The 143,301-nt window shown below is 42.1% G+C and overlaps 9 protein-coding genes across 11 annotated transcripts in view; 5 read left to right on the top strand and 4 right to left on the bottom strand.

The window, feature by feature from the left end:
* Positions 1-6,028, top strand: part of LOC133950780 (corticotropin-releasing factor-binding protein-like) — an 8,061-nt gene extending 2,033 nt beyond the window's left edge. Inside the window, exons 4-7 of the mRNA XM_062384902.1 lie at positions 381-591; positions 1,882-2,036; positions 4,598-4,718; positions 5,448-6,028. Of these exons, the coding sequence (XP_062240886.1) occupies positions 381-591; positions 1,882-2,036; positions 4,598-4,718; positions 5,448-5,602 (642 nt within the window). The 3' untranslated portion in view covers positions 5,603-6,028. The remainder of the gene's footprint in view (positions 1-380; positions 592-1,881; positions 2,037-4,597; positions 4,719-5,447) is intronic.
* A 10,083-nt stretch (positions 6,029-16,111) lies between these two features.
* LOC133950784 (creatine kinase U-type, mitochondrial-like) lies at positions 16,112-22,482 on the bottom strand. The gene is made up of 10 exons (XM_062384908.1): positions 22,352-22,482; positions 20,633-20,801; positions 20,282-20,480; positions 20,104-20,199; positions 19,795-20,016; positions 19,606-19,691; positions 18,868-18,991; positions 18,218-18,352; positions 17,948-18,073; positions 16,112-16,388 (listed from the first exon to the last, which is right to left on the bottom strand). The coding sequence occupies exons 2-10, from the start codon at positions 20,776-20,778 to the stop codon at positions 16,272-16,274; spliced, it is 1,251 nt and encodes a 416-aa protein (XP_062240892.1). The 5' UTR covers positions 20,779-20,801; positions 22,352-22,482; the 3' UTR covers positions 16,112-16,271.
* Positions 22,483-25,192: 2,710 nt separating this feature from the next.
* Positions 25,193-66,698, bottom strand: rasgrf2b (Ras protein-specific guanine nucleotide-releasing factor 2b). Of its 2 annotated transcripts, XM_062384989.1 has the most exons (28): positions 66,085-66,698; positions 51,884-51,990; positions 50,494-50,641; positions 46,187-46,276; positions 45,923-46,059; positions 45,223-45,339; positions 45,016-45,095; positions 43,224-43,417; positions 43,008-43,117; positions 42,783-42,901; positions 41,794-41,954; positions 41,645-41,711; positions 41,020-41,156; positions 39,875-39,957; positions 38,960-39,208; positions 35,988-36,475; positions 33,909-34,034; positions 33,171-33,260; positions 32,271-32,377; positions 30,495-30,607; positions 30,319-30,379; positions 29,629-29,732; positions 28,905-28,989; positions 28,620-28,817; positions 28,154-28,233; positions 27,931-28,048; positions 27,780-27,848; positions 25,193-27,383 (listed from the first exon to the last, which is right to left on the bottom strand). In XM_062384989.1, exons 1-28 carry the CDS (start codon positions 66,358-66,360, stop codon positions 27,291-27,293), a joined length of 3,807 nt encoding a protein of 1,268 aa, XP_062240973.1. In that variant the 5' UTR covers positions 66,361-66,698; the 3' UTR covers positions 25,193-27,290. The 2 variants fall into 2 exon arrangements, with proteins under 2 accessions (XP_062240973.1, XP_062240974.1); XM_062384990.1 differs by lacking the exon at positions 33,171-33,260.
* An 835-nt stretch (positions 66,699-67,533) lies between these two features.
* Positions 67,534-102,467, bottom strand: msh3 (mutS homolog 3 (E. coli)). The gene is made up of 25 exons (XM_062383480.1): positions 102,243-102,467; positions 101,731-101,833; positions 101,029-101,330; positions 100,520-100,568; positions 100,269-100,441; positions 99,547-99,663; positions 99,312-99,429; positions 99,099-99,238; positions 98,194-98,360; positions 94,858-94,967; positions 94,129-94,243; positions 93,406-93,490; positions 92,261-92,370; positions 90,346-90,478; positions 88,302-88,489; positions 87,481-87,649; positions 87,215-87,279; positions 86,742-86,858; positions 86,371-86,478; positions 85,514-85,628; positions 85,091-85,248; positions 78,955-79,141; positions 70,307-70,439; positions 69,993-70,161; positions 67,534-67,902 (listed from the first exon to the last, which is right to left on the bottom strand). The coding sequence occupies exons 1-25, from the start codon at positions 102,360-102,362 to the stop codon at positions 67,824-67,826; spliced, it is 3,330 nt and encodes a 1,109-aa protein (XP_062239464.1). The 5' UTR covers positions 102,363-102,467; the 3' UTR covers positions 67,534-67,823.
* Positions 102,468-103,977: 1,510 nt separating this feature from the next.
* LOC133933646 (uncharacterized) lies at positions 103,978-111,318 on the top strand. The gene is made up of 6 exons (XM_062380805.1): positions 103,978-104,092; positions 105,098-105,205; positions 105,780-105,929; positions 107,771-107,875; positions 109,038-109,145; positions 110,638-111,318. Exons 1-6 carry the CDS (start codon positions 104,044-104,046, stop codon positions 110,787-110,789), a joined length of 672 nt encoding a protein of 223 aa, XP_062236789.1. The 5' UTR covers positions 103,978-104,043; the 3' UTR covers positions 110,790-111,318.
* Positions 111,319-111,888: 570 nt separating this feature from the next.
* LOC133943264 (lymphocyte antigen 6G-like) lies at positions 111,889-113,553 on the top strand. The gene is made up of 3 exons (XM_062381863.1): positions 111,889-112,026; positions 112,325-112,432; positions 112,579-113,553. Exons 1-3 carry the CDS (start codon positions 111,981-111,983, stop codon positions 112,725-112,727), a joined length of 303 nt encoding a protein of 100 aa, XP_062237847.1. The 5' UTR covers positions 111,889-111,980; the 3' UTR covers positions 112,728-113,553.
* A 1,990-nt stretch (positions 113,554-115,543) lies between these two features.
* LOC133940208 (myogenesis-regulating glycosidase-like) lies at positions 115,544-124,460 on the bottom strand. Of its 2 annotated transcripts, none has more exons than XM_062381625.1 (6): positions 124,371-124,460; positions 122,020-122,474; positions 120,637-121,168; positions 119,322-120,126; positions 119,093-119,211; positions 115,544-118,378 (listed from the first exon to the last, which is right to left on the bottom strand). In XM_062381625.1, the coding sequence occupies exons 2-6, from the start codon at positions 122,313-122,315 to the stop codon at positions 118,031-118,033; spliced, it is 2,100 nt and encodes a 699-aa protein (XP_062237609.1). In that variant the 5' UTR covers positions 122,316-122,474; positions 124,371-124,460; the 3' UTR covers positions 115,544-118,030. The 2 variants fall into 2 exon arrangements, with proteins under 2 accessions (XP_062237609.1, XP_062237610.1); XM_062381626.1 differs by lacking the exon at positions 124,371-124,460 and adding an exon at positions 124,174-124,355.
* Positions 124,461-126,420: 1,960 nt separating this feature from the next.
* On the top strand, positions 126,421-130,864 carry LOC133947851 (izumo sperm-egg fusion protein 1). The gene is made up of 9 exons (XM_062382213.1): positions 126,421-126,637; positions 126,859-126,933; positions 127,034-127,111; positions 127,221-127,241; positions 127,360-127,449; positions 127,677-127,804; positions 128,154-128,304; positions 129,896-130,064; positions 130,413-130,864. Exons 1-9 carry the CDS (start codon positions 126,436-126,438, stop codon positions 130,483-130,485), a joined length of 987 nt encoding a protein of 328 aa, XP_062238197.1. The 5' UTR covers positions 126,421-126,435; the 3' UTR covers positions 130,486-130,864.
* A 2,916-nt stretch (positions 130,865-133,780) lies between these two features.
* On the top strand, positions 133,781-137,051 carry dusp2 (dual specificity phosphatase 2). The gene is made up of 4 exons (XM_062381624.1): positions 133,781-134,351; positions 135,009-135,130; positions 135,260-135,479; positions 136,036-137,051. The coding sequence occupies exons 1-4, from the start codon at positions 133,970-133,972 to the stop codon at positions 136,251-136,253; spliced, it is 942 nt and encodes a 313-aa protein (XP_062237608.1). The 5' UTR covers positions 133,781-133,969; the 3' UTR covers positions 136,254-137,051.
* Positions 137,052-143,301: the final 6,250 nt, after the last annotated feature.

Below are 143,301 nucleotides of genomic sequence, written 5' to 3'. Positions count from 1 at the left end.
GGCGGGCATGTTGGTAAACAGAGAAACGGATACAAAATAAGTATTTACTCATCTTTCGCTGTAATCGATAGGAAACTATTTATTAATCTAGCATGAAATATAGAACTGCTCCAGTTGTTCATCATGTTCACGTCTTAGTGGATGTGAACAGAAACTATTCATAATCTAGACCAAAATAAAAAATGGCAATTTGCCCAAGTCTTCTTCATCCAGCTTGATCCAAGGGATTTTCACAAGGTCCCACTAAACACTGATATACACCTAGACTTCATATTTTCAACTCTAAACCAATATTGTCCTTAGAGTGATATTAGAACTGTATTGCCTGAATTGATAAAATAAAGTGTGCGACGATCACTGAAACCTTTTCCTCCCCCCAGATATTCGACGGCTGGGTCCTGAAGGGGGAGAAGTTCCCCAGCAGTCGGGACCACCAGCTCCCCATGCACCAGCGCTACACAGACTACTGCTCCTCCCCGGGATCAGGAGCCTCCAGCCGCTCCTCCCAGAACGTCGCCATGATCTTCTTCCGCATCCACAGCCCGGACAGCGGCTTCACCCTCGCCGTCAAAAAGCTCCACAACCCCTTTCGTGAGTCCTGCTGCACACATTTGAAACCAATTTATGGCGTGGTGCTTTCAAATGAAAATAAACAGATGCCCGATCCATGAAAGGGAAATTGCACAAGAAATTGTGTTTAAAAAAAAAACAGGACAAACAAGCACCACGGACTTGCCTCTAAATCAGTTTTGTGTTGCTTGTGCTTTGAGGTGGAGGGATGGACCGGTGCAACTCGATTGTGTGCATGCATGTGTGTTCTTCCCGGACATTTGCGCTTGGTTGAGCATTAATCAAGGCCGAGGGCGACAGGAAGAGATTGAATGAGAGGGGTGCACCTGTTCTCCAGCTGCTTGACAAACACTGCGCTAACACTGTGTCAGGCAACAGAACATAACAATCCCAGTCTGGCTGCGTGGCAGAGACGGACAGAGGAGGAGCACTGACACACAGGTTGACCGGATTGTCTGTAGCAGAGCAGCGTGAATCTCAGACAGGTTTTTGAGGCGTTATTCATACGTTGACCCTCTAATATTTATTTATTTGATCTCACAGCAAGCCTCGGATGTGTCGCTGCAACTGGATAGGACTGGCTGTAAAACAGAGTTTATAAGTGTGTGTGCAATTATGTAATTATATATATATATATATATATATATATAAAATTCATGTCATAAATTTTGTCTCTCAAATTTTGTAGATCCCATTTGGCCAATAATGAGTCCCTCAAAGTTTATGCTCCCTGTGGGACAGTCCCTCGTCACTGCAGCTGTAATGTTGTAGTGACGAGGGACTTTTATTAAACCAGATTTTATTTACTTTATTTCTTCCCATCCTTTGTAAGTGTTAGGAATGGATACCATCGTAAAAAAATGGAAATACGATACACTTGCACAACAGTCGAGAGCCATTCCAGGTTGCTCTTGCCAAGCAGATAGTGCTCTGTAATATTCGTTCCAACATTCTCCACTCAGCGCTGATAGCCAAGGCTCATTTACCAGGAACACGTCTCTAAATGAACAACAGGCCGGCAGGAGTAAAGGGTTCCGACTCCTGTTGGTGCCTGTCTAGTCTACCATACTGTTATCAATTCAAATTTCATTATTTTCTCATCTTTGTCATCAGAACTGCGATTGGATTTCCATGCTCGTCCCTAATTGTGTCCCCTCCCTGCAGTCAGCCTTGATTATATCCAATTTGTGACATGAGGTGTCAATAATGAGTTTCTCTAGCGATGGGGAACCGTTCATTTGAAACCTCTGCTTGTGTGTGTGTGTGTGTGTGTGTGTGTGTGTGTGTGTGTGTGTTGGTGTGTGTGTAAAGCCTGCAACATCATGTCTCAGAGTCCAGAGGGCAGCTTCACCATGGTGATGCCACACCAACGCAGAAACTGCAGCTTCTCCATCATCTACCCCGTGGAGATCCGACTGACAGAACTCGGCCTGGGGCAGGCCAAAAGCAACGAGCTCATGCTGCAGGTGAGACACGCACGGACTGATGAACAGACAGACAGACAGACAGACAGACAGACAGACAGACAGACAGACAGACAGACAGACAGACAGACAGACAGACAGACAGACACACAGATAGACACACAGATAGACACACAGACAGACACACAGACAGACAGACAGACAGACAGACAGACAGACAGATGGACTGACAAGCAACCTTGTTTTTCTTGCAAAATAAACTCATTGTCCTCTCCAAGTCCACTCCTTTTACTGGAACAATTCTTTAATTTATCACATAATATGGTGTACAGAAGACAGAAGGCCTTTGGAAATACTCTGTGGTCTGTGGTTCAACCATGGAGCTGCCACAGCAGACCGTTGTTATCAGATAGGGTTGTTCTCAGTAAAGCCACAGACATTGGAAAGTTATTTATATGTGGTTTGTCCATGTACCAGCCACATTAACCATATATTACATTTTCCCCTCAACTTTAACAAATCTTTTCAGAAATAAATCAGAGGGGATACTCTGTGCTTGTACATCTGATTTGTTTGGTAGCACACTTCACACTTCATGAAAACCTAGAATGTGTTAGTGGAACAAAAAGTAATTCAGTTTGATTAGTAGCCTCCAGGATCATCTGGAACATCTTCATCATATTGCATGGGTACAGAAACCGCAACCAATACTCTGAGGTGTCTGTGAAGTTAGCATCATGTGGTTAACAAATATTATTTGTTAATATAGAAATATTTTTTCCTGTACTCACTTAATTTATGATTTAAAGTTTTTATAATCTACAATTTTCTTAATAAAGGATTTCATGAAGGAACATTTAAGTTACTTGATATTTAAATATTTTGTCAGAGTGAGATTTTTTTTATAATGTCCTTATTCATTAATAAAAAAACTTCAATGTAACCACCAACACACACACACACACATACACAGACATCTCTAATCAACATGTTGGTGCTCTATCAAATCGATTTTAAATTGTACAAACACTGAAGTGTAAAAATTAGGATATAGCGTCAACCTCTAGTTTCCAGTCTATATGCTAAGCTAACTGGTTTCAAGCTTATTTATTGTTTAGTTCAGATATGAGAGTCTCTCTTCCTGTTCAACTCTTTGCATGAAAGTGAATGAGCAAAAATACTTTTCCTTTGACCAATAGAAGTTTCATGTTCCCTGTTTTGACCTTTTCCATATTTATTTTGCCACATGTGGATATCATAACAGAAGTGAACTAAAAATCCTTGGCAGCGAATTTTTGAAAAATATTGTCACTGAAAGAAATCCAAGGTTTAGGAGGGCCATCCAAAACGAATGTTCTGTTTGGCAAAACGTTTGCAGACACCCTGATGTTCTGCTCTACCGGGTCGGATAATAGACTTCTGGGGTAGGATGTCTAATCAAAGCAATAAAAATAACAAAAACCGAGCATTAAATATTCACTTTTATGTGTAAACCCTTTTTATTGAACATTCAAGAAAGATGTTTGCTAGTTTCTGATGTCGGAACCAGTTTAAAATGTAGTGAAGAAAGATGCTTGAGTCAAAACCAATGCAAATAGGCTTTAATCAATATTTTATGACAGCAATATATCAAATGACAAAGGGAACACAGAATTATCCTGGGATCTGCGGCTCTCCTTCGCTCTAAGGAGTTTCAGATCATTGTTCAGCAGTCCACTGAAGAAAAACTCTGCTTATATCCCTATTTGCAAGTAGATAGTAATATTGCTTTAACTGCAGAAAGTTTGTGCTGCTCGCTAACAGGTTCACCATATCAACCTAAAATGTGAAGAGGTGTCATATTTAAGTTCGTTCAAAGTCCAGAGCTCAGAGTCAGAGAAGGACAGAAACTGTGTAAATCATGTTGGTGACAGGCCGAGCGTAATGAAAAGGCTCCTGAAGATGTTAGCAGCTGGTCGGACAGCGGCTGCCAGACTTCTGACATCATGATTAACGGACTGCTCTGCGTCTACAGGGCCAAATACAAAAAACTTTCTGTTCAAACATTGAGGAAAGTTGTAGGTGTTCCTTCAACAACTTCATAGATGGTTTGCATTGAGCGAATACAGCTGCTTGGGATCATATAATATGTCAAAAGTATGTGATAAACGAGGAGAATAGACGCAATTTATGGACTGAGGGTTGAATCCTGAAGGTAAATATAATTTTTTATTGACAGTGATCACCTCCCAGAGTGCACATTTTTCATAGAAAGTTCCCCTCAACCCAATTTTCACGGGTCACCATCTTTGTATCCTGGGCTCAGAGCCACCCGAGACAACTGGTTTCAAGAAACACTAACAAACCGCATCATTGTTTCCACTCCAGCACAATCATAACATGTGCAGTCATAACCACACACTCTGTTCACAGTTTGCTTGTTATCTTCTTCCCTGTCAGCAGGAAGATGTGTAGCATTGCTTTTGCAACTTTGTGCCAGGAAGACACCAGACACAAGAAAATATGTGTTTGTTGTAATATAGCTTGTTATTTATGCCTTAGCTTAGCTCCACTGCCTTAGCTCCACTTCAGCAACTGAAGGCGCCAATGTTTGTATTGTGCAGAGGCAGGTGTGGTCGGGCTGTTCTGGGTCAGGTGACTACGTGGAGCTGCTGGGAGGGAATGGGGTGGACACCTCCAAGATGTTCCCCGTGGCCGACCTCTGTTTCTCCACCAATGGGCTCGGTGAGTCTGAGACGCCCCAGTTTACCTCCAGAGTGAATCTGTTTGTTTTTGTTGTTGGTGATAGCAGGTTTCCATCGGAAGGTTTTAATATGTGAATCCGTCCTCTTGCTCTGTCACATGAGTACTGCTATATAGTTTTATTTGATGCTTAAACCTACCACTGACTTTACCTGAATATAACCTTGACAAAAACATGTGACCTGAACTGCAGCTGCACATTTCAGGAAAAACACTCATCAACTCTTCATCAAAAGAGCTGCAACAGAAAATTCCTTCTAGAATATATTCCATACAGTATATTTTCCAATTATGCAGAGATTATGCCAGAGATCAGCACTTCAAATTAATGGGAAGATCCTTCATGGTGAATTAATTTCAATACAGTTTTATTGGTAGACCATCAAATTGCTATCATCTGTATACATACATTATGAATCACCAAAGATGCAAACTGTGTTTTACAACCTGATTTTACAAATGCAAAAGTAAACACTAATATATTTTCATCTTTATTCATGTGAGTGATTGTGCACTTTGCCCTTCAGAGTATATGATTATCATCGAATGACTGAGCAATTTCTACATTTTCAATCGCAATTTGCTGTACCAAAGATTTGTCCTTTGATTCATACACTCGTAATAACGAGGCTAAGCAGGTCTGGCTACAGAACAAAATGTCCTGCGTGTGTTCCTGTGTAAAATATCTGTTTTTCTCTTTTTGGCCCTCAGCCCAGATGAAGATTGGTTGTGATAACTCAGTGGTGAGGGTGGTGTCCAGTGGGAACTACATCAACCGAGTTTCCTTCCAGTACCGACTACTGGAACAAAACGAGCTCCCCAAGACCCAAGAGAACAGTCTGGATAATTTCTGCTCTGTGGAATGAGACCACACACACACACGCGCACATGTAAACCGACGGACTCACACGTGAACATGCGCACACGACCACACAGCCATTCGCTTCTCTGTAAATAGACCAGTTTATGGAAAATGCCCCATTTGACAAATGCTGTCAATACATATTTTGTATTGCTATTGCCAGCTATTTTATTTAGTGTCATTTGAGTATAAAGTATTTATTTGAATAGTTATTTCATTCCTCTCAATTATTTCTATGTTACTTATAGATGATGGTGAATATACTTGTTTTCCTTTTAGTCTTGATCTGTGAAACATTTACTCCGTTGGTGAGAGCATCCTTCCCTCTGTTTATATCAGTTTGTGTTCTTTTGGAGGGTCTTCCTCTCTGCTGTTTCATGTTTATATCACCATGACAATTTAAAATAAATATGACTTGCATGACAAAGCACATCTTTTAATGTTTGGCTTCTGTGAGTGACTGAGAATAACTTCATGTTCCGTCTGTGTGTTTGTTTTGCTTGTGTGCCTCTGCAGGAGCCATCTGTTTTACCTCAAAACCACAATAATGCTGTGCTCAGGAGAACTGAATAAATAGGGTTCTGTTCTTCAGTCTGTTCAGCAGTAAATACAACTAGAATCGCACTTAGTGGAACATATACCTCAGCCAAGGCCCAACTCTCTCCTTATGAAACCACATTTAAATTGAAACATTATTTGCATTAGCTATATTGTACAGACTCAGCCCCTTAAATATGCAGAGATCTCTCCAGAAAAAATCTTAAGGAATTTGTTCATAATCCTGTTAACTAACAAACACAGATGAAAACAACTTCTTTGGGGCAGGCAAAACAAAGTTATTGTGTGCTACTGATATTATTCTTTAAGCGGAATTTACAGATACCGTACATATCAATGACTCTCCCTATACGCTTTGGTTTGATCAGGGGAGGTGATAAGAGAACAGAGACAGGGGCATGCATCTTTTCACTTTCTTAGAAGGTCATTTTGGATCCCCACATCTTTTTACGCAGGAAGTGTGTAGATGTAAGTGAGAATTATAAATTATAGGAGGAAAATAAGAGAGCTCCTGACAGACTATTAGTGCATCGCCTCATCGAGAGTGTTAATATTCAGTAATTTTTCATCAATGAGGTTAGTAACGTTCATCATTTTATGAATGGCTCATATCAATATCGGAATGACAATCAGTACAACACATACGTCTGCCAAGACCCAGTGGTCCCCTAAAATCCCCACAGAGATGAACTCACTTATATTCAGGGAAGGGGAAAATATATATACATGTGAATTTGGTCTCAAACTACTGACAAAATACTGAGCCATATATTAATATGGTTGAAAAGCCTCAGAGCTATAAAAGTAATCAGCAAGATCATAAAGAAAATTCCAAAACATACTGGGAGGCAAATGTGACTAAGCTGAAACAGGAGGTAATCATGGCTCTGGTTCTGCTTAAAGATTAGTTCCGGTGGGCTGGAGTCAAACAATAGATTTCTGACTGAAACATGTGAAAAGACTGTTGCAATAATCAAGACATGAAGAAATAAAAGGATGTTATATGGTCTGTGTGTCTTTAAGCATTGGGAAAGCATTGTGTTTTTGGCCTAAATACAGAATAAAATTTGTGGTCTTAAGTGAGATGTTGCTACATCAACTGGCAGAACTGTCGTGAAATTTATGACATTTACGAGCCCGTTAGGATCAATTGCAGAAGATTCCTTAACTTCATTACAGCGTCAAGTCCAGTTCTTTTGTTTGTTATCTGCAAAAACTAAAGACACTCCCTACTCAGTTTTAAATTGTGCACTGTGCTAATAAGCTAATGCTAACCATAGACTGTATGGATAACATCACAGCTGCCCAAAAGTGAAGCCAAAGCATCTCAGTCGCCAACTGGTGGCTGGCTTCAGTATAGTTCATGAATCCCATCTCCTCTATGTTTGCAGATGGGGCATTGACCAAACCTAAAATGACTTGTTCGACATGATGATTTATAAAATAGGTTGAAACATTACGATTATCTGCTGAGCCCGACTCACGATATCTGGAATTATTTTAGCTCAATTCCAGGAAAATGGGAGGAAGTGAAGATACATCATCCATCTTTATATACAGTCTAAAATGCTAACACATAAAACTAATGGTGAGCATGTTTGCATTATTACAATTGCATTCAGCTAAAAGCAGCATTAGTTCAGAATCAGGGAGCCTCACAGAGACTTTCCTTTCGATTCTTTGTTTAAAATACAGGCTTTTACTGCCCTTTAATCACTGGTGTATGATTTCCATAAAGACTGTGTGGTATGGAAATGTTAATATTTACACACAGACATGTAGATTCCAGAGGAATAAAGTCCAGTTTTAGATCTAATGCTTGCGGCGCATTTCAGAGAAGACGTCATTGAAAGACCCTGCACTGATACATTCAATGCTAATGTGTATGTGTACTCCAGTGTATTAAAATGTGTCCTTGGCAATTAGTATTAAGCAATGACGCATACGTTCCGCTTGTGTTTTTGTAATCCAATCTGTTCCAGACACAAACTCCGAAATAGCTCTCATAGAGGTTGATCACTGCTCAGAATGGAAAAGGCTTTGCACAGAGGGCACGGCATCACAGAATACAATGTTGTAGAATGGTGAGAATGCAGGTTTGCTTGTGACCCTTCTCCATCACTGACTGATTAGCCCTAATCTCAGAAATACTGTACAGTTGTGGATCCTCACTCTGAACGAATGTGCAGCTCTTAATGGGATTATCCCACAAGCCTCAGTGCTCCCGTTCCCCTCAACCTCCTCCTAACCGGCTCGCTTTTGATCTTCTCCTTACGTGGAATTAATCTCAAACCTGCTCAGCCGCGATGATTCAATTAACCAGCGGATGTCTTTTTTCGCTCGATGTGTTGCAATTTTCAGTCTTAATTAAGGAGCGAAATGCACATTGGATGCCATCGAAAGGGATAAAGTCTGTGTTTGTTGCTGGAGCCGAGCACAGCAGTCTTTAATCATCAGAGATGTATTTATAGTGGCCTGTGATGGTGGACTGGAAATCAGTTTGTCACTTGTTGGGTCAAGAGGGATCACACGTCCTTGTGAATGATACGTTGCCCAGCACTGAATGAGACGTGCTATGTGTTATTATAGCAATATTGTAAGAGAAAGAGGAAATTATGTTTATTTAAGAAATTATTCACACTGCTGGTTAGTAAATATGCCACTGAGAGAAAAATCTGTAACTGCTGTTCTACATGCTTTAAAGACACCTAGTTTTAAACAAGCAAGAATCCCCTGTCAGTTGATAACAGCTGATTAAGTTGTATTGTTTGCGGGACACTACAGGAGACAATTGACTGCCCCAATATTTAATTATAATATCAAAATTATTATTATCTATTGAAAACAACCCCCTGATCAAGATTATATATATATATATATACAATATATATATATATATATATATATATATATATATTGTACTTTTCCGTGTGTGTTATATTCTGTTGGATAGTATTTTTTGATAGATTTAGGTTTTATTTTAGACAATAGAGAAATTAAAGGAAGAGACGGCAAGAGTTGTGAAAAGGTCCCCGGTCCCTTTAATGTGAGTCTTAATCCAGAATCCGGGGCACCGCCATTATTGGCTTTAATCAACAGCAGCTAAAATAACTAGAAACTCTAACTGTGAAAATGAAGTGGAGTAAAAAGTAAATTGATTTATAATGTACTCAAACTTTCCTACGTTAAGAAGAGAACTATTTTAAGAGACATTTTTATGTCAAGGGTAGGATCTGTTTAAAGGACAAGTTTTAAAAGTAGTTTTTTTCTTAAGGTACAAATTAGATTCAACCTTTGCTCTGCTTTATGTTACAGACCATGATTGTCTCCATGACAGATTAATAAGAATTCCTGTCTCACCAACAGTATCCGACTAGCTATTATGTGTTTTCAGTGGCAGCAAGAGACCAATTTAGTCTAGATGTTATTGTTAAAAGGCCCCTTTAAAGTTTTTCTTTTTTTTAGCTTTTAGCAACATTATGCAGTAAATGATGTAATGGTTTTTAGATTAACTCCCACATTAACAACCCTTTTACAGCGAAATTCTGTTTGCCACTGGGTGGGAGAGAGCAATCGCATCTGCCATGACATAACCAAAAGAGGGGGTGGTGCTGGGGTCGGGGACAAGCAACATGCTGTCATGTGCCACAATGACAGGCCAGGTCAAGGATTTTGACCAGTGTGAGATAGCTCCAGGTCTTTAGCGGTAGATTTGCTGGTAACAAAGTCTTATCACCATCATCAAAACCAAAGTGTCACTCTGCTGTTATCTTTGTACTGGGATAATAACGTTGTTTAGTTCAAAATCAGATTTTGTAAATAAGTTTTCTCTTTTTCTTTATTTCCTTGACTATTTTGTTAAAGTTAACATTTAAAACCAGCTGAATTGGGTGAGTGTGTATCTGTGAGGAATACTGACCAAAATATTAGGGCCACTGAAGAAGTTACTCATCAAAACAGTTTTCAGAGCTCAATATTTTTCATAAAACTACAGACAACAAAAGTGGATTTGTAAGTTATTACTTTGAGTGCTGCCATGTTCATGTATTTGTGCAAAGTGATCAGTTATTGGCTCAAGGCCCACATAGATGGATGGATGGATTGATGGATGGGTGGATGAATAGATGGATGGATTCCATTCAAAACAGTTCAGTCCAGTGGCTATTTAGGATCCTTTGGCACACATATACTGTTGATGATTTTGTACAGCAAACCAAACTGAGCAAAGATACCTCATTCATTTACTTGATGTTCTGCAGGATCTGAGATCAATAATCAAACAATAGAACAAACATAACTATAAAGTATAATTTAGCAATGAAAAAAACAACATGACTTCAGTGTTTGAAATGCAAGCCAGATCCGGCAAGCAGCTTGTTCCCTTCACCTGACAGCTCGGAGCTTAGAGAAACTGGCAGTTTGTTTATGTGTGTAGTACGTGCGTATGAAATGAAAGAAAGAGCATAAATCAGCCTCACATCAAACACAGTCGGTCAAAGCACACAACCACACACACACAAACACACACACACACACACACACACACACACACACGTAGATTGCTCAACATATCTCAGCCAGAGATCTCCCAGCGATCTCAGCTCAGAGCATCTCTTTGCCTCTGTGGAGAGAAAAAAAACAAACGAAACGAGCCAATGCAAATCACAGCATTTTATATACAGTGCATTGTTCATATGTGATTTACTTGAAGGTGTCACAATCAGTTGTGAAGTGGATCTGTGTGATCAGACCTATTTGGGGAATTTTCTCTTATTCTACGCACACAAAGAACAACAACAATAAAATCCTCCCATTTATCAATTTGACTTCACTCAGTTCATGTGACTCATGAGGCCAACTGCCCTAATCTAGAGTGGTCAAGTGTGATCGGATAGTGAGCATTAGCTGACGCATGGAATATGATTTAATGCGTGATTTACTGAGTGAAATCTCAAATCTTTTGTTTCATCATCTGATGTGAAATAACAGTTGCAGCCACAAAATAAGAATAGTGGTGATTACATTTTGTATTAGCTGTATATTAGCTGTATAGATAAATAAGAGGTTTGAGTAAGTCAGTTCCAAATAGGTAAAATCTGTCTTTGAAGCAGATTTGTAGATTAGGTTTCTCAAGAATACATATTTCACTATTTATAGTTCTTGTAAGTGTCAACAAACACACTATGCTCATAATAAACACAGACAAAAATACTAACTCAAATCTAACCAATGTGTGTATGTGTGAGTGCATCAGCTCTCACAGGATCTAGACATGGGCCAAATGTATGAGCCTATATCTGAAAATATAGAATAATTAAAACAAATCATTGACTTTAACTAGGGATTTCTTTGCAATGGTTTCTTGTTATTGGAATTTATTGTCATTTGCTCATGTCAATATGAGGTAATCACGAAAGAGTTGAGTGCAAAACAACAGCTGTGACTCCAATAACAAAACGCCCGATTGAAAGCTGGAGACCAACGGCGGCCAGGGGTGACAGTTTGTTTCACTGTGGGGATTTGACTGCAATCGTGAAGCACTTGTGATGAAATGAAATGAAACAATTGACATGGTGTGCACTTGTGAAAGAGCAAATCTTCACAGCAGTTAAAAAAAAATCATATATAAACTTACAGACCTCTGTTCGCTCCCGAAAAAAACCTTGGTCTGCGATGTAAAAGGCAAATAAACCAACATCAAAGGTTTATTAAACAATCACTCCAGTTACAGGATGTAAATCTTCCACGACTGGTTGTATTATACTCAGTTTATCCATTGGTTGGAGTCAATCCCATTTGACAAAGGTCAGGAGTCGGGTACTAACTTTTGACAAGTCTCTCAAATAAACCTGTCAGATGGAAGCATGTCAAATATCAGGGCCATGGAAGGAACTGAAAACCTCCCACAGAAAGCTGTGCTGGGATTCAGACCGGCCTGAACTGATGATCTGCTGGAAATGGCTAAACTTGAAAAGAGAATGTATATAAACATGAGCTCCACAGATAACTGTAAGTCAATGTGGTCATTTGTATGCTTTAATGATCCGACTCCTCTTTTCTGTGCACTCTCTTTCCTTGGTTTTCTTTTTTTGTGTTATTTTATCTGTTTTGTTCATCTCAGCTCTTACTCACGCACTACATGTTGGTTTGGCACCTTTTGCCTTCTCCTATACTGCCCTCTACTGTAAAAGCTGTGAAATGGACTTTGCCAATTCGAAAACATAAGACACAAGGAAGAAGAATAAGAGAGATTTAGATAGATTGGTATAGAGATAGAGATAAGTCTGTTTGTCAGAGCACAGGTTGCAGAAGCAAGATACGTTTAATTATTTATTAATTAAATATAATTTTAACAATAACCTCAGAATTCTACTTTTGATTGATCCTGAGAAAGTTTTCATTCCTTCTACTTCAGCTGTACATGTACCATGAATCGCTTCAGGTCGGTCTTCAGCCCTGACCCACTTTACTGTCAACTCTCCATCAACCCCAGACCACTTTAAAAACCATGAAAAATAATAATCAATGCATCTCCTTCCACTTATCCGAGCTTTGTTGTGTCGGCAGCTTGTTCCAGACCACGGTCCATGCCAACACATTGTTTTAATTTAGCAAACCCGAGGGACTGGGTTGAACTTCAGTGATGTGGTTCGGTTGTGATTTATTTAATCTGTCCAACAGGTCTTTTGTCTGTTGTGCTTGGAGATTCCCGCTCCTCGTATATGCCACTCTTGTTTAGCGTCACCCAGGGGAATCTTCTGAGCGATACTTTATTGATCATATTCATGCTACCTCTGGGGTAAATCATGCATGATGCTGGTTTTCATTACTTTGTCCGTGTGAACGCTCGTACCACCCATGTGTCCTATATTTTGACCTGCCCCGATTTAGTCAAAATTCTGTATTTCCATGCAGTTGAATGGTTCCAAGTCAGAAATGATTATAAAAACACTTTCTGGGCTCAGCACTACAGCAGCGTTGACAGTTCTCATCTGGTCTTAACTACAAAACAAGATGCTATTTTCAACTCAAAGTTTTTCTTTCACTGTCAGGGGACTAATTTTTTACAATCATGCTTTGTCCAACTGAGACAGATTTTTCCTTTCAACTGCACAAGTAGAAAAAGTCATCAGGCTTTTATTTCCTTCAAAATACACCGAACATCTGCAGAGCACAGTCGACTCAAACAAAGGACAATAGTTGTCCTGTGTTGAAAACAGTTCTGCTTCATTGGCAGGTTGAGGATGTTGGTTTCAGATGAAAGTAAAGTCAAGTTTATGGTCAATGTGGCGTGAGCAGAGGAGCACTTGATTGTGAAAATAGACAGTTCCACAGCTTTGGGTGCGGCTACAGCGAACGCACCCTCACCTTTAGGCTTTAGCTTCGACCAGTAGTACAAATGTCAAATTGTATTTTCAATAAAAATAAGGTTTATTTTGTGAAGGCAGTTTATTTCAGTACACTATATACACAAGTATTTCAAAATCTACAGTATCTGTTATTTGCATAAAAAACAAGAGGAAGTTGAACTATACAGGTAAACATCAGAGTAATTACAGATACACAGAAACAGAGTTTAGAGAATGGTTTTATATTTCAAATAGATTTCAGAGATCACCACTGCCTCCAAACTTGTTTGATTAGCAGTTCTATGTCTTGTATGTTGAGATTTGTAATAAGAAATAAATTGAGCCAAAATAACTTTTACCTTTTGATAGCTGATCTTCTCCTGATAGGACAAAAGTAGATCTTTTACAGTGTGAGGGTGTAATATAAAGAATATTAATCTCTTGTTGTTCAAAAGAAGAGGCGACTCATGGCTAAGGGCACAAGAAGAAGAGGCACAAAGACTCCCGTGTGTTTGGCTCTATTACAGAGATTTTCCGAGCAGCATCTGACTCCCACGGAATAAACATTATCGCACATGTCGCTCCTCATGCAGTGTTTGGAGATCAGGTTTTGAGCAACTGCAGCAAACAAAGGCAAGAGAAAAGAAATGTAAAAGTTAATTAATGTGCGACAAGACGAGAGTAACAGAATTATATAGTTAGCTTTTAAAGAACCTGTCAGGATACATGATATCAATACATGATATTAAAGCCAAAAGTGTTGAATAGTTACCTATCGTGGTGGCACAGCGGTCATATTGATGAGGACATTTCCATATATTATAGCAGTTGCCGGGATTATCATCCCAGCAGGTGTAACACTCTAACCCGTTCACTACAGGCAAAGCGGAATGAAAATATGTAATATCCAGATTTTGCATTTATGTCATTACTGATTGTTCATCTTCAAATTCTTACCTGCTGAGAGCAGCACAGAGATAAACGCCAAAGACAAACACAGCTTCATTTTGAGCCTCAGACCAAACTTGAAAGAGCAGAGAATAGAAATCTTCTCCGACCTCTGGTGTCAAATGAACTTTATCCACTTCCTTTTGTATTTTATAGTCCCATTGAATAAAAGCCAACCACCTTTGTTTATTACAAAACGATTGGGGAGTGTCCACCAGCACCAGGCGTTCCTTTAAACTTGACACTTTGAGTTATGTTCTGTTCTGCACATTCATCACCGATCCATTTTCCAAAGAAATTCCACTTTGGAATAAAGAGGCTGTTTAACTTGAGGACTTGCATTTGTCCGATATTTGCACAAGACGTTCCCCCGAAACACTACATCCATCCGAGGTGAAGCTGAGAGTGAAGCTGGCGCACCTGGAGATGTCAATGTGTAACCAATCGATGTTTACACACCCAAAACACATCAGCAGGACCTGGCTCTGTGTTTTCACCGACTAATAAACCTTAGCCTCATTCAGATGTGATAACTGCAGCGGGAATTCTCCACGAGCTCACAGTCATATACACACACCGTCCTTCAGTTTAGATCCCTAATAGCATTAATAGGTCCACGTCATTAATCTGCTGCCGGGGAAAAGGTGAAGCGCCTCTCGGAGCAACAGGATTTAAAGGGACCATTCACCGGAATAATTAAAAGGCTAATTTCTCGTGGCAGGGTGCCTTTATTTGTAAATTGTAATCCCCCCTCCCATCAGAGCATGTGCATCAAATGAAAGTGACTATGTTGTGGTGTTAGCGGCCACCTCCACTCGGCCTGTCTGGTGTCTGGTGTCGGTAATGAGATTGGCCTTTTGCCCCCTGATTAAACTCCTTGTGTAGGAGGCAGGTCTGAGAGCCGGGTTTACCACCAGATGCACCATTTCAGCACTTTCTAATTATATTTTTAACTAGATTGTGTTTGTTTGACTGTCACTTGGTCAACATGGTTAATAGACAACATGAAAAAATCTGATCATTGAAAAAATCTGACCCTGGTGCAGTAACTGTGGTTATTACCTTGTAAGTCATAGTGCAAGTCACGTGAGAGATCAGGACTTAATGATAGAGGTGCAAAGGTCGTGACATTATTGTCCCATATAGCTCCATCTTATTTAGTCTGGCAGTCGGCCCCAGCCTGATAACAACAGCTCAAAGGTACTTGTAAAGAAATGAGAGGTGTGTGCGTGTGTGTGTGTGTGTGTGTGTGTGTGTCGTGTGTTTGTGATTTGTTTTCTCTTCTTGTTGACCTAGAAACAGATGCTTTATAATCTTCATTTGTTTAAAGGATTAATAGTTTAATAATAGGTCAGACTGGTTATATTTAATCTTATCTATCATTTTTAACAAGCACCTCTTTTATGCAATGAAAGAATGGAAAAACACTCCATTCTTAATAAAAGTAAAAAAGATAAGGAAAGAAAACAAAAGTTTCTATTCATTCTATTCAAGTTATATAAACTATAGATACTGTACTAGAATAAGTTTATACCAAGACCCTAAAAATAGCAGTTAAGTACTTTACTTAGTACCTGGTGACAACCTTTGGTCTTCTTCGTGGTTCAGGTCATTTTCGGCTTTCCACCACAGAATTGTAAAACAATTAATACCACTCAGTTCATCAAGAGTTTTTATTGTGTTTTTACAATATACACGTAATGTGTTTACTGCGCATGTTAGTCACTACAGTGCTACACATGCCGTTAATAGTTTTGTAAGACCAACAGTAACGTCAAGCGGTTGGAGCACCTGCTCGATTCCCAGCAGAGGTGCCGTTCACTTCCTGAACTGAGCGATGGGGGAGGGGATCTTGACGTCCTGCCCCCTCTCCAGCCTCTTCTCACATTCAATCAGGTAGTTCACACCGTCAATCACTAACTGGGTCAGCTCCACCTGTCAATGCATGGAAACTACTGTTAAATATCAAGATGCTGCGCAGCTTCAGGACATGTTTACATTAATATCCATGTAAATGATCAACTATGGTCCTGATGATGACCAAACACAATGTGTCAACATGCAGGATTTTATTTAACTTCTTATGCTCCTCGGAAGATCCCATGTTTGTGAAGTCGTTGTTCCGACTGATGTTCTGATGTGTTTTGAAATCGTATTGTGGGAAAAAAACATGGAGGCGTTTAAAAACAATGTGTTCTGAAAGTTTAAACAACATATGGACAGCTCTTTCCAATATTTGCATTAATTACCAAGAGCAATCATTAATAAACTTAGTCACAGTAAGTATACATTTCATTCCTGTGTCTGTAAATACGTTCTCCGTATGGGATTTATGTATGTATTTCAGTGATGTGTTTAAGTGTATAAGCTACTGGACGATCTAAATTTCCCACGGGATTAATAAAGTATCTATCTATCTATCTATCTATCTATCTATCTATCTATCTATCTATCTATCTATCTATCTATCTATCTATCTATCTATCTATCTATCTATCTATCTATCTAAAACATCTGTATGATCTAAAAGGTAGATCCTGTCAGGTGCTTGTGAGATGGACATATAGTTTGAGTGACAACAGTTCACATTAGAAGCTGCTATTTGCAATCTAGTTGTAAAACATGATTGGTTATGAGTGATGACATCAGCGACTCTGTACCGAATACTTTTTGCGTTGCTGTTCCGACTCGAGGAGGCGTTTTACATGAACACACATTTTTCCATGAAAGTCCTATTCTTACACCCCATCGCGGATTTTGTCACACACATGCCGGATGGAACATTTTGTCAGCTTGTAATGAGCATCGAAAGTTAATTCCCAGTGTGCAGTCAGTCGGGAAACAAGGAAAGAAAGGAACATAATTAAATTTCACTCACATTGCATTTTGTTTCCTTGACCTTTAAAGTTAAGTTCAATAGTAGTAAAGTGAGATTAAATCCACTTTTTGAACTCTCTTCACTACATCGAAGTTGAGAACCAGTGACGTGTGTTTGTGTTTAACCTCTTTTATTTTGAGTTTTATTTGAATACATGAAGCCCATGTGATCACCCATGTCCCATCCCACACCAGCTGCCATCTGATTGGCTTTAACTACCTTATAAATGCCTGGAGAGCTCATCTTATAGGAAGGTGGCAAGTTCATTACCACAGGTACACTTTGGGTCCCTGAGTTTAGTCTTTCAGGCTCATGACGCCTCTAGTCTGACTGGAAGACATGCCCATCTTCAGTCCTGACCTTAACATGCTATTACCTTTCATAGCATTTCATTGATAGTGGGTATTGGTAGCCACCCAGTCTGTGTGGAAGAGATGCATGAAGGGCTCAGATCAGGAGTCAGTAGACATTTGACCTCAAGTGGCACATCCCTGACTGGATTACAGATTAGAGAGCAGCAGGGGAGACGGATATTCCCAGCCTACGTCTCTTCTCCTCTCTCGCTGCTCATTTCCACTTTTACTTAAGACTGCCTCCCTCCTCGTCAGGTGTTTACCTCCGACTTGCCCAGACGGTCGAGGTTAGAGATGTCGAAGGTGTCTCCGGTCGCAGCCGAGTCGACACCTCCGGTGCCTCTCTTCTGTAGCCTCAGGTTGTCCAGGATCTTTTTGAAGCGAGGGTCCTGGATCATAAACATCACACACCATCAATCATTTTCACAAACAAGGAATACACCAGGGAAGTAAACTGTCTTCCTGTTATTTGTGGTTGCTGTTGGCAGTGTGTGTGTGAGTGTGTGTGTGTGTGTGTGTGTGTGTTAGAATACCCTGCTGAGGAGAGGCAGGCGGATATGAACACCAGCCCTGAGCCCGGTGCCGAGGTTAGAGGGGCAGGTGAGGATGTAGCCCAGACGCTCATTCCACATGAACTCCCAACCTCTCTCCTGAATCAGGTGCTCCACCTACAAGTGACAGAAAAGACCAACACATGTACAATATAGAAGAGAGCTGTACAAACCTTAAAAACTTGATTACCTCCTCCAAGACAGTTAGGTTTTCACCTCTGTTTTCACAGTTGTTTGTTGGTTTGTTTGTTTGTGAACAGGATTATATTAGTAATTAAAATTACCTGACGGATCGCAACAAAAATTGGCAAAAGGACGCCGGAGGGGTCAGGGAAGTTTCCCTTACATTCTGTTGTGGATTTGGATCAGAGGGCGGATCCAGGAGTTGTTAATCACATTGTGAGATAGTTGCAGCTTGATTGAATTGATGGGGTCTATTGGGCATTGGCGCAGGAAGGAACTCTGCTGAGTGCCATTCCAGTTTGTCTATGTTTTAATTCTTCTATATATTTGCTTTTAGGGCTTTGTTTTAATGGACTCTTAGAGATGACAACTGCATGAATTTCATATTAGAAAATGAGGATTGAGGTTCTGGACCACAGGGGGGCATTAAGACACAGAGACATGCTGACCTGTTTCAAACCTCTGCAGAACCTTTCAAACACTCTCTTCATATTTCCTCCTTTCTCCATGGATATGACCCGGGTGTGGTCTTCCTCATTGATCCAGATCAGGAAGTTCTTCTCGTTGTTGTGCCTGACACAGAATGAACATTTCATATCCACGTTAATTAGTTTACTGGAGCAGTGTGAAGAGATGAAAAGTTACGATTAAATCACGTTCAGCAAGAGCCTCCAATGTCAGGGTGTGAGCTGTGAAGGCACAGATTGGGGGGGCGAAGGGCCAAAGAACAATACTTTTTGGAGTTTTTGGACATCAAGGAAGGAAAGAGGAATTAGATAGAATTTTGAAAATCAGTTTGAAGAACATTGTTTCAATTTGGTTCTAAAGGAGCTAAGAATGCAAAGACTGGGATTCTAGCAGCAATCTATTAAGCACTACAGGCAAATTGCATTTCCATGTATATTAGAGTGAATGAAAAAACCCTTGTAATACAAATATTATAAAATAAGTATTTTCAAGTAATTCATGCTAACTTTCATCTAACAACTAATCATCAAATAAAACGCTGCAGTCATCTTATTTGTGTTTCTGGGGATGCCTCTGTTCATCAGTTTTCCTCTCAGCACAAACCAACCACTGGTGACGGTTGTGAACAACAGCAGGAACAAACTATGCAGCAACTCGAGGATTTAAAGGGCCTTCAAGCTAAAAAAAATCTACACTATTTCTTTCTCCGACAGTCTTACCAGATCCCACGAGCATCGGGCCAATCTCTGGCCATCCCAGCTGACGTGAGCAGAGGTGACACAGGTTTATCAAACAGGAAGTGCTCCTGATTGACCAGTGAAGGAACAGAGGAACCGGCGGGGAGGTATTAGTTCATTCAAAGAAAATACAGAAGCCTTTTCTCCGAGTGTGGGGGATTGTGCACAAACCTCGATGAGCTGTTGCTGCTCCCTGTCGGACATATCTCCCAGGCTGTAGTATCGACCGGCCAGGTCTCCCTTCAGGCCGGACAGAGCGGTCACAGCCACGCGCTCCACTTCACGGCGCTCGGAGCGAGTGCACGCGGGCGGGAGGCTCAGGCCACGGATGCTACGTCCAGTACGGACACGAGATGACAGCACATAACGCTCATCAAACATTCCTGAGGTGATCTGAGAGGAAGAAAGTATCAGGTCAGGAGAGGACACAAGGAATTAATGGAAGGATGCAAAGGGAGGCAAGAGAAATGTGGGTGTAACCTTGGTGGCATCTAGGTCAGTGGGGTGCTTCATTGTATGACAGTCATAGCCATTGTGTCTGTCCTTGATAACAGGGTCAAAGAGCTCAGCAAACACCTGATTCAACAAAAAATGGGTCAGACTGATGCATTTAGGACTAAATCAAATGCAAAAATTCACTCTAAACATGAACTCCAACCTCATAGCTCTCCTCATCTCCAGCCACCATGCCCACAGTCTTGATGAAGGGGTGTCCGGGGTTGTCGACCCCAGTCTGGATGCAATGGTCCAGGGTCCAGTTGTTGGGAGTGGTCTTGTCCCTCAGTCGTGCATAAATAGTCGGGGTCAGAGCTGCTGCCATGCAGTTGTTGTGCTTTCTCAGGTCAGGGAAATCAGCACTGCACAAAGGGATCAACACACTCAAACCTTGGTTCTATTTTACATTTGTAATTAATTGATCCACTGCCTGACCATCGTTATTGATGGAAACACACACACACACACACACACACAAACACACACACACACACACACCCACACACACACACACCTGGGTGGATAAAGCCTCCTCCTCTCAGCAGCAGCAGCAGAGCTGTCACAGAGCAGGTATCCAGATGCCAGTGTGCCAGCTCCGATGCTAGCCAACAACACTGCAGTGCTACGACCAGACATCATACGGGTGAACGAGTTTGCCATGGTCACGTGATCTAAGTTTTCACCTGAAGAAAGGTCAGAGGGCAAAGATCACTTTCCTTCAAATTCAAATATGTGAGATTTATTGATCCAAAAAATGTAATATTACAAATACAGGTTTGCCATAATTGGATGTCAATGTGATATCAGTTTACCGAAATCTATATATTTACACCTTTGAATGAGGCTTTATCTCATGGACATGTTCTGTTATTCATTCCAAAGTGTTTGTATTGCCACTGAGGTGCAGTCTCATACAGCTGTAAATCTCAGGCTATATGATGTGTTGTTTTGAAGGATTAACATTAAGATGTTGAACCCACACGTTTACAGGTTATTTCACAGACAGAACTATTAATTGCATTAAGTCAGCAAAAGCTTAAGTAACAGATACACCCTCAGCCTGTGTGATCAGATTATTCTGGAAGCAGACGGAAGCCCTGTCAGCCGGGGAGAACCAAACGGATCAGGTGATCAGACGATTTGTGATTGGATGCCGAGAGAGGGACTGTCATATTAGTGTTTGTGTCTGATAAGTTAATTACAACCCTAACCCAGGGAAAGTAGGATCAATATTTTTACTTAACGCTGTTGAATAGGATTGGCAATTTCAAATCACGTAAGACACACACAGTATCAATTGGAGCAGTTGGTGATAATAAGCTGAGGTCGCCAGATCAGAGTTGGCATCGACCCTGGACATAAACACATGATCCTGTCTGACATCCTGGGCCGGTCCGCTGAGCTCCCACAAGGAAGAAGGAGACAGAGAGTGGGCAGGAGGTGCGGAGGAGTCGAATGAATACAGGAGAAGATGAGACGGAGCGAGAGGAAGTTAGTGGAAAGAGAGATCAAGAGAAACTGTGGATTTAAGGGAGATTTATTGAAAAAAATGCAAGGAGACAACCTGTGGATGAAAATGAATGAAGGCCTGAGGGTCAGTGTTTAACGGGTTACGGGTCAGATTAAGGTCGAAGGGGAGGGGGAAAGAGAAAGAGGGCAACTAACAGAGAGAGTGGAAAATATTGGATTACAGAGATTCCCACTAGAGACTAGAAGATTAAATGAAGCGGCACCTGCATCTTTTGACCTTAACTGAAACAGGGGAAGTTGTACTGCAAATTAACATGAGTCACTGCAAATGGCTTCAGTTCAAATAGAGTTTTTATAATTGATGTTAAATGTGAGATGAGCAGTCAGGCGCGGGCGAGGGAGCCACTGCTGGAGCTTTGATGGAGCACAAAATGAAGAACAGTTGTGACAGGTGGCGGCTCAGGTAATGCACACGTTCCCTAATTATCAGGTGGCTAGTGTGCAGGCAGCTGATATGTGCGTCTGAGGAGCAAATACAAAACGAAATGCTCAGGCTGCTCAGGCAAAGATTAAAACTTCACAATACAACTGCAAATTAATGTTTCTCATCTCAAGAGGGAAACTGATGCTTTACTTTGATTATAAACATAAATGAGTGTCATATGACAGATTGTTTCATAATTCATGTATCGAGCTGATGCTCTGCCTGCCGAGACATGAAGGAGACACGGAGGGATGAGAAGTTCGAGAGTCCATCACTCACCTCAGGATAAGTGGAGAAAGGAGGCCGACAAGCTGTGGAGTGTTTGTCCTGCAGCTCAGTCCAGAGACGCTCAATCTGCAGAGTGAGGGGGGACTGAGGAACAGGAGATGGGATCAGAGAGAGAGAGAGAGAGAGAGAGAGAGAGAGAGAGATTCAGGATTAGCTTCTCACTTGGCATCAGATAGAAAATCCTCTTTCTACCGTCAGTCAGCATGTCTGCCTTCCTCTTCACAAATGCACTCTCTAATACACACAAACACACACACACACACACACACACACAAATACACACACACACACACACACACACACAAGGCTCTGTATAGTTTGAACTCCAGTCTTCAAAACCAGTGACATATTGAGTTTGTGGGTTCAGTCCTCAGTTCACTTTGCTAGAGTTAAGCTCCAGCTTCTATAAGAGCAGCACATAATGTGTGAGAAACACAAACAGTTATGGTGCTGAGTGAACGGCTCCAGGAGTAAACAGACTTTCACAAAGTTGTGAGGTCAAGGCTTCCATCATTGTGATGTTCTCCAAAAAGTCCACTGTCTAAAGGAAATAGTTACATTTTACAACAAATGAAGCCCACGCGATTTAGGTTCTTCAGGTTGAAAGAACGAGGTAAGTTTGGAACATCTTGGGTTCAATCTTCATGTTTTTAAGTCAGACACTTAATGTATAAACAATCAAAGAATATAAGTGTGTTTTTACAACTAGCAATTCAGACAGATGTTTGACCCTAAAGCGTGGTTTCCCTGATTTCACTGGGCCTGTCTAAACTTAACAATATACATGTTGAAGTTTGGCTACATTAATTCTTAAATAACATGACTCTGAACCTCTGACATATTTTAGAAGTCTGATGCTTGATTGGTGACACATACCCCAGCAATATTTGAATGTGTCATAAAACATGTCAAGTCCGGCCTGGAGCATTAAGTGCATTGATTTCATGTGCTGGGATTGATGTTGACAGTGATGTTTCACAGCACTGCCCTTCCAGCTTCAAAACTCCAAGTAGCGTTATCTTCCTCCTGTGGAAATGTAAGTTGGCTACCTTTGAGAAAATTGTATATTTTAGCCTTATGGCTCCAAAGGAAGGAAGCTATGAAAACATGCATAACTCTGTTTGTGCTTCATTCATTGGCCGTAAGACAAAGTTATAGTGTGTTTCATATCCAATGTGCCAATAGGCCCATATAGACTCATCGAACATGTGGGTCAAGGTCACATGTTTATCAGCCCTGCAAGATATCGACTTTTATTGCCCCAATGTTTCACTCCGAGTTTTCCAGCATGTTAATTCCAGTATTACTGGTTTTCACGAAGCCCATGAGTTGTTGTCTTTGACTGCAAATGGCTGAGATGTCACGCTTGCAGTGTTGTGATAAACGTCAGATAACTGCCATCCATCTGTCCCCTCAGAAACAGGAGTGGAGTCGGGTGGATCTGCTAAGAAACCCCCACTGGGAGACAAACACTCAACAACCCACGAGTGCCACTCTCCAGCTGGTTTCTCCCACTCCAGATCGCACAGTGAAAATTTGGCACATCTCGAGCGGTGACTTTATCACTATCCAAACACTTGCTCAACTTGGACTTTACACCAGACCATTTGTCCCTCTCACTGCCTCTGTGTCAGTCTGGTCGGTCTCACTTTACACTGCAATGAGCTGTGTCAGTTGTTTCTGAAACTGGATTCAACCCTGTTTCCTTTTCATGTTCAATCCTCACTTTAATATCACAGCAGATCAGATTCAAATGATGAAGTCTGTTGCACTTCTAGGATATTTTGTAAAACAATGGCCACATTAGCTCATGTCTTGTATGCAGCTCATTCCTTATTGGTGCAAAATGAGGCAATGTCACTCATGACCACCGGGTGGCAGGATGACCACAGTGCTAAATCAGATTGAATTAAAAAGTGTATAGACCTTTGTGTTGTGGGGAAAAGGCAAACAAGGTCATGGATGAACGAGCAGTTGTGGACCTTTTGAAAAATTCCAGGTTTAAAGGTTTATTGTGAGGAATTTAGTGACATCTAGTGGTGAAGTTTCATGTTGCTCCTCACCTCATCCTCCTCTTCCAAACACTAAAGCGAACCTATGGCCTTCAGTTGTCATAAAAACTCAAAAGGTTTTCGGACAGCTTCCTCCATAATGAGGAGCCACTCCTGATGTGAATATAAAGTATTTAAATATAAAGGGTCCTTTCTAGGGTAAAGAAAACAACAAGACGTACATTTGAGATGATCACACACTAGAAATAATAAGGATTATTTATATATTCAATGTTTGCCTTTAAACAATATTTTAAATTATTGAGCGCTTACTGCTCTCTGTCAGTGCAGCAACATGTTTGCTTTGTGTGCTGCCTGTGTACTTCATAGTGCACAATATATTCTTGGCTGTGTTCAACTTCCTTCTTGACCCACTGACCTAACCAGAAAGAAGGATTCAACAGAGTACTTAATATTTATAGTAATTTTATGAAAATAATCATAAAATCCAAGATCCAAATATTACAAACATCCCAGTATCTTACTTCTTTGAAAATATGTTTAATTAAAATACTGGCCCTGTTTCTAGATCTTGGCTACACCAGATACAACTGTGAATGTTGGTGAAGAATGTTCAAGAGGATTATTTCATAGTTAAATTAAACTTTGATCTGATCAAGCACGAGATATAGTTTGGTCCAAATATCGTCCTTCAAATGTGGAATATGTTGATGCACCAGAGTTTGTTACAGCTCTACATTATGTGGAGAAATTGACATGGGAATAAAAAGTAAACCTAATTTCTGTGAAATCATTGCACAATGCAAACATATAAGGCATGTTGAATTTATTTCCCCTGCACCTACAAGTGAAAAAATGCAAACCAATAAATTAACACACAAACAAATACACAAAAATGATATTACAATACAAACATCCAGTCTTCTTAAACATGTGTGTAAAACAGACTCTCAGTTACGGGTGCAGAGCAGAAGACAAGTTTCCCCACGAGCTAAGCCTGAGAACGATTCCTCTCATCCATCCGGAGTTTTCACTGAGGAAACTTCCAACACTGCTACTGCACGACGACAGCTGCTCTGAAGAAAGCTCCGTGCACACACTGTGCTGGACGCGTTGTGGTACACCAAGAAACAAATATCCCAGGTTAGATGGACAGAATATTGTTTTCATGCCTTTTTACCAGAACCTCCTGACAACTACAGAGACAACACAGAGAAGCAGGTACAGGGAGCGTCCGGTCAGACATGCACAACATGCAGATGTTGTGTGCATGCAGGACAACTACGTTCATCATATCAGTTAAATGGAAAAAACTTTCAAATGCTACATTTCTTTTTTTAAAACTTCATAAGACATTTTTTTTCTCCTTTAGAATAAAGTTAAACAGATTTTCTTCTTCACTGAATCATGAGCCTGGGATGCAAAACTAGAATTCAACATGAAAGCAAGAGACCCAAAATAAGATAAAAAATATTCACAGCATAACAATTCAAAGTATTCCTTCATCAGTCATAGGACATGTGTGGAGTCACTATATGCAAATGTGATATAAATACAGTATCTGATGAAATGAATAGCATGGTCAACAACTATCATACTGTCACTCAAGCAAAGCTACATGTCAGAGAGTGCAAAAACTGTCCCAGCCTACATCCAAGACTTCAAACACTGGGACCTGACTAAACACGTCAGTGTCGGACAATTTGCAAAACGGCAAAATAAAACAAATTCAAACCGCACACAAGCACAGCAAAAAGCTTTGGGTCAGTGGATGGAGGTTATAGCAGGGTTTCAAACACCAGAGGGCGATATTCGCTGATGATCAGACGCTGCAATGACATCACCAGTTTTCACGAACATGCTACTGATAAGTCTACATGACCTGTTTTCTGTCAAAGGAAGTGGAACGAGTGAAACTACTGATTACCTCAAAGGTTTCCCCCCCCGAAGCAGGATTTGTACAAAACTTTACGCAAATTGCAAATTGGCAATTGAGCAGAAATTGACCTCCGCCGAGTGGAAGGCACAGATAAAGTTTTCAATTTTGTATCATTCATGAGGACATTTAAAAAAAGAAAAGGGCTTCCGTTCTCATAAAGAAGGCCAGACTCAAGATAAATAGAGAATTAATTGTTTGATAAATGAAAAAAAAACAGCCGCTTCATCAAAAGATATAATTTGTATGGTTTTCCTTTTGGTGTCTGTCTACATTTCCTTTGAAGGCTTAAAGGCGTTTTGCTGAACCCACCCAGCCCACTGAGGGTGCATAGTGGCGTAGAGAGTCACCCGGGGCAGAGTGAAGCATGCTAAGCTCAGGGTCAGGGGTCAAGGGTCAGGGGTCAGGTTGAAGGCCGTTTACACAGATACAACCCAAGCTGAAATCATGCAAGTTGTATACAGTGACCCTCGTGAACTGAAAGCATCCCCGGGGGCTCTTTGTTCCAGGACGTGGCACGAAAAGAAAAAAAAAGCAGACCACCGACAACAGCACAGACACACAAGCTCGGACACCTCTCCGTCACACTATCTGTATAATGCTACATCTCCGTTACATCCATCGTGTTTCATTCACGCCATGCTCTCAGACTCTCAGTGCTGAGGAAGTGGGATGTCTAAGTGCGCCACTTTACGCGGAGGAATGATGAGCACACACGGCGACATGTCATTTTCTCAAAACCCTCACGCAAAGCCCGACGCTTCGAAACCTCTCGCAAAAGTCGGAAGCTCTGCCCGACTGTCCTCACGCTGGACGCTTAAGAAATCTCTCACATCATCAGTCTCTTGTTTTTCCTTTTTCGGCGACGCTCTCAAAAAACGTCCTGGTTTCCTCTTGATTGATGAAGTTATGTGGGCGTGTTAGCCTCTGGGGGGGAGGAGGGGGGGGTTGCAGGTCTCGCAGGCTCCCTCTTGGCCACAGCTCAGGCAGGAAGTCTGGGCTCGATCTTCAGCGAGAGGTCATAGAGCGTGTCTTCATCCATGATCAGAGTCTTATCCAGAAGGTACTGGGTCACCTGCACACACGACACAGAAGAGGTGAGCGTTTAAAAAAAACTTTTTAGCGATTAGATGAGTCGATGGTTTTTAAAAGCCTCAACGGGGGGATAAACACAAACGACTACGCAAACAAACACTTCATTCATTTGTCCAATCCAATCTACTCTGCTCTGTTATCAGGATCATATTATTGGATTTCTTATTTAAACCTTGTGGAATTCATTGTTCCAAATATATTTTCAAAGTCCTAGAAATAAGGATGTCTCATTTCTTTATCTTTGGTCTTAGTTTTAATGTTTTTTTAACCATTTACATTATAAAGCAAGTGCTAACAGGTATTTAAACTAAAGACATGTATTATAAATGATTCTCTAAACATACAATTCATTCAGTGACGTGTTACAGACGGGTACCTTGGCTTGAAGCTCTATTCTGTACGGCGTCTGCTGGAACTGTCGGATCTCTCTGATGATGTGGGATATCTAAAGAAAATATGGAATCGACAATCAGTTCAGGATGATTGTTTACATGAATCAAATCTCCTTTATGGATGTTTGTGCCTACCATCCTCATTTTGGAGAAGTTAACAAGGCCTTCCTCAGTGAAATTGGGCGTTCCCTCCTCAATAAAGGCGAGGTCTGTTAGATACATTCCCAGATACGGTACACATGGAGGGTTGCAACTGCAGGAAGACATAAACAAAATAAAAACACCCATTCCTTTTCATTTAGTTCTTTATTTGTGGTATTTATGATGATATAATTTGAAATTATGTGCAAAATCTGACTTTTTCAGGGTTTCCCTCAGGTTTTTAAACCTCCCCTCCGATGACACAGTCTTCTGCAGTTTGTCCATCAGGGCTTTAGTCTGAGAAAGATCACAAACACGCATTTGTTATCATTTTAAACAAGATGGGCTGCATTAACTCCAGATCCACTGAACTCTTAATAAAAGATGATAATAATAAAATGACAAAAATTGAATTTGGCTCATCTCTGAAGAGGGAGAACGGCTCGGGCGGACGATTATGGCCTTAATTGATTTAGTGTTCATGAGAATCAAACGAGAAGAAGACATGACAGGTGAAGGCTTTTTCTTCTTCCATGAACTACGTCAGTCTAACACAGGATTTGTAGATGTTCATTTGTAGATGTTAGATACAAAAGATCCTCTCTGCTGAGCAAAACTCCACCGACAACCTGTTTTCTTCCTTTTCCATTAGGATTTCCGAGAGGATGATGCTGTTACTCCACCTGTTTGCTGATTTTGGCCCAGGTCTTCTTCAGACGGTAGATGGCGCTGCGATTGAGCGCAGAGGTGATCTCCAACACTCCGTTGTAGTTGTTGAGGCAGCGGCAGATGTCGGCCACAGCGACCCACTTCTCTATGGAGTTGGCCCTGGAGCCCACGTCGGTGTGGGTCATAATCTGTGACGCCACCAGGTTGCTCATCTTCACAAAGGGAAAGAGGAGATGGGGTTACGTGGTGGATACCGGCTGTGGTGTCAGGAACTAAACGGTGGTTAAAGACAAGCTCACGTCGTTGAAGTGTTGGCTGGTTTTCATGATGTACGGCGTCCTGTCCGTCTTATCAACCTTCATCCAGCCCTGACCGAGGAACTCTCTGAACGAGAGGGGAGACAGAAACACATCATGAGATCAAACTCTTGAGTAAAGAAAAATGGTGTCTAGTTAAGACTTCAAGAACTTAATGGTGATCGAGTGCAATCTGGAACTTGTATTTCTATCTATTCATAATTGAGGTACTATAAAGCAGATTTGCTTTTAGTTGTAATTATTTAAAAGCTACATTTTTTGATTAATTTAAATGGTTTTATAAATCATATACTGAGCTGGATAATCGGTTTTAGCTCACAGATTAAAAATAAATTAGATTACCTTTTAATATTTGCAATATATGAAATAGCTTCTAAAAATACATTTCATGATATTAGGGAGTGAAATCATTAAATGAAAAAGTTGATTGAAGAGAGAAACCAACATCACAGCGATGTCTATATCTTATAAGTCATAGTAAATGCAATATTAAGAAAGAATCTTCTTACTTTCAATTGAAAACTAACTTTGTGAAAGTTGTTTATTTAAAAGTTTTCTTTGTTGTTCTTCTAAAACCCCCGTGATGCTGCCACGGGGAAACTGACGTGATCAACTGGTCCCGTAATAAGAAGAAGTTTCCTAAATGGATTAATTTTTGTTGTTTTGGTGCAGATCACAGTGGGAGAGCAGCGAGGGAGAAACTGACTCATAGGGGATGCTCCTGAAGACAATGTGATCCAGCAGAGTGATCTGTTCAGCCAGCTCCATCGCTGAGAGCGACTCGAAACACTCTGCCTTCGGACAGTCCGCCTAAACACACGCACACACACACACACACACACACACACACACACACACACACACACACAGGGAAAAGCAGTCATAAACAAATATCCACACCACGACACCAACATAAATAACAAGGAGATATAAATATCTAATAAAGAGACTGACTACGATGAATATGTCTCATGACATCTGACAGTCCCCTGGAGACCGTCTCAGTGATCCCCCCCCCCCCCCCCCCCCCCCATCTGTCTGCAGGCGAGGAGCGTGAGCACCGACAGACTCTTTCCACTTCTTACAGACGCATCGTGTTTCGTGTTTGAGCCACAACATTATGAGGGGAAGTTTGTGTTCAAGTGTAAATACATTAGGGAGGATGTGGTCTCATAAAACCAAGTAATCCCATGGAGAGACACATAAATATTCTGATTAAACGCTGTATCAGACGGTGACTCTGCAGTAACATGAGGTTTATGTGATGCAGCGAAAGGAGGAACCTCTCTATAAATCCAACAGAATATTAACCGGCTATTGATAAAGTCCAAAAAAGAGTAATTCAATGACTTGCTAAGAAGTTATTAGAAGATTTTATGTGCTTCAGTTTTTTCACCATCTGTAAGATGTCCTCTATCCTCAGCTGGGCGTCGTCCTGCTCGTCTTGAGAGAGGGCACTAAAAGTAAAAATAGAACAGAATAGAAGCTGATTTTTATGAAATATAAACAACAAAAGAAAAACAATAAACAGACTTCTATATTTGTGTGTGTATATGTGTGTGTGTGCTGCACCTTAGTATGTTGGCAGTGGCTTTCCTCTCCTGCGGCAGAAGGTCTTGGTCTCTGAGCACCTCCTCCAGGAGGCAGATCACCGACATCTTCAGCTCCCCATTCATCTCAAAGTCCTGCACACACAAAGGAACTGCTAGATTTAAAAGAACTCTCATAAACATATAGACAAAGGGTTCCCCAGCTTCATCTCAACACGCCAGAACTAGCACGACAGATAGATAAATAGATGGATGGATAGATGGATTGATGGATAGATAGATAGATAGACAGATAGATAGATTGATAGATGGATAACTGGATAGATGGATAGATAGATAGATAGATAGATAGATAGATAGATAGATAGATAGATAGATAGATAGATAGATAGATAGATAGATAGATAGATAGATAGATAGATAGATAGATAGATAGATAGATAGATAGATAGATAGATAGATAGATAGATAGATAGATAGATAGATAGATAGATAGATAGATAGATAGATAGATAGATAGATAGATGGATAGATGGATAGATGGATAGATGAATACATAGATAGATAGATAGATAGATAGATAGATAGATAGATAGATAGATAGATAGATAGATAGATAGATAGATAGATAGATAGATAGATAGATAGATAGATAGATAGATAGATAGATATTAGTTATGTAACTACATTCATACCTTATTTAATGGCGTTTCTTGGCGTGTTGGACGTTTTAGAATCGTTGGCCATGTGTGTATTGAATTGTTTAAACAACCTGTGATGGTGGATGAAGAACGACATGAAGCTTTCCCGACTGGCCTGAAGTTTTGGGAACTACTTAGTTTAGCTGATGTGTTGCACCGACACCATAACAAAGAGAAGTGGGTGGATAACGTTCCCCATCACCAGTTCTGCTGCGTAGGTCATTAGAGTGAACCACAAGGCAAAAGCTGTCTCTGGGCTTTTACGTTAATTACCCACTTAAAAAATATATACTTGGAATTAAATCATTATGTATGGTACAGGAAACCAGTGGAAAACCAATTAGGGAAGCGGGACATCACCTTTAAGAGATAGAATACAATCTCAAACCATAATATTACAACGGGGCTAAATTACAGGTGGTTGCATTTCTTTTCCCTCTTTGTGATCAATCCCCGCTCTACAATCCTTCAGAGTCATGGCTACATAATCCCTCCAGCCTCCTCCACTCCTCTTCCTCAGCCTCATCAATCCTCCTCATCTTTTCCTCCTCTTGTCCCCTTTCCTTTCCTCCCTCGTCAGTTTAACTCCTGTTCAAAGGTCAGATTTAACAAGCTCTTAGTTCTCTCGTCCTGTAGTGTATGTGTGCGTCCGTACACGCCCGAGTGTTAATAAGCTCTCTTACGCCGGCCTGTCATCCCAGCGTTTTGTATTATTGGAGAAAAATTCATAAAATAGAATCAATGCAGTTAGACTTGAAGGACCTCTATGCTGGGAGTCAGGCAATTACCCTGATACTCTATTAATAAGAGGCAACACTGGCTGTTTAGAAGAAGAGTGGGTAGGTGGGCCGAGGCGGGCTTCGGTCATCCAGATGACACGGCACAACAAGCGGTGTGTGTTTGTGTGCACGGGGATGTTTACAATGCTCAAGTGAGAGCACTGGAGCAGAGAGAGAACGCATCAGACACCCACTTTAATGAGACCACAGACTCACCGATCATCCCCCGAAAAACACCGCACACACACAAACACAAACGCACACACACGCACCACACACCACACACACACACACACAGAGCGGTGGGAGCAGGCAGACCTGTGAGTGCTTGGAGACCCAGTGGCGCAGCACGTTGAGAACTCGGTTGGTCGCAGCTCTGCGGATGATGAACTCTTTATCACAAGTTCTCTCGGAGTTGGTGAACGCTGGGAAAAAGGAGCAAATTTAGAGGCAGAGAGAATTTGTTATTATTGTTTGATATGTTATTAAACTTTCACTAATATCGGTAGCACATTGACAAAACAGTTTATTAAAAGTATTTTAACCTTTTACAGAAGTAGTAGTTTATACATCAAAATATACTCAATTTTAAAATAAAAGTTTGTATTCTGAAAAAAGCTCCCTTTTAATACTCTACTACTACTACAACTATGAATAATAATAATAATAATTATAATAATAATAATATCTAATAAATTATAATTCACTTTGCATTTCAAAACACCCGTGGATACTTTACAATACGTCATACATAAACATATCTTAGTTTTTTTTTTTTACAGAGTTTTATCATTTTTCTTACATCTTTTTTTTACAATTCTAGAAAAACTAAAGTAAAGCTGTTTAATTGGTGTTTATAATACTGGCCTGTGTGGTAACAGGATGTCAGTGTATTTATTTTAGCTGATGCTATTTTTCATATTACAAATAATAAAGTGTAATTTTAATGTTTTTAGGGTCTCAGGTTATTCATATATTATTCAGGCACTGTTTTAAGATTGTTTTGTTAAAGTTGGTCTATATTGCTACTTCAATGAACTACTTAATATTGCATCAATTTATATGTACATACTCCACATACTGTATGTTCAGCTTTAATAACCATCAACCACAGTTTGCTTTACACAGCACATGTCTTTTTTCCAAATGAATTATTAATTGTGTGTGTGTGTGTGTGTGTGTGTGTGTGTGTGTGTGTGTGTGTGTGTGATTGTACACCTGGTGGTGTGCCATGTCCTGCTGCGGCTGTAGCGATGGCGAAGGCAGAGGCAGGAGAGACTGAGCAGCGTGAGTTCTCCCCTGACTGGACTACAGAGACACCAGCACTTATTTATTATCAAGACCAACAAAACGGTTATAACTGTTTACCACTGTTGTTATTATTATCAAATTAATATTTAGGTGTGAGAGCACATTTGAAAATAAACGACCTTTCATTCTGACGTATTGAAATTTAAATACAATGGCCACAAATTAAAATTATATAATTGTTTTTCACCTTAATGCCTTTATTATAACAAATCAAATAATTTGTTCATAGTAACAACAGTTGGCAAAAAGGCCAACAGGCTAAGTTAATATTCATATAAACAAACTATAAAAAGGGAAAGTAATAATCTACTCTGTAAATTACAGGTTTTGTGGAGCACTGTGAACATTTTTAATTAACCTATTCACAATTTATGAAACTCCCAATCATCAACCTGGTTATTCTTATCACAAACATGTTACATATGATTAATACACTTCTACTTATTGGAAATGTTTCCAACAACAACACAGGAATCCTTATTGTGATTAAAACTGTTACCACAGACAAAGCTGTCCTTCACACTGGATAGACTCTCTGTGATGCAGTGAGGAACCCTGAGGCCTTCACAGAAGCCCAAACCGTTTTGTATTTAATTTAACTTGATAATTATTCTCCTATCATCTTGAGAAAGGAGAGGCTCTTACCTCCCGGCTGCCTGTAGCGGAGGTGTCGAGGTGTTGAAGGAGAGCGACATGGAGACAGGTCTCCTGCTTCGCTGCTCTGAGGAGACTCTGGGATGATCTTCTCCAGTGACGCTGACTCCAGAACAGCTAGACAGAGGAAGAGGAGAGGGACACGAATAAGGATGATGATGATGATGATGATGACAAAAATGGGGATCTTTCCCATTGTCCGGATCAATGGGCTCTTTCTTGGCCCATGTTCCAACTTTCCACCAAGTTATTTTTGTGTAATCCTTCTGACAAACACACAAATCAACAGACAGGGGCACTAAACACAACCTTAAAACACAGAGACCAGTAATACAAGAGCGTCTTTTAGTAGAGAATCAATCTTTTCCTCCATCTGGTGCTTTGATGCCACATTAATGAGGTACAACCGGGTTGAGGTTTAGTGACTGTGAAGGTCCTGGCCCACAGTGTGATTCACATCATTGTCACATTGGTTGAACCATTCGTCGACTCCTAAATAAGAAGCATTCACTACTTTTCTATGCTTATTTATTCAGGGTTTTCCTTGAATTTGTCAACCATTCATTTTGATATCTGGCTCTTAGCACAGTAAACAGCACAAGGTACATGATTACCTGGAGCCCTACTATAAATGTAAATGGTCTGTATTTACATAGCACTTTTCTAGTCTTGATGAACACTCAAAGCACCATTCACCCGCTCACACACACACATTCATACAGTAAGTCTATGTGCAGGACCTACTCTATGGGTCGCAGTAAATGTGCATATATCATGTTTTCAATCAAAGTTTTCTAATTTAGTAATAAAATATAAGTTTCAGGAAGAACAGAAAATTTGTTTGGCTGCAACTTGAAAGGTTTGGAGAGGCTCAATATTCCAAAGTATGAGTCCCCTGCAAATCACAGCAACAATTCTCGAAAGTTTGGCAAAGACAGTAAAACGAGATCAGCAGAAAAAAACAGTAGGACGTGCAAATAGGTTTATGTGCATTATAGAAAATAAACTACCTGCAAATACTCTGGTGACAAGAAACTGAGACGGCGAAGAGGAGGAACGGGTGCTAACGGGTCTCAGTGAGCGGTTAGCAGCTGTCACACATGAACGCACTCCATACACGCACACACACATATACTGCAAACGTGTGCACATGCTAATGAGGGTCTCACTGCAGCTTATCCTTGCTGCTCTGCTCCAGATGCTCTGACAGTCTCCCCCCCCCCCCCAGTCTGGGAGGCTGTTTGACACCACTATAAGAATATGTGAGTGTGCGTGGTGGGAAGTCGACTCAGCTGACACAAGCACACAAATTCACGGAGATAATGATGCCCCGCCAGGCGTCTTCACACTGAGTCGTTAGATGACTGACCTCCAGCTCTTTATGTGTGTATGTCCAATCAGGCTCTATAGGTGGAAGTTCACTGATAGAAATTATATATATATTATACATCTACAGAGCAAACTGCATTCACTGTCAAACTGTACAAGGCGAGAAGCTGAGGACAGAGCAGGAGCACAGTGAGATGAATAATCTGCCAATGCTTCACGATTGTTAAGAGTATGATACGTTCATTCATCTTTATTTCAGGTGACCATGTACAGATAATTAGAAACAGCTCTTTATTTCTGTAGCTTTCATAGACAACCGACACCACGAGCCCAATAGTGAGCTATTTAATCGGACTAGATATACATATCTACAGTCTGTTTTATCTGGGGTGGCACAGTGGTGCAGGCCCCTCAAAGGAAGAAAGTTCCCCGGGTTCAAATCCCAGTTTAGCCATGGTCTATCTGTTAGGGGTTTACATGTTCTCCCTGTTTCTGTGTGAGTCCTGCGATACACTGGCGATCTGCCCAGGGTGCACCCCACCTGTCGCCCAGTGACCTCTAAGGAATCAGTGGTATAGAGGGATGGATGTTTTTACCCTCAGGTATCAAAATTCTTGCCTTGCTGCAGTCGTGACATTGATATTGGGTCTGGTTAGAGCTATAAAAGAAACTCATGCCTGATCATACTTAAGGCAAAACAGACTGGAAACTAGAGAGGGACAGAGAGATGGTGTAGCCTACCTCTGCGGATGCTCCTTCGCAGTTTCCCACCGAAAGGGTCGACCCGGGGCACCTCCTCTCCGTCTGCGGACGGGGTGGGACTCTGGTCCGGAGACGACAGAATGGGCGGAACTTGGTCTTGCGGCGACTTGGAGTTGTTTGGCGGAGGAGAGGTGGAGGAGGGAGGTGGAGGAGGAGAGGAGGTGGTTGGGGTCGGGGTCAGAGGCGTCGGGGTCTGCGGGGTGTGTGCAGACGTAGGGCTACTGGTGGCAGACTGGGAATGGTTGTGGTTGGAGTTTGACAGGGGACTGGTGAGGTCGAGGCCTCCCACTCTGGCTGTGATGGGGGAGTGGAGGGAGAGCTTCCGCACTCGGACTGGGGAGGAGGTGTGGGCCGGGATGGTCAGAGGAGGAGGAGAGGAGAACTTGCGGCAAAGACGAGGAGATTTGTCGTTTGTGTGCTCACCACCTCTGTTATTCTGGTTGGTGGCAAAGAACAGCTCCAAGGACCTGAAAGATGGGGGGGGGGCATGTTAGTAAAAAAGAGGAAGTTTAAAAAAAGCAATAAAGAGAGAGTTAAGGGAAATTGAGAAAAGGATGAAAAGGAAATGCCGCAGCAACAACCCTACAAGACCTTGGTGATTTCTAATTTCGACTCTAAAAGGCTTATTATCAATGCAAATAGATTCTTTTGGGATAGTTTCCATGCAATAGAGATCAATGTTTGGTTTAGGGTCATATTAGCATGAAAAAGAGTGTGTTCAGAATTCATAAAGGAGAGAAGTGTGAACAGTGTCACCGCTCAGAGTCAAATGTGCAGAGCTACATCAAGGGAAGAGTAATCATGCTTCGATCAACACAGCCATCGTTTATTCACATAAGCCTGTTATTCAGCAGGAGATAGAAAAACAAATTGCATCCCAGTCTGAAAGAGAAGGGAAGGAAGAGAGGAGCGTCGATGAAAGAAAAACGCACGGAGGCAGGGGAGAGGAATGCTTTGGAAAGAAATTTGTAGCAAGCAGAGGAAGCAAGCACCAGAGTAAAAGTGAATAGAAGGATACGAAGCAGAGGAGGAATGACAGAAAGTATCAATATGGATACGAAGGGGAAAACCAGCCTCGAGGAAGCGATGCTCCGGAGAGAAAACATGCTACGGACCAGCTGCAGGTTGAAGACAACAAAAGGTTTCCCCCCGTCTCCCATTTTATGCATCATCAACTTAACAAGGTTCAAACTGCTGTAATTACAAGCCCTGTGAGTGAAAGATGGATTAGAAGTCAAAGTAAGGAGGGAGAAAAACCATGCATCAGTATCAGACCAAGACCAGAGGAGAGAAAGAGCAGGCAGGAAGAGAAGGAGAGAGACAGTTGGGCTACATCCATACTGCCACGTTTTCATTTCTACAATTAAAAACCCCGGTCCACAGTGGTGTTAGAATCCCTGTCCAAACTAACACGTCTGCATATCAGGTGACCGCTCACGTACACGGGACATGCGTGTGCCAGTGTGCGCAGGAATTGATCCGATAATAACTCGTCTCCATTAGCTGTTGGCAAAGACAACACGGTCTTCTGTAATTCATTATCCATGTGGAAGAGCCTCATGTTAAAGGAGACGGACGAAACCATGTGACCCAAAAGATCCAATCGGCAGTTGTCACGGTTTTCAAACATCTACGTTTCTGCCCCTCCAGACTAAAACACATCCCTGGGGTTTTCAAACTAAAACAGGGGCCAGCGGTGTTTCCTAACAGCAGAGTAGTGTGGACACCGGGCGTATATCTGTAGCAGAGTCGATGCGTTTCCAAATGAAAACGCTGTAGTGTGGATGTAGCACAAGAAAGAGGACAGAGAGAGAGGAGTTGGTTACTTGGGCTGATCCATGGCTATCTTCTTGATCTTCAGACTGTAGTCAGGACAGATGGATGAGATGGACAGACGGTCAAATGAGTGGTACTGCGCCCTGTAGTTGGAGAGGACACGAAGAGATGGATGACACAGAGCAAAAGGATTAAACGGATGGATGTGATGATTGGATCGAGGTGTGGAAAAAGACAGAAGGAGATACACGTGGGAAATGGAAAGCGGTTTGAAGGACGATGATGGAGGGACGATGTATGAGCTTCTTGGAAGAGGAGAGGTGTGTTTGAGGTGAAGGGGGAAGCAGCGAGTTAGGCAGTGAACAAATATCGACATATATAATGACAACATGGGAGAGAAATTCGGCCCAAAAACAAGGCAGCAAGATATTTTAACGAGATTTCTTTGATTTTAACGAAGATTCTATCAGGTTTTTATCACCTCTGGCTTCTAATTAGCAAATTTGGCAAGACAGCGAGGTGAGGGAGAGACGCTCAGTTTTGTTGAGTTTGTGTTGAGTTACATGATGCTAATTTGGGAAATGTGAAAAAGAGAGACAGGGGAAGGTATGTAAATCTTATTCAGGTAAAAGTTTAAGAAAGGGGAGTTTGGCCACACGTCCTGCATCCGTCTGGTCCCTGGATCCTTCAATCCTGAACCCACAGGTCACGGTGAGTTAAGACCATCCATTCAAACCTGAGAGCAACTCCTCATCCGACACACAAAAGAATCCCTATGACTGTGCCAAAAACTTTGTTGAAGCATCTGTTCTGCTGGCGTCCACACACACAGGCCAGTGTGTGTTTCAGCCAGCATGTATTTAAACCTTGTGGACGGAGGTGAAAGCTGCTTCCTGAGTCCAAAACACAGACACACATCTGACCACCTCAGGGGAGCTAAGAAACCGATCCCAGAACACTTACATAATGCTAAAATACATTTTGTGTGTGTGTATTTGTGTGTCCCAGCACAAAATCATACCAACACAAATACACACTCATACTAAATTGGCATTGATGAATGTGCACACGCTCATCGACAGAACCCAGACAAATCTGAGTTAGATTCTATGAAAACCTGTGACCTTAAGCCTTCTGCCCTTTTTCTGTGTTTGTGTGTGTATGCTGTGAATGACCTGATAGGAATGGAGGAAAAGGGCTTCTTGTAGATGTCGGCCAGTTTGTCCATGACCACCGTGGCGGTGGTGAAGATCCTGTACGTGTGCAGGAAGGTGTTGAGGAAGTCTATTGAGAGGAAGCGCAGGTCCGTCAGCCTCTCCAGCAGCCGGTCCACGCTGGCGTAACGGATCTGGGGGACCTTGCAGGAGTTGAGCGTCTTGCTGAAGCAAATGTCAACATCATCTTTATGGAGACGCATATCGGATCTGATGGACACACACGGTCACACGTACACACACACACACACACACACACCGAGCATGGGTGACTGTTGAACAAAGCAGGGCTCAAACACAAATAGCCAAGTAAAATAGAGAAAGAATACAACACCCACACATTTCAAAGAAGGAGGCTGAAAATAGGAGTGGATACCAATGAATACTGTCAAGCATAAATAAATAGAAAACAAAACTGTACACACAGTTCCAAATTTACTGTACAACAACAAAACTGTAACATTGTCACCAGGGTAGATAGGCTACATTAAGTTTGGCATGAAGAGATGGGTGTTCCTCTTCACACACACACAATCATACTCTACAACACCAACCAGAATGATAATAAATACTGTTTTTTCTCATGTCACTCTATTTATATCACTGTTTCTTAAGGAAAGAAATCACAACATATCCTTGTACTTATGTAACCGTTTTTTACTTTCTCAGGGAATCTTCCTGTTCCACTGCACTTGGCTAAATAACATTTCTGTACAAACCACTTCTACAGTGAAAGGTGTAAATCATGTAACACTCTGGGTTTTTTGTTTAAAATTTTTATTGAATATTTCTATGCTCTTGTTCACCTCAATCTGACTCGCCTGCTGCTGAAACAACTGAACCCCCCCCCTTTGTTGCCTCATATCTTGTACTTACTTGATCATATGAGGCACAGTGACTTTGGAGTTCTCCTCAAACACACTGGTCATCAGGCCATTACAGCGAATGTTATCGATACACTGCAAACACAGAGAGAAGAGGAGGATAGATGATGAGGAGAGAGTTTTTAAAGCAGCAGACTGGGGGAAGAAACCGAGGAGCAATTTGAACAGGGGATGTTCAGCTGCTGCAGAAGGAAAGGTTCATAGTGGTGGAGCCACGACTTTGAAGAAATGCTCACCCTTTGTTTGGAGCTCAGAACAGCCAGTATAGGCCCTGGAGAGAAGATCTGACAGACCTACTGGATGTATATGGATGGAGATGAATCCTAGACCTCATGGGAAGCATAATATGAAGAAAGAATAATGTGTGTGATGTGTCATTCTACCGGCTCTGGCAAACTGAAATTCAAATTGAGATTGAAATTACGTTATTCCTTGAGCAGTGTATCACTGCAAAAGTAATAAATAAACAATCAATGGTGTTAAAGGAATATTACTCATTACCATTAACAAGTGATTGATGTAGGAACAAAGCTTGACATTGCTCTTAGTCCTGAATGTGTTTAATGTGTAGCTTCGGCCTGAGGGTTACTCTATCTGTGTCTTTGTATATTTGCATTCCTTTTATTTTTCTTTAAAGTCAAGCAGCATCATTTATAGATGTTACATTCACCGACATGAGATCTGTGATATTTCTTAGTTGTAAAATGACACAAAGCTCAATGATTTAATGTGGTTATTGAAATGCGTATCCTGAATAAAGACGACAGGGATTTAAATGTGTCTGAACTTCTGAGGAAAGCAACCTAACACGTGAGCTATATTCTTTATTCATGCAGAACCCAAACTTGAAATCATTTTCGCCGTCTGATTGATGAGGAAAAAGTGTGTGAGCTGTCAGAGCATCTTTTCTGTCCGATGAGAATGAATCCAGTGTGACATGCTTGTATGATGCCACTCTGTTTGTGAAGAAGTGAGGCGGGGAGCTGAACCCGCCCCTGGAGAGCTGCACCCGTGTCTGTGTTTACTTATCACTAAGCGTCCTCAATGCCCAGAGGAGACATGCTTTCGCTATTTGCAGGTTCTTGTTAGTCTGTGTTGGTCTGGGTGTGTGTTGGTGTGACTCCCGGCGCGTGTTACCTGGCTGATATCGCTGGTCCAAGCCGCCTTCTCCTGACGCGATGGCGCCAGTAACACCACGGTGAATGAAGCAGAATCTGATGGCTCCACTACGAGCTTAAAGTCCAGCTGACCAAACACCTGACCGCCAGCTTTAGCTGTTTCATAGAGGAGGAAGGAGATTTTTACAGTGCAACAGAAAACCTTGTGATGATAACAGTAACACACACACACACACACTCAGGGTTAATTAAGCAGACCTGCTATCTCCATTCTCTGCACCCCTGAGGCTTAAGTGTAAAGGTGTGTGTTAAAGGCATGTGTGCATATGCATGTGTTTTTCTTGTGTGTGTGTGTGTGTGTGTGTGTGTGTGTGTGTGTGTGTGTGTACGTGTGTAAGTGTTTCATCAATCTCCCTATTTGCAACATGAATCCTCTGAGAATAAATTAATGGATCCTTGATGTTGAAAGATCAAAACCTGACATTTAAAGGGGTGAGCATCTGATATTTAAACGGAAGACACTTATTGTCTGACACCTAATTAACCCCCTTGAGCGGTGAGGAGCCTACATGAGGCAATAAGAGCTGCCTGTGTGTCAACCATTGTGAACACACTGCTTCAAACTGTAGCTGTAGTAAACTTACACTCCTCATCACTGGTGTCTGTTTCCTCTATGAGCGTGCAGTCGATGAGGGACAGAACTCCTCCTTGCTGCAAAAAGAAAAGAGAGAATATGCTTTATATTGACATTTGGGACGAAAGTTGAGATTTAAAGTGCTGAAGCTTTTCTCACCTTGAGAAGGTGCAGTTTTCCCCCAGAGCTTCGTGTGCAGACCAGGAAGTGTTTGGTAAAGAGGAAACACTGCCTCTCCCCTTCCTTCTTCAGGGAGAGGGAACCCAAACGGACCTTACTCAACTTTCCTCGCTCCACCGACGGCAGCTGGATCAGGGAGCCTGGAGAGCAGGAGGGGCACAGGATTACCTTACACTTCATTAAGCTGACACTAAGCTGAGAACAGGTTTACAATGTTGTTTGCAGCGACCCAAACAGGAAAACGTGAAAAAAATTATAAAATACTTCTGGACCCCTGCACACATGCAACTGCCCATTTACTGGCAAAGTAATGTTTCATCTTGAAAGAATATTTTTAAAAAACAGTTGGGATTAGTTGATCCACTTTCAAAGTTGGTGTCACATCTTGTGTGGCATCACAATCCTCTTTTTCCTGAGTAGTCGAAGGGTAACTTGATGTTTCACTCAATAATAATCAATGATGCATAATGTGAAATATTGCATTGATCTGAATCTGTTACTCCTTAGTGTAGTAATAGGAATATAACTTGTCAGTGCATATATGAATCTTATGCATTTTTTTATTTTATAAGTTCAGAGTTTAGATGTTTCGATGAGTCTCTAACCACTTGGTGCTTCAGGTCAGTATGAGCAAACGCAATACAGCTTATGCAGTGAATCCAGAAAAATCTGTTGCAACGCCTTGTTTGGTATTTGATAGAAATCCATTAAGACTTCAGTAGATGCATCTTTTCAATTATATATATGAATGATCCAAGCTGATCTTAAACTTGTCAGAAAGTTCTCATTAAACAGCCAAACCCATTTGTAGAACCACATTTTGAAGATGCAAGATGACAGACAGTAAAACCCTCTTGTAAAACCATTACAACAGCTAATGTAAATCTGAGCTCCATCGAAGTCTCAGATTACAAGATGAATGTTAGAGTGAACCTCCAGAGATTTGCTGTGAGCTGACGGAGGCTCACCCTGCCGGACGAAGGTCTGGCTGGTGTCCAGCAGGATGTCACAGCCCTCCACTATCATCCTCTCTATGGCCAGGTTCTTCCTGATGTTCTCTGTGTCGCTCACCTCGTCATGCATCACTCTGGAAACACACACACACACACACACACACACACACACTAATTAGATCCGATTTCAACACAAAGATGTATCAGGGAAGTGGATTATTCTGAAACCCAGATACACACCTGGACAGTTCCTCTAACTTGGACTTGGCGAATTCAAGACTCTTTCGCTCCACGTGCTCATGAGGTGTGTGCGCCAGCAGCTCATGCAGGGTGATGATGTAGCGAGGAATCTGACAGGTGGGAAGAGCAATATGACAATATATGCAAACTTTATTAAAAGACATTTGCATTTGTTTTCTTTGAGAAAACCAATTTATGTTGGTGCCCAAGTTCTACCTGGAACATAGGATATGTGAGGAAGGTCTCAAGCATCCTTCCCTCACAGGCGGCGTTGGACTCGTACTGTTTCAGGAGCTTGTCGAAGTCTCTGTTCTGCTTACAGTTGGCCAGAACCTGCAGGCTGTACTGATGGTTCCTCACGAACTCCTGGTAGATGTTCAGCATGGGCAGCAGGATGTCAAATAGGTCAGCTGGAGACAAACGCACACACACACACACACACACACACACACACACACACACACACACACACACACACACACACACACACACACACACACACACACACACACACACACACACACACACACACACACACACACACACACACACACACACACACACACACACACACACACACACACACACACACACACACACACACACACACACACACAGGACTGTGTAAACATCTGAGGCACTTTAGATTCATATCCATCAGGGAGACGTCCACAAACTCATTCTGCAGCATGACAATGACCCTAAACACACAACCAGAGTGTAAAGCACTGTCTTCAGAGACAGATGGCAGATCCCAGATCTCCACATCATGGAGTCCGTCACGTGACGAGATGGAAGATACAGAGATGGACAGAATTACCTTAGGGGCGATCTGGCCAAGGGGGTAGAGCGAGCTTCTTCCCCATCTGCATGCCAAAGTGTCCTTGGCAAGATACTGAGCCCCTAAATGGCCCCTCATGAATGTTGAGTGTACTAAAAATGCAGTCTCTTTGGACAAAAGTGTCAGCTAAATGACATGTAATGTAAAGTAAAGTAAAGAATCCACAGAACCACTGTAGCCAGTTCTCCAAGATGCTTGGAACCACCTACCTGCCAAACTGGGGAATCATCTATTGATACAGTTTTATCGATTTTGTGATTATAATTGAGCAGGAATATAAAAAAAAATCATCAACCCATAACCAAGCTGGTAACCATTAAATAACCAGCTTATGTTCCAGCTAAATAAGAAAAACTTCAATCTAAAAAATCCCCCAAAATCTCATGTAATGGTGCTTATGACTAAAAAGCCAGATTTGTGAGACTATCTGAACAAAGGGCAAATTGGAAATATGTAAAAAAGGTATATAGGAAGGTAGTGTATCGGTACTGTTGCTAAGTTTTATGGATTTTGATAAAGTAGAATATATAGTAAATAATAATTTGTGTTTGGAGCGTTTGTGACGTCAAACACGATCACTGGGAGAAATAAATCCTGAGCAGGTTCAAAACCTAATTTGAACATTTATGCAACATAGTGAAACAGCATCCAATGTAGCTGATGCTGTTTTCTTATTCACTGCAGAGAACCAAATGATTAGATCGCGAAAGGATGAAAAGATCAAAATCCTGCTGTTGGTCAAAAGTCAGCGTTCAGCAACCGACCCGAGGAGCGGAGTCAGATAAGGACGCTGTGTTTAATCAGTGGAGCAGTTTCTTTAGGAATCGGTCACATGTGATTTGCTGTGACGTCTTTCAGCGGTCTGTCTCCTAGGTGATGCTTATCTGTCGAAGGCGATTCGGTTTTCGGAGGAAGAATCATGGGATGCCTTCTGGCCGGGGCAGTCATTGTTCCCCAAGACAATAAACGTGTGTGTTGCAGACAGAGATAGGAAAATGTGTGTGTATGTGTTTGTGTGTCTCAAGGCTGACATTTGAATGAGACAAACTGGATGTGGAGGACCACTGAAACCCTGACCTTGATGTCACTGAGTGGATGCACAGCAAACAGTGTGTATTGTGTGTGTTTGTGTGTTTGTGTACTGTGTGAAGTCAAGTAACAGCTTACCCAACACCAGAGTCGGCCAGTTTGCTATCCTCGCCTTCAAGCCTTGATGGAAAATCTCATGTAGGAACATGATGGTCTCACTGAACACAAGCAAATGTAGAAACAAATTGACAAAATATTCTTTATGTTTTTTCTATAAGCATAACCAACTCTGTGAACTAGAATAAAGCAAAGACGGACATGTTTATACAAATGTACAGAACACACCTGTTGAGGAAGATGCTGCTGACATCATCGTGGCAGATGGGAGGTTTCTTGGAGCTGGCAGCCATCCTCAGAGGTCTTAGGAAAAAGTTGACCAGGATGTAGAGTTGGTGGACGTACCTGTCATCAAACCAACACACACACACACACAAACACACACACACACACACACACAAACACACACACAAACACAAACACACACACACACACACACAGAGAGCGAGAGAGAAACACACATCTGTGTCAACTGGAAATCACCTGGAAAATGTGTGCAACCTTGCAGAAAATCTGAGCTCCTAAACACATGGGAAATAATGATCAACAACGTCAATGTAAATATTTAATAATTAGGTAATGTTCCTATAATATTGTACAAATAATATAACATATTTAAATATAATTTTACAGTTATATAATACAATTAAAACAAATGTATTTGTATCTGTTATAGAGATTAATGGATATTAACCGTTATACTTATTGTATTTACACATTTTATTTAATTAAGAACTTTGAAGGTGAAATACAGGAAATTAACGTCTCTTCTTGCTACTTGTGAAATCAAAGACCTGACAAATTTAGTAACTGTTTATAGTACAATATGGTTCCCAGAATTATCTGGACTGGTCTCATACAACATGCACAGATCGGTCGGCTCGTTGTGTTGAGGGAGACAACCTTTCTTTGGTGGCTGATAACTTACTCTGTCTCTGCCTCCACCATGTTGAAGACGATCTGGTTCCTCTTCCTCATGCTCTCGGCGTGAGGGGAGCAGATGTAATCCTGAACGATGATCTTCCACTTCCTCCGACAGAGCCAGCCCCGCATGAAGCTTTGCACCTGTGGAGATACGGATAGGGAAGCATGGAGCAAACCTGGCCCAACAAAATGCTACTGAAAACAAAGTGCAAATACATGAAACCTAGATTCTCTCTTGGGCTGAAGGTGTAGAAAATGACTGATGTACCTTCTTGATCTTTTTGATGTCCGGGTCTTCATTTTCATGTTGGATGTGGTAAGGCCGCATTCGCTCCTTGGTTTTGTTCAGAGCTACAATCTTTTGAAGAGGAATTCAAACAAACAAACAATCTGAGCAAAATGCGGGAACAAAATCACACTAAACAAACTTAGACATTCTAATCTTTGACAATCTGGCGTCTGCATTCAGAAACAGAAATGGCAGAGAAGGAGAAGCTGCTATCAGCTATTGACGATGAGCAAATTAGGGTCAAGCCTGATCACCTGTCGAAAAAGAAAAACTGTAACCCGCTGCTTATACGTTCTATTTCTATTCTATTTAAATGTATGGGAACACTTTTAAAACAAGTGTCCTCAGAGAGCAGAGTCCGATTTACCTTGAGACACATTGGCTTGATGCATATAAGAAATTACCGCACTACGGGGCAGTTTCCTTGTACATATTTCTCCATACTTTTTTTAAGGTCAACCAGAATTTACTCAGTTTCTCATTTTTGAGTCCAATTGAACATTTGCACCAAATTCGAAGAGTTTCCCTCAAGCCGATCTTCAGATATCAAGAAAAACGCTGTGACCTTGACCTTTGGCTACCGAAATGAATTCCCTGTTCAAGAGAAAACTTCACTTGAGCTGTCCGGAGATATCGCAGTGAGGTCACAGAGGTCAGATCATGTTCAAGAAAAACATAGACATTCTTTGTGAGGCCGCCGTGACCTCTGACCTTTGGGTGTGAATGTGAGTTAATCCTTGACTGAGGAATGGGAGGGACGAACGGACAACCTGAAAAACATAATGACTCCGACCGCTGGCTGTCACCGGCCTGGAGGTAAACAAACCACCTGCAGCACCTGCATCATAATATAAACCTCAAAATAGTGTAAAATAATGGAATATCTATTTCCACATTATGAAGCTTATAATAGAAAACACTGCTTCTCTTTAAGAAGCTGTGATGAATTTCAAACGTAGCTGGTGAGAGGTTTTACTTGGCAGCGTTTTCCTCCGTGCAGAAATAACCTCAGCAGCATTAAAGTCTGGCTCTGCTCTGTATTACTTTAACCTTATGCCTGTTGACAGCACCAGCTTTTCACACAATGAGGGGAAAAAAACAAGCCAAACGTTTTCATCCTCATTTTCTCCTTCACTAGCGCCATCATCATGAGTGGCAGCAGAGAGGGACCAGTCTGCCAAGTGTTGACAGAAACAGTCGCTAGTTGTTTTAAATATTCATAAACACAGAGCGACACACAAACGCAAACAAACAAACAAGAGAGTGTTTTAATGAGACGGATCAGCGGCCCCACAAAGTCTAATCCTTTTTTCATGAGCAGCACCATTACACCGGCAGATGTCTCCTAATGTAAAATGTCCTTCGTAAGCATTTTCATTACAAAGCAGGCCAATGAGAGGCGTTTAGCATCCAGAAGAATCTGCCACACTTGTTGCTCTGAAGGGAGAATTTACAACTAAAATCAGCATAACCAGCTAATCCATAAAACATTCCTCCCAAAGACAGAAATATAGTGTATTTAAGCAAAAAAACATTCGATACAGAATCTGAAATGACAGTGGGGGTGTTGATTATGGAGATGTTAGCAGCAGGTCGGGGGAATGGCGTCTCCTGGGGCCAAGAGCGGAGCAGAGCAGTATTATATTGCAATCAATCAGCGAACTCTGCGTCGCCCTCTGCCCATCTCTCCGGCACGTGATGAAGAATGTGCAGAGGAACAACAACAACCCCCAATTAGCAATTACAGTTTAAAAAACAATGTTAAGTTTTGTGTTATTTTGCGAGTCCATAAATTCCAAATGCAGTTTTCTAGATTTCTATAATGTCGTTTAGAAATCTCAATAACAAATATCTAAGTTTCAACAAAAACTAAAGTGTCGACGGCAATAAAACATTTCCTCCTCCTTTCTTACACAATCTTTCAAAGTCCTGATACGTATGATAATGTTGTGTTTATGAGCCGAAAGATTTAGTCATGTTTGAAACCTATAATAAAGTATAATTTATTGAGATGCTCCACATTACGCGTTTGAGCGCAGGCGACAGGCTGATCTCATGATATCATTTGATTATTATCGCCTAAAATTTTGACTTTTTCCTCAAGACATTACGACTTCATTTCCTGAGCTCTCCGATTTTTTAAGTGGCCCTAAATCTGACTCGATATTCCTTAGCAGTAAAATGCTTTTGTAGTGAGTTTTTCTGTTGGGTCAGATAAACGTGCAAAAGTGGAAGAGAGAATAATATATATTTTTTTTTATTACTGAGCAATGAAGCTGTAGAATTTGCATAAAACCTCTTTGTTTTCATTTCAGGAGATAATTAGGTAATCATTCAGAGATCACAGAGTCAGAAAAATAAACTTTGCCAATATTCACATTACAACACAACAAAATCACTGTCGTGACACAAATTATAATCATTTTCTAAAATTGATATACTGCACTAGCCTGGATGCCAGGCAAATTTAGCCCCGCCCACAACATTTTCGGTCGGGAAGTTCGGTCTGGAGTCGCTCCGTTGGGTACTTACATGTTGCTCCAACATTAAGCAACAGCTTTCCAACATTTGTCTTTCTTGGTGTTGTCTTTATACAACATGTTCCGAGGATAATACAACTCACTCTCCTTCTCCACTTCAATTATGAATTTAATGTCATCCATGCTGAAGAACTTCTCCGCTGTTTGCTCCGTTAAATGTCGGGTGTCGGGGGTAAATTACTTATTCTCCACTCAAGCCTATGTGGAGAATACGTAGCCCCCCCCCCCTCTCTTTTTATCTTTATCACTGCTTGTGTGGCTGTAGTGGATGGGCAGAGGGGGACATTGGTCAAATTAAAACTCCAGGACAACAGAAGGGGAATTCAAAGTATGGGATGCATATTTGGTAATTTATATCATATAAAATATGTCATCAATATCGTTTAAAATAATTTTTCAGTGTGTTTCCTGGCGCGATACGCTCACGTCGAGGAAAAAATAGACTCGACGCCGAAACGATCGCTGCACAGCCGTAATACTACACTGCATTATAAGGCAAATAAATCCCAAATCATAAAAATAAAGCAGGTTTGGATGCAATAGCTTCGTCCCATTAGTTCCGCTTATTTTATACGCTTGGAAATCAAATGATATTATTGTAGCAGCGCATCATTTAAACAGAATAAGTGAAAGACAATAAACAACGGTCGTGAATCATCAACTAAAAGTTTTCTCAACAGGTTGTCAGTGATGTCAGGATCTAAAGTGATTAACTCACTTATCGTTAACTTCATGAAAGATTGCAGCTATTGATCAAATTAACACAAACCAGCAATTAGCTGCTGTCACGCAGAGAATTGTAATTACTTCTGAGAAACAGTGTTGTGGAAATCAGTTCTGTTTTGTCTCTGAACATGAATCCCTGATTAACTGCGCCCTGGTGGCAGAACAGAGGCGTGTTGCCTTCTCTAATGGTTTGGCAGCCATCTGTAAGGGAGCTGATGGGCTGTCTCTATTGAGTGGTGGGCTTCTCCTCCTACAATCAGAGGGGACGGAAAACCATCCACCCCCGCTCCTCCACTGCCATAAATACAACAAGACAGCACAAACGCACAATGCACAGCCATTGGGCTGTTATGGGTTTAGATAGGTTTATACATGTGTTTCTACTTAGATCACTGTTCATTTGATTCATAACAGGAGAGTTGTCTCAGAGCTGTGTGGGCCTGTGAGTGAGTGAGGGAGTAACCGACTGACTATCAGACATGAGCAGTTTTTAAAGATGAACTCTTGACAATAACCGGACAATTGGGTTTGAACATTTTCCAGAATTTTACTTTCACAAAAATGCAGCAGGAAATCTCCAGATCAGACCAAACAACATGAAAATGTCCGGAAGGTTTAGACGAAGGGCAGGGTCCAATAAATGGACTTTATCAATCCAATTAAATAAATAAATATATATATATATATATATATCATAAATATGATATTAAAACGCTAATCATACTTTAATACATGAATTACCCCCTCTTCCTCCACCTCCTGCTGTTACAGTGTGGGTGAGGGGCGGAGGTCTGTAGTCTTCTTCACATTCCTTAAAGCTGTTATCCTTAATATCTGGAAATCCTGCTTGATTTACAAATGCCTGTGGTAACTCTGATGAAATTAGTTTTGATAAACCTTGGTGTTCATTAAGGTCTCTGGGTTTGTGTGTATGTGTGTGTGTGTGTGTGTGTGTGTGTGTGTGTGTGTGTGTGTGTGTGTGTGTGTGTGTGTGTGTGTATGTGTGTGTATGTGCTGCACCTCTGATTTGAGCCTCTCGATCTCTGTGTCCTGATCCTCCAGCTGGGTGCGCAGCTGATTGGCCGCCACCTTCTCCGTCTCCACTATCTGCACGAGGTGGATGTATTTCTGCATCAGCACCTCTCGTTCGATGATGATGTCAGAGTAGCTGCAAAATAAAGTTTTGCACAAATACCTCAGCATGGACGGGTTGGGAAGACACATAAATAACACTTCTAAGTCATTGGCTGCACAAAACATTGGTTTGATACATTCCTGTCCCCCACTGTGTGCAGAAAGTCAATGGATGCTGCTGAATAAATCATATATATGCTTGTAATTTATGCTTATGTATTCTTATCCGCCCTTTCAGGAGTGTCTCCTATATATTCTTAGCCATAATGAGTTCAGGTGGATTCCATCACTTCCTTTTATGACTGCAGCTAGAGGATGATTCAGACTTGACTCGCTTGGCTCAGCTTAATGCCACACATCACAAGTAACACAATATACTGTGGAGTTATTAAGCGGCTCAGAACATGAATAATTACTGAATACCTAGCATGAATCTAAGGGGAAATTAACACGAGGTTGTAAAGCCCCCACTTTGAAATATAATCAATACCCACATGTACTTTATCTGTTTCAGATATTTTTAAACGCTGAGGATATTTATCCTCAGGGTTTGATTTTTCCACAGCGAGAGTTGTTAACCAGCAAGGAGCAGCTTTCAAAAGTCCAATTTGCCACTGGATTCCAGATGCATTCGGTCATAAAGTCGCATTTTACTTTGTTTATAAAGCAATTTTCAACACTGAAATGAACTGAAAGTCAAGAAACAAAAGATATCAAGTCTTTGGATATTCTTTGTAAAACATCAAGCTTAACAGTAAATTACAAATAATGTATATTTAATGTCCCAAAGCATGTAAAAGTATCATTAATGCTAATGCTTGTGTTATTATTATGTCCATAGACTCTATATAAAGATGGACAACTTGACAACTCCCCAAAACTGAAGCCCTCTTTCGTCCCCTGGTGGCTGGCTTCAGTATAGGTCATAAATTCAGCCTCCTCCATGTAAGTGGTGGGACATGGACCAAACTTAAAGTTAAATTACATTTCAAATGTATAAATACATTTCTTTAATTTTAAGTAGTTCTCATCACTGTGACGTGTGTCCAACCGTTCATTTATCTGGAATATTTATGCTTCATTACTTCTGGATTGTGGGAGGAAGTGGAGATGCATCGTCCAGGGTTATATAAATTAAAACTAAGGAACACAATATGATGTGATGCAACATTTCCTTGAAAAGGGAGAAAAGCAACATTTTCTTGCTACGTTAAAAAAAAACATAACTCTTATTAAACCCATGGGAAAGACCCTTTAAATAATCCAGTGTGTGTACCTGGCCTGCTGGATGGCCTCCACCCATTCGTCACACTCACACTCCTCATCTGTCCGCAGCTCCAGAGGTTTCTGTCCATCGTGGCCAAACACGATGAGGAAGTAGTGCTGGAGAGAGAGAAAACCACAAGGGGAGAAAAGACAAAAAAAAAACTGTTCATATTTGTGAGCCTGGGACCGAATCGTTTTCAGTCGAGTCGGCAGTCTCGCTTGTGCAGCACTCGATGTTTTGGCTGCTCGTTTGGAGATGCTAGCCAAAGCTGATCAGGCATATGGTGCAGACATATGGAAACATTACTTTCAGGCACATCCTCTTCTTCACACTCTTTTCTTGCCCAGATTCCTTCCGTGTAAAATAAAAGGTCCGCAGCCCTTACATGAACCAAGCAGAGCCCGCAGACACAGAGGAGGACAAGGCGGAGGAGGAGGGAGGGGAGGTGGGCGGGTGGGTGGGCGGCTCGACACACATGACAGAGTTATTTGCTCGCAGAGATAAAAACATCACATCTCGCCCGGGCCTCCCTTCTCCACCAGCCTATTGTCATCACCATCAATTAGCCGGCTCGCTCTGTCTCCCTCTCGTTTCCCGTCTGTCTCTCTTATTATTCTGATGAGTTTCCCCAAGTATCTGCCTTTTAAAATACTTCCCCCCTCTCACACACAGACATGCACAACAAACGCAAGTACACACACACACCAGACATTATATCAAGCGATAGAGGCTTTTATTCAGATGGTCATGTCCTGGGGCACTGGGTTACCAGAAGAGCTGCTATTCTTAGTCAGGGAAAACCGAGAAGACTGAGCTCTGCATGGCCTTTCCCTCTCCCCCTCTCTTCTTTTCTCTTCATCCAACCACCTCTTTCCTCCTCCCTCTCTCTCTGCACTTCACCTATCATCCCACTCCGCCTCCTCTGCCCATGCGGCTCCACCAGCATCCTCACTCCTCTTGTTGTTGGAAGCCACTCCACCTCCTCCTCCTCCTCCACCATCTCCACATCCCTTCATCCCTTTGTGTCTCTCTCAGTAAGGATTCAGTGAACCAAACCGAGTCCCGAAGAGGGACGATTACCCTGCAGGAGGATGGACGGGCTTCGGCCGCGGTGCACAGGGGATGGGTCTGAGATAGAGTCACCGAGGTTACAGGAACAGACACACACAACATTTGCACAGCGATCCCTGGTGGGAGACTGACTTATATCGAACAGCCAAAGCCAAATTTCAACATTCAATTCACAGCCTTCACCAGGACATCAGAATTGTTGTCATTCTTGGTCCCAATAACAACTATGGGTTGTGAATAGATCACTTTTAATGCCAGAACCATTAACAAAAATGTGTAAACACGCACATACACATGCACAGACACACACTGCTTTGTATGTATCTTTCGTTTCGATTCACTGGCTGGCTGGATTTTATTACATCAACAATAATCTGTGCTCTAACAGTGTTTGACAGGGAGGAGGAGAGAAGGGTAGAAAGAGAAGACAGAGAGAAAGAGAAAGGACTCGTTACATAATATTTCTTAACCGAGTACATTTATAAATTGTGCCACTACATAACAAGAAATCATTTCCATGGCAACCCAATATCTGATGCTTCTGCTGCACTTCCATTTTCTGCTTTTCAGTGCTGCCTCTATTCATTTAATGCTTTTATTGATCCATCCTTTTGCCACTTTAGACACAAGGAGGAGGAGGAACCCTTCAGTGGGAAACCAAAACTGTTTACAAATGCAGATTTCAGAGCTGTAAATGGATAATCTGAGCCTAAAGTAAATACATGAGTGGTGTAATCGGATCTTTTACTTATTGATTAAAAAGTAGCAATACCAAATGTTTAAAAAAAGCATTGTTACAAACGACTTTGTTGAATTTAAAATGCAAAGTATATGTTGAATCTGTGCAAGATGGTAAATATTAATACTGCAGCCAAAAACTATTTTGTAAGATATAGTGGAGCTGTTGTTCTAAGTAGAGAACGAAGTCACACTCCCTCTGTGTGTGTTTTCACCACTTTGTTTTGGTAACCAGTCCAGGCACGTGTCCATCCCTGGGAAACCGTCGGCCTCCCCCCCTCCCAACGTAATAAAGCGAGGAGGCACCGGCTAAAATGCACCAGTCTAAAAACACCTGTCACTGGGACACCAGTGTGCTGTTGGGAAAAAAGCACTGCAGCTACACAAACTGTATACGGACCACACACAACATTACAAAGCAATGGCAATGATGCTGGCCATGCTGACTAGCTGCTTGCCATCTTGCATTGTGCTCTGGAAACATACAATTTCACAGACTCTTAGCAAAGAATAACAATTTGAGCCTTTTAACCGCAAAATTACATTCACATTGTAGCCACTGCTGCCATTCCCTGAGTGTTGGCAATCTACTGGACTGATTTCTAAAGTTTTAGCAAGTACCATTCATTTACACACAGAACTATAAATAATGAAAATTAGTCAACTAGAGTACTTCAACTTCAAGTACCGATAAATTGTACTAAAAAGGTACCCTGTGGAGTCTCTGTTCATATCGTACCTGCACATGAGAATGTACATGCATGCATGCCACAGACAGCCGTAGGCAGCAGAGTGGTTTTGCACTGTCCTTGCATCATCTAGCAAACATGGGTATAAAAAATGTAGATAATGTTTTTTGGAGTCCACTTTACAAATATATTTAAGGGAATGAAAAGCATTCACCAGTGTTTTTAGACCTCAATGAGATGTGTGGCCAGTATATACCAAACAGCATCACCACTCTGTATTATTTTTCTTAAATTGAATTCCTGTTCCCGAGATACTTTACATAATGTGGGTGTTCTTCACTCTTCTTGAGGATCCCCTGTTCTCCTCTCTTCTTGACATTTGTTAAAGTTGCCAGTTTGTCTGTTTAAATACATTTAAATACTTTTTCATAATCCAATATTCTTTTTTGTCTACCGCTACTATATTTTATAACTATCTGCTGCAGCTGTGACCCGTACACCCTCAGGCAGTCATTAAAGTGTAATCGTATATCATCCTATACAGGAGAATTTGCATTATGCTGGACCTCGTGGCTTTAATACACTGCACCGGGTTAGACTGCAACTGTGTCCTCATTAGTCGCGGAAGGAGTTCTAACTCCCTCTGAGCTGTAAACACACAGTTCTCTAACTCCGCAGCACCATTCAGGACGACCAGCTCGCTCTCCCTTCACGCCTCGGGGCCTTCACTGTACTGTAAGAAATTTCATTTAGACAAATAAAGGCAGAGAGGAGAAGTAGAAGAGACAAAGAGACAGATTCTTTCCCACTCTTTCAATCTTAATGTCACTAACGACCGATTTACCACCTGAAACCTTCTTCTTTTTTTTTTCTGAGAAACAGCCATTACGGAAAATGAGACTGTGCGACTGTCAGCGTGACACAAAGTGCATTTTAACACCAAAGAGCAAGACACAGACACAACGAAGGGCAGCAAATGTTATTATCCAGATGCAATTTCGGGTCTCTCATTCAAAACCGCCTGCCGTGAGAACAGATGTGACAAGTGAGAAGTTTTGACGACTTTATACTGTCCAACAGGGACCGAACATTAGGAGATTAATACCTACTACAAACACACACACACAAAAACACACAAACACACACATCCTCAGGTTCACTGTATCCCTGTATGGAATATTCCTTTATCCCCTATTATGGTTTAAAGAGTCTAACATGAAACTGGACTTGTTGGCAAACGATTTGTTTGGCAAACGATTGCTGAAGAATCAAGAAACATCTGTAAATGTTTAAAACGCGGAGAGGGCATTATCACAGTTGGGATTCACTGATGATTAGAAACTGGAATTGCCACTAATGATTCAGCACTGCTGTCTCCGTTGGTGTCTGCACTGATGAGAGGCCAAACTAGGTTGTACAATATCTAGTCTAGGACCTTTTTTTACATGTTTTCTTGACTCTGGCTTTGAAGGCAGCATTAAACAGCTTTGATCTTGTGCACGTCAGTTGGTAGAACGAGGCGTGTGCACTGAACGTGTTAACGGTTTGATCCCCATTGGGGCTGCGTATACACTTACTGTACGTTACCCCAAGGCTGGTTGAATGACAATAAAGAGACAGCTCAGTCACATAGAGCGCTCTCTGTACACTCTATATAGGTTAAGTACTGTATACTCCATTATACAGCAGCATCAGAGAAGTACTGCATTTCTGCCTTGAAGGATCCGATGCAACATTTACGTGAGTTTCCAATCGACTTAACCAGTATGTTTTTGCAGTGGGGGATCCAGGATTTTTCTAAATCCGAGGCTATGAAGTGGATTTATTGAATTATATGACCCAACAACTTTCACTAAAGTGCCCATTTGAGTCATTACTTGTTTACTGTTATCTCTATAGTTTTTAACAAAGCCACATATCACTGAAATGTGTTCCTTGTTCAGGCGTTCAAATAGTCAGTCGTATTGTTAGTATTCATAGTAAGTGACTCTTTTATCAGAATAAGACTATTTTAGGGGCCAATCAGATTTAAGCTCGGCTAACTGGCCCCGCCTGGCCCCGCCCCCGGATCTGCCCCGGTGTTTTTGCCTCCTAAACTAAAAGTCATATGTGTGTGTGTGTGTGTGTGTGTAATTAGACTTCTATGAGGACCACTTTAGGCAAAGACCCAACAGAGTGAGGTGGTAATGACTGCTCCTCATTTCTTCAATTGACTGTTTGAGGGTTAAGAATTGGTTTAAGGGTTATAATTAGGTTAAGGTTAATGTGAGGCAGTGAGTTGATGGGTAGGTTTAAGGTATGGTGCTAAGGAATGTGTCAGTGTCCTAGCAACTATAGAGAGATGTGCATGTGTGTGTGTGTCTGTGTGCTATAGGATTAAAACTGACTTATTTTATCCCTCATCCATCCATTTTCAATGTCTGCTATTTTAAGTATACATTTGAAATAGCAGACATTTAAAGTAGAAAGCAGCAGCTGAGTAGAACAATATAAACATGTAGTACAGTAAATGGGCTCATCCACACATACCCACAGGGATGGTGATTAAAGTAAAAGTAGGATAACAACGTTTGCGATTCTGTGACACAACACAAATGACACCTATTAAGTAAATGTCAGCATTGGCTTCTAAAGCTACACTGTGTTTTCTCCTTTTATCATCAACGCCGGTATATATAATAACTTTTAAAAGACAAACCCAATGCAGAAGTCACGGGGGCTACAGCAGCAGGTAGCTCACAGAGATACATGATCGTGCTACTGCCTTGTTTCATCTGATGAACTGTGTTTGTACCAGATACTGTTCTTTCATATCAGTGTCAAACCTCAAAGGTTGGCCTTATTTTGTGAAACCAAACGTTTCCTTGGTAAAACATAATTCTGAGCTGTGGAGGAAAGCAATCACAGGTCGGCTTCGTCGTGTGTGTTTGCAGCTCATCTCTGACCACGTTCAGAGCAACAGCAGGTTTTTGTCTCATCTTTTTCCTGAGATCCATACGTGCTGATTACAAGAAGGAAGTGAAAGAAAATCATTAAGAAGCCGTTTTAAAAGCTCGCCTTCACTGGAAGCCGCTGTGTCTCCACCTTTGCACTGCTGCCGCGAATCGGGCTCCGCACAGTGATCCCACAAGTCCCACAGGGCGATAATTACCATTACAGAGAAATACAACAGAGAGTCGAGCGGATTCATGTGTATGTTAGAGGAACTGATATAATCCATAAACTGGATTCCCTCCGTGTGTGTGTGGGTGTGTGTGGGAGTATACGCACCACGTGTGTCTTCTTGAAAACAACGGAATAAAACACAGAGTGAGATACCATTAAAAAAAAAAAAACACACACACATGCAATGGTAGTGAGTGATTAACACAACAGAGATAATCAAACCTCCTGCTGTCAGTACGGATCACAAGGGGGAACACGGTGTCTCAGGCACATCAACAAACAGAGTCACAACAAATTTCAATTGTTTCATTTGAGTATGAAAGCATTCTACAGAAGATAGCCACATAATTCGGTGTTCAAGAAAATTTAAATACGATTAACTAAAGCTACATGTGAGTGTTTTTCCAAATAGCTTACAGACACATTTTAATCTACAACGTGCACGGCTAATTTATAATTTCCATATTAAGCCAAAATACATTATTACCTATTACGAGAGTTACTTCCGATATTGACGTAATAAAAGTCATTGTTGAGAAGAAGCTTTAGGGAGATAAATGGGAGGGAAAAGGGTTGTGGGGTGACTTTTCACACCCACCAGTTCCCTGGATCAAACCCCGATCTCCTCTTTCTATTCCTCTCATTTCTCAACTCCTGTCGCGCTCCCACAGGGGCAATAATGTCTCTTTGTGCAGAGCGCGGCTTCATGAAAAGCTCAGGGGACAAGAACAAAGAAACAAACGGCGACTGCTGTGTAAGCCCTGTGCGTTCACCGATATTAATCGTATTTATTGTAGCAGAGGCTGCACACCCATTCATCTTCGACAACGCCATAAATTATGAATTAACTTTTAATGGGTGGCCAGATGTCTTCCATAATATTTGCTACAATAGATAAAGTGGTTCAAAGAATAAAACCATCTTCTTTCTTGAGCAAATACTTACTCGCGCTCTTACAAGACGTAGATGAGATTTATATGCATATGGGTCTAATGATTATAATTCTATAGACATCGGCTTGTTAGCGTAGCATAGCATAAAGACTGGCTGTACACAGCCCATACACAGCTTACTGAAGATGCAGTGTAACTACCAATGGTGACGTCACCCATTGGTTTGGGAGCGGCCGCTTTAGCATTGGCCAGCGCCATCTTGGTTGTCTGAAAACAGAAGAAACCATGTTTGGGGGATTGGGGGGACGACCCTGACTCAAGGACACTGCACACCCACCCCCACCTGCAACCTATGCCCCTGGACAGTAGCTGTCAATCACAGGGTATCTATGCCATGCTTAATCTCTAATTTACTTTAAATGGGACCCTCATTTATGACATGAGCGTCAATCTGTATTAGAGAAGACTAAGAACTAAGTCTAGTGATTGGTTGATGGTCCTCTGCTGGTCATTTGAGAGAGTACAGGTTTCAAGGACTTCTGCATCAGTGAAACACATTATAGCTCATGTGTATATTTCAGACAAAAGTTACAAAAGTTGTATAAAAATGATGCAAAAGATTCATGAGGCCTACACGTGGAGCTTCTGGTTGCAAGTGGTGACAAAACTTGAAGAAGTAGGCTAACTCCTGTAAAACTGCTTATTGTTATTTTTGGTAATCGAAAGATTTTTCAATCAGCCTTCTGTAAAAGTCCGTTCAAAGAATAAATACATTTTGGGAAACACAATTATTCGCTTTCTTGCAGAGTCATGAGTCACAATTGACGTCTGAACAGTAAATGTGAAGCTTTAGCAACTGAAAAGTTTAACAACCTCACAACAGGTAACAAGAAGCAGGTCACTGCAACCAGCCAGGAAATAGACTGGCACATAACTGCTGTAAAACCACTGAACCTTGGTCTTCACACGTCTGTTTGACAGGGCTATTTACTAAGTTCTGTTAACAGGTGAGCTTTTTTTAAATATCTCAATTTCTTTTTGTTTGTTTTAAGAAAGCCATCATAATTATACAGTATAACAGTCAACAGGATCAAAAAGAACACATGAAATAAGCAGGTAAGCGTGGCAGATTTCATTGTTCATCATCTCTCTACCGTTTAAATGGTCCTTTTCACTTCCGAAAAATATTCATTTTCTATCTTCAGACAACCAAAAGCAACTTTTTTTCGGTTTCCTGGAGCGATACAAAACATGAATTTGACAGTAGCAGCAGCTTTACTTTATGTAACCGCTCAATTCAACTAATGATGTGGCAGCTAATGTGACAATCACTGGATCAGCTTCCCACATCCTGCTGTTTCCTCGTTGCCCTGCATGCTGTTCACTTCCTCCAGAGAAGTTCCTCTCCCACACACATACACACACACACACATGCACGTGCACACAAAGCTATCACGCATACACACACTGTATACAACTTGCTGTGCCTGCCTCAGAATACTGTGATCGGGGATTACCTGGCCGTTTATCTGGAGATTAAACAGATCGCTCCCCTCCTCCATGGTCTACTTTTGCCACTGTCCTGCTCTACATGTAGGTCAAAAACACATGCACATATAATAATGTGACATACAATTTTTTTTCTCTCATCGTACACATGTGCTGTGTTGGGAGGTTTCCTCTGCTCCAGTCAACCTGAGGCAGTGGGGCGACTGACAGGAACCAGCTCTCCTAACAGGCTGAAGGACATGCTGCAACATTTTCATATCGTGTTGCTATTCTCCAGAGGAAGAATCAGCAAATTTGCAGAAGTAAATATCTGAATTATTTGTCAGGTCCACAACTTTTCACTGTTGGTTCATCGGTTACCAACTTTATAGGTCAGTAAAAAAAATTGGGGCTAATTGATGGCAAGTTTATTGGTAAAGCCTTCTTTTTTTTAGCAACAACGCAAAGATTAAATACTAATGGTTTGAAAAAAGAGCATAATTTGAAGGGTAGTAATCAAGACTGCCTTTTTAAGATCAATACTACTAACACACTGTTATGTCACTCAAACTTGCATTACTTGATTCCCTGCGAAAAGCCCCACACCTGAGGAGGTTGATATAGAAAACCGGTTATTGAAGCAGTTTATTTACACATCAAGCAGATGTATAAATATTAGCCTTCACTCGGAGTCTGTGACAAACTTAAGTCCGACATTCAGCATTGAGCTGTTGAATGTTTCACTATGTTCACCCATGACCGTGGGCCTTAAACACATACTCTCCACAGCTGCCTACCCACACACGCAAACAGTACATGTGCACTGCCTGTGCCTGAGGGCAACCGACAACCACACAGACATCAAACACAGGTCAACGCAATGTGGAATTTATGACTTCATATTTATTGCTGATTTACAAATCATTTAAACTCCAGGCATCAGGCAACGTTTTCAAACTCCAATCTATCAAACTGAACAAATACTGCCCTAATGATAAATCGTGAGCCCAACGGGCCCTTGTGGCTCCGGGGCCCTGGGATATTCCTCCTTTGCCCAGTATGTGCCCAGTATCCATCATTGTTTTCACCAGATTTTGAACTTTGGACACCGCTTTTCCTGTTGTATTTTGAGTATTTTCTTAATAATCCACATTGACCACACTTTGATTAGTGCAGAATGTCAAATCAAAGAGACAGACGCCAGCTTTAAAGTCTTGTCCAACACTATGAGGTCCATACCCCAACACTTGGCAGGAAACTTGAGAGGAAAATCAAAAGCAGGCTGCAGAGGGAGAGCAGATCAGAACCAAGCAGGACAATGGGAAGAGCTGGTTTCTGAATGCAGCCGATCAGCGTGAGCAGCAGCAAAACATGTGATGAGAGGAGCATTTAGAGCGAGGGGGGTTTTCTAATGAGCACTAATTACACACAGATACACTCACACACACACACACACACACACACACACACACACACACACATGCACAACGCACATCAGGGCGTCAGCACCGGCACTTCAACTCCAAAGTGTCACCCCACATTTTCTCACATCAACTCTAATGAGGAGGGAGGCTGTTGAAAAGAATGCTGTGCGGCTGCAGCTCAACAAAAACACACTTTATTGGAGCCGGTGCAGCCGCAGCAGACGACACTGAACCAACCTGCTCCAAGGTTCTAATGAAACTTCCTCTTTCACTGCACCACAGCCGTGTGCATCACGCGCGGATGGAGACGAGGTCACGCGTTCGATCCCCTTTACAGCCAAATTGTCCGTCCCTCTCAGAGCATTCTCTGTGACCTTGCTGAGCCATTAGTTCTGGAATCATGAACATATTGTAAGGTTCCTCTTCAATGGATAAGAAAGGCTGGTTTTAAAATGTTTACACATGAACAGCCTTCCCTGATTAAACCCAAAGACTGAATCAAAGGTCTCGCTACAGTGATCTGGATGCACCTTGTTTTGGACAGGAAAATTGAAGCTACTTAAATTCATGCAGGAAAGAAAGCAGATTATTTGTTGTATATGCAGAATGAACCCACGTATACAACATGAACACAAATCATTAACCTTCACAAATTGTTAAAAAACATGAAGAAATCAGCAGGTAGTATCTCGTATGGGTGCCTCTGCCAAGAAGGTTAATGTTTTAACCCGTTTTATTGTTTGTTAGCAAGATAACTCAAAACCCATGGGACAGATAAGCACAACATTTAGTGGAGGGATGTGGTTCTTTTCAGGGAATAACCCGTTTTGGTTCTAATCCAGGTTGGCAGTCCCAGAAGAAAACCTCACCAGAGGAACATGCAATTTCTAAACTTGGAACCCTGTATACCACAGTGCTCACACCATGGGAATTTTTGACTTTCTTTAACAATGGGTCTTGATGAAAAACTCTGGCATATTTAGGGATTGATATCCATGAATATATTTGGTGCAGTTTGACAGAATTGAATGTTGTGTGGACGGAGGTGCTGCACTGAGTGCCATTCTAGTTTTAAACATTATTTTTCCCAAATACACTGTTCTCGATGTTGCACTTTCCTCATTTACATTAAGGAAAATTGTGCTTTGCACCTCGGAGCCATCGTACCGAGCCTGTTCCTCACACTGAACATAAGTTTCATCACCAGTTCATGATGTAATTAATGTCTATTTACGCTGTCGTCAGCTTTTTGGGTTAAATACTCAATCTAGGGAAATGAGGGGAAAACAAATTACGCTTGCCTTCTCTCGAGGCACCAGCTGAACTGAAATGACCAGATGCTGACAAAAACACGTTTTATTCGAAACGTGTGGGGAGCCTGAGCAAAAAGAAAAATGAAACCTTTGAGATATAGATTTTGCTTCTTTTTTTTTACAACATGACAAACAGCCTTTCAAGAAAGGAACACCTGGCCTTTGAATCTTGACTTTAGAGTGGCATTCTGGAAACAGACAGTTTGTAACTTCTCCACTGGTTCATGGCCTCTGATGAACTCTCCCTGGGATCAATAATCACTGGACACCTGATGACGGGCAGAGGGATAATTTGACATTATTATTGTCTTCTACACACACACGTGTTCACTTAGTGCTCGTCCACAGTCGCTGTGGAAACCAATCAGGCCTGTGTGAACACTCTCCAAAAGGATTTGAAGGGCTGGTGTCTCTCTGAGAGTGAGACAGAGGGAGTGAGCGGTGGCTGTGTGTTATTTGTGTGGTCGCATTGTGGTTCACTGTGGGGGTGTGATACTGTGGGTTGCTGGCAGACTCACTTGACTGTGCAGAGAACCAGTGAAGAGGAAGAGCGACTGATGGAGGGATGGAGGCCTTTATCCAGAGAACGCCTGGATCAGGACTAAAATCCTTTGTTACTGACATTTGATCAATGAACAGATACATACACACACACACACACACACACACACACACAATAACACACACACACCTCATAAGCCCAACAAAATGCCACCTTTGTTTGGTTTGATCCCCCTGTTTGCGTGGCTGTGTAGTAATATAGTGTCAGCCGTGGGCAGATTGGAAATAACCCTAATTAGACGTCACAGCTGTAGAGTGAGACAAGTGGGCAAAGAGGGTCAGACAGATGGGCACTAGAGTGAGAGTGAGGGACACAGAGAGTGAGACAGATGGGCACAGAGAGTGAGACAAATGGGCACAGAGAGCGAGACAGATGGGCACAGAGAGTGAGACAGAGGGACACAGAGGGTGAGACATATGGGCAGAGAGAGTGAGACAAATGGGCACAGAGAGCGAGACAGATGGGCACAGAGAGTGAGACAGAGGGACACAGAGGGTGAGACATATGGGCACAGAGAGTGAGACAGATGGGCACAGAGAGTGAGACAGAGGGACACAGAGGGTGAGACATATGGGCACAGAGAGTGAGACAGATGGGCACAGAGAGTGAGACAGAGGGGCACAGAGGGTGAGACAGAGGGGCACAGAGAGTGAGACAGAGGGGCACAGAGGGGCACAGAGGGTGAGACAGAGGGGCACAGAGAGTGAGACAGACGGGCACAGAGAGTGAGACAGAGGGGCACAGAGAGTGAGACAGACGGGCACAGAGAGTGAGACAGAGGGGCACAGAGAGTGAGACAGAGGGGCACAGAGGGTGAGACAGAGGGGCACAGAGGGGCACAGAGAGTGAGACAGAGGGGCACAGAGGGGTACTGAGGGTGAGACAGAGGGGCACAGAGAGTGAGACAGATGGGCACAGAGGGTGGGACAGAGGGGCCCAGAGAGTGAGACAGAGGGGCCCAGAGGGTGAGACAGAGGGGCCCAGAGGGGCACAGAGGGTGAGACAGAGGGGCACAGAGGGGCACAGAGGATGAGACAGTGTGGAAAGAGGATCAAATGAGATCATGACGGCCGAGCTGGGGGACATCAGGAGAGGCTGTTTTCACGTTCACATCAACGTCAGCGGTCGGAGCCACTTGTAGCTTTTTTCCCTCTAAAAGAGTTTTTTATCCTCTCATGATCATACTTCACAAACCCAGTACAGAAATAAAGACCAACTCTTCACGTGTTGCTTGATTAAAACCACTCTCTTCCATCTAGTGGCTCCTCCATTTGCATTCATCTGGAATGAGTTGTCTTTACTTCACATTTAAAGAGACAGAGGTTCACTGTGCAAGAACATCTTTTAGAGATTCATTTTTTTTCACGTGTGATGGTGATTGGCGGCCAATTTTAACCACTCTTCAAACTTCCAAGTGATTGCATCCACTCACTGTCTCCTCAATACTTTCTTAAACTATGACAAGTCAATTCAGTCCAGAGTACATTCCTCCCAGTACATGTCGATGGGCAAGGTGCCTGCGCACACACATGCTCACTGTTCCCAAGGCCACCTGGACTGGAATCAGTCTGTTTTCTCCATTACGTTAGAATACAATTTATGAATATATTCACAAACACTGATTCTGAGAGTGATGAAACCCCATTGATGTGATGTCTGACCAATAAATGTGCATTTTTTCTGTTGTTGTTTTTTTTAAATGCACAATTATTGGTGCAAACAGTAAATCAAATGTTTCCTAGCAACAAGCTCTTCCCTAACTGTCGGAGCAACTATACAGAGGCAACTTCCAGGAGCACAGCCACTGAAACATTCACCCAAAATATTTTACAGCACGCATCACAGCTGTACTGTTATGAAACCATTTCACAGACCAGCAGGATACAGGAGAGGGTCAAATTTTACACATTTATTTTGTATAATACTCCAGACGACAGGTTTCTGAAGACACTAAATGTGCAACACTGCAGTAAATGAAGCACAGGACTTGTTGAATATGTTATGTTCATGTTACAGAATATAAAACATGGCAACCCGGGGATTAAATATTTCATTGGAAAATCAAGAAAATATCAAATGTGTCTAGAAGGAAAAGTGCTTTCTTACTTTTCAGCATTCAAAGGGTTAAAGACAGAAAACCTGTTGCTGCATTGAGCCTCCCAGCGTCTGACTTGTAATACATTTGACTTAAGAAACTGCTGCTTGTTGACAGAATAACTGCATTTGCATCATGATAAGGCAAGTTCACACTCTCCAGATCACAAATAAAGAAGATTCTGTGGTAACCAGCCAGCAACATTATATCAAAGAGAGAAAAACGTAGAAAGTAAAAATAGTTTTACAGTTTGCTCACAGGTAAGGAGCTTATTTGTGGATCAGAAATAGAAATGTATGCAGGAGCTGTTGTGCTGTGATTGCTCCTGCATGTTGTCTGCCACATGCCCGCTCCCATTTGCATCTGAATCCTTGGAGGATGGTCACCTGCGCGGGGAGGATGCTCTTGAGCTCGTAATGCTGCAGGGCTTTCTGCAGAGAGCCGAGAGGCTGCATGCACTGCTGCCCCTCCTTGAGCCGCATTGTAGCCTGCGATGGAACTTTACATTTTGATGAACAAACTTTTTGATCAAGTAGATTCTTGTTCTTGTTAAAGTACAGCTTTGGTGAACAGGGTTTATGTGAAGACCAATGCAAGTCCCCTCTGGTTTATTGTGCATGTCTGTTGCCAAGCACCAGTTTCCTCCTCACGCTCATGTCATGGACTAGAATTTGTGAAGTTGTAGAGACAGATGTGATGAGGTCACCTGTTCACTGACAGCAGGGGTTTAGTGCACTGACGCCCCCCATCCCCCTCTCTCTCGGCCTCTCACCTGTTTCTCCAGCGCTTCTCTCCCCGTGGTGGACATCTTGGGCGCCGGCGCGCGCTCGCAGGTGCATCCTTCCAACAGGTAAATCCCTGCAGGTCGCGCGCTCTGCTCGTTCTCGAAGTAGAACAGTATATTCTGGTACAGGGCGAAGAACTTCTCGTGCCAGCGGCTGTTCTCGGCCGTCTTCTTGCTCAGGTACCCGCGCTTGGTTCCCTCTTTACGCGCGACCAGCGACAGAAACAGCGCGTGTCCCTCGTTGTAGCGCACGCTCTTCTGCATCTCGACGACCGGTTTCGGGGGCAGAGAGGAAAGTGGGACAAGTCCGGAGTCTTCACCGCGAGTCCATGTCCGTGGTGAGGTTGCGTGTTAACTTTCCCACCGAGGGAGGCGCGGCTCAGCGGCACCGGTGCGCACGGAAAAGTTGCCCCGCTGACGGTAGCGTCTCCGCAGAGGAACTCATAGCAGGGTGAAGATGTCCGAGTCCCACGAGCGTTAGAATAAATCCATTGTGATGGTCGAGCACATGAACGAGCGAGGAGCGGGGACGTCGTTCACAGAGGGACGAACCCTCAAGTGGACAAACACTGACAGGAGCGCAGACCCTTTAAATCTATGTGTCAGTGGCTAGATCTCTCTCTCTCTCACACACACACACTCCCACAATGTCTCTCTCTCGCGCTTCTCTCTCTCTCTCTCTCTCTCTCTGGTGATGGGCACTGATCTTGGAGTTGGCGGAATTAAAGGCGGAGCATGAGTGGCTGAGAGAGATGGAGATGTGAGGTCGATTTCCCTCAGTCCAATGTTGTGATTTGTTTCTGCATTATTAACAGCTTTGGATTCAAAGCGCACATGAATACATTAATAGGTAAAACATTAAACATATTAAAAAGCCTAAACTGAATATTGAATCATTGACAAAAGCCAGTGAGGCTCAACATTTGAAAACCCCCTATGTTAGAAATCTATTTCCTTCACACTTTCTACTATTTTGATTTGATCTCACATTAAAGTCTGTTTAAAGGTCTCTGGGGGAGGGTTAAAAATGGCCGCCAATCACCGTCACACGGAAAAAAATGAATCTCTAATAAACAGGCTCAAGAGTAGACGAGGTGATTAAGACTGCAAGTCGAATGTAGTTATAAAGACATGAGCCCCTCCCGGCCCACCCATCATCTGGGCACGGTCACACAATAGGTGAACTTTGACAAGCGACATTCACTTCTGCAGCACAAAGCCTCTACCTGTATAAAACACACCTTCACCTCAACGGTCAGAGGTTGAGTTGCATTGTGGGATATGAAGGCAGCCCATGTGGACAAGGATGAAGAATGTGTGGTATTAAAAAAGATGACATGACATTTTCTTGTTTTTTTTTGTGTTGCCTTCTTTTAAATGTCGAACGTGACTCGGAAAAGGTTTTGGACGTGAAATGTTAAATCAACAATCACTGAAACGCATCAAGTAGTTTCTTTTTTCAACCACCAAACACAATGAAGTCACGGATCGTCTGGTTGGTAGAATCTACATCAGTCCATTTACACAGTTCAGTGACAGTACAGATGATGGGGAGAACCTGAGATAGACACAAATCCGTATCACACGACTGCTCCTCTCCCTCGGCAGCAAGCCTTGTGTGAAGCAGGCTTTCACTTCTGTGAGCACGAGTAATCATCTCTCAGCCCGTTGATTCACAGCCTGCAAAGTTCTCTCCTCCTCATGTGCTGACTTCTGCTGCAGCGATGTCAGTTTGACCGCTGCCACTCCAGGAGGGACGACATGTCTGAGACGCTCCAGAGATCCGACAGGAGTTTCACTCTGCTCCTGGAGAGACGGAGGGAAAAAGACACAGAGACCTTGCTAAAACAAAGGTCTTTGTACACAACAATTCTACATCCTCACACAAGCGCCTATGTGAGTCTTAACACGTTGACGTCTGACACACAGCTGTGTGAGGGGAGCAATAAAATCCCTGTTCTTAACCCTCGACCAGCAGCTCAACTCCACTGTGTACGATTATTGTGTACTCAGCGCGGCTCCACTCAAGCAACGGACAAACATTTCATATAGAGAGGATTACACTGACAGAGAGGTATGGCTCTGTGTGTGTGTGTGTGTGCGGTGTGTGTGTGCGGTGTGTGTGTGCCAATTGACCGATTCTGTATTTCATATGGTGAGGATTACTTAAGTGAGAGCAGCACTCCGCTGCAGCAGGCTGTCTGTTACCAAGCGGAGATGCCATGTACAAATTCATAGAGACACAAGTGTGTACTCTGAGAAAGTGCAATGTGCTGACACCTTGACAGCAAATGACTAAGAATTAGTCTTATTCCAGTTTCCTCACTCACTCGAACGTGTCTACCTGCCCTGGTAGGTTCAGTCTCATAGAAGGAGTAAATCCCAGGGAGGATTTGACTCCTGCACGGGGACAAAATGTGCAACGACAAGAAGTTGATTAAAAGTCCAGCAAATGTTTCTTTGTACCTATTTCAATTATTTTATTGTATGTTCTCTTTACTTCAGTTTCCACTTTCATTACAGGCAAAAAGAAACAGTGTTTTATTGGTATGTTCACTTTTATATATAATGACCATTCCCCATATATAATGTTTCCACTATTTATTTTCCTCTAATATTTTTGCACACACATTAGGTTGATAGTTGTTTTGTGTATTGCAAATTGCACTGTAATGTGAGCATCAGTTCAGCTCCACAAATCAAATGCACATAATAGCAGAAACAAAGGATAAATGTCTCTGTAGTTGACTGAACATACAACTGAGACATCATGAGAAGTCTTGGGTAACATGTAAACCTATATTGAGCTTTCATTGGGAGAGTTCAAGTTTTTTCCAGAATCAACGAATTTTCAGACCGAAAGACTTCCTGTCACAAACTTGCCTGTCGCCCGCTCGCTCTCTCCCTCTCTCTCCTCTGTGCAAAGGTCCATCAGGTGAAAAACTCAGAGCTGCTCTGTTAATCTGTCCGATTTTCCGGGGGTTTTGGTACATTTTCTGGTTCAGATGTGTCAGCACGAGTATGAAATCAAGTTCAGTTGAGTGTTAAAGCTTAAATAAACATTCAGTTTAGTGTCGGTGGAGCTTTGACTCCACGTTTTCAGTGGCCAGGCTCCTCTTGTGTTTTATAATATTTGAGAAACTCTGCAAAAACACAGGAGAAGGATATTTTATGATTTGTTGGAGGGTTTAAAAGCTAAGCCTGTGAATTAGTATTTCACATCTATAACGTTAGGGGACTTGAGAGAAAAAAAAATACTTTAATTCCTTAATATCACGTAATAATCATATAACTCAGGTTGCTCGGGATAACACACCACAGCAAATTCCTTGTATGTGTAAACCTGCTACGCACTAAAACCTGATTCAGATAAAAATATATCAAACCTCACTCCTGCCGCCTTATGTGGTGCGTGATGTCATCTGGCAAAACACTGCAGTGGCTTTGTACTAGAACATGCCTAAAACATGTCTTGTGATTGACATGACGAAGATTGAATAACGGCTGATGCTGTTTTCAGAGGTGTGAAACCTTGTCGTAGAGTATTATGACTATATTGTGTTTTCAAGGCTTAAAATACAGGATTTCATTGTTTCACTTGTAACTGAGGGAACACCCCCCACTGACACAGCCCCTGGCGCTGGACTCAAACAGCTGCATCTTTGAAACATCCAGTTTGAACCACAGACTCTCCATTTTAATGTTCTGAGTCCAAAAGCCCAAACTGAGATTGCATGAGCTCACTTAAAAAAAATTCCTCTGGGCACAAAATAAATGACAAATGCTTTCTCAGGCCAAGTTGTGCCATAAGTGCCTCACAAATAGATGTTGATGTTTAAAACTAACGGAGCAAGCCTTTACAGATTGGTTACGGTGAATATGTGTGTTTCCTGTACCTCCTGGCGTTGACCACGTTCTCCATCTCTCTGGATTTACGAGCAGCAGTGTGTAGTATGGAATCTGGGATGTCGGCCAGACGGGCGACATTCAGGCCGTAGCTGCGCCCTGCAGCTCCTCCAGTTAGCTGGTAGAGGAAGGTGATGAACTCGGGCTGAACCTCATCGCCTGTAAGCAAACACACATGTGTAAACCCTAAAATCAAAGCAAAGTGCCAGGAGACTATTAAATTGTTGGAGTAGGACTGTTCAAAACCTAACTGCATTACAGTCAAACCCATAATTTCCACCATCAAACTAAAATACACACACACCCTCAGTGGCAGTAGCAATATCAGGGTCATTGAGTAGGAAAGCCATATGGTAGTTAGCCACATGTCTCGGATACGCCTGCTCCAGCTCACACAGAGGGGGATAATGGGTCACAAACAGGGTCTGGCCTTTTACCTAAAACAAGGAAAATAGTGTTAATATCCAGAAAAATGTGGTCTGCAGGCAGGGACCCTGGTGGCTCTCCAGAGTCAGCTGATATCAAAATGTTCAGGTTTAGGAAAACTGCATAAACAGGGTCAGTCGAGTGTGAATACAATCTGTACAACGTGTTCACAGTCAGAAAACCTCCTGGTGAGGGGTAGAAGCCCTTCAGAGCTGCAGCAGGACGACTGTATGGCTGCTCTGTAGAAGCCTGCCAGAGGAGCTTGTCTCTTCTGTGGTTTTTCAGCGGTGGAATATGTCTCTCTGGCAGCAGGTAAAAGTAAAAGTACAGAAGATGAAGTAACGTGACTTGTGCTGACCCTCCAGTGTTTGGTTTAACTGGAAACGGAGCTGCTGCCTTCCCAGTTCCCTCCTACTCACCAGCTTTGCACAGTGCCCATGAAAAATGAGATCTGATCACAGACTGGAGACGAGACAACCTTAAAAAATAATAAAAACTCAGGCAGCCGACATTTTAGGATATTGCTGTTTAACCCATTCACCACATTTTCTTACCAGGTGTAAAGAGGTTAAAGATCATGACAATCCATCCAGTACATGTGGAGACATTTCATCTAAAACAACATATGGCGACCTGCTAGTTGTGCTGAAGAAAGAAGTCCGGGGATCAACAAAGTTTGAGTGTAGATAAAGACACAACACATTTCCCACTTCCTCACACAAACCATAAAGCCATAATATCCCCGACACGAATGACGAGTCAGCCTCAGCTGTCGATCATGATGCTTTTATTGGTCCATGTCCCATCCGCTAACATGGGGGAGGTGGGATCTATGACCTACATACTGCAGCCAGCCACCAGGGGCGATCAAGTTTTATATAAATCCAAGGGTCTCAAATAAGAGGAGAGAAAGAAAGAAAGGAAGAAAACAAAGTACAGAGCGAATGCATTATGTAACGTTATCTGTCTGTTTCCACAACTAAGAAACACAAAGAGCAGAGCAGCTACATGTACTCTGCTTTGGCCCAGTGTTACTTAACTGCCTCTGTGCCCTGCAGTGTGCTGAGCCAATACATGACGACAAGCTTTGTGTATATTACCGCTGGTATGAACACACACAGACACACACAGCATCATGTCACCTTTCCCGTTTATTTGCATCTATTGTTTTCTTTTTTCTTTCTTTCTCTTGAGGATTTCTGCCGTCAATCACTCACAGTTTTTCTGGTGTGTTCTCGGCAACTGGAGGCTCATTCGGCAACGAAAGGGCTCTTCACCTCATCCTGTTATTCTTTAATCTCTGTCGGGCCTGGTAGCCGCCCAGAGGCTGCGTGATTGAACCCTGGCAGTAAGGTTAAGTGATGAAAATCATAAAAAGCGGGTGGCGCTGAGCCTCTCTGCCAAATGCATGCACTCTCAGGAAAGCTGCTAAGAGCTCTTAACCAAAACAAATGCAGTTTATTTTCCTGCTTACTTTAACAACCTAGTCACTTACATGGAGCAGGGTGAGCAAAACACTATGAAAACATCTCCCACACGCCTTACAAATCAGTTCTGACAAAATGTTGAAAAACAATTATATACGCAGCATTAAAAAAATCCATGAGCTAGAGTTAATAATCCTTAAATCCACGATTGTAATAATAACAAATCATATAGGAGTTCTCAGGGTGGAGGAGGAGGTCTGGCTCTTACATCACCGCAGCAGACAGGCGGCTGCAGGACTCGGCTAACTCCAGGATCAGCCCGCTAACCTCTCGGACTAAGAAAGGTCACATGTCACGAGTAATACTTCCCCCTAAAAGAGACATGCAAGGTCACTCCCACGTTTCTTACTGAGACACAAAGAGCTGCACCTGCAGGAACGCACACACAACAAGCTCATACGTGCACACACACGCGCGAGCTGCATCAATCCTTCCTGTCCACCTACACTGAAAAGTAAAAGCAAACGGAGGATGGCAGAGGGAGGCTGCAGCCTGGATAATGGTCTGATTAGCTGCTAATGGAAGCTCATTATCGGACCACCCCAGGGTAAAGTGGCAGCCTTGTTCAGCAGAGTTAGACCATCTGATGAAATTACTGCTGAAACAATTAGCCTATTAATTGATTAGTAACAGGCAATTGTGAAGATCAAATAACCATCGTTTTAACGATTAGCTGGTTCCAGGCGTAATAATCGTATACATCCATGTTTACAGAGTCTATTTGAATGATTATGCAGGAAAGTTACTGCTACTTAGCATTTCTCGTCATGTATAATCTAATGTAAACAAAAGAGAAACTTTCCGGTAAATCAAAGAAATAATTAAATCAGAAATTAAGTTTTTTGCCACTTGGGGGCAGCAAAACAGGGTTACAGGCCAGACAACCGAAACAATTTGTTAAAAGACACCAAAACATAATATTTACAAAGCTTTGCCCCTACACACACATTGCTATTTAAAAAAAAACTGACTATTTTTAAAAGGACATAGATGATATTCACTATGTGTCGCAGAATCTAATTTGGCCAGACTTCTTCCCGTACTTCATGTTCTCACGGACTTGTTTCGAATCCAGAAACACAAACAAAGAAGCACAAGTTCTGACCCAAGAACCAACGAGAAAAAAAAACTCGTGCCACATGCTAGCTCTGCTCCACAGCAAAGTTAGTGAAGCAACATTTGCTGAACAAATTTGTGGAATCAATAACAACAAGCTACTCACACATTGAGGATGGGAAAAGGTCTGATTATTCTGAGATGACTCTACAGATAAAAACATATGAATTGAAGATGGGAGAAGATCCTCTCTAGCTTTGAGAACAGGAGTCTGGCTGTGGAAAAAGGTTGGAACCGCCCGTAATGTAAACTAAAATCTGTTGTATATTTAAAAAAGATAGCGGGAAGCTTGTAGCGGTCAAACTTTCAGGAGGCGAGCTCCAGATGGGACAGGCTTCATGTTCGACTCAGGCTGGTCGACTCATTTAAGACGGTGTTTCAAATAAAACAGCGTCTCTGCATCTGATCTGCCAAATGACACAGATGTACACGTTCTCTGATTCGTGCCACCTGGTTCACTACTCATTGTTCTCAAGGATAAGTCTTAGTGTGTGTTTCCGCGTACACCTGTAGAGCATCATTGCTCCCATGACATGTTGTCAAGGGAAGAGTAAGCATCAACTCTCCAATCTGAACCTGAGGAAAGGGCTGGAGGTGTCGACATAACCATCGATGTCTCCGAGCCCTCACTTCTATTTGGGCAGTTAGACAAGAATCCAATTCTCACCCTTTGTGTTCTCACCTCTCAACTAACAAGGCACTGTGTGTGTGTGTGTGTGTGTGTGTGTGTGTGTGTGTGTGTGTGTGTGTGTGTGTGTGTGTGTGTGTGTGTGTGTGTGTGAGGGGGGAAGAGAAAGAGAGAAGGATGGAGAGATTTGGTGTAAATGAGGTACGTGTGTTACTGACTTAGGCTCTGAGTCCAATTTGTGCTCTTATTGTTCTAAATTATAATAGGTTCAGTGAAAAATGGGCGATGACGTTTCCTTTAGGTCAAGTTTTACCACTTATATAAAGTACATACTGTTAAAGACGGTGACTTCACTCCTGTGGTTTGCTTTATTTCGTCTGAATCAAGGAAAAATTGGACATTGTAACTTTAAATTCTGGTCTGGTTCATGTCTAATTGGCTTTTTTTTTAAATGAAGTACAGTTACGTTCCCCATAAACTGCTGGTCTTGGCAGCAGCTTATGGGTGTTCTTTGTGTGTTCTTATAGTAAAGGCTCATTTATGCTGCCTTATGAAAAGAGATAGTAACTTGTCCCTTACGCTAGCATTATCAAGCAATACATCCACTAGAGGGCAGCGCGGAGTCGAGTTTCCGACAACAACAAAACTGGCAAAGATGGAGGAGGTTGTGATCATAAAAGGGCCATGAGTCTCCGATGAAAAAGTTCTGAGATTGTTGAAATTTCTTCCTCATGTGAACTGTCGGCTACTCTGCCCCCCCCCCCCCCCACGATTTCCAGTGGTACTTCTCCATTTCCTCTGTTTCGTGCGCAACTATAAAGTTTCAGAACAGGTACACAGACACAGATGGTGGTACCGCCTCATTTTGTCTGTTTTGTTTGTATCCATAAGATTTCAGAAGACGAGCACAAATACAAGTGAAATAAACTCGGCGTAAGGAGAGAAGGCTTTTGCTAACTCCTACGATATCCATCCCAGACGACTATACACTTGAGGAGGACTGCACAAAATAAAAACACTCCAGCTAGAAATGTTGACAAAGGAACGCAGTCACAGCGACAAGCATCTTGTGCGTCTGAGCACAGTGCAGCGACGAGAGTGCAGTGGAGCACTCGTGTGTCTCCGGTGGATCTTTGTGCATCAGCGCATTGGACCATTTACGCCCACGTAGAACAATACATTCTACTGGAAAATGTACCCATGAGTGTGGAGCCAAAAAGTGAGCTTTAGTGTTTTGTAGTGTAAATCTGGGCCGGGATGCTCGGTACTCCACTACCACAGAACAGTATTAGAGAGTCTGAGTCATGCTACGATCGGAGAGTTGCGTGTCGTGCTAAGTTAAGTGTGAAGCTAATGGCAGGACCTGAGGTAATCGTGAATAAAAGTGAGAGCCCATGTGAGAGTGGGCGTCGTCTAGAAAAAAGACCATGAGGTAAAAGGAGTAAATTATATAAGCGTGCACTGAAACAATCTGATGCTGTCCGTGATTTCACCCGGCAACTTCTAGCAGAAGCGATCCTCTCTCTCGTCTGCCTCTCTGTTTCTCTTTTATTGCTGCGCCAAGGCTGTCTCTCTTTTTATTGAGTGGTGTTACGAAACCCATCTACATTCTAAACTTCCTCTCAGGTGAATGCTGGGGAACAGGGGGGGACGGTGCGTTACAATAACATCAGAGGCGCAGAGAAAGTAGTCTTGACTTTTGACATGAAAGGAGTCTGCCGAGGAGGAGGAGGAGGCCGAGGAAGAGGAAGAGGGCAACAAGGCAGAGGAGGAACGGGACAGAGTGGGAGGAAGAGGTGGGATTATTAAAGACTCTGCCGGTCTGCCTGTATCCAGGATATCTCCCTTTGTGCTCTTTTTATTTGTCTTTCCCTTGATAGCAAGGCCTTTCTAACAAATCAATGCTGTTACACAATAAGTATTTGGAGAGCTCCCTCCTCCTGCCAGCAGCAGCTCCATTCTTACACATCTTCGCTCTACACTCTCCAGCAGGATTACACAACGCCAAAGACTCAGGCCAAAAATGAATGTGGAACTGGCAAAACATAACAACTGGAAGGAGGTTTGTGAAAATAAATATTTACTCGTCTATATCTGAACAGGGGTAGCTCGGGGTAATTTGGAGCTTTTTGATTGAGGTCTTGGAAAAGAGAAAGTAAATAAATACCAAAATACCAGATCTCCTCGATTGGACCCGGCTTCGACTTCACATGTGGTAGGAATTGTATTGTATTGTATTAATGGTAAAACCCACAGAGGGAATGGGTCCCTGTGGAGTGACGCTGGAGGTACACCATGAGGCTCCTAACCAGCTAAACCACTGTTTATCCACAGTAGAGTTCTTCAAGTGCTAGATGAAATACATGATTCCTGAGGACAGTGGAGACAAAGTGATTCTGCTGAATTCTTTCTACCAAGAGAAGCTACTGCTTTAAGGCACCAACACTACACACACATAAAAACATACACACATAAACATACAAACATTAGATTAGAGTAGTTTTTTTCTATGTGGTGTATATCTGATCTTGCTGACTACACACTTTCGTAGAACTTGAGTCTTTCTGCAATGTCGGTGGATAAAACACTGGCTCGTCTTTTCAAAGCGTCCTTGGCCAAAAATACTGAACCATCAAAACCGTTTCATCAGTGTCTGAGGGCGGGTGTGATACAGAAAAAAACTATGTATAGAAGTGATGTGTGAATGTGAGTGTGAAAGGTTAAATGCAACCTGTAGTGAGAAGTGCTCTGAGTGGTCGTTAAGACAAGAAAACCTCAGCATAAATACCACTTAACTTACCTCCAGTGTATCGACATCTAGAGCCTGGACCATATGGATTTTTGGGGGCTGATGCCAATACTGATGAAAATGTTCTGATAGTGTACAATACGGTATATTGAAAAAGACGTCGTTATGAAAGTCTCGTGAAAAAGCAATTAAGGTTTGACATTTTACAACTGTGGATTTTATTATGAATAAATAACTCTAAATAAAAGGAAAAAGAAACTACATAGAACTTTTCTTATTCGTTTCAGAGCCGCAGAGTCAGGTGATAACTCTCGGTATAGAAATTATACTACAATCAACTCTTCACATTACATGATCTAACATGATTCATTATTAATATAAATATTGATTAATGCAGCTTTAAATGGACCAGTTCAGCCTCAGTGATTTATCTTGTAAAAACATTACATTAGATACATCCATCTGCTGTTACCATCATCATCGATAGCAAAGTTACTAGTCCAGCTATAAATATCCTGTCCCCACACACTGACGACTGCCCACAGAATACACAGGTATGTAAATGTCATCTGTTTAAAGAGCCTGAGATCTACTACACTGAAACGGAAAAATATCGGCCAGATTCTTTATCACTAGCAAAGTCTTTCTGCATTAATTGAATATGCATTCTCGCTATTTGCTGCATTTGATCTAACAGCAGAGGTGCGTGTGTACAAATCCAGAGGGGAAGCACCTCGTTTTGTCACAAAGATAAAGAGGTCAGACAGGTTCGAAAAATATCCCGAGTGGAGATCTATAAGTGGAGATCTGGTGAACGGAAGCGTCTCCTCACAACCTAAAGCACGGAGCCACGTCCAGGTTAAATAATGAGTTTTCTGCGCTCACACTATTGATTCAGTCGTTCAACACAAATTGGTACATGCAAGTTTACAGAACAATTAGTTCCACACAAATTAACTTGGCAATGCCTGTATTGATAACCCCCCCCACACACACACACATTTTTTTAACACAAACATCCCCCCTCTCCTGTAGTGGTCTCTCATGTGCACTGAGAAACTGAAAAGGCTCCTGACTGTGCCATTTCACACAATCCCAGTGGAACACTCGCACAAACACACGCACACACGGAAACACACATACAGCCGTGTTTCCATGACTTCAGGAAAAAAAATACATTGACTTACATTCATTTCCTGGAGACCGAGTGTTACTCAAGCCCGACCTTACCCAGACCTTTAATGATTTTTCTTACGGAGACTTGATATCTGTCCCCACCATGTCCTCATATGTGACTGTGTAAAGAGACTTAGGTCTTCACAACTTCAGCAAACACACACACACACATACACACACAATCTCTCTCATAGGAATACCGAGCACTGCAAAGCTCTGTATTTTTCCTGCTCTGTCGCTTCTCTTCCTCCTCCCTTGGAATGAAATTGCACCTTTCTTTCTTCCACACACATCATTTTACTGGCAGCTGACAAGAAGGTGAAGGAAACGTGTTATTATGGCGACGATGCATATGCACACATATCTTCCTTTTTAAGCTCAAAGGTGGACGTTGGACAGCCTGTCATTGGACACACAATGAGCCCTGCTGCTGAACGGCATGTCACACGTCCCTTTAACAATTAGGTGTCCAGGGGTCACTCTTTCTTTTCTTTCCCTTTCTTCTTCCAATGCATCCTGTGCTCAAATAGGTTATTAACGCTATAGATCAAGCCTCTCCGCAATTGTGCTCGGTTTTCAAGAGCTGCTCTGCTGCTGCAGCTGCTCTCTGGTGGCTCGTTTCGCGCTGCAAGAAAGAACCAATCATGGCGGCCTGAAGAGCGCACACGATCGAGCACTTGCACAAATAGAATGTGCACACCCCTCTTCACTGAGAGCCGCTAATTTGAAGACTAACTGGGCTGTTTCACAGTCCAGAGGGTGTTTCACCAGTTGTTTATTTATTTTCCCCTCCATCTCTTTTTCTTCTTTCTCTTTAGAGATATGTCATATATTTTCTTGACATTTGTACTTATATCATCCAAAATGTTTCAAACAATGTGCAAACCCAGAGAAATCCTTGCGTCATATCCTCTCTACCCCTGGCTTTGCCTGCCTATAGATTGTGAAGATAACAACTCCCATGATACATGCTGATTCAGGACTTCATCAACTAGGTCTTTTGTTATCGTTTTGATTTATATACACCCCTAACTGCCGAGATTACATATTATACGTTTAAATATTTCAATCTGTGTGATTTGTCCACTAAATGATTAAATTTTGCGACACTTACGAAATGCACCAGAAAACAAGTCACTTAATAAATTTGTAATAATTTGTTGCCCTGATTAAATGTTGTGTCTAAGATGTTACGTAGCTTCCTGCTTCCTTCCTAGTGAAGCTAACATGACAGTCTTTATCCTGCAGACGCTGTATTTTTGGATTGATTTGTCACTTTTAGATTTATCACTCAGTGTAACTAAAAATGTTCAATAGTCACAATTAGTCAGGACACTGCTATCCATACTCACACACAAAAACACACTTACGTCTCTGATGAAGTACTCCAGGGTGGCATGGGCGATGGCGATCCCATCATGGGTGCTGGTGCCCCGCCCCAGCTCATCCAGGATGACCAATGACCGCTCGGTTGCGTGGGAAATGATCTCGGAGGCTTCGGTCAGCTCTTCCATAAACGTACTGCGCCCTTTAAGGATGTTGTCAGAGGCCCCCATCCTGATGACCAATCAGAAAAAAGGACAAACAGAAGCCAGAGGTTAAAGGTTATAACATTTATTTTGTTATTTGAGATGAATAGTGGAATTTGGACTAGATCTGCTTTGGCGATCTTAGATTCAAACTGCTGCTTTGACGTAGGAATGTGCCAGGGACCAAATTTACTGTTTCAACAGACATGACCAACAAATGACATTCACAAAAATCATTATAAAATCATGGACAAAAAAAACTTGTGCCACTCATCGTCAAGTGTCTGCAGCAACCGGGTGATCTGTGTTTTTCCTTCCCTTTGATTGTGTGGGTGTACAGGCAGCATACGTTGCATATGTCTGCAGAGAATGTCATTGCTCCCACTGATGTGCTCAATTTGGTCCAAAGCTTCTGATAATAACAATAAGTTTATGTAGCGGCTTTCAAGAGACCCAAGGACGATTTACCTGTGTCACTAGAGACCAAAAGAAAAAAAGAAAAGAATCCACACAAAACAGGACAGAAATAATCAGAACTTATCAGCAGAGGAAAGTCAAATAGTTTCACAAGTTTCACGGGAAATAAAGAATCTACTTTTGTGATCCATCCACTTCCACTATAAATTACTACACAGGATTAAATGAGCGATTGTTGCACCCAATGTTTATTTACAGTCCCGCCAATACCTGGTTGATATTGTTCATCTAAAATGGTGAAAATTCGAAAAACCTCCCTCGAGAAATAAAGGATTGTGTGTGTGTGTGTGTGTGTGTGTGTGTGTTTAAATTGGTTATAGTCATTTTAAGGGTCTCCTAGTAGTGAATGCTGAAGAGGAACGTTTACCTCCTGATCATCAGGCCGAAGTTAGTGATTTGTAACAAGTTAACAAGAGCTCATTGAAACTTGGAATAAAAGAGGAAGAGATGTTTAGGAAAATAATTGCAAGAGGTCCTGTGTGGCGAGAAAAATGATGATTGATGATACTTAGTTCCCGCAGAAGGGAACATTTAAAGCCAGTGGCATCCAATCAGCGGCAGTGGAAAAAGGCTACCTGATGTTGCCATCTGTCGAGTCCATGTCAAGAAATATGTTCAGACGAGAAGATAAAATACTATGACAAGATGCTGAATCCTTCCCGAGCCTCGGAGCCAGTCTGAGCGCTCCTCCGATGCTCTGATGCGGAGCGACAGAGAGACGCCGTGACTCATCTGAGAGAAACTCTGCTCCAGCTGGATCACAGATGCAACATCTCTCAGCCAGTCAGTGGTTCTCACCTCCAAATCTGTCTCTGCCCGTCCTCATTGACCTTCAGCATAAAACCCTTCAATGAAACGCCAACAGGCCCCGGCAGCGCTCAGAGTTTCTATGGATACACCGCACGTCACGCAGGAGAGGGGTGTGGCAGACATGCTGCTGCATTTCATTAGCCAATTTATAGCGTTTGTGAACGTGGGTATGTGTGTGTGTGTGTGCGTGCCTAAGACTAAATTGTGACATTGGATCTATACTGCATGGCATACAGGGTGAACAGGATCAGATGGAAAGCCGGGCACACCATGTCCGACCATTGACGGGGGGAGTGCAGCGAAAAACCCGACAACCCTCCACCAGCTGGGTGTCCTGCTGCTCTCGTCCTTCCTCCCACCAAACAAACCCATTCCCAAAATAGACTCCATTTATTATCACCTCACACATTTCAAGTGTTTGAAAAGCACTCACGAATCCCTCTGTGATTGATCTCTTAGCCTTGTTTTCACTCCTATCCACTTGTACGTTCATTTGTGTGTCAGTTGGTTGGTTGGCCAACGCAAAAGCTGCTGAACAGATTTCCACGCAACTTGGTGGAGGAAGGGGACATATCCAATGTAAATCCAAAGACTCAAAACCAGGAATGGATTTCTTTTACGATTGAGATATTGGTGTTTTATGACATGTTCACAGATTTACCAGGGAATAATTAATAGATCTTAAATGGAAAGAAAATAATAATCATCCGAAAATGTGTTGAGGCTTATATCTCCCTGTTTTTAATGGAGTCCACCTATTCAGAAATATTTTTCCAAACTGAGGAGACGTGAGTTCAGTGTTTATTCTTTAATAACAGCTGACGTCTTAAAGAGTGAAAGAAAGAAATCCACACTCCTCCACGTCCATGTGGTTTCACTCTGTATCACCGACCTGTGCTGGTAAGTGGATTCAGGATGTTATTAAGTTTATTTGATGTAGGATCCTCACTCTCCCTCTATCTGTGTCAGTGCGACTTTCATGTGGGAACAAAAAAGAGTCTATCAAGAAACTGTTGCCGTTTAAATGAAAGACGGAAACAACTGTCTGTTGTTTACTGTGCATGGCTGGAGTTTTTTTTATTTCCTTCAATTGTATTTCACTTGTTCAAGTCCATTGACCAATTTTCATGAAGTGGATATCAGTAGTCCAGATCGTAAGGCTTAGCGATGTGGCCAGAATTAATTTTAATATTATTTATTTTAGGTTTAAAGACAGATTTTTGTGCCTAAGTGATGGTTGTGGTTAAACCCTGTTTTTCAAGCCGATGACAACAACTTTATAAACAGCTAAACATTTTATAATCCTGCAGTAGATCAATTATGTGTTAAACCTGCTCACTGTGCTTAAACATGATCAATATATATTGGACCTTTGTTATTTTTCTATTGATGAAAAATATATATTGCAATACATATTAATATTGTTTTATCACCAGATCAAGTCAATACAGGCACATCAACCTGTGACCTTTATTATCCATGTTGCTGAGTTCAGCTCAGATGTGTCGGAATCCACTGAACCATGGATTCCTGCAGTCTGATTTAAAGCTCCTGGTCGTGCACACACTAAAGACTAAAGGCCTAAACCAGCCCCGCACACCGCCTACAAGATGGAGCACTGCAGCACTATAAACACTCAGAGGAACAACTGAGTCGATTTAGGATACAGACTCTTCTCCACATGCTCCACATGTTACAACACCCACTTAGGTGAGGAGGTAACACAGAGATCTGCTGGCACCGGAACACCCACTGAGTCTTCCTGGATATTAGCTTCATTTCTGGGCCCCAAAGAGAAGTAGAGAAAAGAAGAAAAAAAGCATCTCCCTGCATCTTCTGATGGGAGATGAGCTTGTGAAAGACTTAAACACAGAATAATCACTGCTAGTCTACGGTCGATTAAAGGTCCTTTTCAAAACGCGCTTTTGCATCCTGCTTCTTTGGCTGTTTCCATAACAACCATGAAATGATGGAAGAAGAATGTGCTCCACAACCCGCAGGACTTGATACCGACAAGAAAACACACACGTACGTGTTGTTTTGTGCACAAATGCACATGCGCACACACGCACCAGGCTGCTGGCTTACTCTGCTACAGCCTGTAAAAGAGCAGACAAATAATAACGCTTGAATAAGTGAATGGTTTATGTGTAAATATCAGTGGAGTGGGCAGGTAAATAAAAACAAAACTGTGAGAAGGGATGCAGCTTCAAAACAATCTCCAGTTTATTAATTTTAGCCTCATTGACAATCAATCATCCGGATCGGTTCAGACAGGAGATCCCATTAGACACCTACGCACCATCTCATTACCCCCTGCTTATTCCACACTGGTGAAACTCACAAGCTCTCGCCCCCCCCCCCCCCCCGCCCATAAACGCATAACATCGCTCAAACACACACACACACACACACACACACGCTTGAAGCAATTCCCACTGCTGTGTCTATTATGTTTGACACAGCAGTGGGAATTGATTGAGCTTTTATTATTAAGAGCGATTTTCCTCAGGATCTTACACTCAGTGATGAGAGGGAGGCTGAGTGGACCAATTAGAAACAGACAGGACAAGGTAACGGAGGAGGTGGAGAGAGGACAGTGGATACTGTGCAGCTGTGTGTGTGTGTGTGTGTGTGTGTGTGTGTGTGTTTTCTCTGTGGATGTTAATTAGGTCTGAGTTGCACTTTTTTTCTCTGAGAGGAAGAGATGACCTCCATCATTGATCACAGACCTGAGTAAACAACAGAGATGCACACGTGCAAACACATGAACGGTCTTCAGGTGAAGACCATGAACTGCAACATCCTCAAGTGTGTCCTCAGTAGTGTGAATAACTCTGCCTACTCCAAAAAGCCCCCTTTATGAAACAACATTTTAAATCACTAGATCCAGATTTTTGTTTGGATCTGTACCCAAAGATGTGAGGAGCAGCCAAATCACCTCATCACACAAATCTGAAGTCAAGACCTGTTTCTCCATTGGATAGAAGAACACACACAAACAGTGTGCTGACACATCACTGGCTCCCACTGGGTTAATACACAAGAACATGCTTAAACCCACAAAAAACTACAATTACACACATCTGCAAGCCATTAGGTTTAATCACATGGTGCGGCAGAGGCTGTACAACAGAAACCATATATTGGCCTGTGTTCCACGCTAATGTGCAGTCAGGACTGGAAACTACACACAGAGCTTACAGCTACCCTGATGCTAATGAGTGCAATCATCAGTGGCTGAGAGAGAGAGAGAGAGAGAGAGAGAGAGAGAGAGAGAGAGAGAGAGAAAGAGAAAGAGAAAGAGAAAGAGAAAGAGAGAGAGAAAGAGAGAGAGAGAGAGAGAGAGAGAGAGAGAGAGAGAGAGAGAGAGAGAGAGAGATGGGTCCTTTCTTTAGACTCATCGTAGCGATCAATATCACAACAATGGATCCGGCCTTGTTTAACAACTCTTCTTCAACTCCCCCCCCCCCCTCATGATCGAGAACAAAAGGGATAAGAAGTGATTAGTGTCAGTGCTTAATATAAACTCGACCGTGTCACAGACGAGGAAGCTGACACGGGGTGAGTGAGGTGTGAGTTGCGGGAGATAAACTCGCGACAAAAAGAAAATATCACTTTTCTCCCCGTTGACCTTGTGTATAATTGCACGATCAAGAAATGAATAGTCTGGCGCAGTGATGGCTTCACTCAGGTATCACTCTTGTGTATTTGCCCAATTTAAAAGACACTATAGCTTGCAATGGCATCCCTTTTAAATAATAGATCAGTTATACAGTATGTGCCTGTAATCGTGGTGCGTATGACATTATCTTTAATATGTCAACCAGGAAAATATCGACATGATTTTTGCCCCCGAGAAACTAAGGACGTTACGAGAGCTTCAGTGCCAGGTCAAAGTTTTGACGTTCCTCATTAGTTTTGATGTTAAACGGGTGACGAAGGTTCTACAGGCGTCGTGGCATTACTGGAGAAATAATTCCTCCACTGACTGACGAGGGCATCATAATAACCCACAAGCATTCTAGTCTGACGTCATTAGAGAAGAAGGAGAAGGCGGCAGGCACAGTAAACAACTGGAAGGTATGAAGCCACATTCAAATTCATGCTCATTGAACAGGGTCTGAACGGAGTTTTATTCTTGACTCTACATTCACAACATGTGGTCATAATGTTCAGATCTTTCAGACTTTAAAAATAAATGATTTCACACCACCGGTCTGTCAACTTGTTAGTGTGTTGGCACATCGTGTGTGTGCGCCACAGCCACTGTTTCCTCTTTCTATCTCTGGTGAGGTAATTGGTCTGATTTAATAGTGGAAGAGGAAGTGGAAGAGGAGATGGTAGTGGTGGTGATTTCAATTCATACTCAGTAATGTTTTTATTTTCACACATCATTGAATGTAAATCACTTAGAAACTGAACAGATGTCCCATGTGTTATTACGCAAATGCAACTAAAGAAGTTGAGCGAACCTGACGGAAAAGCATCAGTACAGATGATTTTTAGTATGATTAGTGTGTGTTTTAATATATTATAAACTACTCTTTGCATGAGTCACTCTGAGAAGGGAGTAAGTAAGTTTTCAGCTTGTTATCATCTTTCTCAGCTGTTTCTAGATGTTTTCACAGTTGTCAAACATGTAGAAAAATAAAGCTGAGGTGCTTTTCACACGTGCTTGTGTTCATACCTGGTGTAAACGCCGTCCAGTGCACCCAGACGGGCCTCAGAGGCCGGCACATACGAGCCCATGTGAGCCATGATGCAGATCAGAGCCACCTGACGGATGTAGGAGCTCTTACCCCCCATGTTAGGACCAGTGATGATCATGGTTCTCCTGCCATCACCCTGGAGGAGAGGAGAGGAGAGGAGAGGAGAGGAGAGGAGAGGAGAGGAGAGGAGAGGAGAGGAGAGGAGAGGAGAGGAGAGGAGAGGAGAGAGAGGAGAAGAGCAAGGAGAGATAGAATAAGATATCTGCATGCTGTTCCACAGCTGAGGAGGTGGGAGGACGGAAAGCTTGGCTTCTCTTCCTACTGGCTTGTGCTTCTGTGGCAACATTAACCTACACCCACTCCATCAGCGAGCGAGGAAGTGTGTGTGCGTGTGTGTGTACCTGCAGTTCAGTGTGGTTGGGCACATACTGGTTTTGCACTCCCATAAGTAAGTCTATAGCAGGGTGCCTGCCATCCCTGATCATGATCTGACGCTGATCTTCACACACCACTGGTCTGAAGACAGAGAACACACTTCAGTCAGTTTAACATAAAACACACCCACACACAATATACATACAAGTCTTAAGATGGCATCATCATTAAAACTGACACCTGGAGCTGAATGCCACAACTGTTTATAGTTGTAGATACTTCAGATATAAATAAAGTCTGATAATAGATTTTAGTTTTCAACTTATTCTTTAAAACCTCAAACATAATTTAAATAAAGCTTCCATCATTGAAGTTTTCTGCCATGCATTTTACAAAAAAGAATAATGCCAAATAATATAATATATAGACCTGCCGGTGCCGCAGTTAAATTCTATTGAAATGTATTAAGTCACACACACACACACACACAAGCACGCACGCACACACAAAGGAAATTAATTTAAGACCAATGGCAAAAAATTAGGAAAGATGAAAAAGTTTCAGAAGGAATAAATCTCCAAACAACTAAAATACTATTATGTGTAGAGATACACAATATGTGCAAAGGTGTGTGTGTGTGTGTGTGTGTGTGTGTGTGTGTGTGTGTGTGTGTGTGGGGGATAGATGTTGGCGTTCTGGCAGAGCACGCCATGAGCCCGGTGCACACTCCCACACACAGCCTGTCTGAGACTATAGGACACGACTCAAGACACCCACACGCACACGATACAGCAACAACAAAAAATGCACGCCCGCACGCACACAAACTCAATACACACGTACACAAACACCAATATTTATTGTCATTATGAGCAGACATCACCTGCAATAGTCCCCTTGTTTGGCAACCTCAGCCAATGAAAGGAGGCAGTCCATGGTTGCTAGGTGACTAATAGCCCTTTTCATGGTGTGATAGTGCTCTCCAAACTCACTACAGAGAGAGAGAGGGAGGAGAGAGAGAGAGAGAGAGAGATGTTCACATGCAAGTCAAGGTAAGAACATTCAGAGTTCTGAGGAGACAACACTAACAGTGACTTGACTAAAACAGACCTGTGCAGGCATCTCTCTGACCCAGAGACTGGCATGTTTAAAACAGTTCTTTATTTCGGTTTATGATTGTGTGTGTGTGTGTGTGTGTGTGTGTGCGTGTGTGTGCGTGTGTGTGTGTGCGTGTGATGATGCAAAGTGTCGTACTCCATAAAATTGATCCACTCGCTGTGACAGTCCAGCAGCAGCTGCTCGCGGAGCTGCTGCAGCTTCTTGTAGCGCTCCACCAGGAAAGAAGAGTGATACCTGCTGACTGTCTTGGTGCTGCAGAGGAGACGGGGGACAGAAGTGTCATGGAGGAGGAGAAGAGAACAGAAAAATTAAAGGAGACACATGATGCTTTTTAAGTTTTCTCTTTCCTCTAGAGTGTTGTATAGTCTTTTGTGCACGTGAAAAGGTCTGCAAAGACAAAAAGCCCACAGTCCTCGGTAAAGGAAGCGTCTCTCCTCCACAGAAAACACAGCTCCTGAACAACCTCGGCTGTATCAGAAGTCACTCACTAGTCACTACATAGTCCACTATAGAGTGAGTTCACCATTTTGTTTCCCACAATGCATTGGAGGACAGAGCGAAGCAGGAACAGCCTGAGTGTAAGAGTGTGAGTGAGTGTGTGAACTCACCTGCTGATTATGACCCAGTCACGTGGAACAGTAGATGCCAGCGAGTTCTTCACCTGAATCAGAAACTGAGGGCACAGGATGAAGAGGAGGAAGAACACTTTCAAAAATAGGACTGAGCAGACGGACAGAAAGAATGTGACTGCTCTGATTAAAACTGACACACACACACACACTGAGAAGAAATCAGATCATCACAGTGAGTCAGGCTTCCACCCAAATAATGCCATCCATCTCCCACCACACACACACACACACACAGTCTGTACCTCCTGTCCAGAGACGGTGATGTAGTCGAGCGCGGGGGCCTTCAGCGTCAGCCGGATTTCTTTGCGGTGGTCTTGAATCTCATCGAGGGCAGTCTGGATCTGCTCCCTCCTCTCCTGTAGCACCGGGAAGCCGGACAGGTCTGAGAACAGCTCTGTCTTATTCCCCATCCTGCACAGATACAAAGTCCGCATTTTAGAGGGCCCAGTTACTGGATCACATCAATAACATAGATAAAATATTAAATACTTTTTACTGTTTACCAAAAAACTAAGGATTGAAATGTGTATATTCTAATACGATGACTGGTGGATGTCGCTTCTATGTCCATGTGAAAATACCACAATGCACAACAAATACTCAAAGGTTCCTCTTTCCTTAAATTGTTTGATAAAGCATCGAACAGTGCAGAGGACAAGTCAGCAAAATGTACTGTTATTGTGAGTCCTCTACTTGTGCTTGTGTAATCATTTTTGTTAGTTCTCCAAACGTAAGGTTTCACTGCTTGTCTCTATATTATATTATTGAAAAATCAAAGTTGAGATTCTTCTGTGATTTTCTTATTAATTTGAAACAATTCAACGTTAATAAAAAAGGAAATAACTGATCTATAATTAGGGTTAACTTTACGTGCAGCCTAAAGTGAGTTTCCTGCAGAATGATATGCACTTTGTACACCAGTAACCAGAAAGTAAACTTAACAAAGACTCTAATGGATTTTTATCAGGAGTGTTTTTGTATATGAGACTTTTCTATTCTTCCATTCTGTATCAGCGCTCAGTCAAAATCCTCACACCTCCTTTTCACGCAGCCGGATACTCACTGAGCCGCCTTCTTGTTGAGCACCTTGAGGAAGCTGTGGGCTGGATCCAGCAGCTTGGGAATGTCCAACAAGAGGCTTTGGAGCAGCTTGGACCTGATCTGTGCCTCGATAGCTGGGACCAGGGCCTGGAGTTCAAGCCCTATGCGACAGAGACTGCTGGTGATGACGTAAAACTCCTGTGTGGAAGACTGAAAACACACAAACACACAACCAGAAACACACACAAACACACACACACAGAGACATGCATCATCATTGAAGCATTAACGGTATAGCAGGCAGTGATTCAGACATAGTATCTGTATCGTAAAGGAAGCTGCGTCTGATCAGTGTGTAACGGTTATTTATAAAACAGAAATAAAAAGCATGTGTGTTTGTGTGTCTGTGTGTGAGAGAGAGAGACAACGTGTGTGCTTTATTTCTTTAAACCAGCGAGATTAGATCACTAAATCTCTTCTGCTCTGGATATGGCAGCCAAGCTTAAAGCACGACCAGCGACCGCAGCCAACGCACTCACTCACCAACTCCGCCCACGCAGCCACCCACCCAAAACATGAACTATCACAGGCGCCTCACTGCATTGTGTGTGACAGAATGTCAGTGAAAGGTAGACGCGGGATTCATTCAGCACTTCAGTCGCTTCCCCTTTTCTTTATTTATCAAATAAGGTGACCGACTCTGCCACTATCAAACCGTTTGGTTTTATATAGTCTGTTAGTAATAGATGATATTCATCAATAAAAGGAAATGGCTCTGTACCAAATGATATATCTACAAATCAATGTTCAGGCTTTAAAAATAAAACTGGTGATCATTTAAGGTGAAATCAAAGTAATGACGAATCGATACTCTGCGTTTCCACCTCTGAAGTGAGATTGTAGAATATATTGACTTCACGTAGCCACCGGCAATGTCACAGTGCAGCTCCGTGTCATGAAAGGTTAATGAGAGTCACACTGACAATGGTCTGCAGTGGTATTAATCACAGACTGCCGTTTTAATGGTCCCTCGTGTCAGCAGCCCCCTTGTTGCTCTTTTATGAAGCCAAGCAGACTGGAAACCATAACCGTGCCTTCCCTCCCATTATGTCAATGGAGCAATAGAGGCCACAGGCCATTACACACAGACCCATTTATCTACAGATGGGCAAAGTGACAATTAAGAGGTGTGTGTTTGTGTGTGTGTGTATGTGTGTGTATGTGTGTTTTCTAAATGACATTTGATTGTTTTTATACTAAATCTGAAGGAGTATGAAATGTGAGCAAGGAACAAGATGTCGAGCTCATATTAGAGTTCCTCTCTCATCTCGGTAGAACACTCACACACACACAAACACACAATCACACAAACACACAAACACACAAACACATGGGGGAGATGAAGCTTTCTGACATTTCAAAGATGGGCCCGATGGGAAATGAGATTGTGTCATACAATCAGGTAAGTGCCACTGAGGCGACCGCTCCCTGTTGTTAATCAAGAGGCACGAGAGCGAGGGAGAGAAAGAGAAAGAGAGAAAAGGGGTGAGAGAAAGAGGACATTGTCTTCTCCTGATTATTGGTCATTGTTTCCAGCATTCCACCAAATACTCTGCCCACAGATCTCATCTTTAAGACAGTGAGATTCACATTGATTATCTAGACTGCGCCGGCCCGGCATATTCTAATTTGCACATGGGTTACATTTTCTTTGTGGGATTTTGTTATGTTTGTATAGTTAGGTATACTTTAAATTGTTAACAGTTAATGTTGCATTTTAAATTCCAATTTGCCATAGGCATAAAAATGTTGTTCTTATAGCTGAACATTATTTAGTGATTTTCTTATCTTAAGTGTCAGTTCTGGCATAATTTTGGCACCGGTACAGATGTAAAAGAGTGGATTTGCATCGGTGACACCCAAACGATATTCAAACCTGTCTACAGAGCTTCTGCCTTGTGCTCGCTCAGTCTCTCTCTCTCTCTCACTTGCTTGTGCTATCATCCATAAAATAATGTACCATAATGTACCATCCACCGGCAGTCAGTTTCATCCATTTTTTTTACCTTTTTGTGGTAAATGCTGCAGATGCCCCTCTCCAGGTCGGGCAAGTGTGACAGCAGGGATTTGATGGAAGTTAAGGGGAGAGAGTCGGACTCCAACACCTCCTGCACAGCATCCAGACGCTCGGAGATGGATCTGTGGGTTCACGGAAGAGGGAGAAGGAAGGGAAAGAAAGGAGGGGCAGAAATTATAGCACCTTTTTGGCAGAGGACGGTGTTTTGTGTTGCCAAAATACAACTGATTGTACGGATTCAAAAATGGGCTGGGGTTTGAACGAGGTGATTTATAATTGAGTTTGTATTTGTTTCCCATTTCTTCAAGGGATTCCTGGCATATTACCTCCATAGACGGAGAACTAATGGGAATTAAGATGTGTTTAAGTTTTTAATAAACATTTATCATTTTTTAACAGGATCGTAAAAACCACAATGAAAAAAAGGTTAAAGTTTTTAAAGAGCTGTCTTGATTTCTAAATTACAGGTAACCAACATTAAAAGCTGCTATAAAAGCCACAGATACAAAACTGGGCTGGGAAATAAAAGAACTGGGAAAGCAGATGAGGAAAAGATTAGTGACGAAATAGATGGACATTGTTCTCACACTCCATCATGAATTTAGTGTATAAATTGTGTGTGTGCACAATGTGTATGCGTGTCTGTGTCCTGTGCTTCTGCGCTCTGTGTGTGTGTGTGTGTGTGTCTGTGGTGTAATCTTTCTTTTATTGATGCTAAAATCCTGCAGAGGAGCTACAGTATCTGTTTAATCTGAGAGCGGTGCCCAATCCACAGCTATAATCCACGCACGGGGGGGGGGGGGGGCGACGACCATACACGCACTATGCACATGGAAAGTTGATACTCACAGACAATACATGGATGATAATAAAATCACAATTCAGAGAAGAGGAAGAGAACAGCAGTAATCTAACTGAGTGGTTGTTTGTAGCAGAAGAACTTTTTGTGTGTTTTCACCCTGCAGTGTTTCTGAAAGAGGAGCAGCTGCTCCTCCGAGAGGAAAATATACAAGTGTTCACTTTATGGGTGTTTTCTTGCAGCCGCTCTAACACGGCTCACATGGAGTGAATGCAGCTTTGGAGGATTTCATTAAAAGTACCAGACACAAACAAATAAATGGGATGTTGAGATATTCTTTAATAACAGTCGGGTGACTTGTGAAGCTCAACTGTGCACTTAAGGAAGAAGAAACTAATCCAATGGTTTATTCTCCACAACAGCAGTGATTAAAAAACATATTTTAATTAGAAGAATGTGGAAACAATTGTGGCTTAGGCTTCTTATATTTATATTTCTGGTCCTAACACTGGATTTATTCATACATGTGAACAGATTAATGGTTTAAACATACAAAACCAGTGTGTGATCCACATCCACCCAAATGGACCGGAGAAGCAGATCCACACAAGCTCAGTGTCGTGATGAATGGATCGTACAAGACACGTTTGGAGTTAACTTCACTATTGAAGTTATAATAATGAATGAGAATTTTTTTCTGATTGCACAGATGTAGCCGATTTGGACTTAAGAGATGTAAAAATGCCTGAAAATCAAACCTGAACGCCTCCCCTCGGTTGTTCCAGGTAATTGATAGTCAAATAGACGTAATGTTCTTCTTTCACATTGTCAAATATGTGTCATGTCTTGTTGTCTGATAAATGTGAATTTGCAAAACATAAGCAAGTGAATCTTTTCCATCAGTACAACACGACATGAAAGTGGCATCATCGGTGCCTGAGAGGCTGAATTCAGGGCAAGAAAGTGGCCTCAGCATGAATCTGTGATCCTGACAGCCTGGCACAGGGCAGACAAACTCCTGATGCATCAAATGCAGCATGGTGGAGCAAAGAGGCGAAAACAGAGAAAGACCAGTTGAGCGTTGATGGTCGTGTCCTGTACTCACTGCGTGTCTGTGAGGGGCCGGCTCACCCACTTCCTCATCAGTCTCCTCCCGAACCGAGTGCATGTGTGGTCCAACACCCACAACAGGCTGCCCCTCACACCACCATCTGCCTGCCATTCCAGGGAAAGAACGGATTATACAAAAAACATGCAGTAACACAGACATGCAGCCTGAATATAATTCCCAAGTGATGTATCAATAAATAACAAACAATTTGAGACCAATGCAGTAAAATTTAGACATAAATAAACAGATAAAATAAGATGTATAATATAACATGACTAATACAAGTTTAGAATAAACTAAATTAAGAATCTAAAAGAAAGAAAAGAAAAAAATAGATAATAAGAAAAATCATAAGTAAGACAGAAGTTGAAATAAAATGAGATATAGTAAGAATAAGTCCACTTGGTTAATAATGATAAAAGAGAACTCAACCATGCTATAAGTTACAAATTTGAAAATATATTTATATACTTGCAGAATCAATACGTGGTGGTTAGTGTCAATACTGAGGTGGCGGCCACAAAATGAATCAATGTATGGGAAACACAGTGAAGTGTCAAAACAATTTAGAAGAAGAGGCCGTTCTTCAGACGTGGCCCAGGATGAGTTTGTGTTCACACGACTTAATGTGGTCTGAGGTCAGATGCTCTCCCCAGGTCTGAGCAGGGCTGGTGAGAGCATCTGATATTAGCGATGGAAGTGGGGAGCAGGTTATGGAAGCCACAAGCAGTCAGAAGAGAACGCATGAACTGGGCTTGAACTCACAGGAGTCATGAGTTAGAGTGTGTGTGTGTGTGTGTGTGTGTGTGTGTGTGTGTGTGTCTGTCAGACGTGCTGACATCCTACACAGTACACACACACACACACACACACACGGAGCAGCAGCGGAGTCGTGCTGAACTTTTGAGCTGTTACCCACAGAAGCCTGAAGAGTCACTGAACATGTTCTTTCAATTTATTTCACGCATTCATTTATTTTACGCTCCACTGTAAGACTGTCACATGATTTCTCCGGGGACTTGTCTCAGTAACTGTCTGAAATACACTAACAAGTTAAGTACTGAGATACTGAGTCACTTTAATCTGTCTGCTGCAACCTGACAGCTCGTTTTATGGCGACAGGCAACATGAGCGTTCACCTGATTGTTGAGGATTTCCAGGTTCCTCAGGGTGGTGGCACTGAGGGTCATTCCCTCTGAGCGGCAAGACAGACGCTGGAAGGAGCTGTTAAGAGCAAACTCATTTTTAAAAAACAACTACACAATGTGAGACATATAATTAATCTGGAATGATTCAGATGTCTCCCTTCAACTTGAATCAAACCAATTCTGTGAAAGAAAAAATAATCCCTGTGAGGTGCACAATGGTTCAAGCCACACTTCTGTGTCTGTCAGCGTGTCATCGTCAGAAAAATTGTGTTTCTGAAAAGAAGATCAACCTCTCCGCTGACGAATAATTGACATTATAGGTTTCATCGTGTTTCACTTATACGTGACTCTGGAGAATGTCATTCAAAATATTAGTTCAAATATCACGAACAGGAAATTGAAAAGGTTATTTTTATTTTTCAAATGGCACATAAAGCCAAGCAGAAAGTAATCCACTACTTTACTGTTCAACACGTTTTTAAAGGTTAAGATTGTGAGGGGGAAAACTCCACAACCTTTGGATAAATTAGTGCAATACTTTCTTCTCGGTTTGTATATATATTTTATACTATATCAATACTATCTTTGTGTTCACCTCAAAAAGTTATATTAGGGGAGAAGAAAATGATAAATCCTAGAAAAAAATAAGCAAAGAAATGCATTCTCTTATTTATTGAAATTGTAGTATATGTATACGCGTGTGTGTGTATTTACCTTTCACTCCTAAAAACTCTCTCTAAGTTGAATTCCTGGAGAAACTGGATGAGCGGCCCCAGACAGCAGATCACTGGAGTCTCCATGGACGCCACACTGGACAGACACCTAGAGGCTGTGGGACACAACACACCCACCAACATGTCACAACTTCACGCACAACACACAAAAACACAGCCACAAGCTACAAGCCCCCTCCTCAGACCTTGCCCAGTTTGAGACATTTATGTCCCGTAAACATTGACGCGAGGGGCAGTGTCAGAGTACGAGGTATAAACTCCACTGCAGAGAGCACAGATTTGTTCACAGCCCATCAGACAAATGGTGCGAGAACAAACCACCAACTCAGCCGAAATGTATATTTCTGCATTGACAACAAATACATCAAGCATATGGACGTTTCAGTGGAAATCAATGAATGTACAGGGAAGCAGTAAAGTGTCTAAGGCAGCTGTTCCATCCAAGAAAAACATAAAAATGCCCACGCTGTGAATTTTAATGACATTTTCCTGCTGCAGCTCAGCCGGACAGAGGGAGAGGGTCCAGGAAACGTCTGGAGCGACCGACTCGGACATTTGTGTTCTCACATGCAGCCCCTCTCTGGAAAACTTACGGAACATGTCTGGACTTCTGTGCATGTCTGACAGTCTGAATGATAATATGAGTTATCAAAATGATATAGAATAAAAAAATTGAAAAGAAAAGAGGCGAACACACACACACACACACCTTTCTTCTCTGTGTGGCAGTAGAACTCGGTGACTGTGTTCATGGCAGACTGGAACTCGAACTGAGCGCGGTCTCTCCTCTCGACTCTCACCCGGTCATCGGCCTGGGCACTGCGGGGGGGGGGGCAGCACGACACCATCGAGTGCAGAGGTCAGTGACACTTGTGACTAATCACAGACGGAGCATCTGATATCTCCTCGTTTTTCCCTCCGTCAGAAGAATGAGACGCAGCAGCAGCAGCTTCCTGTTGCTGTCGTGCTTTAGTTCAACTCATCGGATACACACATAGTCATAATAGTAATAACTTTATTTATAAAGTGTTTATATACAAGGTTACAAAATGCTTCACATGATATATGGTACTGCAGCTAAAGAGAAATCTGGCTTGCATGGCAGTAGCATGAAAACCATGCAAACCTCAGTCACACACAAACACACACAGTCCCACCCCCCCACCCCCCCACCCCCATTGTTCCCTCACTCTCGAGGCTTCGCCGCTTTCAAGGACTCGGCCGCTTTGTCTGCTCTGTGGTTGCCAGGGCAACCGAGGCGAGCACGTGGCTATGGACGCAGTGTTGAAGCATTTTCTGTCTTCCGTTTCCTAATGCTCACACACACACACACACACACTCAAACACACACGCACACTCACATGCAAGCACACAACCATCTTCAGCCACTTGTCGGATTGGAAATAAAGATTGTGTGATCAATAGACCAGCATGCAGTGCAACTACAACCATCAATCATTTAACTGGTCAATTCAACCATATCATGAGGTTTACAGGCACATTGAGGGTTGTGGGTATCGATCGAGAGACGGAGGGATGAGGTGTACGGGCGTTTCTACAAGTCCTGACAGGAAGCAGCGTTTATGAATTGTCAGGTCCGAGGTCAGGCTTTGAGGTTTTCCAGGAAACCACAAAGATTGATGCTGTTTCAGGTTCATGCAGACAGCTCACCAGGGGTTTGAGTTCTGCCCAGAAGTCCAGATAAAATAATTCATCTGACTGTCAGCAGGATTATTCAAAATCTGCAGAACGAATTTTAAGGATATTTAGCGGAGGGGTGCAAGGTTAACCCCAACGCTGGAACAAAGTGATTAGAACTCTGCCACTGGGGAGCAATGATCACTAGTTCTTATATTATGTATTATATATTATATAAATAGTTCAACATGTTACAGTTTGTGTTGTTCTCATTAGATCAGCCACTGAGGAGATCCTCAAATACCAGTTTCAATACTCTGAGCTCTACAACTTACATTTTATCAAACTGGGATTTGTCCATCTCTGCAGGTCCGAGGGTCAGAGTGCTCACTATTTGGAAGTAGCACAATGCTTTTTTTTGTTTATTGTTTGCTGGTCTGTTTGTTTGTTTGTTTGTAAGCAAGATTATGCAAAAATGACAGAACAGATTTCCAGTCAGGGAGGAACCCATTAAAATTGGGTGTTGATCCGGATCAGGGAGTCGATCCCTTTCTCTAACATTGTGAGACGGGGTGTTTTCCAACATTTTTGTTGATTTCCGATAGAACAATTAATTTATCTTAATGAAAAAATCTGCCCCCGTTCTAGGGGCTGATATTTACGTTTGGACTTTGGAGCTGAATTTTTACAACACTGCGATGGTCAAGCAAAGATGGCAAAAGGTTCAAAACAGAAGTCGGTGGGCACAACAGATTAAGTCCCGGCTCTTTGTGAAGTTATTACTTCTTCTGGTGTGTATCGGGATTAATCCTGATACATGCCTGCTGTCTCTGCATGGACTCCAACAGGGCACCATTCACTCACTAAAATCTTTGGCAATGCCTCAAAGCGATAACATCTCTGTTGAGCTTTTCAGTCGCTGTGACACCGGGCTAAGGATGAGTTAAGCAACCAATACTTCACCAGGCGACCAGCAGCCTCCCAGGGACTCATTACCTGCTGCTCCACGGACACACGTACATCCCTGTTGCCTGGGGGCCCGGTCTCAGGAGCCCACCTCAGAGACACGGAGGCTGTCGCGTTAACGTCAGCAACCACAAAAATAACGTCAGCCCTTCACGTCACCGTAACGTTAATTAGGGTGGAAGCCGATAGCCATCAGCACTTCTGTATTTCACAATCATTCATGCATTGCGAGTGTCGTTCTTCTTCGTCTGATGAATCACGATTAAAGAAAACTAATCACCTTGAAAATTGTCCTGGGAGGAGGACATTGGTAGTGATCTGCAAAGGGCCGCACTTAGCCGAGCATCGTGTGTGTGTGTATGTGTGTGTGTGCGTGTGAATGGAAATGGGATCAATTTTCTTTCCGAGCTTAGCAGACAAAGCTGCCCTGTATTTGTATGATACCGGCCACGTAACAGATAAGATTCTTGTCTCTGATAGAACAACGTGAGAGAACAGGGCTGTTCAAGCGATATAATTGGACTGGCCTTTACAGCGCCCGTCTCCACTAAAATCACAAAAAACGGATGTCTGAGAAATGGAGGAGCGGCAGAGACAAAGACAGAGAGGAATGAATACAAATCATCTCACATTTCCAGAATTAAATCCAGGCTAAGATAGAAAAATGAAAGAAAATGGCCATTGAATTATTATATGCACCATCGAGGAGTCGAAAGCGACGCACATCCGTCCTGTTTATCCAACCGGCCCCTTCTGATCTAATCCAATCCCTCGTTTCATTTTCACAGCGTAATGCAATCACATGCAGCCTCAGTAGCAGCCCGTCCCCACCGGTATGAACATGCTGGGTGCAGAGGGAAGGACGACGGACGGGAGGCAACAGGTTTCTGTTACGCAGCAGTTCAGCGTTACTGTCGCTGGCTGCGCTGTTTCTCCATCGGTGAACAAAATCTGCTCCTTCTGAACTAGAGCTGCATTAAATAGAAGTCAGATTTTGCAAAAACTTGTGTTTCTCTAACAAATAAATGCTAAATTAGGTTTTTTAAGCTGTAATAAAAAGAATCCTGCAATTTAACACTTGAAAAGTATCATTTAAAAAATGACCAATAAATGTTTTTGGGTGTTTTTCATAACGATATGTTAATCTGAATAATAAGTATTCCAACATTTCTCTTAATAGGAGTATCCACAGTAAATGTGACGTAAAATTTGGCAAACAGATTTATCATTTGTAAAAGCTGACTTCTGATAACATGACCTCATCTACGCTGAGACCACAGAACTCCACATAAAGCACTGTCTGTGCTGAGTGGGGAAATCTAAACACAATCTCGCCGAGTGAAATAATCGAATCTCACACAAACCAAACACTTCAATGAGAATATGCAGTCATGTAGAAAATGGCTAAATGCTGCCCCTTGGTGTCCTGTCGGCAGATTACCTGGCATTGGTGATGCTCTGCAGGAGTCTGTGTGTTTGTTCCGAGAGGTCAGAGGGCACCAGGATCTCCACTGGGTTGAGCTTCAAGATTCGAGCCTCCAGCTCAGAGCGAGACTGACCGTCAGGGAAACAGTCCAGTAACACGTCTCCTGTGCTGGGCTGAACGGCCTAAACACACAAACACAAGCACACCATGAATAGAGAGAGAGAAAAAACATATTCAGTGGAGAGAAACTTTTCTTTTCACTGCGATGATCGACCACTTGGTCTGAATTTCAGGAGTAATGTCATGTTTCGATGAAATAATTCCTTCACATTTCTTATGATAGAGAAAAGTGGGTCATTCAATTTCTTGTTGTTTCCGGTTTATCATCTAAATAAAATAATGTCAAGAAGTTTATCTGCACCATAAAAATATGAAAGTTGAAAAAGAGTGAAAATGCACATAAAGATGCACTTCAGTGGAAAATGATAAAATCTAAAATGATAAACAGGATTGTTTTCACTGTTAAAAACATTATATTTATGAATTTAAACCATATCCGGGCTAGTATGTTGTACTTTTTACACCATATGCAATTTTGTGATTTCATTAAATATTCTGCATTTTCTAAAAAACAATCCTAAGAAACTATAGTTAAAATAAGCTGGTAGGATTTTCTAGTTTTGGCCATGTGTATAAATAAACATGAACATAAATTCATTAATTAATTTTATTAAGTTGACAGAAACTACATTAAATTCAAATAAAATAATAATAAATGATTAATTTAACTTTAATACAAGATCAAGGCACAAACCCTAAATGTGAAATAAGAAACAAACTGAGACGTCTTTACCTTTCTAACAAACATGTGTAAAACCTAAAGAATGCAGCTCAGTAGTTCTGAAGCCCCTCCTACTCACCACCAGCCCGACAGTCAGCTGCTTCTTCAGTTTGTCCCAGTTCTCACTGATACACAGCAGGAAGCTGTTGGGAGGGTCCAGCAGCTCGTCACCACAGGCCCCCTCCTCCACATCCCCCAGACTGCAGACCGGGTTCACATCTTAATAACATGTCAAGGACACAGCTTCAGACATAGAGCTGGAAAAAAACACATTCACAGTTTGTAAGGATACCCTCTCCCACCAGGGTGGACTTTGTGTAGAGAGCAGTGAGCTGACGAGTGAACAGGGCGTTCTTATTGGCTCCCAAGGCCTTCATGGCAGATGTCTCAGTCTGCTTGACCACTCCCACCTGGAGGTTAGGTGGGAAAAATGTTAACATTTGAAATAATGTTATATGTTAATGCCAAATAATAATTGGCATTCAAACTTTTTATGATAACATATAAACACCATGTCACATATTTACCTTGTGTCCGTGGGAAACCAAGCGTCTGACGTGAACGAAGAGTCGGTGAGTGGGGATGCTGCACGTCATGAAGTTATGATCCAGATGACAGAAGATATTCAGCTCCTTCGCAGCTATCTGATCACACACACACACACACACACACACACACACACACACACACACACACACACACACACACACACACACACACACACACACACACACACACACACACACACACACACACACACACACACACACACACACACACACACACACACACACACACACACACACACACACACACACACACACAGAGAGAGAGAGAGAGAGAGAGAGAGAGAGAGAGAGAGAGAGAGAGAGAGGGAAGGTTCAAATTTCTCCCGACAGGGCGTCTCTCCCTTAGAACTCCATCAAATGTTTGATAAGCTCTCTAAAATTTGCTTGTTGGTCAAGTTTGTACAAATAAAATCTAAATGTTCAATAGAGTGTTGGCATGTAGGTTTAATTGTGATTGTGTATGAATAAAAAAACTGCTAAAAATGTGTTGTATCTAAAAGGACAGAGAGAAAGATGAGTTTCGAACTCACATAAAATCAATCACAACGATAGCAAACCAATATTACGGACAGAGCTCAGCAGTTAAAAAGATAATATCATTATAAAATGACTTTTACACAGATCAAATTTTTTTGGTATTCAAAATGTCAGTGTCCTTCTTGACAGGTTGTACTTCTCACCTCTGCGTCCTCTCCAAAGAACCGGTACTTGTAACCACACTCCACAGCCAACAAGGCGTCTTTATGTTGCTCCTTCAGCTCAATGACTTGCAGCTCCAGCGGAGTGTGGACGCTTTTTGAGCATCTGGAGGGGGCGCTAGAGTGTGACGGCGGACTTGGCTCTGCACCCTTTCCTCTTCTTCCTCTTCCTCTTCCTCCTCCTCCTCCTCCTCCTCCTCCTCCTCCTCCTCCTCCTCCTCCTCTTCCTCCACCTTTTCCTCCTCCTCTTCCTTGATTTGCAAACTTAGAGAACAAGACACCCTGCAGAGGGCAAAAATAAATCACGAACCAATAGAAAGGTTTACAGGTTGATGGTCAGCAATACACAAATAACATACACAAACATTTTCAACAGAGGTTCCTGGATTTATTATTTACAGTGTTGTGACAACAGCATCTGCACACGTGGTTCAAAATCACCTCCATCATATCTTTAACATTTCTACACAATAACTTCTTGTCACCTAAATACAAGCCCATCCTACAATGATGGGAAGTTATAACTCAACAAATCAATTGGACCAAGATGATGCGTCAGGCTTCATTGTTATTGGCCTCCTATGGTGCTGCCTTGATCATGGACCAATTAGCCCCATGAGCAAGGCAGCATCACCTTCATGGCAGATGCTTTCCATCATGGATTTGAGCCTTCATCCTTATGTCAACATGCTGCTCAAAGCACATTGATATGATGCGATCAAATTTAATAATCTGTACGTACCTGTTTTGCGACAGCCAACCCTGAGCTCTCCTCTCGTTCCTCCTCCTCCTCCTCAGCCTCCTCTCCCTCCTCATGCTCCTCCTCCGTGTTTTGAAGACTGTGTTTATAGCTGTGCTGATCCTGATCGTCCACTTGAGGCCTGACGCCGCTTCCTTGATCACAGATTTTACTGCCAACACCGTCAGTCTTCTTTTCCTCCCTCTGAGTGTCAGTGGGCTCAGTCGCCCAGGTGAAGCCTTTCAGCTTCTCCAGGGTGGAGGAGCAGAGGCCGCCGGCTCCTCGACTCCCCGTCAGCTTCGTCTCTGAAGAAAAGAGAGAGAGTTTTAAACATCATTTTCATGTGGCTGCACTTCCTCTGTAGTTTGTCAGTGTTACATGGTTTCTTCAATCAAAGCTTCACAACTCAATGCTCAAATGAACTATGAATTAACACTTTGTTGTTGATGAGAAGCACAAACTCCACACAGAGAGGCCTAGGTCATATAGCTCTTCTGTGTGGTTGGACCGCTCAGGCCAATGAAATCAATGAGCCTTTGGGTGCCCATGACCTGGTCACCTGTTCACCTGCTGTGCTTCCTGAGACACCTTCCCCCCCACAACCATAGAACACCTGGACTGACCCACTCGTCCAGCTCCCAGCGGCGAGTGGGTCAGTCCAGTCGGAGGAGCTGCTGTCTTCACATTAGAGATGCACCCCCTCACCTTTCTGACAGGCCTCAGGCTCACAGTCCTCCTGCTGGTCGTCTGGAGAAAGCTTGGCCCGTTTCCTTGGCAAACCACAGTCTTCATCGGAAGAGAGTTTCTGCTGCAGGACGAGAGCAGCTGAGGTTTAAGATCTGATCTGAACACGTGTGAGGAGTGTTTTTAGGTTAGACCTTAAGAGGCTGGTCCTCACTGCGAGTCTACTACCTACTTCTAGGGTTAGAAGACTTCTAGGGTTAGAAGTAGGTTTAGGTTCAGGATGTAGTTGTGATGGTTAAGGTAAGGGTCTAAAAAATGTGTGTGTAGGTTCTTATAGCTGTCTACTAAGTCACATAATGGGTCTTGTCCTCCTAATGGGGACAAAAAGAAAGTCCCCATAATGTAAATCAGTTTAATGTTAGGAGAAGACGTGTTTGCTGGTTAAGTTAAAGTTAATGTTAAGATTAGATGTGCGCGTGTGTGTGTGTGTGTGTGTGTGTGTGTGTGTGTGTGTGTGTGTGTGTGCAGCTCACCTTGCCTCTTGACAGCTGGTGTTCAGCAGGACTGTGGTTCGTGTGTTTGATTCCGCTGTGTGTGAAGTATCTGCTGATGGAGGCAGAGCTGCAGTTTTTCTTCTTCACTGACTTCGGCATCTTTTCTGTCGCTTCTCTCCAAACTGAACAGTTTGTCTGAACGTCTCTGCCACACACACACACACACACACTTACACACACACACAAACAGACACACACGTCTGCAGCAGCTGTCCGGCTTTTCAAAACAGAGCGGCGCATGTGCTGAGATCATACTGGCGCGTAAATGACGTGAGATCCCTATGCGTCAAATCAAATGTAACATAAAACTGTTTCCGGTTAGAGCTTTCAAAGTACAATTGTTGACTGTCACATGGTTTTTGCAACCTTCTTTAATGTAAAGAAATTCAGAGTTAACACAACCCAGTTGATCAAAAACATCAGGTAAAGAATTAGCTTATAGTTTGTATTCTTCTTCTCTCAGTAGGATTTATCATGTAGTCTCATTATCTTCTCATGTTTTGTCTGGAAATTGAGTACCTTACTTCCGGTCTTTTTAAGTGTGAAACTGCCACAGTAAGCTCCTCTAAGAAATGCGTCTCCAGCCCATTTTAAGAAAAACATAAAAAAGATCATAGAGTCTTTAAGTCTATAGTCATTGTTTATAAAAAAAAATTTAGTAATTTAGATCAAAAATGATTGTTACAAAACATTATAAATAAATAATAAAAACAGAGAAATACATTAAAGAAAACTCACATAACTTTAACCCCAAAGATATTTTTGTTTAGCTCTTTACTGATGTTTATGATAAGAACATTTTTGTAGGAAAAAAAACTGAATTCAATCAAATTGTATGTTTTTTGTCAGATTTTATTTGTCGTTTCCCACATTATAAACACAAATGAACTTGATTTATTTTTATTGTTAAAAAAACAAGATTGATTTAGCTACAAATGTGAACAGTGAATTGGACAAGCTGCATGTAGAAGACAAAGACAAACATTTATAATTATGATAACACATTTAATTATGTCTTCTTATAAACTCATTTTCTTAACCATTCCTGTAACCAAACAGATGACAGTTGGTTGAAGAGTCACCAGTCACGAGTCCTCTCTGTTTCTGCTTCTTATTTCTATTCAGGGCTTTGTCTGCTCAGTGGATTCAGGAGAAGTTTGTAATAGGAAAAGAACAAGCAGGAAGTGAAAGTTGTGTCACAAAATCCATGACTGTTTTCTCTTGATCTGACTAATTTTCTCTGCCAGTGTAACGGTGTAAATATGTTGTTTGTTAAATCCTGTTCAATGTGGGACAGCAGTCACTGTTTTTATGTATTTCTTTTATTTTGCCGTGTCTTTTATTTTGAAAACCTATCGCGGGAGCTTCTGGGGGATTAAGTCTGGCGCACTTTGTTTTTACCGCAGAAGCAGGTGCTCGCGCTATCGATGACTGGCTGTTTGTCCCATATATGTTGCAGGTTGCAGAATAAAGTTACACTGCTTCCATTAAACCTGACTCCAGTGAAGTACATAGAAATAGCAGCAGAGCAAAACAGAGACCGTCACACCAGCATGAATAAGTTCTTATTTGGATTTCCGTAAAGTGTTAATCTACAGATCATGGTTGTCTGGGTGACAATGAGGTCACTTTAGGGCTGACGTTATCCAGGTCACTTTGAAGGAGGCTTTGTGAGGAAATGCAAATCTCTAAGTAAATGGGGGGGGGGGGGGGGGGAGTTTAGCTGAGAGAGAAGAGGTCTCTCTCCACTTCTCTAAAGAAACTCTTCCTCTCTACATTCATGATGCAGCTGTTTGGAGCTCTGGTTCTGTTTACGACTCTTTCCACAGGTAAGAGCTGAGGCAAACGTATGCACTTTGACATGTTCACTTAAAGAAATGTGTTGATGTTTAAAGGTTGTTGTAAAAGTTCAAACTTTTTTTGCTTGTTCACTTGAGGATTGACTCATGTCTTTTCATTTAGTATGAAACCGCCAAGGACATGTTTTCTCCGTTGGAAACAGCAACACATTGAATACTGTTTGTTTTAACCATGTAAAACCTTAAGTGTAACAATGACAATCTAAACTGACCGATATGCTGGTTAAAAATCCACCAACATGAGCCACTCACAGACACATCTGTGTTACCATCCAAGTTTGCCCACATGACTGAATAGAAAAAACAATGCAGAAAAGATGTGTCTCCATTAATCGTGACATTTTACGTAAAAATTACTAATTTGCTTTTAAGATGATTACGTTTGTGGTTAAACAGTAAAATATCAAGCCTTAGCAACATAACTTTTGGTTTGCTAAATAAATCAATCCCAATGATTAAATAATAAATGTTTATAGAGTATTTCCATCTGCATCTTATTTATCACAGATCCTGTTCCTATTCTTAATTTCATTTCTTGCTACTTTTATTTCGTACTTTTTCCAGTACAATGCCACTTTGTTGTGCTACTTTGTCAATTTTGAATTTCCTCTTCCTCTATTATCCCCTTTGCTTATATTGTCTTGGCCAATTTATCATAATAGAAATGATTTTACTCTCTTTAATTGGTGTCATACTTTATATTGTGACAGAGCTAAGTACTTTAACTCCACTTAATATAAAGTATAAACTTAATACTAAGAAAGCATTTGCAAGCACCCACACTGAAGTTTCCTTTCCTGTTTTACTCTTTTATAGGCAAGCAGGTCATTTCCTGTTCACATTCTCTTAATGAGAAATGTTCTTCAAAATGCAGCGTTGCCTCATAGAACACAGACGACTGAACAGAAACTCTGTGAACGTTGTGAAGAGCAAACACTGATGAGACTCTGGTATTTTCGTTCTGTGTCTCTGCAGCATGTGGTCTGAGATGCTACACCTGCACAGCCACCGAGCCTAAATCCTGCACAGACACCAAATCTTGTGCCGTCATCTTCAACCGCTGTTTCTCTCTCAAAGTAGAAGGTGAGTTGTTCTGTCACATCAGACGTTTCGGCGGAAGACACCAGATTGCCGTCTGCCTCGACCGGTTGGGGTGTTCAGTGCATGATGGCAGGTCCCGCAGCAGTCTGGGCCTAAAGCAACATAACTAAGGGATGGTTCAGGGCTCACCTGATCCAGCAATGAATCCTGGGATAGGTTAGACAAGGAAGGGTTCAACCGTTGGAGTCTTCGTGTCTCTGGGATGGAAGGACGCATTTGGTGCGGCCTAGTCGCCCCTCTGAAGCAATCTGCTTTCAAATGCAGCCTCAGGAGGATTCAGCCTTGAATTGAGACGTAGTGATGGGGTTTGCCTCCCGAAACCAGAGTGGGAGCTAGTTCCACAGTAGAGGAGACCGGTACCTGAAGAATCTCATGTGATCTATTGGGATAATAAGGGGCTGTGAGCTCTTTAATATATGATGGGGCTTGATTCTTAAGGGTTGTGTGTCTTCATGCTTTAACTTCATATGTGGACGTACTAAATTTCTGGTGTCTGTATCATTAATATTATAATGTGTTTCGTAAACTGGGGTTTTTTCCCCATCATGTCTTGCAGGATACAACATGGTTTCCAAGGGCTGTCAAACCAGTATGATATGTGGAGGTTCCATGGATTGCTGTGAGGGGGACTTGTGTAACCGCGCCGCACTGACTGGTCCCAGTGTCATTCTACTGCTGGTGTCCTCCGCCATCATCAGGCTGTTTCTCTGAAGCTCCAGCTGAGAATGTGTTGGGATTTCTATGCTGCTCTTTTTCTCACTCAGTGTAAAACTACTTTGATTTTAAAAAGCTGTGAATTGATCGTGTTCCCTACAAAGAGGTTTTGAATCAGGACAAACACAACGTTCCTCAGGATGAAACTTTTATTCCAACAACAGCTTTGTTAGGAATCCCTGATAAAAAAAAAAAAAAAAAAAAGAATGACAAAACACAACATTAAATATGAACAAGCGGGAGAAAATAATAACATGTTGATTTGATGAACCTGATGATGAACAAACAAGCAGACACAGTGTAACTGGGTTACTGTTGTACCTATAATCAATAAATATGACGCAAGAAAATACGGCTGAGTCCTGGTCAATGATTGCTTTAATTTGTACATAGATTTGAATATTAAAAAGGTTTGATGTTGCTATCTAGTTAGTCATTTCCCAAACACTTGTCTGTTTGTCTGTCTGTCTGTCTGTCTGTCTGTCTGTCTGTCTGTCTGTCTGTGTGTGTCTGTCTGTCTGTCTGTCTGTCTGTCTGTCTGTCTGTCTGTCTGTATCTTTTGGAAACGTGTACATGGACCTGTATTCAAAATCTCTGTGTGTAAATAGATTTGAAAATGTATAAAGTAAATATTTTAGAATATGTATTTAGATTTGAAGTACTAGTTAGTACTACAATAATGGCCCCATTCGCTGACTCACTACCACGAGATGCTCACAAGATGGCAGCATTAGGTAAAGAAATTGTAGTAGTAGTGTATTGGATTACAGCTGGTCAGACGTCTTCTTGGCTAACTTGAGATAAAACTGTCATATTACCAATGTGTTTTAATTTCATTTATTTGTATAAAAACATCAATATACCAAATTTGAAGCTTGATATACGCATGCCCCCTGCCTCGGGAGATGCACAGGTCTGGCGGTGTGTTGCCGTTGCCGTCGTGGGGGGGGGGGGGGGGGGGAGCAGGCTGTACCGGCAATGATCCCTCAGCAGGTTCACCTTCAGAAACTTTGTTACGAGTTTAACATCCTCTAGATCAGGGGTCCAGGGCCGGCCCTGGCAATGTTGTAGCCCTAGGCGAGATTTCATATTGGCGCCCACCCACACACAGACACACACATACACATGCTAACAAACACACACTCACACACACACACACACACACACACACACACACACACACACACACACACACACACACACACACACACACACACACACACACACACACACACAGATGGATTTCCATTGAAGCAATGACTGAAGATGAAGTGCAAATTCCAACCTTCACTCCAGAGGTTACATTCAATAATTAATGAAATAAGTTAATGAACTACTGGATACTCAATGTAGACTATAAAAAAATAAATAAGAGTCGAAAATCTGCTGTACTGACAGCTGATACTTATTCATGTCGACAACAATAAGTCAGTTTCCTTGTAAGAAATTTGAGAGACTGTTAAGAGGTGACTGCTAATCAAAGCGTTTGTAAATCGTGTCCGGGACACTGCAGGAGCTCTTTCACTTTCACTTGTGGGTGAGACACTGGCCGGGATCCTGCTGCTGTGGCGCAGTGTATTTCTGAATAATAAAAAGAACAAGCAGGAAGTGAAAGTTTGTACATGTCACAAAGTGTATGACTGTTTTCTCTTGATCTGTCCAATTTTCTCTGCCATTAGGAATAAGTTATTGTGTCCATTTCCATAAAGTGTTAATCTACAGATCATGGGACAATGATGTCACTTTAGGGCTGACGTTATCCAGGTCACTTTGCAGGAGGCTTTGTGAGGAAATGCAAATCTATAAGATCTGGGATGTGGCTGAAAAGTTGAGCTATAAGAGAAGAGGTCTCTCTCCATTTCTCTAAAACACTCTTCCTCTCTACATTCATGATGCAGCTGTTTGGAGCTCTGGTTCTGTTTACGACTCTATCCACAGGTAAGAGCTGAGGCAAACTGATGCACTTTGACATGTTCACTTAAAGAAATGTGTTGATGTTTAAAGGTTGTTGTAAAATTAAAAATTTGTTAATGTTGTTCACTTGAGGATTGACTCATGTCTGTTAATTTAGTATGAAACCGCCAAGGACTTGTTTGAGTTATCCTCGTAAAAAATTAAGTGTAACAATGACAATGTAAACTGGCCGATATGTTGGTTAGAAATCCACCAGCATTAGCCAATCACAGACACATCTGTGTTACCATCCAAGTTTTTCAACTATAAATATATATAATCCTTTTTTGATTATACCGTTTGTGGTTAAACTGTAAAATATAAAGCCTTAGCAACATCTTTGGGCTTAATAAAGAAATCTTAAAATAATAAATGCATAAAGAGAATATTTCCATTTTATTTATCATATATTCTTTTTCAATTCTTAATTTCATTTCTTGATCCTTCACTGCTACTTCGTTTGGCTGCTGTATACATTTTGAATTGACTTTTTCTTTGTTTTTCTCTTTGCTTATCTTACCGAGGCCAATTTTATGTAATAGAATATATTTTACTCTCTTTTATCAGTGTCAGCGTTAGCCCCCACAAATCCATAATGCTGGGGCTCTGTAGTAAACCTAACAAGTCAATGTATTATTATTACCATCACCACTAAGGTTCATTACACCTGCCTCTTGTACGTTTTTGTGGTTCGTATCTGAGGAAATGGGAAAGTGACTTACACAGTCGTTGAGGTCGGAACTTTTTCTAATTTTAAACCAGTGTCATTAAAGACTCACTGACTCATTTTCATTCCCCAGCCTGATGAGAACTATTGAGCCAAGATGTTATTCCCCATTTGTCTTTAATAAAAAAGAAATCTCAACTATATAATATTCATACTTTATATTGTAACAGAGCTAAGTCACATTCTAAAGTATAAACTTGAAACATAGAAAGCATTTGAAAGCACCCACACTGAAGTATCCTTTCCTGTTTTACTTCTTCATAGATGCAGATATTTACCTTTTCACATTCTCTCAATGAGAAATGTCCTTCAAAATGCAGCGTTGTCTCGTAGAACACAGACGACTGAACAGAAACTCTGTGAACGTTGTGAAGAGCAAACACTGATGAGACTCTGGTTGTTTGTTCTGTGTCTCTGCAGCATGTGGTCTGAGATGCTACACCTGCACAGCCACCGAGCCTAAATCCTGCACAGACACCACATCTTGTGCCGTCCTCTTCAACCGCTGTTATTCTACCAATCTGGCAGGTGAGTTGTTCTTTCACGTCAGACGTTTCTGCGGCCAGATGTGTGAACTCCAGATGTGTGAACTCCAGACACACATCAAAATCTAACTTCATCTCGAGGGACTTTGTGTAGTCAGGTCGAGACAGGAAAATATTGCATAGAAACAGAGCAACTGTGGAGAGAAAACAGGAGGAAACCAGTTTGACTGGTTAGGGTGCTCAGTGCAAGATGGGAGGTCTCACAGCCGTCTGGGAATAAAGCAACATAACTAAGGGATGGTTCAGGGCTCACCTGATCCAGCATTGGAGCGCAATGAATCCTGGGATAGGTTGGGCCTGGAAGGGTTGGAGTCTTCGTATCTCTGGGATGGAACGACATATTTGGGACGGCCTAGTCGCCCTGCTGAAGCAATCTGCTTTCAAATGCAGCCTCCGGATGATGAATTGAAACATGGCGATAGGGTTTGCCTCCCGAAACCAGAGTGGGAACTAGTTCCACAGGAGAGGAGACAGGGACCTGAAGACTATCATGTGATCTATTGGGATAATAAGGGGCTGTGAGCTCTTTAATATATGATGGGGCTTGAGTCTTACAGGCCATGTGTCTTCATGCTTTATCTTCATATGTGGATGTACTAAATGTCTGGTGTCTGTATCATTAATATTATTTCATTCAGGAGAGGCTTGATTCTCAATTTATTGATGTTTATTTTGACAAACACACAATAGTAATGTGAATGTTTACAGTCTTTGGCATTTTAGACCCCATTAAGATGTCATCAGGATTAAAAGGGGGTGGAGCAGAGCATCGAACGGGAATACCCCCTGGGTCTAGACACTGGTGGTGGCTGGTCAGTCATCGATGGTTTGGATGGCCCATATTCGTGAGAATTGTACTATTGGACTTTGCCAATTGTGACAACCTCTGCCCTTAACCCTCGACAAGAGTAAGGAAAAACTACAAAAACATTTTTGACAGGAAAAACGTAGAAACTTCAGGAAGAGGGATCCCTCTTCCAGGACGGACAGAAGTGCAATGGATGCCAGGAGTATTAGGTGTATTGTAAGTCTGTCTTGTTGATTTTTTAGTCCACGATCAGCTGCCACCATGATCGGGTTCCGCTGTAATCCACGATCGTCTGATACTACTGGGATCCATCATCAAGGACCATGATGTCTGCCAACACAATGTGGGATTGCGCATACGATCAGCTGCGGTTGGGATCCGGAAGAGGTGATGAATATTCTGCTGGAGACGGGAGGAGATTGGGGTGGAGTGGGGGTTATACGCGTCACTGAAAGACGGCTGACTGCAGAAGAGAGGAGAGGGGATTTTTTAAGTTTGACAGATGCTGAGTGATTGGCTGAAGGAGACCGCGGCAGACCTGATTGGACATTTAGGAACGCCCCCAATCAGCTGATCAATATGCCGGTTAGGTCTTCCTGACTGGATTTACGCTAAGCTTCATGATATGTTTTGTAAACTGGAGTTTTTTCCCCATCGTGTCTTGCAGGACTCGTGGTTACCAAGGGCTGCATGAACGACAAGTTATGTGTTGGTGGCATGGAATGCTGTGAGGGGGACTTGTGTAACCGCGCCGCACTGACTGGTCCCAGTGTCATTCTCCTGCTGGTGTCCTCCGCCATCATCAGGCTGTTTCTCTGAAGCTCCAGCTGAGAATATGTTGTGGTTGCTATGCTGCTCTTTTTCTCACTCAGTGTAAAACTACTTTGATTTTAAAAAGCTTTGAATTGATCGTGTTCCCTACAAAGAGGTTTTGAATCAGGACAAACACAACGTTCCTCAGGATGAAACTTTTATTCAAACATTAAGCCAAGAGGACGAAAATGTGTTGTAATAACCATAAACTATGGTGTTATCATTGTGTCACGTCCTGTTACGTCTTTCATAACAAATCAATTTTGGCTGTAAATCCTGATGTGAAACGCAGAACTCGAGGAATAAAACGACTCCTTAGACGATGGTTTTGTTTCATTAATAATCAAACAATCAAACAGCTTGTTAGGAATCCATGATAAAAAAAAACTGACAAAACACGACATTAAATATGAACGAGCATGAGAAAATAATAAACATGTTGATTTGATGAACCTGATGATGAACAAAAAAGCAGACACAGTGTAACTGGGTTATTGTTGTACCTATAATCAATAAATATGACTACAAGAAAATACACCTAAGTCCTGGTCAATGATTGCTTTGATTTGTACATAGATTTGAATATTAAAAAGGTTTGATGTTGCTATCTAGTTAGTAATTTCAGAAAAATTTGGCTGTCTGTCTGTATGTATGGAAATGTGCACATGGATCTGTATTTAGAATTTCTGTGTGTAAATAGATTTGAAAATGTATAAAGAAAGTATTTGAATATGTATTTAGATTTGAAGTACTACTTAGTACTACAATAATGGCTCCATACAGCAGACTCACTTCCACCAGATGTTCACAAGGTGGCAGCATTAGGTAAAGTAACATTTCTATGAATAACTGAAATTAATGAGTGTTTTAGATTACAGCTGCTCAGATGTATTATTGGCAGAGTTGAGAGAAAACTGCTGTGAGAAAAAAAATCATTTAATATAACAGAAATCTTTAATATTACCAATGTGTCATAATTTCATGTATTTGTATAAAAACATCAAGTTACCAAAGGGGAAGTTTCATATATAACAGGTTTTTTTTTTATAAAGTGTTTACTTGTGATGAAATGTCACGTCTGTGAGTTTTGGAAGAAGACCAAGTAGTGGGACTATAAAAAGGGAGGAGTTCACATCTCCTCCACAGATCTCGCTCCTCACAGGGTTGATTAAAAGTCAGTTTTTCTCCGTGTTCACGATGCGTCTTTGTGCAGCTCTGATCCTGTGTGTGATTCTGTCCACAGGTAAGAAGAGTGTGTGTTTGTGTCTCTATTCTACGCTTTAAATACACAAAGAGATGAAGGTCACTAAGGAGCAAATGTTTTCTTTCATTTTTCTCTTCAAATTCTCTTAGATGAACATTTTTGGGGCTGTAGTTGCAAAGCACATATTTGATTGTCTTTTACTGGATGAAGCCAGTGTGTGTGTGGGAACATTTAAAAATCTGTTTAAACTGATGTTTTTTTTTTTTTTATTAGTAGTTGTAAATTATAGTATTTTAAAACACTAAGTGACAGTATTCTGTCTTTCTGCTGCTTCCAGCATGGGGATTGAAATGCTACACATGTGTTACTGCTGATCCTCGAGCATGCACACATATGACAACCTGTCCTGCAATCCTGGACCAATGTTTCTCCCAGAATTTGACTGGTAAGATGCACAAACAAATCCTGAAGTATCGGTGTGTAATATCGAGCAAGTCCACCAGACGGGAGCTGATGCACAGTGTCGCTCGTCTGAATGCTTGCTCTCTCTCTCTCGTGTTGAAACTGAGGTTCTTTAATCGTGTCTTGCAGGTATCATCAATAAGGGTTGTCGAAAAACTGTTAACTGTGTAAGACCCGTATCTTGCTGTGGAGAGGACTTGTGTAACAGTGTCGTGCCCACTGGTCCCAGGGTCACCCTCCTGCTGGTGTCCTCAGCCATCACCTCACTCTTTCTCTGACGCTCTGGAGCCTGCGCTGAGAATGTTTCACTTTCCCTTATCGCCTTTTTGGAAAATTTAGAACAACAATATATTAAACCTAAAGAGTTATGGAATGCGACAACAATATTATGGACTGTTAATTTGCTAATTTCCTCAGGTCCTACTCTACTATTTCAGCAAAAACTAGCTTTGATTTCAAACCCTACAGACACATCGTATGAGCAATCATAAGATAATCAATACATTATATTATTTACTAGTTGACTCTAAGGATTATTGAAACCTGAAAAAAACAATATTTGAGACTTGCTTGTTTCATGTTCAGATAAAGATAAGCTGGTCCCAATGTATCAAAATTTGATATGTTTTATTATTTGTGGTTTAATTTCAAACTGCCAATTTAGCACTGTGTCTTTTTTAAGTAACAATATGATACATAGATAATGAATCATATTTCAGGAGAGTGGCGAGTGTTATTTCCTGTTTGCATATACCGGGTGTAAAACTAAATGTATCATGTATTGAACAACTTTTGAATTCAAGCTTGTGATCAACAATAGTCGATAGCGAGTCAAGGGGCTAAAACAAGGGGCTAAATATAAGCAGGAGATTGGGAGAAATACTTCAATTCTGTGATCGGCAATGTACAGAGGACTGCAACATCATCATGGCTGGAAACCCCCCAACAGGGCCCCAGTTCAGTCAAATACTTCATAACTTCGGCTGAAGACTTAATGAGTGTGTATTTTGTGCTGAGGATTTGGGGGGGGAGCTTTAACTTTAATAGTATTATTTCTGTGTTTGCGATTTGTTCATAATTTCGATAATAAAAGAGTTGTGTGAAGATTGGAGTTATGTCGTTTGGTTTCATGTGTTTCTTCTTCTTTTTTTTTTGGGGGGGGGGGGGGGGGGGGTTCAGTTCCCTTTGCCCGGGGCCCCCAAAGTTCTTCAAACACTCTTGCACATTAGGTGTTGGTTGTTGCAGTATTTACCAAACAGGTCCATCTTTGCTAAAATGCTCATTCAATGCTAATTGAATAATAATTTTGACAAGTAAATAAACTGCCTCGTTTCCTGGTATTTGTCTTTGTGTCATCTCTTTACACAGGCTCTGCCCTCAAAGGTCAGTCAGGTCAAACTTAATGTGAGTCAAAGTTGCCGTCGTGGTAGTTAACTGATCAGCCAATATTAATATTTGCTTTACAAGAGGTGATGAACCACCACCAGTTGCCCAGTGTCGGGTTCTGAGAGGCTGCCAACATCCACCCCCCCATCATGCCCCTGCAACACTGATCACTAACATGCACTCATGTTGGCGTCGTTGCATATTTTTGGCCAAGAAGTGAAAGTGAGTCTCCACCCTCCATGCATCAGCAGTCACCTTCCTGCCCCGTCCTTATCACAGAGTACCACACATCTCAGCTGTACAGCACCAGCAAATACAAAAATTGTACCCACTATTTACATAAAGTGAAGTTTTGGCTTTACACTTTTCTGTCTATGTCCGTACTATTCATGCTTCCTCTCTATATTCTCCTAATACTACGAAAAAAGTTAACATGACAGGAAATAAGTAACTATAACAGAGAAAACTACAGAGTTGTATTATAATATACTTTATATGTAATGTATAAATATAATATATAATGTATAATAATTCACTCTATACATTGTATTTTTGAGGTTTTCTCGACTAAACGTTGGTTCAAATATGTGTTTGTGTTTTTGTCTTCAAAAGTGAAGGGAGAGGCTTCACATTCCTCTGATGATGAGCTGTTTCCGATCCACAAGCCAAACACGTGTGATTTGGAAATGAGAAGAGTATCTAGTTTCTAATCTAGTGTCCGATGCTTTTCAACATTCATGGATTCTGGCTTTTTCAATAACTGTATGTTCCAAGCATGTCAGACAGAAAATGTTACGCAAATAATTTTATGCACATCGCTTGAATAGTTGAAATCAGCACCGACAGTTATGGGGTGTGTCATAGTTTTAAATCAAGCTGATTTTTTTTTTATTTGTGGTGGCTGACGGCTTAGATATGGTTGGGAGGGGCAGTGGGGTGAACACTGCTGATAGTCAGAGGCAGAACAGTCAGTTTAATGCTCAGCAAATATGTATGAACATCATGGGAGACTGGATACTGAATGCAGACTCAAGGGCACTGTTATTGTAAATCATCAGGACCTAAGTCAAGTGGAGTGGAATTCCATCGTGAAGTGAGAGGTGCGCGGGAGGGAGGAAGTGAATGACTGCATGGAAACAAATAAAATCACTGCATGTAAGGAGCAGTTGAGCAGCTGTTTTAGAGCCTGTAGTGTATAGTAGTATAGTATATTATGGGTTTGGGGGGGTGTTAGTGTGTAAAAGTCCAAATTAAATCATGAATAGTAAAAATAATTTAGTATCAGGGAATTTGGGGTGATGCCTGCTAACCGGCAGCCTGACACTTTCAACTTTTTGAATTACATGAATCAATCAATTCCATGTTATTTGTATAAAGCCAATTTTCAAAATCAACAATTTGCCTCATGGGGTAAAAAATGTAAATAAGCAGAATTATTATATACACCTTCTCTGTAGTGGATGGTGAAAGTGTAAATGTCATTTATTGTATCACTGCATGTTTATAAGGACGTTTTTGATGGATGAATTATACAAGACAAAATATGGTATCAGGAAAAAACTAATTAAAAGAAAATAAAATATTTGTATGTTTTGTTTATATGTTGAAAGAGCCGTCCATGTGCAAGGCTTTTCTGTGACTCAGAATAAAATTTTCTTCAAAGCATAAACATTTTTACTAGGTAAAAATTTGTTCAATGAAACAAAACCATCGTCCAAGGAGTCGTTTTATTCCTCGAGCTCTGCGTTTCACATCAGGATTTACAGCCAAAACTGATTTGTTATGAAAGACGGAACAGGACGTGACACAATAATAACACCATAGTTTATGGTTATTACAACACAATGTCGTCCTCTTGGCTTAATGCTTTCGGTTACTTTAACACACTCAAAGACAAACAAGGATTTGGTTTCATCTGGATCAGGGACGAAGCTGGATGAATTTGCAGAATAACTTATTTCTTCATGTTTCTTTTTACAAGTGCAAATAAAAGAAAAATCAGGCGGTGTGGTGCACAGTAGGGTCCTAGCACACTGAGAATCCAACAGTCCACATGTGAATACAATCTGAAGATAAAACAAGTACCGTGGGAATCGCACAGTTGCTTGACACGGATGCATTCATTGAACAATCAAATGTTGAAATGGAACGTAATGTTGTTGTCATGTGGAAACATCGGACTTCCGTTTTGTGATGTACTTTAGGCCAACGCATTTATTGGACCCTTTTAGAACCCATTTCAAAAGATACTTAAAATCTTTTTGTTTTCTCTGGCGTCTAATTTCATAAGGTAGCACGTTATCTTTCATAGCTGCACAAAACATTAACCCGACCACTTGAGTGACGGTGGTAACACATGGATGGATTTCCCATCTCCAACTTATCATTCATTTAACTTTCCAAATCCCTTTAAATGATGCTTATCGGTGCATATCGACCTTTCACATTAGTCACATGTGAAACATTGTGGTATCGTCTTACAGAAGTTAAATTAGTCTCTATAAATGTCTCCCACAAACACATCAGACTGATGTTAATCAAAGTTTTGCATTTACTGATGTTGCTGTGTATGAGCTTTGAATATTTTTGACGTTGGCTCCACCTTGTGGTTGGAACAAGGATGGAAGAAACCCACAAAGCATCAGGACTGTCATCAAACAAAAACAATAAAAAACACATGAAGCGTGCTGTAGTCCCATCACATTTATATAGTTAGTAAGTTTAACATTTAAAACCAGTGCTGACTCCATCTTATATGGTAGAATTATTTTCAAGAACAGCTATTAGATGACTTAACCAGTTGTGTGCTTTACTCTAATAATCACTGTGTAAGCTAAGAAGGACAAACATTATATTCATATGGCAGATATCTCATTCACAGTGTCACTACTTAAAAACATAAAGGTGCAGTGCATCAGCATATCACTGTGTGCTGAAGTGTGTGATTTGTTTCCTCATTGGTTCTGTGTGCGACGGCCGGCATATTCAAATTCAGCTGATAAGGCAAATTAAAGTCGCAAGGCAGACGTGGACGGCACAAGAAAATATCGCATCTTTGAGAACAATACTTGTTTTACAAGGCAAACCAGTAGCAGTTGAATATGAATCAGTTTCTTGCTGCGGATCAACAAAGTTAATTCATATTAAAACAAACCTTTAAAATTCTCTTTAAAATCTACCCTGAGCTATAAAAATTGATGAAAAGCATGAACCAGTAGTTTTTTTTAGATTTGGCACTGAAACGACAGATTGGCACAACAGGTCAGGGACTGATGACGTAAAAACAAACCTCTGTAACCCCGCATTTAAATACAGAAACACATTAATTGTTAAATGATTGTTAAATGCAAATTTATAAGTTATATGAATAATTTTAACTAAAGTTAAATAGTGCATGTTAGCTTAACAGGCAGTACCCGTAAAATCAAAATACAGCAGTTTCCATGGTGACACAAGTTTAGGCATCTGTCCAACTCCAGTGCGTTTTTAAAACCAATTCAGTGAAAAACCTGTCGAAGCATAATTAAGAAATAAAATTCACAGAGAACAAGATAAACCCAATGTTTACCCTAAAACAAATACTTATTTAGTCATGTGACTCAGGCTGTGAAGGACAGACTGTTATCTAGGTGTCCTTCAGGTGGAAGACTGCTGTCTGGTTGATGGTACAATCTAAGATCGGTTTTATTATTGGTTGTGCAAGGCACATAACGATGAGGATCAGCTTAAGGATGGAACGAGAGAATCAGAAGTGAAAGATGTTTCTGTTTCTCTAATCCGCAGACAGAAGTCCAGATAAAGAGCAGGGGGCCTTGTTTAAAACAGTAGTTAGGATACATACTAATCTTGTATGTGCGCACAAAGGCCGAAAATGGCGTACGCAAAATAATATTCAGATTTATATAACTGTGCACATGCACAACTGACGTTTGCTCGAAAAGTGGCGTACACACAAAATAGGCTCTGAAAGATGCGTACGCGATGGTTATTAACAAGGCCCCAGGTCGGAGAAGACATGAAGTTAATCGTTAACAAAAAACTCTCTGCTGTGGAAACAGATCCCAGGTAGTCTTTTCCCTTTTGAAAATCAACATTTTTGACTATTTCCTGGCATATGTGCACACAAAAGAATGTAGATGATCATACAAAATGCATGTGCGTTTATGAGTTTATGTGTCTTTCATGTTTAACGTCTTCAGTGAACCCATGTAAAGAAAGCTACCTCATCCAGGTCCACAGGGTAGTCAGTGAGGTGAATGGGGCCTTTATCAAAATGTTCCCCCTTGTAGCTTCTCCAGCGTCCTGCTGGCAGATAGATGTCCCTCTCCTGCTTGCCTGGCTCCAACACCGGAGCCACCATCAGGTCATCCCCGATGAGAAACTGGGAGTCGATCTTATAGGCTGCCTCGTCATTAGTGGCGATCCACCAAAGAGGTCTTATGATCGGGTCTCCTGTGTCGAGAACCTCACCTGCCAGTTCCAGAACCCTTGGTGCCACCAGAGTCTCGTGGAGCTCCGTGAACTTCTGCGCTATCCGAACCACCTGACGATGAACACACAAAAATACAGAGTCGGCCTCACAATGGATGCATGTCCACAAACAGACAGTGTAGCATGATTGCTGGTTAAAACACAGAGCTTATTTTTGATTCCTCTCTGTCACAATGAAGACTTGAGTCTCTATTTAGATACATTAAATTTTTCAAGCAGATAATAATGTTCATTAACCAAAAAACACTCAAATAAAGCTGCTTTTTTAGACTTTAACTATACTATCATAATACAGACCTAATAGATATCATAAAAATACCCTTCTTGAAATTATACATGTAATTATTTATTATTTACCAATGTAAATAAGGTTTTGTAAAGTGCATCGCACCCTTGAATATGAACGTTTGTGCACAACCAAATTTTAGGTTTCAGAGGGGCAATGTATACAATGAATATAAATACTTTTTTTATGTTGTGAAAATGCAATAATGTAATGACATCACTTCCTATAGGACGCAGAGTTACCTCAAAAACTGCATTTTTAGGCGAACATGATGTCATTTCGTTTCTTTCATGCAGCTCATTCATAACGACTCTAATCACATGATGTCATACTGTGGGGAATCATTTTCTGTTCAAAATAGACACTCGCCTCTCTCGTCATATTATCTGCGTAGATATCTTGGATTTTAGCTTTCTGAGTTTAGCCCGAAGCCATTCTGTGTTTGTAGCCTCAGCCACGGGTGGAACCACCATAACTCACCTCATTGTCATAGGCCCAGGGTGGTATAGAGAACTGCATGGCAGGCATAAAAGCTGACAGCTCCAGCCACCGGATGTACAGCTCTCTGTCTGGCAGATCCTGTTTGCCATCTGAACCACCTAAAATAAAACACAGGTGTCAGACAGTAGACTAAAGCCACAAAAACAGGAACACCGCCAACGTCTATCTCTACAACTCACTGTAGCCATATGTGATGGGAGTGCCATACCTGTGGTGCGATTGGGGTATGCGTTTCCTCCGATCATATCAGGTAAGACAAACTGGTAGCCCAGAATGCTAATTGTCAGTACAGTTGGGATGATGGACTTGAGACCGAGCTCGTAGCCCCACACGGAGTCTCTGTCAATGATCCTGAAGAAGCAGGAGATGTTCTGACTCTGGTAACCCACCCTCAGCTCGGCGCGCTCACTGAAGGGGATGGCCATCTCTGTGTAGCGACGGGTGAAGGTGGAGGGATCAGAGAGTGGGACCAGGGTGCTAAACTGCTGGGGGAGGTAGCTTGTCTCTCCTGCATCGAACTTGAAGGAGGTCACGTCGTAGTGGGTTTTAAGCATGCGTAGATTAGACAAGTACCAGTCACGAGCTTCTGGATTTGTAAAGTCCAAGATTCCACCGATGCCGTTCCACCAGCGTACCAGAGCCGGCAGCTCGCCGTTCGGCTCCCGGACAAACAGCCCCTTCTCCACAGCAACACCGAAGTTAATGGAGTCATAGTTGATGAAAGGATGTGTCCAGAGCGACACCTCAAACCCGTCCTCTCTCAGCTTCTCAAACATACCGCTGGCATTGGGGAACTTCTGCGGGTCAAAGTCAAACTCTCCATAGTCGGCAGTGTAGCGGTCGTCCAGTTCCAGATGGGAGCAGTTGAAGCCGTAATTGGTGATGTCAGAGGCGTAGCTCAGCAGCTTCTCCTGAGTTACAGATGTTTTGTGGAGAGCCCATGTGGACCACACTGGATGTTTGAACACTTCAGTAGATGGGACCTTGATAGGCTTTGGGAAATAGCGACGCACCTGTGCACAACACAAGCATAAAGAGCAGACAGTTACTACAGAAGCATCGATGTCTGCACAATTTGGTTTTTCATCATGCAAGAATGCAGGGATGTTTGTCCCACATTTGCATTCGGTTTATTTGGATTAAAGGAATACTCTTCCTTCAGCATAATGACTGCAAATCAAGGAAATACCAAGCCTACATTTCCAGCTAAAATATAGTCGAACACATCAGTCCTGTATCGTACAACCACTAGTGGTTCTCCTAAAAAAAAAATCTCCTAAAAAAGGCATGTTATGTTATTTTGGAATTTTCTCAGAAGGGAGGATTCCAAATTTGGCCTTACTATGTAAATGTACCATAATCTGTCTAAAAAGCAGCAACACATGCCATACGAGCATCTCGGTGAAGTCAAGTGTAAATGTACCAATTTCCACCTGCTCCAAAATATGTAGAGTAATATAATAACAACAGATAACTTTTAAATCTTTCTGTAAAAACTAAATAAGCAGTAAGTGTATACTCACCATGTATTTGTGAATAGATGTAACATCTGACCCCACACACACTCTATAGCTGAGTTCAGGTAAGGCTTGCTTTCCCTCTGCTGGTTTGAAGGGAGAGTCCTGGTACCGGGCCTGGAACCTGAGCATGCTGTCCTTCTCTGACCAGCCCAAATGAAATGGCACTGAGTCATTGATCTTGATCGCAGTTGCATTCGACGACAGCCAATAGCGTTCTAGGATTCCCCCAAAGGCGTTCCGATTGGAGTAGACATCACTGGTGATGAAAGGCAGCGGATCCTCCTCCCCCTGGAACCTGATAGGCCAGTACTGCGTGGCCATCTCTGCCCCGCCGTACCAATGGGAATCATTATAGGCCATGGCGTGCTCCACCAAACGCTTTTCTTGAAGCTCCTCCCAGCGGACGCGGTAACACATCACTGTGTCCTTTAGCTGCACTGTCTCAATAAAGAAGTTGAGTTTGCCAGAATCGGATTGAGTGCAGCTCAAAATATTTTTCTCCTTCGAGCAGGAGTCCAGATCCAGGGTGCCGGACCTACCGAGGTGTGTGGACAGACAAAAGGACCTGGTTAAGCCTGGTTGGGGAGTGAGGTCACACGTCTGTATGGCTAAGAAGTCAAGCTAGCAAAAATGTCTGAGAGTATTCAAATACCACAAGAGAAAATAAATCATAACACAAAATATCTAATGCTCTATTTAATAACTATATTCCTGTGCAAATCCAGGGACTGTGCGATTACTATTTCGGTCAATGAGAGCTCCCTGCTGATAGAGGACGTGACTAAATCAGTCTTCCCTAAGGGTGTAATCATGTGTCTGCCTCGTCTGGCTTTCCATTATCCAGCCACACATTGCACACCAGCAGCCTTTTAGCACGGCTCAGCACACAAAGAGGAACAACTGTGACAGGGGGCATTGTTAGTCAAGATGTACTGGTCCTAGTTACACCAGGGGAGGTGTTACTTACAAGAGAGAAGTAGGTCGTATAACATTGCACGGAAGTTGCTGTTTTTCTGGTGACTTTGTGTTTAGTTTGCTCTAATACAGACGATGCATTTTACTTAAACAAACATAGCATATTCCTGGCTTACTGGTAGAATTGAAATGACTAGCCTATTGTAATGATTTTGATAATCAATCTATTTGCGTCACTTTCCAAGAGGAAATGCCTAAGATTCACCCATCCTTCGCCAGTGCCAGTTTCTCAAAAGTGGATGTTTTCTTTTTTATTTTACTGTAAATAGTTTTGGACTAATGATTGGACAAATTTAGCTATTTAAATGAGTCACATGGGGTATTTATCACAATCTTTCAGAGAATTTAATCAAACAATAAAGACATTGCACAGCAGATAGATCCACATTGAATATTGAACAGTGAACCCACCTGAAGGTCATGGTGAAGATGACAGCCCCTCCATCGTTACGAATGATGAAACCGTCCTTGTTGAGGTCCAATAACTCTGTCTTCAACAGCTGGGCTTTACGGAGAGACGCAGAGTAGTAGCACCAAGCAACCACAGCAGCCAGCACCAGAGCACAGCCCAACATCCCCGCCAACACCAGGGGCCGGCTCTCATTAGCCCTCATCTTCCTTCTTGATGCCCCACTCATCTGGGGCTCCCCCGGGGCCACCGGGACAATCTCATACATACTGAAGATGGGAGGCATAGAGGTGGGCATCTTGGGTTTGGACAGGAAGGAGCCGGGGTGAAGAACTCAAGGTCAGCGCTGGTGAAAATGTCTGGAATATATCTTCACATTGGCAGGTGAAAATAAGACGTCTACCAGCTGATCTTTAGCCAAGTCACCGTTTCTGAATGTCGGCCGATCTGTCCGGAGCTGCAAGACAGACAGATGCAGACAGAGGTTAACCTTTAGTATGAGCGGCGGCACAATGTGTAAAAGAACAAGGAACAGGCCACTTCACATATATATAGATCAACCAAGAGGTTGATGTTGACAATCCAGTTCTCATCACCGCAGAGAGTCTAAGGGAAGTGCAGTTATAAATAGGTTTGGAGCTGCTTGACATCATGATTACACACATTTATTATTCCCCTGCTGTTTGGCCCTATACCCGTAACAAATTTCAATAATCCAGTCAAACTGCACCATATGAAAAAAAAATCACTAGAATTGTGGTCAGTGCTGCTGTATATGGACCATCACTACACTGGCGTATACTAGTGCAGCTTCATGTTACTGTATTGAATGCATTCAATAGTACTTGCCCTGCAGCATAATGCAGCAGCAGAAGCAGCAGCCGCGTCCAGCAGAGAAACAGCAGAGCAGTTTTAAACAGCAGTTAGCCAGGCTCTGTAGCCACACACCCACCGATGATAACAGAACCAATGAAACCATAAAAACAGGCTATGAGGAGAGAAAGTCCAGACACCGTGTCAGCATGATTCAATCACATGCATCTCTCGGATAAGAGCAGCTTGGACGTGACTAAATGATATTCATCAGTCGCAGCCCTCAAATAACTGTGCTGCAGCAAGCCTACAGTTTGCAGGCTGGTTATCCGGCCCACAGGTGTCATTATGTCCCAGCTCCACATGCTTATTTAGTTCTGATGAAGGTTTGTGACAACGCACAGGGAGGGAAGGAAACCTTGCAAAATACACACCCTGCAAGTAACGGCTAAGTTACCTCAGCATCTGTTAGCACAACACCCTGAACCTATCTATACGGTTATATTCAAAGCTGCACCATGTTGTTAATATGATCAATCTGTTTTTACAGTCATGGATTTAGTATCACATGCTGAACTTAACCCTGCTTTCCTCATATTCCCAGTACCCAGTCCTACACTTACTGGTCCAGAGCTGCCTTTGTATCCTGGATCAATTCAAAACTTTAAAGGGAAATAAAGTGACTTTATAGAAAGTCTAACACTTCTGAGTTTCTCATTAATTATTAATATTTAAACAAACAAAAACACGCCTCAGCAAACTGCCTGTATGAGTAAACCTGCTTGGCAATAAAACCTGATTCTGATCTATGAGCAGAGAATAACAAACACATGACCACCAGCCAACCTTTACATCAAGTATGTGTTATACCTCAACACTGCAGGCATGAACAACATATCACTATTGATTATAAGTATATTGGGATTATTGTTGTTTTACTGATCAGCACTGTATTTTAATATCTTTAAACTATAATAGAACATTACAATGAAGTCATGGCGTTAAATAATAAGTAGTGAGGCGTTTTAAGTCTATGCAAGTCAACCCCTACACACAGAGCAGTATAAAAACACAGTGAAATACTAAAACACAACTAGTACGTGTGTTTTCTTAAAGAAAGCGAGCTCACACGCACGGACACGTCCCCTTCCTGTCATTGGGTGTTCACATTAGTTGCATATATCTCCACCTGAAACTAAACAAACTCGAACCACTTTACTGACTTTACTGGGTTGATCCCAGTGGAAACCAGCTGTGGCTCCGCGTGCACGTTCTTACATAACTTTCCACACAGGAGTCAGTGAGACCAAAAGGACCCGACGTGTCCGATAAAGGATCAATACCAGCTGCACTGGGCTGTTGTCGCCGTGTCGGGACGGTTGAGCCACTGGAACCGGTTGTGTGGAAATCAGCTGTGACGCGGGGACGACCGCGGTTCAAAGAGACATTTTCCTACACGTGCGACACGCGGACAAGTTGTAGAAACACGTCCACGCTCGAGTAAAGTGTCCGTGGCTCGTGAACACGGAGTTTTTCTCACCTCCGCATCTCGCTCCCGGAGGTCGGCGTGAGCTACAGCTGGAAGCGCAGGAGTCCACTGCGCATGCGCGGTGCAGTTCACCGCAACAGTGTCCCGCCCAACAACAAACCATCTCGAAGCGGATTGGTCCATATACAAGTCACTTGGCGCCCGATAGAGGGGCTTCTGGGAAATGTAGTGTAGGATCAGTGAATCTCTGTCCACAAACAGATTACTAATAATGTAGAAAAGTAGTTTTACTTTTACCTGTCAGCAGCTGAAATTTAAATCATTTAAAAATAAAAATGTTTTTTCTGATTTCAATTTGTTTGTTAAATTATTAATATCAATCATCGTGTGTGTGACCTTGCTACGTTTCAAGTTAGCACAGGGTCAACAGTAGGATGAAAGTGTTAGACCAGGACAAACAGGTCCTAGCTGAAAAAAAAACATGGTAGAAAAAGCTGACTATTTAAAAAATGAAAAGTTTAAAAATATAGAATTCTACAACTACATACATTCAGATGTGCAGTGCGACATTGCTACCTGTGTGGAGTGTGTGTGCATAATTTAGAATATGCTTGGTGTGTGTGTGTGGTGAGGGTGTGCAATCGACTCTGGATGCACAGAGCAGCAGATTCTGGGCAGACGAGGCTGTGCAGCCGAAAATCAACTGACATAACTGACACCAGTCATCAACTGGTCCTGACCCGCAGAGCTGAGGTGAACAGCACGTGTTACAGGGACAGCGATGTGGTTTCTGCCACTGGGCGACAGCAACGAGCTGCAACTGACACACAGAGAAGAGCCTTCAGAAAGCAGGGAGTCACTTCTTTCCTGGTTCATCTCCTTCATCACAACACGAGTGCAGATATATTCTTGTTATTGTTGTTCCATTAAATGTCAGTTAGCGATAGAAATAGGTAAAGTAGTTTGGCTCGTTATCGTAATTACTGGTTTTAGTGGTGGAGGAACTCATGGCTGAAATAATCTGTAGTGTTGCAGCATAGCTAGCTAGTATACTTGCAGAATTTTGCTAGTCAAATTATTAATTTATTTCAATCAATCAAATTTTATTTGTATAACCCATATTCACAAATCACAATTTGTCTTATAGGGCTTTAGTACTATGAGGCACTACTATTACTAGCACTCGGGTTAAAGCAGTTAAGTTCTGTAAACTTAAGTATATGTACACACAGTGCCGGAGAATATAAGTAGACTATCAATACCAAAACTACTGCAGAGCCCAACGCTATAATTTCAATTATTCCTGGTGATTTACGAAATCCTTTATTCACGGTCCTGGAATCGTTGAATGATTAACTGAATATAGTTGAGATTTTGACTGTTCACAGTTAACAGCTATATTACTCTTATCATTATCAGGACCCGAGCACCTCCGGTGGAATGCACTATTGTTCCGAAGGATTTGTGTTTCACTTTTGGGCTTTTTCAGGCCTAGACATGCTCAAATTGTTACCAAATTTTGCAATAAATTCAAAACCTCAAAAAAGTAATTGTATTCTGGAGTAATTTGAAATGGACAATGGTAAAATGGCTCAACAGCGCAATCTAAGGAAAAGCCCCTCAGTTAGCTTTCACCGATCTTCACAAATATCGGGATACCTGTGTATCATGACCAGACGCACACAAAAGTATGAGGTGTATTGTGAAAAACACAACAGGAAACCTGCCACTTTGGACTGAGTGGCCATTTTCCACATTTCCACATTTTTACTTGAAGAACTTGTCCCGGGGCTTTCATCAGATCAACTTCATGTTGCGATCAATGTCATCTCAATATGAAGTGTGAGTCCTACTTCTGATCAATGCAAGATAAAAAAAAAAAATTAAGACTTTAACACAAAACAAACAATTAATCATGTAAAATAGAATCTGAAATGACTTTGTTTAGAAAGTTGTGATAACGGTTGTAGTAGCAGTACCACTGTTGTTTTCAGTGGTTGATTTGTAGTAACACTAATGTTTGACATTTCTGTTGTAGAAACCGTACTGAGTGAAAAATCCCAAGGGCCCAAGTGACTCATCCTCAGGTGCAGGAGGCTCAGGGTGCTGAGGGGAGATGCTGCTGATACTGGTGACGCTGCTCGGCTGTGTCCTTGCAGCTGACGCTTGTCTGCAGTGTGACCGCAGGGTTCGACTCCTGCATGAAAACTTAGCCCTGTCTGCCCCGACCTTGGCCGACCAGATGGAAATAAAAAAGATTTACAGCCACACGTATGTGAACTACATAGAGACCAGCAGGAAGCGAAAAGGAATAATAGGTGAGATAAAGGACTGGTGATAATTCACTTAAAGCAACAATATCTCATAGCTCGCGTCTTTTTCTTAAATATTATCCGGCCTCTGAGAACTTTCACGATCTGGTAGTTGAATTACTTTTCTACCCTGATCATCATTTTGTCCTGGATAGAATCTGAGTTAGAGGCCTCACGTGTAAATGATAAAAACCAAGTAAAACATTACTCTGTTTCCAACTCCTCAGATTTCACTACCCTGTACAGAGCCGGCACCGAGTACCGCAGCGAATTCAACCTCTTCCTGAAAACCCCTCACTCTGGTGAAGAACAGAAAACATAATTCATTGTAATGAATAGTTCTCAAATGGACACATAATAAAGACGAACATCATGTCCCCCCTCGACCTGTTCTTTTTACAGGAACATCTCAAGCCATTCAGATCATGGAGAAGGGCAGGAGGATCTTAGAGAAACACCTTGACGCCTTCATCCGTGATGGTAATTGACATGAATATTAATGCTTGTTGTGCACAGCATGAGGCAGGGCACTTTATATAATGAGAACAACATGTTTCAGATTCAGATCATTTGTTTGTCTCTCCCTCAGGATTGTGCCCCAACATGTGTGGTAAGTTTGATCTGTCTGGTTCTTCCATCTGTGTCGCTGCAAATCCTTGTAGAAACACACCCACAATACACACAGTGCATGTTTACACGACACCTGTGTGTGCATGTGTGTTTCTCAGGCCTCCTGAAACGGAGAGTAATGGATTGCGTCTCTTGCCGCTTCAAGATATACGTCTGTGCGTCTCCCTCTGGCCAGCAGGAGTGTGGTGGTATGTTTTTTGTGTGTTTGTGTACATCCTTGGTGGGTAGAGGCATGAGAGAATGAGGGAGAGTCCTGCCTATGTGCTGGGTTTATAAGTGTGTTCTCAAGCGAGGCCCTGCTGCTGCCTGCCCATGTGCAGGGCTAATGAAAAAGATAATTCAAGTAATCCAAATCAAATTAATGAAACAAGCCCCCCCCCCCTTCCCCCCCTTCCTCCTCTGACCCTCTCTCCAGAGCACAGACTGCAGGCTGAGGAGGGAGGCCAGGCACTGCTCGACTGTTTTCTCCCATGGCATCAACTTCTCACAGGAAAACCTGAGTATCACTTCTCCTGGGCTCCAGGAGAGCCAGGAACTGAAAAGGTTTGTCCATTTGTCCTTCTGCTACCCGCCTCGCAGCCAATCACCGGGGCAGAAGCTCTCATAAATAAATACCCCCGCCTTCTTGTTTTATCTCAACTTATTTTTCCTGGAACTGAAAAGGTTACTCTGCTCATACTGTCACTTCCTCTAATGACAACCAAAACAGAAACAGAAACAGCAATCTACCACGTTTAAACCACTTAAATGGAACCTACCACTTGTTAAACACTTTGCATACTTCCTGATTCTCGTGTATAAAGTTTGGTCCCTTATTAAGCTTTACTCTTGAATATTGAGTGATTTCCCACACACTAACTTGCAAATATCGCTTCCCAATTTGTGTTTGCAGCCGAACGAGACTGACTTCAAAGTGTTGGTGGTGACAGATGAGTCATTCTGGATCCTAAATCAGCTGGAGGTGGAGGAACAAGGGACGTACCGCTGCTCGCTTCAGGGACGAAGTGGAACCGTCTTCTATCGAGTCACTTTCCTGCTCACTGGTAGAGTTACGGCTCTGAGGCACACAGTCACTGAAAAACTGTTAATCCGGCTCTGGATGTTCAAAAGCTGACATTGCCTCCATGTTAATTTAGGCTGTTTAAACAGTTACCCCAGAGACCAAACATGCCAGGAATATTTCTACTCTAAATGCTTTGGGATGAATAACAAATATTAAAACAGAATATTCAAATAGACATTACTTGTAAAAGTGGTCTTCTACTTTGGTTTTCAATATCACATCAAAGATATGACAGGAGGCCACAAACACAACCGTCATTTTTAAAGAGATTTACTTACTTCACGATAAAGAACTGGAATAAAACTCAGTGGAGCACAGAACTCTGTCAAGGCCAAATTATCCCCTTCAAATCAAATTGAGCTTCACCAAATCACTCATAGATATTATTACACTTAGTGTGACTGATTTTTCCCATCAAGATCCATGAATTATTCCCGGGGAAATTAGTCAAAATGTCCCAAAAAGGAATTAAACAAAAATGTTATGGTTTTGTCCCTGTGATGGACATTTGAAAATACAAGAGGCTGGAACACCAAATATGTCTTTGTGTATTTTAATAGGGGCTCTCTGTAGAAAGGATCAACACAGAGAGTCAAAGGGATCTCAGCGTAAAGATGGAGAACAGGCAAATGTAAGGGTCTTATATCTAAGAGAACTAAGGCTGTTTGTCTGAGCCAGTTCAGACTGGTTCTGTAGGCGCAGTTTCAAACAGGAATCAAAACACAGAGAACTGATTTACATATGTTTCCTTTGGAGATAGAGCAGACATAACCTCAGTTCTTTGGACAGTAAATAAGTGATACAAACAAGATGGCTCAGCACAGATATGGTCAAAGGGGCTGGTGCACTTGTCTCAAAGAACAAAGAGGAACTGGCAGAGAGGCAAAGCAGCACAAAGATGAAATACACTGGAGAGGAAGGAGGCGCAGGTGCCAAACATCCGGAGGGGACAGACGAGCACAGCAGGGAGGAAACACACGAGGACAGGAAGTGGGTTCTAAAACGAGAGGAACAGCCAGTGACAACAAAACTAAACAGGATATATAGAAAACAATGAAATTAAATGACAACGTGACCTAGAATTACAGAGCGTGACATGATGCTATTGATACTGTTAATAAAATTCCCCAACAAAATTAATCCATCCAGATTATTAGTAGCATAAAAACTAACAATAACAGGAATGGCCCTCAGGGGAGCAAGCATAATTAGACCCAACAATTCAATCAAATAGATATGAGTCCTTATATTCCTGCTGAGAGAAAAACAAACAACCACTGATGAAAACACAACTTCCTTAGCTGAGCTGAAAGATGATTTCAATGTCCCAACCAGTACCAGTACCATAGAGTTCCAAATGTAGAGAATACTATTTAATAAAAACTTTAATTATGAGGACAGTGAGAGAAAACCTTTTGCAAATGGACTCCATTGTCCACTGTTGGTTGTCGGGAGGTTCATGACAAACAGAATCATGTAAAAAATGAATGTCTACCCTCGAAATTGCCTCTATACGAGAGTTTCTGTATAGCTCTACTGATACATCTTTGTTTTTCTTATCTTCCCCACAGTCGTACCTTTGCCTGACGAGCCTCAGAAACCCCGGGCCACTCTGCCCACACTGCCTCTCGATTACGAATACTCAAATGATCAGCACACCGACAATATAATGGTGGCACTCCTCGTCACGATAACTGCTCTGGCTCTTGTGGCGAGCGCCGGCCTCGTATTCATCATGAGGTGAGCATCAGTGAGAGGGCGGGGGGGTGGGTGAAAGGTTAGCCGGAAGGGCGGCGGTAAAAAAAAGGGGTGATGCCGAACTGTCGGAGAGAGCGTGATGACTTAAAGGATTCAAGAGGAACAAAGTGAGCAAGTTGACCTGAGTTTGAATCATGGTTAATGAGGTTTAGGTTCATGTCATATGAAGCTACAATATATATATAAATACACTGTTGAAAGTTGAGCTGAGTGCACATTAATGTTGTCTATGTCAACACAAATCATTGACCTACATTGAAATGCACAAAAAAGGCACACAATACTTGTAACTTGATTTATGGTTTACAGTGTTGTTGATCTTTTTCCTAGAACGCTGATTAAGCAGTGGAGGAGTCGCAGAGGAGGAGGACAGAGTGGAAACACCAAACAGAGCACAGCGTGACGACAACACTGTATAAACACACTTCAATGGTTTTACTCACTTCAGGTTGTACATTTCCCTTTGTGGTTGAATGAATTTTCCAAGTAAAAGTGTGAGGTTATGTCTAGAGAAGAGGAGGAAGTGAGAATACATGTTGGGTACACACACATTGACTTTATTCACATCATATTTCCATTTAACTTTATCACATACATTCTTTGTACAGGGGTCACATTAAATGAAGTGTTCTATATTATGGTGAGAGTGATTTGATTAAATTAAGTTAAACTTCCACATAAATATACATTAAGCACACAAGTTTTATAGGTTGATACATAGTTATTTAATTTATTGATACTAACTCACCATGATCGAAAACACTTTAAATGCGACTCTAGACACTTTTGATCATATCTGATGACATTGGATGGAAAATAATTGAAATAAACAAAGTCAGTGTTTAAGATACAATTATTTTTTGAGTGTAAGAATGAGGCCTCATGAGGCAGGAACTGTTTTCCAAAAGAACATTGTTCATCTTCAAAAAAAAAGGGTCATGGTTCGAAGCTGTGCAACAGGATGAGTCATAGACCTCATAAAACAAAAAGTTTGAGGTGAAGTTTAAAACATACAACACACCCACAGTCAAAAGAAAAACACAAAACCACTCAACTTTCCAGCACCAGCTTGCCTGCAGTGATCTGACCCCAGCAGGGACATGTCCGCCCTGAATGGGGAGACGCCGTTGTCACGTGGGCATTCATGATAGGAATCGGGGACGAGGTAAATCTCCTGGATAACGTGTTTTTCTGAGATTAATAACTCCAGCCATCCCATTAATCCCGGATAATCCCCCTGTGGGAGAGGGAGGGCAGTTGCCGTGGATTGGGTAAAAGCTGGCAGCAGCTGTTTTCATCAGGGTTCTCTTTCAAAGTTTATTTACTCATATCTTTTGAATCGCTCGTCAGTGACATGTCACAGTTTTCTTACAACACCACACAACCACCAGACTTTATTGCTTCATTGTTTCCTGCTGTCTGTTTGTCTGTCTCTTTACGTTTTGATGACATCAGCTGCTTCTGATTCAAAAATAGTCACCCTCTATTATCACAAGTTGTGTCATGATCTCCACCACCTCCCCTGCATCCGCCCCACAAGTGTCTCGCTCAGCACTCAGCATATTTCTGCAAATTCCTCTCTCATGAGGTACTCGCTCAGATCACCTCGCCCCCATCTTGATGTTAAAGTGTAATTTCCTGTGATAGTTGTCATCAACAATAACTCATTTGGCTGATTCTTTGCTAACTTGACAGCTACCTGATTTACGAACCTATAGGAAAATAGCATTTGGACTAAATGAAAATTGAAAGCAGTTGGTTGAGTCACCACATCCAGGGGGATGGTAAATAAATCGTGAATCACCTTTTTCAGGGGAATTTCATCCAAACCTGTGTGAATCAGAGGCAGCCAGGTTGTCATGGTGTAACACAAAGGGTTGGAGGGGTGGCTGAGGCCTGCACGGGTGATGACAGGATGCATGTGCGGGGTTGCTTCCTGTCAGACTGCTGACATGTGGGTGAACGTTGGTCTTTAAGATGCTGTCACGCCGAGACGCTCACGTCACAATGTTCCAACCCAGCACACCGCTTCACTGTGGGTTTAAATGTGTGTGTTCAGGCCCAAAGTGCAGGTTGAGGCCACAGTAAATGCAGGTTCAGCAGCTCATGCTGACAGCCTTGATGAACTGTGCTACCAAAATGTATGTCTTTGTGTGTGTGTGTGTGTGTGTTGTTGCAGAGACTGCAGCCACAGCAGGGAGAGAGAGAGAGAGTGGGACACAGTGGGATTGCTGCTGACGAGCCGGCGGGCAGCGGTGCGGGGAGGGGAGGGGGCGAGAGGAAGTGGGAAGATGAAGAAAAGTGGAGTCAGAGGTTTGAGTGGGAGACGTCTGAGGGAAGGCAGAGTGATTTGAAAATGTGGGTTATGAGGAAATGAAGACCAAGACGTCAGATTACACTTTGTGCCTCAAATTATCCCACACGGCCAATAAAATATATATTTCTCTTTGCTCGTGAGAAGGTAGTAAGTGTCTTGAATCCATGGGTGGAAAGACGCCTACGACATCCTCTACATTTAGATGAATTATGACTTAAATATTGCTCATGTGGGACTGAGGCAAATATTTTCTCCAGAAACGATTCAGGTGAAGGACAGAAATACTAAAGAACATTTTCAAGTAAAACTTATAAATGTTCTCATCTAAATATGTCAAAAGCAATAAGTCAAAAGCAATAATCAAAGGTGAGTTAGGCATATTTGGTTTATTGGGAGTTTATGATTCAAAAGCTTACCTTGACATTGGACAGTTTGTCACCCACAGCCATAACTCTCATCACAGTTTGATTTCACAGATACAGACTGAAATAAGGCAGCACCCGAATAAAGAGCATCTCCATCCTTATCCTCTCTCTGCGCAAAGTTTATGGAAGATTAGTTCCTTTGAATTATGGGACTGCTTTGAATCAAGTTGAGTCACTTATCAGTTCATCCATGGACACAATCAAATCTTTGTTTGAAGGTGCACTAAAGCAGCAGAAACAATAGCTTCATCTGTGCATGGGATATAACCAGTGGAACTTAAGGCTTAAACATCACAGAGTAGAAACCAACAGATGCACTGGAAACTTAAATTAACCTTTTATTCACCAATTAGTGCATATGTGTGCAGAAAGAGACACAAAAACAAAACAAATAAATAAATCATGATAGCTATAATAATAATGATAATTTAAAAAATAATAAACACAAAGACAAACAAACAAAAACACTTTAAAGAGGTACAAAATTAGTGTAATCTGTTTAGGTTTGTATCCATGGGGCTTTTACAGGATGGGTGTCATATCTTGTTCTGCTCATTAATTTATATAAATACACATCTCTCTGTTCTCTTTTCCCTTTTCTGCTTTCCTTGTGTTGCTTTGTTTTGTGAACGCGTTGCTTTAGAGGAAACCAGCAGCAGTTTGTGTTTGTGTGGTGGAGCAGCTCAGGTTTTAATCTCGACCCGAATAACACCAAGCTCCTGTTTTCCTCTGGAGGCTGCGCGCATAACGTAATTCAGCACAATAACACGGGATAACCCCGAGTGACCACGTGCGCTCGTGGAAAATCTAAGGTTCCGCGTCAGTGTCCATATGAGGAGTGTCGGGTAGACCATATATGGTCGTTCCGCCGGCAACGTCACTACTTCTGGGGGAAAAACCAGGAGGGGCCCCGGTGACCCCGCCCCTCCGACAGCTGTTATCAATGAACAAGTGAAAACGTGAAGAGGACTCGAACCCAGCTAAGGTTCTACACACATACTTTATTTTATTGCTCCAGTCATTTATCAGATCATCACAGAAGAATACACCAACACCAGATTCATTTATTTTTAATAGCTCATATTTGTACTAGAGCAAATATAGTTTATTTATTTTAAATTACTTATAAATCTACTTTCTCCGCCATGACTGTGGATCCTTTGGAGATCACAGCCACTGAGCTGGTCCACATCCTCCGGACCCCCCGGGACCAGTGCGCCTCAGCCGGCGGCGTGGTGCTGGACTGCCGACCTTTCCTCGACTTCTCCCTGGCGCACATCCGCGAGGCCCGGAACGTGAACTGGAGCTCGATGATGAGGCGCCGGTCCAAGGGCTCGGTGGTGGCTCTGGAGTGGCTCATCCCGGACAAGGCGCTCCTCGGCCGGCTGAGACGAGGGGACTTCTCCCCCGTGGTGGTGGTGGACCAGAGCAGCGGTTCCGTGGCCGAGCTGCGGGCGGAGAGCGTGGCCCAGATGCTGCTCACCGCCCTGCAGAACGAGGTCCACACGCACATCTGCTTCTTACAAGGTAACAACCACTTAAAATCCACTTGAGATTAACTGTTGATTTACTGCTGTACTAAGTGTTCATCAGGTTGATTTGACCTGGCAAGACTTAAAGAAACAAACACGAGTCACCTTAGTGTTTATAACAGGGTCAATACACTGAGCTTACTAGTGTTTAGGTTTCAGGGTAATACAAGAGGGAAACATTTCATAAACAAACCTCAAGGATAAAGCAAACTGTGGACTATGCATATTTAAACTTCTTTTCCATGTTTACCCCATCCTATGGCTGGGCTAAATGGACAATATGATGTCAACAGTCGACTAGTCCATATCTGTAATTATCACAAAAAGTGTCACAATTGTAAATATATATATTAGTTTATATAGTTTAACGGCTTATTCTACTCCTGGGTGAAGTTTGTGGTTTTAAACACTAAATAAAAACAAATTTATGGGCAACAAACACTTGATAAACAGCAAAACACTTTACAAATCTGAGGTAGACATGTTACTCCTCCTCGTTCCCTATGAATTTTAATACAATATATTGGACTAAATAAAATTGTAATAATTATTGATATTGTTTTATAGCCCAGTCCTATTCTGAGTATAGTTATTATTTTGTACTTAGGTGAGAGCCCGGGAGTTTTGCTAATACTATGTGACCTCCATTTAGGTGGATTTGAGGGATTTACCGAGGCCTCTCCAGAGCTGTGCTACATCTCTGCCAGCAGCCAACTGCCCTCAGTGGAGCCGGAGCCAGCAGTGACCGGCCGGAGGACACCAGCGTACGATCAGGTGAGACAAAACCCACTTTTATAACAGTTACTACATGATGTCACCCACACAAACATGTCAATTGAAATGGATGTAAAGGATGAAATGAGATCAAACTTGGTATTTAAACTGTGGTGTTTTGAATTGCAGGGTGGTCCAGTGGAGCTGCTGCCTTTCCTGTTCTTGGGCAGTGCCATCCACTCGTCCCGCAGAGAGACCCTGGCAGCAGCAGGCATCACAGCCGTGCTCAACGTCTCCTCCACCTGCCCCAACTTCTACGAGGGGGAGTTCGAGTACCTGAGGCTCACGGTGGAGGACACTCTGGCTGCTGACATCAGAGCCTGCTTCGCCACAGCCATCACCTTCATTGGTGAGTCCCTCCCCACCCCACCTCTAAACATCCACATCTTCCAACCTGTGCAGTGTGGGTTTAAAATGAAAGATTAGTAGCTGATCAGTCCAAGCTTCATGAAAGTTATTAGACCCACTAAACACAATGTGTTTCTAACTTTATCAAATTAGACTTTTTATTAATCTCTCGATGAAATTCATCGAAGCAGACTGGGCAGCATAATCCATTTTGTAGCCGAGACTTAAGGACCAACAGTGTAATCGTCTGACTACAAAACTGGATAATGGGGCACAAGCTGCAGAGGAGAAGTGAATTAACATTACAAAGTGCATTCTGTTGCTTGTTTTCACCACTTTACTTAAAGTTCAGTTCAGGAGAAGATGGAGGTGGATTAACTAAATCTCCATTAGGACAGTGACTAATGACATTTGTCATAGGCCGCCCCTCCAGTCCAGTGGTTCTAGAGCTTTATATGTATTTCAGCTTGTAAAACATTCTCCCTGATGTCAGTGAAACTGATGTGAAATGGAGCACAATAAGCTGATCTCTCTTCCTCTTTCCGTCCTGCCTACAGACTCTGTGAAGCAGAGAGGTGGTCGGGTGTTGGTGCATTGCCAGGCAGGCATCTCCCGCTCTGCCACCATCTGTCTGGCCTACCTCATGCACACGCAGCGCGTGCGGCTGGATGAGGCCTTCGACTTTGTGAAGCAGCGACGTCACGTCATCTCCCCCAACCTGGGATTCATGGGACAGCTGCTGCAGTTTGAAACCGACGTCCACTGCCAAGGATGAAGAGGAAGGAAATTGACATGACTGTACTTTTTACTTAAATCGTCTACCTCTTGTAGACATTGTGCTGGACTCAAAAAATATGCTCAAAAATACTGTTTGTACTATCAAAACTTCTGCACAACAGAAGTAATCACTGTTTTGCACAGAAAGAAAAGCTACTTGTGTTGCTGCCAGCACATGGCTGGTGGATCCGGGTTCTCACTTCCAGTAGAATAATACAAACATGACGTTGATGCAACAAACAGCGGTTGGCAACATTAAACCCCACTGTAACCACCACATTGTGATTCTGAGCCAGCAAGGTGGAGCAGCTATGAGCTAATATCCCTTGATGTTTTGTACTAAAGGGTAGTTGTGTGTGCTTGTCGGGTTTTCTGTGTGTGTGTGTGTGTGCATGTGTGTGTCTGTGTGTGTTACCTTGTTTGACTTACGTGCCTGATTATTTGCAAGGGCTGTCTTATTTCCATTCTGAAAGTCATTCCTCCACAGTTACAGCCACTGTGACATCTTTATATGAGACAACACTGTGTTAACTTCAGACAGCAATACTGGTTTTATTGTCTAATTTATAAAACTGCGACAACCAGAAGTGGTGTATGATCAAAGGTCTGATCATTTTGTATCCTGAGATAGATAACTCTTACTAAGTTGTTTTTATCGTGTAAATAGAATTTATATTTGTATTTATTACATCAGCATTTGTCATGACACATTATTGTCTGTTATTGCACTTTATACCAATGAGGTTAAGCTGATCCCTGCTGTTTTTCCACTGAAATAAAAACACGGCGGTGAGCATATTGAATCAGTTTCTTTCTGTTTAATACTATTGAATTTTTTCTCTACAGTTGCAGCCAGCTCATGGTCTGTGACAATTGACTCGAGAAAGTCAAAGTGATCTCAGACCAGTCATTCCTGTGCTGTCTTTTCGTGGGTGAACATTAAACACTGACCTCGCTGCACTCAATTCACTCTTGCTGAATCAGGGGGAAGTGAACCGGTGCATTGCTATTTTCACAGAATTATCTGCAGAGAATGGGTTTTACAGTCTGATGGCCTTTTGACCTGAACAACATCTCACACACTTTTCACTTCCTGTTGCTCAAGTGGAGAGAACAACTTTCCACATTTGAAAGAGAGAATTCGACAGACAGAAAGGTCACAGAGGCTATGTTTGATCAGGAAGTTTGGAAAGTCCGTTCCTTATCACGAATTGATTTGTGGTCATGACTCAGTATCGTGATCATCTATTAAAATGTCATTGTGTAGCTTTGGTTTCTCAAGGTGATAAAATTCTTGATTCCTCATTTTGTTAGATTGATTTACCGGTTTGACATCGACACAGCTACATTTGAACATTTCAATCCCACAGGCTTGAATATTTTACAAAATTACACACACAGCCTCATGCTATTGTGGGTAACGGTCACCTTTCCAGAAACCAAATTCACCACAATACACAGCTGAACCATCATGATCAGTAGTTTTTATAGTGAACTAAAGGTAGTTGACTCCAAACTCAACCATCTAAAATGACAGAGAACCAGCACCAGTGAATTAAAGGTCAAATGTCACCATCACTTTATCCCCTGATGTCACTGACACTGAAATAATCCACTTCCTCTTCGAAATATCTATTGCCCAGCATATTTTTCGATGTTTCGATTTGTGTGTTTGTTCCTGTTTGTGAACAGTCAAACTTTTACAGATTTGGAAAAGTTGATGGAAAATAACTGCAAAGAAGTACATTTTACTCTGTTTTGATCTATCTGCACTTGATTAACCTTTTACTTTTCAGATTACGATGTTACACTAAAGACACAAACCTATAAAACACATTGCATTGTTAATTATTAAACAAGTGATTGGCACTTGACCTCTTTATAAAAAGCTTTCTTCTATTTGTTGCATGTCCGATGTGTTTTGATGGAAAGCAAATTTCTCTCATACATTTCCCTGATGGTTTCACCGTTATCCAGCATATTACAAAAGGGCAAAGGTTAAAAAAGTGTCTGTAACACTGACACACCTATTTGTGAAGCCAGACTTTATATATCGCCCCCTGGAGGCAGCTCTTACCTTAGGATGGGCCCCATTGGACTTAATTAGTCAACTGAATAACTTATATTTAGCTCAACTTCCATTTGCTACTAGAATAACCTCCTGCTTAAGCTTAAATGCATCAGCCCTAACAATCTTATGTATATATATATATAGTCACACTTTAGTCACAAGCAATATTTCTGAAGTGACTTTTAATACTTGACTTTTACATTAAGGAGTATTGTGAATACAAGAGATTCACTTTTTATGTTGTCTTTCATTATTGTTGTACAAGAATGTTCACTTAGGTTAAGAAGAAAACACTGGACGACTATTGTCATCATGGTAGTTATCACCAAACACTGTGGCCCTCTGCTGACAACTTTTGAAATTACTAGAAAACAGGAGGATTCAGAATCGTCCAGCAGATGACACCAGCAGACCGTTTATTACCTGATGAAGCTCTCTTCTTATCAAGCTAACACAGGGGAAGTGAAACACACACACACACAAACACACTTCTGTCTGTTCTGTTTCCGAACACGTGATTGTCCATCAACACACCGAAACCCTGTGCCTGTCCCTTCACTCGATCACTGATCTCTGGAGGCAGACTTGTACACCTCTCAGTCTCTTGACTCTCATCTCCTTCTCATATTGTGCCTCCTCACTCAGTCAGGCCCCTTAATGAAACTGTTATTCACAGTCAGTGTCCACATTAAACCACTGTCAGGCTCTGTCATATCACATTAGGCTGTGCCAACACCTACCAATGGTGCATCTGCTTGTGTGTGTGTGCTCTCGTTCTGTATGCACAAAAAGAGGAGGATGGGAGATCAGGGATTTGCACAGGGATCACACTTTTGATAGTTCTGAGGATTTAAACTATTTGCAGTTCAAAGCTGAAGACCACGTCACTCACACAAGAAACTCGGTTTGGAAAACACCTCTCACAGATAACATGAATGCAATATGTGTGATATTATTAGCTTGAGAATAACAGTGTGGGGGAACAACACACAGTCGCTGTGGCCTGCAGGCACACACACAAACAGAAGTTGTCATCATTACAAAAGCAGTTGGGTAAATTACTGTTTGACCATATGGGAGCGCTCTCTGTAATTGTTTGCAGGTTGCACACACATACACAAACCTTTTTAATGCCAAACAATTGGTATAATTGTTTTCTTTGTTCTTTATCAGGTTTACTTTCCCTTTTTTGTGATTGGAAAGTCGACTGAGAGACACACATTGAAGAGAGTTAGAGAAATAGATGGGGGACAACATGCAGCAAATGGCAAAAAGTGGATTCAAACCTGGGACACTTCAGTGAGGACCTAATCATGTGTGCTCGACCTGGTGAGTTACCAAAGCGCCACACAAAATCCATCCCATTAGACAGGTTAGCAGGAATATGAATTCTTTTTTTTCTTCCTTTTATTCCAATCTTTGTGTTTAAATAGTACTTTTGTTTCTCTGGGCCTCGAAAAACCTTCAACACGATCAGTCTGAGAAGAAAAAAAACACCATCTGGTTGGCCTGCTCGCAACTTATAGTATAATCCAATTTGAGAAAAAAGGTGGCAGGCCCCGCTTTATATTTAAGAGCAGGCTTATAAAACCTTTTTGATAAAGCTTAGTCAGAGTTGGTTCGGGTTTGTCTTAGTTATGTTGCTACAGGTCTGGAATGTCAGGGGACACATGAAAAACAGATCTTCTCTCTCCTCTCCTCCCTCATTATCACATTAATGTCTCATCGATACATTTTACTGACTTGACTTCTTCCCGGCAGCCCTTGTGTTTTATCGCTGGCAGATCCAGGATCGCTGCTGCAGCCACATCGTGGATCATGATGCTGGATCGTAGACAGTGATCATGGATCATATCATGATGGTGATGGTGGATCATGGCTCCTGGTCGTGTTGGTAGATGATCACTGATTGCGGTGATGGATTGTTGATCGTGGTCACACCTGACTGTGGTAGCAGTTGAGCGTGGTGGCAGCTGATCACTGATCAGTTAATAGTTTTTTTGATACCTTTTCGCTTCTCTTGTTGAGGCTTAAGAACAGAGGATGTCGCACCATGTTAGGCCCTATGAGACAAATTGTGATTTGTGAACATGGGCTCTTCAAATAAAATGTTGATTGATTTATGATTGACAAGCCAAAAAGGGGCGTTGTTCTACTCCCTAACATTCACTCTACAGATACAGGCCTAACCCTAACCAGGACTTCACTGAACCCACTGAACCATAAACCCAAATCTTGGCCCTCAGAAGAGATCAATGAACTACCTCGCATTCCCAGACTGTCCTCACTATCATGGTCTGAAATAAAACAGCTCCACTGCACACAAAACTTATGAGCGCACACAAAACAGGGGGCAGGATCAAACCAATAACTTTTCCGAATGGATGGGTGGGCCTATAATGAAATCGTACAAAGGGCAGGGACTGTGTGGTAAGTGATTTGCACTTGAACCGCGACTTGCGCAGCCTTCCTCAGAAACCTTGCAGCATTATGCCGACCTGGCTGCAGTCAGGCTGGAACGCATTTGGAGAAGACTTCTTCTTAGCAGTGTTAAATCTTTACAGAGAGACTTCAGGGATTTTGAAGCAAATTAAAGCTTTCTCAAAGAGTGAGTGTCCTCTCCAAGACCAGGTGCAAACTCCATCCCCTGCGTGTGATACGTGACAACAGAAGCTCCTCCAGGGTCGTGTTTTGTGCTGTTTTGCGTGAGCGTGTACGCGTTTCCATATCACATGCTCTTATACAACAAGCACTTCAAAAGTGGTGTATTGAACGCTGTGTGCGGCTCGGCCTCCATAACCTTGGCATCAATGGCACACCCCTCTCCCCCAGAATGCATTTCCAGCGCGTTACGAAGCACAGTTCACCCACGGAAACAGAGGCTCTTGATTGGAGTGCACTCTCCCGCTAAAAGCTTTGTTCTCTTTCCCTTTATATTTAGAATGTGTGGTGTGGAGAGAAAAATGCTGCAAACATTATCGGCTGCAGCTTCGGGTCACACATTTAGGGCTCCCGACTGTAATTCCATGGGCGCCTCTCTGGGTGTCTCTCTCATTAATGCAACACTGTGTGGGGGGGGATGCTCTACAAAAACAAAGTGAGCAGGACCTCCTTCCCACATACCATTCATAAGATTGTATGTGCGTGCACATGTGTGGGCTGAAGAGTGTGGTGTGTGTGTTTATTTGTGTTATTTGTCAGTGATTGAGTTTTTAACACAGGGACCACCCACCCACTTTCCTGTTTAATCTATGTCTCTGTAAAACCGAGCAGAATGACCTATGTTTCACCCCATAACTGAACACTTGATCTCAGGTAGGCAACAAACTCGATGAGGGGATGTCGTGGGTGTCCATGTTTCACGAGGCAGGAAGTTGCAGGACACATATAGGGGCAGAGGGATTTAAATGGAAATCAAGTGGTGATGTAAATGCAGTGCAGAGGCTGCCCTGTGAGCCGGAGTGGAAGATAACACAGTGCATTTAAGTTGTGTGAGTCCGCCGAGCAAGAGGAGACTGCGGATTGTATAAGGAAAAACAATCACCATTACTTTGACGTATATTAGCCTGTCCAGCTTTGGGCAGAAGAAGGTTATAATATTAAAAATACAAGTCTGCCATAATTTGAAATTTTATGTTTTTTTAACAGCATTTTAATGCTTCAATCATTTGGCACTTTGAAGGGCAGCATTCCTCAAAATAAACAACTGAAGTGAAACATCTTAACAACTGAAGATACCATGACTTGGATCACTGTTCTCAGATACTTAAAGTTAAAGGGTTTGGGGAATAACGTGTGGACTTAATATGCTTTTATTACATCAAAAACATGTGTCCACTTTGTCACAGTTGAGAATGAGAACCTCATTTTTGATCTTTTTGTGAATGACCAAGATAAAACACTCCTACATCACCTCAGTGAATGCATGAAAATGAATGTCTGAAATGTTCACCCGGACACCCCCAGCGTTCAGCGGTGCCACCCAACAAGCCAGTCCTAACACAACTGCAGCGTTTTAACGTGGGTGAGGGGGTGGGGGGGAAGAGGGAGAAGAGCTGGAGGGATAGAGAGAAAGATCCCATGACGCCCCCAGCTCCACAGTGACATCACCGGCTCTGAAAAAGACGCGCAAGAGGGAGATGGGAGGCACCCCCACTTATTAGATTTCATAAGGTTCTGGTCACAAGAGAAAGATGCTGCTGCGCCTCTGTGAGGACGCGGGTGATGAGCGCTGGCGGAGCGACTGAATCTTGACATCCTGGTGAAAACTGCGGGGAGACAGAAACAACTCCAGACGGACGCAGCTCTGCAGGGATCGTTTCGCCACGGAAGACACTGCGTTTTGGCTTCGTTTGTGTGACTCCATGCGCACGCAGGGCCGGAGAGCTTGAGGTTAACTTTGAGCTGTCTCCTTCCCGAGTGGCTGGAAACGCGGGCATCATGTTGTTTTAGAGACTCAACGTAAATATCTCATTATATAAACTTTATTTCACTTTACGTGAGCCTTTCTCTGACCGCTCCTCACATGAGACGCTCGGCAAGGCGCGCGTCTCCAAACGAGGGCGCACGGAGGTGTGTGGAGAAGTGCAGAGCTCGCTCACTCTAAACCGCTCAGTCGTGTGTTGATTGTCGCCTCGCTGTTCACGACCGGAAATTTGATAATTGCAAATTGAATCTCTCCCCTTCAAGACAACGATTAATCAACCGAGACAAACAGATCAAGCTTTGCGCGCAAGGAAGTTTTTTTTTTTTTTTTTTTTGCGCTTCTGGCTGAATTGTAACTCTGCAGGGGTTGATGCGCAGAAGGCAGAGTCACAATATTAATTCTGTATTTCTGTGGGGAAATCTGTTCTACAAAGAGGCAGAGCGTCGTTTTTAATTGAAAGGCACCGATCCGTGTTTCGACGCACACCGCCCGGAACTGTTTGTGCGCTTAAAATGGACTTGGAAGACCTGCAGTGGCGGATGCGAGGGA

Source organism: Platichthys flesus, chromosome 3, assembly GCF_949316205.1.
Source record: "Platichthys flesus chromosome 3, fPlaFle2.1, whole genome shotgun sequence".
Classification (NCBI taxonomy): Eukaryota; Metazoa; Chordata; class Actinopteri; order Pleuronectiformes; family Pleuronectidae; genus Platichthys; species Platichthys flesus.
Note: the sequence above shows the minus strand (reverse complement) of the source record. Positions and strands in the feature narration are given on the sequence as shown.

Coding starts and splice junctions, on each gene's coding strand:
- LOC133943264 (XM_062381863.1), top strand. CDS start 111,981: ATGCGTCTTTGTGCAGCTCTGATCCTGTGTGTGATTCTGTCCACAG. Junction 112,027..112,324: donor GTGTGTGATTCTGTCCACAG/GTAAGAAGAGTG, acceptor TGCTGCTTCCAG/CATGGGGATTGAAATGCTAC. Junction 112,433..112,578: donor TTTCTCCCAGAATTTGACTG/GTAAGATGCACA, acceptor CGTGTCTTGCAG/GTATCATCAATAAGGGTTGT.
- dusp2 (XM_062381624.1), top strand. CDS start 133,970: ATGACTGTGGATCCTTTGGAGATCACAGCCACTGAGCTGGTCCACATC. Junction 135,131..135,259: donor GGACACCAGCGTACGATCAG/GTGAGACAAAAC, acceptor TTTGAATTGCAG/GGTGGTCCAGTGGAGCTGCT. Junction 135,480..136,035: donor CACAGCCATCACCTTCATTG/GTGAGTCCCTCC, acceptor TCCTGCCTACAG/ACTCTGTGAAGCAGAGAGGT.
- rasgrf2b (XM_062384989.1), bottom strand. CDS start 66,360: ATGCAGAAGAGCGTGCGCTACAACGAGGGACACGCGCTGTTTCTGTCG. Junction 50,642..51,883: donor GAGGCCATCCAGCAGGCCAG/GTACACACACTG, acceptor TTTATTTTGCAG/CTACTCTGACATCATCATCG. Junction 42,902..43,007: donor AAGTTAGAGGAACTGTCCAG/GTGTGTATCTGG, acceptor GTGTGTTTCCAG/AGTGATGCATGACGAGGTGA.
- LOC133950784 (XM_062384908.1), bottom strand. CDS start 20,778: ATGGCAAACTCGTTCACCCGTATGATGTCTGGTCGTAGCACTGCAGTG. Junction 18,353..18,867: donor TCTGCAGAGGTTTGAAACAG/GTCAGCATGTCT, acceptor TGTCACTTGTAG/GTGGAGCACCTGATTCAGGA. Junction 16,389..17,947: donor ACCGTCTGGGCAAGTCGGAG/GTAAACACCTGA, acceptor ATGCATTGACAG/GTGGAGCTGACCCAGTTAGT.
- LOC133933646 (XM_062380805.1), top strand. CDS start 104,044: ATGATGCAGCTGTTTGGAGCTCTGGTTCTGTTTACGACTCTTTCCACA. Junction 105,206..105,779: donor TTTCTCTCTCAAAGTAGAAG/GTGAGTTGTTCT, acceptor CATGTCTTGCAG/GATACAACATGGTTTCCAAG. Junction 105,930..107,770: donor CGCCATCATCAGGCTGTTTC/TCTGAAGCTCCA, acceptor TGAAAAGTTGAG/CTATAAGAGAAGAGGTCTCT.
- LOC133940208 (XM_062381625.1), bottom strand. CDS start 122,315: ATGCCCACCTCTATGCCTCCCATCTTCAGTATGTATGAGATTGTCCCG. Junction 120,127..120,636: donor CATCTATTCACAAATACATG/GTGAGTATACAC, acceptor TGTTGTGCACAG/GTGCGTCGCTATTTCCCAAA. Junction 119,212..119,321: donor ATACCCCAATCGCACCACAG/GTATGGCACTCC, acceptor GTTTTATTTTAG/GTGGTTCAGATGGCAAACAG.
- LOC133947851 (XM_062382213.1), top strand. CDS start 126,436: ATGCTGCTGATACTGGTGACGCTGCTCGGCTGTGTCCTTGCAGCTGAC. Junction 126,934..127,033: donor CCTGAAAACCCCTCACTCTG/GTGAAGAACAGA, acceptor TTCTTTTTACAG/GAACATCTCAAGCCATTCAG. Junction 127,242..127,359: donor ATTGTGCCCCAACATGTGTG/GTAAGTTTGATC, acceptor TGTGTTTCTCAG/GCCTCCTGAAACGGAGAGTA.
- msh3 (XM_062383480.1), bottom strand. CDS start 102,362: ATGCCGAAGTCAGTGAAGAAGAAAAACTGCAGCTCTGCCTCCATCAGC. Junction 100,442..100,519: donor AGGAAGAGGAGGAGGAAAAG/GTGGAGGAAGAG, acceptor GAGGAAGAAGAG/GAAAGGGTGCAGAGCCAAGT. Junction 98,361..99,098: donor AGCTGACTGTCGGGCTGGTG/GTGAGTAGGAGG, acceptor TTGTGTGTTTAG/GCCGTTCAGCCCAGCACAGG.